The sequence below is a fragment of the Stegastes partitus genome, unplaced genomic scaffold (assembly GCF_000690725.1).
Source record: "Stegastes partitus isolate 25-593 unplaced genomic scaffold, Stegastes_partitus-1.0.2 Scaffold295, whole genome shotgun sequence".
NCBI lineage: Eukaryota > Metazoa > Chordata > Actinopteri > Pomacentridae > Stegastes > Stegastes partitus.
In genome coordinates, this window is record NW_007578026.1 from 271,832 (window position 1) to 395,656 (window position 123,825).

Genomic DNA, 123,825 nt, shown 5'->3' on the forward strand with positions numbered 1-123,825 from the left:
AACCGCAGGGCCAAATGGAAACGGATCAAGGCCGGCAACGTCAACAACCGGTCAGGAGAACCGGTGAGAAACCCCAAAATTGTGGTGCCCATCCCAGTGCACGTCAACAGGTTCGCAGTGAGGAGTCAGCATCAACAAATAGAGCAGGGGACCAGGCCATGAACTCAGAAGAACATCACAAAAAATACGAATAATAGAAACACTTACATTGACTCTATGTTCCACTGATTTGTTGAACGCATGAAGCACAAAAAGGAGGATTCAAATGATTTTGTCTGAGAGGTGAGACTGAGCAGAGGAGGATTCGCTCACAGACAGACCGATTATTTTGCTGTCATTTTTATTTATTGTTCTGTGAATATGTAAATATAAATGGGTTAAAAAAAAGAAAAGAAAAAAAAAACAAAACAACTGGTACAAATGGGCACTATGAGATGCGACTGTAAAGATTTCTTTTTTTTTTTTAAGTATTTATATGTAGGGCCAAAATGTTCTGTTGGTTATGTGCATGTCCTCATTTGGTGAAGCTATTCTGGATTTTTCGTTTTTGTGTTTCGTACAATTTGTTAAACCACATTTGCATGTAACTTAAGACGTTTTACATTTCGTTTGGCAAGTGTAGGAACCACCTTTGACAGCTATTTGTGGAAAAGAAAAATAAAAAAAGATGTGAAGGAAATAACGACCAAACAAGGGACACCTGTAAAGTATATTGACCTAATAAATCGCTTTATACGAAAGTTGGAATCCAGGTTGAATTATTATCAGTTAGAAAGTAGATCAACGATGTGCTTATGGTTGAGAAAATTATTTTTTATCAAACTGAAATGATAAAAACAAACGTGGCCTACTGTTTAAATATGACGACTGGTTTTGGGGGCAAACTGCAGCCAGGCGGCTATTTGGATATGATGCAGCACATTTGAAATAAAATGGGACGTTTTTATAAATGCTGAAGACGTTATTTTAAAATTTTATAATGTAATTTCTTGACTTGTAAAAAAATATTTAAAGGGCTTCAGCGTGGAGCGTTTAAAGTCCACTCATGGTTTAACTCTTGGCTCCTTTTACGCACGTGTTAGTTTTAATTTTTCTGAATTTACAAGTGATTTTTTTTTCCAGACATCAGAACCTAAAGGTAGATGAGTATTTCTTAAAAAAAAGAAAGAAAAAAAGAAGCAGGCAGCAGTGATTGATTCGTCTTTAGGAGGCCATGTTGTCTCAAGTGGACTGATGGATCCTCATTAGGCAACACACTGTAATGAACTTCTCCATCAGTCACCACAGCGGCCTGAACCGACAGGAACTCCTCCTGATCTCATGCCAACAAAATGCATTTTTAGTAACTCATTACAAAACAGACTCAGAAGAAGTCCAGGTGGTTTAATATAAGGCATACAGGGGGTGCATGGTGTTTTAAAACCGCCATGAAGACACATTTCTTGGACACAAGACAAATCATGGCTCTTTTTTTAAAAATATACAACTAAATTATACAGATTTTATTTAGCATTTGCTTGAAAATGTTAAGAATTATTAAAATATAAAATGTAAAAAATATTAAAGCTGTATGATATTTGAGTGAGAGGTTTTTTTCTTCAATTTAAATTTCTTTATATATAAAAAAAATGAAATAGAAGCTTTAAAAAAAACTATTACCTTAGAAATACATACAAAAACCTGTAGCCAACAAGTACTAATATTCCCCCTGTAATAACTACATATAAGTATTTACTTCACATGAACAAATAAATGCTGCAGTTTGCTCAGTCGGATCAAAAAAAAAAAAGAATTTATAGTACATGGCAGCAATATTAAAATAATCCGTAACTAAAATAATGTCTGGCCACACAGCTATCCTCTTACAGGAAGCAGAGAAGAAGAGGGGCTTGATGTTTTATGGAAACTTTCATATGCATGGCTCTGGGTTTGCACAGCTTCTCTGAACTCCTTCCAGAAAAGTCTCATGTTGGAATATTTTCACTCCACCTCAGAGGGAAGTAACTGATTGGTCTCCCTGTTTCCAAAAAAAGACTCAGGCCCGGAGCCATGTTTAAGCTTTTCAGCAGCAGCATCTGTTGAAGTATGAAGACGGGGCGAGATTCTTCAAATATTTTATTAGTGTTAATATTTAATTTAATGAGCCGGCTCTGTGCTGACTGAGTGTTTAGCTGCTATGTGGGTGAACTACCTCACATTTCATCCACCTTGAACCTCTCGACACACCGCGTGTCAGCTTGACCTCAGACGTTTGGTGACCTGGGCGCCCATGAGTAGTAAAGTTTATTCCACCGTCCACCTCATACATCAAGACTGTGACACTCGGATGGGGATTCAAGGAGTGTTGATCGTGTGACGGAGTAGTGGAAGTTTTATTGTGGTCCAAGAGCTGACTAATATAGACGGTCAATTCCACGACGTCGTGCCAGAGTGTAACGGCTATTTCGGTCCCCATGAGCTGCACGGTGACGAGCAGGAGCCATGACACAGCTCGGCCTCTGTTGGCTGTTGTTGTTATTAACAGTGAGAATCCTAAACTGAGCTTCTCTGCCATAGAATGACCCCAAAACCTGATTATTAGAAGTGAAATTATTCACCTAAAATGTGCCTGTTTTTTTCTAGAGATCAACAAGTAGACTTGATTTGACAATTACAGATTCATTACGTTGTTGGAGCAACTCCTCTCCAGCAGACTGAGGTGTCTGTCAAACGTGCTTTCATAATCTCTCTTCAATTAAAGCCGCATTCGGTGAACTCCTCAGTCTCACTTTCTGCTACTTGAATCACAAATTGAAATATCAGAAGTTCTTCCCAGCAAAGACGTGTAACTATTTCCTCATTGCTACCTGCAGACAGAGAGGAGAGGGAGGCGAAGAGGAAAGCGAGGGAGCTCATTACCGGCCGGTTGTGTGAGCGTGCAGGCTGCTCGCCGCCGACTGGAGGCCTGACTTCTTGGGAGGGACTGGACGGTCGTGGCTACAGTGATGTATGGGCAGATGCATCAAATCGCACAAGATAAACAAGCGATGAGTTTCATCAGGGCCATCATAGCTTTAATTTGGCTGCCTAATGAGTCAGATCTAGTGGCGGAGATAAGAGTTGTCAGAGGCCCGGCTCTAATGAATTTCTTGCCACTTGTAATCAAGGTTGCCTGTCTGAGGGGGGATGATTAATGGAACCCTGGAGGATTCCCTCGGCCCTCAGCCTTCATTACAGCTAATGCATTCTCAGGCAAATTAACAGCGAAATGCAGGCAAAAGCCAACGGGGAAGGGGAGAGGAAGAGAGAGGAAAGAAGAAGAGAGGGAGCATGGGAGAGAGTGATGGGAAAAGAGTGTTTATATAAGACAAAGGAACGAGAGGAGGGCGAGGAGGAAGATTGCATGGTGGGTATGAGGCAGCCAGGTTGGCAGCAGGAGAGAGAAAAAGAAGCAGGGATGGAGTGAAACCTGCAGATCAGTGCACGGATATGGAAATGAGTTGTAGACGTGAGTTTTGGGTGCAGTCGCAGAGGGCAGAGTGCAACATGGATGCACTGGTCAGACATGATGGAGCTGAAATTGATAAATGGATGTTCAAATCTGTGGGGATTCCAGAGAGGAGACACGGTCAGATCGAGGGAGCAGAGTGGATATAATTACTGGTTAAAGAGGTTAAAAGGCTGGAGAGAGGAGGGGAACATGTGGGACAACAGTAACATATCCACATCAAGACAGGCAGCGATGAGCACGGAAGATAAACCGGAAAGATGCAACGTCCACGTCAGGGCTGAGCACGCCGCTGACTGCTTTGCTAAACAGGCTGTTAAAGTGGCCTGTGGCCAAGCAGCTCCTCCATGTTATGGAAATATGGATTTAATGTTTGCAAATATGGTCTCGTCAGGTCTTTGTGTACCCATCCATCAGCCTCAGACCCACCTCTGCAATCTTGGAGGCAATTTGTCTGAGAGGAGGTGGGCGGCAGAGAGCCCTCCTCACTGTTTAGCAGGCCCTGATGAAATATCAAAACACACAGCAGTGCAAGCAAGTGCTCCAGCCTCACCACAACAAACACGAGTGGCCGGGGTCTGCCAAGACGTGAGGCACGGTCATAAATTACAGGACAGGTTTTTTTTTTTTTGGAGGGGGGTTATTTCTCAGGAGGGATGAAATAAGGAAGCTGAGGTTTGTGTGAGCAACGTCTTCAGGCTCTGGATTTAAATCTTAAACATTCTCAAATTAATATTTTATATAAACCAGGGGTGTCAAACTGCCGTCCTCGAGGGCCGCAATCCTGCATGTTTTAGATGTTTCCCTCTTCCAACACACTTGATTCAAATGATCAGCTCATCATCAAGCTCTGCAGAAGCCTGATAACGATCTTGATCATTTGAATCAGGTGTGTTGGAAGAGGGAAACATCTAAAACATGCAGGATTGCGGCCCTCGAGGACCGGATGTCGACACCCCTGATATAAACAATAGTGACGACACCAGAGAAGATGATCACCTGCTCTGAAGTTTCCCATAGCTTTGAAACTCTAAAGGAGTGTTTTCCACATTGTTTAGGTTAAATGATGTGGCTCCTCTAGAAGAAAGAAAAGCTGGTGAACATTTAGCAGCTAGTTTTCCCTCAGTAAGCTGGTGGAGGCCAAAAACTGAAATAAAAGAGGGAATATTGGAGTTAAACTCATCAGAGGGACACAAATATGACTCCAGATGACTGAGGGGTTGATCAGATCTGACTGACAGCAACTTAACTCAGATGTTGCTCATTTGCAGAGATATGAGGCGTCACCCAACAACATCCTGCTGTCGTGTCGGCAGCACAGAGAACACACCGAAAATATGGAAATCGTGACGTGAAAGGAAAGCTAACCGGCTACCACCCAATTACTGCTAGTCAGGAAGCCGAGGGAGAAAATGAGTTTTCAGAGCCTTTGAGCGTGACTCGGGGCTCCGTGTCCAGGCACCGCCGAGGGAGGAAGAGGAAAAACTAAAGAGAAACCAGGTGATAAAGCGCAAACAATGGCGGCCAACAGAGAGAGGAAGGGGATGAAGATATGCTGAGACAAGATTAGCAGGAAATAAGAAGTGGATTAGTGAGGGCTTGACTCCTCTGAACACTGAGATCTTTGGGTTTTCCCCACAGTGTTGTGCTGCCTGACACTAAGCCCGGCTCTTTATCTTAATCCTCTTTCAGCGACTGTTGGGGGTCTCACGAGCAGGAAGCGAGGAGGTTGCTGTACTTACCTCGAGGCGGGCCTGCTGGAGTCGCATCGGACACGGACGCGCAAGACGACGGTTTGAAATCAAGTGTTGGGCCTCGAGCAGGTCAGGTGGAAGCGATGGGAGCAGGATGGAGGATGAACGAAGCACACGAACACGGCACAGATGTGTTGATTTCCCTAAATCCAGGGAAGGCTACGTCGTTTTATTTGAGTGTTTATTAATAGGTCAACAGTCAGCCAAGCATCCAAGCATACAACAAGTTACTCTTTAGCTTCTGCTTTGTTTCACGTTCTGAACGTAAAAGGAATTACAATAGGAAAATGAACAAAACCAAAACAAAACCAAACAAAAAAAAAAGATATTTACATACTGCATTATAAATATGTCAAATGTACATCATTATACACAAGTACCAAAGATGGTCGGGTATGTCGAGACCAAACAGTACCTTAAAAATATGCCTAAGGAGAAATGAAAACAACATATCAAAATATGGTTTGTGGGTCAAGAGGACCTAAAAACCAGTTCAGTTTGTTTCTCTGTGAGGAGGTAAAAGCATCACGCTAATATGTACACTTCATGTTGTGTTGTTTGGGGGAGAAACAGGCAAGTTTCTAGTGTTTTTTCTTCCTTTTTTTTTAGTTGTCTACAGTTTGTAAATGAGGGTTCAGGTCATCCCCCCCCCAGGACAGTGAAACGGACTCACTGCAATAAGTTGGTCAAGTAATGATCAGAAATAAGGCCAGTATCACAGTACAGTACGAGTGAATTCAAAGAAATCAGGTGTGGGAATCATTCGACATTTTTGCATGTAAATCGACCTTCTTGTTGGGAGTTGGGTGAGAAGATATCGCCCTTAAGAAAAAGGCAGGAAGCAGCTCAACCAAGTGAGGAGGTTAAGAACATCTTCCCACCTGCACCTTCAGATCGATCCAGGTTGTTGAATCTGGGGGAAACAAAAGTGTATAAAATGCTTTATATGGAGCTACGAGGTGCAGCTTTCTGTTAAAGCAGGCTGGATGTACTCATCAAACTTTTGTTTTTGCAAGAAAGCAAATATTAATACAGTTAAAAAAATGTCAAACTATTCCTTTGATAAATTCTCCTGGATTAGCAGATATCCTTTTTCCGTTCATTTACGTCCTGAACGCTGTGAAGCAACTCATGTGGATATGGTACCAAGTGAACAACTCGCTTCTGTAAACGTTAAAATATCTTAAAACCTCACAAATGGCAGTCGAATAAAAGAGAAAATAAACCGTTTGTAGCCACCTGAAGTCCTATTTACTATAAATGAATCATCATGTCGTATCGTACATGTTTGTTAACTAATCAGAACTTCCCTCTATGAGCCTCGCTGCTCGTCCCTAAATGTCACTTCAGTCATTTTGCATTTCGTTAACAACTCCCTGCTTTTCGGCTGACAGGACTGGAGGGGGAGGGGGAGGGGACAGGGCTGCTTTTATTGACTCTACAAGTCCGAGTAAGTTCATACTGTTCTTATCAGGAATAAGGCGAAGGAACAAGAACTACTTTTTTACAGAGGTCTGTACATTAAAACACAGTTATGTTCCCAAGTCTTCACTGCAGGCGTCCGTCTTCTCTCCAGTGTCCTTCAGTGAACAGAAATGCCCAGTCGCTCTCACACGGTCACCGACGAAGACGTAAGCACACACGTAATGTACGGACACGCACACAGTACCATATATGTATTTCACAGCAACAATAGAGGAAGTGTTCTTTAACGGTACCAATTTTTTCTTCTTTTTTTTTTCTTGCAGCTTTTGGCCGCAGGAGGTGAACGGATGTCCCAGTACGCTTTGAAATCTGTGTCAAACAATTATCAACACAATCCAGTCAATCGGAAAATTACTCCAACAAAGACACGGTAATGGTACAATCTCACTGTTTCAATCAAACCTTTGAATTTGAATGAATTCTGATTGGAGAGGAGCACTTACGAAGCCATGTGGCTCGATGGTCATAAAACATTATGCCCCTTAATTCCTTTATAGTCACAGACACTTTTGCTGGAGGATCATGATAAGGGTGGCGAGGGGAAATGACTCACTTTCACCCAATGGAAATTCTGCAATCAACTCCTTTATGATGATCCGAATCCATTTCCCTGTGAATTAAGTATCTAAATCATTTGGACTCTTTAACTATAATTGCTTTGCGTTTGTATATGAATAGTATGTCAAGAGTTAGCTGTGTTGAAGACATGCATCATTACGAAAGCTCTAACAGCCATTGATATCACGAGAGATTTAGTTTCTTTCCCACATCAGTGTTCTGTCACTTGCCAAAAAGAAAAAAAACAACAGAAAACTATTCTCTACAGTTTTTATGTCACTACGCTCGGGCTTGGAAATCGGAGGAAAGTTTCTCGCTCATTATAGAACCGGTTCACATCGCAGAAGGGGGAAGAAACATCAAAGGAAATGTTCAAGCATTAAGGAAATACTTTTCGTAGGGTAAGTATGAATGCCAAAGTAAGTCATTTGTTTGGTTGACGCTTAAAAAACAAGAAGCTTAAAGCTGATCATGATCGTTTCAGACCAAGATTTGAATAAATTTAACAAACAAAAAAAAAAACTGAATACAAATCAATAATATAAAACAAACAATGTACAACGTCCGAGCCCCGAGCGGCCGTGGAACAAGTCACTCGTCCCTCCTCACGCGTCTCCATCGGTTCTGGTTCTGGGTTACACAGTGCGAAACAGAGGAGGAAGTACTGGGAAGAGACACAGGTTGGGTTTTTTTTTTTCTTCTTCTGTTTTTTGATCTGCGGGGCTGCTGTCCGGCTCCTACATGATGCTGATGCTGCGGTTGAGCTCACACTGGGCGTTGTTGTTGTTGATGTTGGGGTTGCGGCGGCTCATGTTGGGCGTGGCCACCGAGGTCAGGCTGCTGCTGTCGTTGGGACAGCCGTGTTGGACCAGGATGTCGGCGCACTCCTGGCTTCCGGCTCGCCGAGCGTAGGACAGCGGCGTCTGACCGCGAGCGTCGCGACTCTTCACGTCCACGCCGTACTGCGGAGGAGGGAAAGATGGCGGAGGGGGGAAGATGGCGGAGGGGGGAAGATGGCGGACATGAAGCAGATTGAGAACAGACGTAGAGGCGCTAGTCGATGCTAACTCTTTTAGGTATTTTGATGGAACTTTGGTGAAAATAGTTGTAATACAAATTCCTGATTGCACTGAAAGAAGCAATTTAACAATTTAGAAGTGGAACTGTGGTGAATAATCAGAAGCTCCTTTGTTTTTTCTCCTTAATATTTTGTAAATCAGTAGATAAGAGAAGTTTTAAGCGATTGTGGGAACCAGTCTAAATTAATTTGTCCCTCTTTTTTTGGACTATCTTTGCATTTAAGTGCAAAAAAGGCAAATTCTAAAATGCCTTGCACTCCTGCTTCTCCTTTTACATCTTCTTCTTCTTTAACAATATCCAATGATGTACCTGATTGATGGTGCTCAGGACTTAAATTCGGTGTTTGATGTGTTTAAAAGGGCCTTAGATCATTTATGGTGCAATTTTTCCAGGAATGTGGGCGTTTTACCAACACAATGTCACCCCTTTAGACTCGGTATGTTCAGCTTTCCAGGCCAACAATTTCAAATAAAGAGATGATTCAGTATTTGGCCCCCCAGTATTGCATTTCTGGCAAATTGGAGATGGCTCTAAGACAACTTCTAGACCCTCGTGTTGGGACAGAAGACTGCTTCACTTCAGAGGATGTGATGCTTCTTGGAATGAATTTAACATGACAGGTATTTTATGTAGAATTTAGAGGCTACTGTTGGTATCCAGATGAACCCCTTGAAAGAACTGGTACTTTTACATTAAATTACATTCATGACTTTGGTATTTCTGAAGTCCTGATCATAGCCATGCACGTCTGCAACAAGAAACAAGGTTAACAAAGAGGTCAACGGTTCCGTCTGCTTTGCCCAAACACCGAACACCAACATCTCACAGTCTCTCCACTCACCCAGATGAGCAGCTGCGTGATGACCACGTTGGCCATGGCGCAAGACAGGTGCAGGGCGGTGCGTCCGTCTCCGTCCCCGTAGGTCTCGTTAACCTCCTCCTTGGTGCCGTGGGCCAGCAGCACCACCACCAACCTCAGGTCATCCTCCACCACCGCCCGCAGCAGCTGCTGGCCCAGAGGCACGTCGGACTGGGGCAGCCCCACCAGGAACAGCTTCTGCTCGTACTTGGCTCGGATCCAGCGCTCCTTCTCCTCCCTGGAGGGAAGGAAATGACAGGGGCGCCGCGGGTCAGGCCGGGTGAAGCGCTGCGACGGGCAGTTTCGCACCTACGCTGAAGAACTTGTTCAAAACATATCTCATAATTTAGGAGGCGGCGATTTAAAAAGACGTGCGCGAAAGGGAGATTGTGGACACACATGGGAAATATTACAGTAATTGGCCTAAGAGACTCACTGGAGTACGGTGACATTTCTAAATTATTAGAGCACCGGAGAGTGAGTAGCCTTCACTATCACAGTGGGAAATAATACAGCGAGATAGGCTGGAGAGACGAGAGAATGCCAAAGGGTGTGACGCTTTGGGCAATATTCCAGTTTCTAGTGATTACGGTCGTCAGCGTGACGGTTAGAGCCTGGCCGGCTTTCTAAAGGTTACACATCTTGAACAGCATGTCTGCCGTGGACAATACGGGAAGGCGGGGGACATATTTTTATCAGCGCTGTCGGCTGTCAGTCTGAACTGGTGGATCCCCTCCACAAAAGAGGCAGTGTGTCTCGGAGCCCCGGTCTCCCTTGGGGTGGCTGGGCCCTGAGTCAGATCGATGGGGCTGAATGGCAGCCAGAAAGGGACGGAGGGATGTGGGGCTCCTTCACTCCAGCCTGCAGCAGAGAATAGAGGCTCGGGGAAGGCTCCATCCTCTATCACCAGGCAGAATTCTATCTATTGCTCTCCATCTTGACCCTCCGTTTCATTCTCTGCCCACACACAAACTGTCCAAATAAGAAAGAAGAAAAAAAAGAAAAATCAATATCAATATGTGAATGACTGAGCATGCCCAGTGTGGTACTAACCCCGTGACCCTGTCAGCCGGTGTGATAAGGGGAGCAGAAAGAGGCTGTTGTTTGGATTTGCGGGTGAGTGACAGAAAGGAGAAGGTTTGTACGGATAAGTTAAAGCGGCAACGCCGGCTGGAGTGACAAGGCCCTCGTGGGACTCTCTATCAACGGGCCGAGCCGGAGGAGCACGTACAGACGGACAATTTAGCTCCATTCAATCGTATTTCATCATAGTAACGCTGAAAACCGACTCTGCTTTATTATTAAACTCGATCGCGTAGCCAGACCTAATGATGTATTAATCATCACATATTAAAGGAGCCTAAATGGCAAACGTGTTAACTGTTGAAAGAGAGTTTTTGCTCTCTCAGGTCTTTGAGATTTGATTTGGGGATTGTGGTGCTCATAGGTTTGTGAACATTGACCAAGACAGTCCACAGAAACCACGATGGTCTGTGAATACGCTCTGACGCTTCATCATCTGCAGCTCACGGCCCAAAGCCCATTCGACTACCAACTTAAATCCATAAACACTGGTTTAAACATTTTTCTACCAGATCTACTCAAACAGGAGTGAACAGTTTGTAGGAAGGTTTCTATCTTCAGCTGTGGATCTGGTGTGTTAGTAAAGTAAAGGTGTGGCTCGCTGATGTGCTTCTAATAGTTTCTGGACAACAATGGAGCTCTGTGGCTGCACAGACGATATCTATCAGGATCATTTCATTGTTGTCTTTGTCCAGGAATTTGCTCATGCAAGTGAAATATATAAACCAGTTACCTCAGATAATCCACAGATAATGAAAAAGCAGATTGGTGCTGAGGACGGGGCATACATCTCAGAGTTACATCTGAAAATCAAGATTAAACCGAACTAAGAACAAGAAACATGTAGATATATTTGTAATTTGGGTGAACCTGCCCTTTAAGTGCGTCTCCACACAGCCGAGCTTCAATCACAGCAGCCATTTTAACGATAGCAACCGGTTCAACATTAGTCACTCCTCTTTATTACGACCTTCGCAGCCAGGTGTCAAGGCTGCCAACTTACCACAGACAGCAACCATTTTCAGACTCATATGTCAGCTGCCAGGCTCACTTCGCAGAGCAGTCTGTCTTGCAGCGAGCAGCCTGGCACCCGCCCTAACTACAGGAGTTAAGGACGTGATGGAAGAGGGGGCAAGTCTTTATCAGCACCCCAGAGCACAGATTAACTGCGAAAAAACACCGACAGGAAGCTCATAAAGCGACTTAACCCGCACCTTAAAATAAACCGTCGAGCATATGGGCTCCTTTCTTTTTCTTTCTGTTATGACCTAAAAGGAAACGCAGAGGAGAAAGTCCTTCACTGTGCTCCACCATAAGCAAATCTTTTCTTAAGGAACAGGGTATTATGTGAACAACAATACAGCCCTAATGGCAGGCAATTGCAGTGGCTCAGAGTTTTATGGTGTAAGACCTCCATCAATCCCTACTCAGTCATTATGTGGGGACAAGCCTGTTAGCAAATCAATTGGCCTTAGAACCAGTGGACTACTCAGAACAGGAAGGGGCCGTCCTGCCCCCCTACCATTATTTCCGGTGGACTCTTTGAAAACAAGAAGTTTTTTTTCCCCCCTTTACTGCCAAATTTAAGTAAACCGTATAACCTACTGTAAGCCTGAAGGGGAAACTCGACAAACTTTAACAGAAAAAAAAAAAAAACCTAAGCAGGGTTTAAAAACAATCAGCGAGAGCTTGTTGCCCAAAGTTTGTTTCAGAGAGCTGCACCATGAATGAGATGCTGAATCTGTGGAGGCCAGTGAATTGATATGAGCTAAATGAGGCAGAAAGTTAGCACCAAGACGTGAAACAAAAAGGCTGAGGAGAGCCATTAAGAAGACGTCAACATCTCAGAAAGGAGCCCCGAGGACACTTTGTTAGCCCTCGCTACCAAATCGGCCCCGGAGACCTGCAGGAAAAAGGCCTCGCTCACTGCCGACGCTGAGCTTTAAATTCGACAAATTCACAGCTCTTTCTAGACGCTTCGGTTTTTAGACAAAAAAAAAAAAAGTAGCCAGCAGTGGTTTTTTAAAAATTCCTCAGCTGCTGCCACTTGAAAGACAGAGTGTGAAAGGAAGTGAAATGGTAATCCCGCCTCTGTCTTTTGTTTGAAATAGAAAAACAATCCAAACAGAGGTAGGGTTTAGACAGTCAGGGGGGAAAGCCGAGACCCTTGAAAGGGACACTTCCTCACCACAGGAGGAAGAAAAATAAAATCAGCAGATTTAGCATGTCAAAGCGCCAGGACAGGGTGGGAGGGGAGGCGGAGAGGGGAAAGGAGAGTGAATTTTCACAGCATGGGGGGATATTTAGGAAATTGAACTGATGGTTACTCCTATGCACACACATCTGAGCGCACGGACACCAACAGACACCAATTTCCCCGCCCGGGCCCGAGCACATACTTGTTCTAAATTTCTCTGTTGCTTAGGGGATAGAGGGGAGCTTAAAAGTTCCCAATAAAAATGCCTGTGTCTCTTTCAGCTCGCAAACAAGCGGCGGTCGCTTTGCCACGACCTTCCTCCGTCATCCAAAGCTACCTCAAAGCTGATATTCATGGTTTTAACTTCCTTTTCATTGACTTTGATTTGAATGAAATGTTGGGCAAACATCAAAACGCTTACTGAGTCAGAAGTGGAAATGGGATTCCTGTCTGGAGCTGGTGTCCCCTTTCATTTGCCTATGCAGAGCCCGCATAGATAAAGGCAGCCTTAACAGTAGAGAAAGGCCTCTTTTATAATTCTATTAGAGCTCTGTCCCTCCAGCTCTCCGTTGAGCAATGGATTCTGACCCTGACTTAATTAAGTGGCAAATGGCAGAATGATTCTCCTAAACCCAGCCCACGGAGTCAAGAACACATGACTGAATTCAAATAAAGAGGGACAAACAAGGATAATTAGTCAAGCCTGAAAGACAAAGGCGAACAGGAATTTATAGGAAGGGAAGGGAAACTGAGACGGCGGGGGCGGAGCCAGCGGCGGAGGAGCCACAGAATGACCGCCTGCAATAAAGGTGCACCGGTCCGTAGGGAGAGGAGGACGTCCGTCCCACCACTCGCGCATCTTTCGAGTCCTCCTAAACTGTCAATGCTCCCGCGGCTCCTCCCACTTTTCCATGAGCGTCCAAATTCACATCAAATAGACGCACTGAAGGGGAGAAGCGGTGGGGGTGGTGGCGGTGGTGGTGGTGGTGTTGGGGGGGTTCTTTGGGCTTGACCAGCCTGAACAGACTTCACAGTGGGGGTAGGCGACTTGTATGGGACCAATTCCCATGCAGCCAGCGGCTTCACTTCCACAAACCGAGGGGAGGGAAGACCAGAGAGCGAGGAGAAGAGGGACGGCGGCAGAAAGACAGAGAGGGGGCCGAGAGGGAAAACGACAGAGATGAAAAAAAAGGCGCACACAACGGGGAAAGAAAGCTGGGCCCCAAAGCATCAAAGGTTGCTAAGGGCGAGAAATGAAGGAGAAACACAGTAAACGGCGCAGCGAGAGCGCTAAATAAGGCCTCCTACGGTCCAGCGGCTTACAGTGGAGACATCTCGAGAGCAACAGCATCCAAAAAGAGTTAAGACAAATATTTTTACAAGCGGAATAGACGCCGCTTTTCTCGTAAGACCGAGCAGATGATTCAAAAGGTTGTCGTGCCGAGCTCCACAGAAAAAAGGCCAATTGGCGAGCATCTGGGTGCTGTAGGCAGGCAGAGGGATGAGTTGAATATATTGTGACATTAATGAGGTTGTCAGACTCCTCGTGATGGAGTGGCTGTGTTTTTGTGCCAGTACGACTAACACCCTTAAATGCTCACGCTGTTAACCCCTGCTGAACCCTCACCTCGCATACAAAGCCGAGGGGACGACGAGCACATGGCCCGGCAGCCTGCTTCACGTTTTTAAAAATTCAAATGCACGACTGAGTTGGCTCCTTTTCTTTTTTTTTTGTCTTTCAGGTAATCAGACTCGAATGTTATTATGATTTGGTAGCACCAGCAATACTTAAACTAAATTGCACGGTTAAGTAGACGGCGCCGTAATGAAGCAGTCCTCCCTCCATGTCCACCTGGCCCCGAAACCCGGTGGCATGTGGGCAATTAGCGGCTGTGGTACCACATCTCCCACACAGGGCTAATTACTGACCTGTGGGTTTCATTTAGAGAGCGAGAGAACGAGAGAGAGGGAGGACATGGGAAGACCCAGTCATTCATTTGTCTTAATTAATTACTCTTCCTCCACCAGGGCTCCTGGCAAGGCCGGCTATTCTAAAAATCTCTTCAGAGAGTTGCTGCTGCAGCACTCCTAACCTGTGAGTAGCCTGGATGCTCTGCTCTTGTGTTTTGGGCACTAATTTGAAGGACAGCAGACAATCCTGAAAGAGGCCACAGCACTGATTTTTGCAAACAAACAGCTTGGGAGGAGGAGGAGGAGGAGGAGGAGGACAGATGCCACCAGCCGGAGCAGAAGGGGTTAAAACAGGCAGCGGGGCCAGGTTTGGAGAGGTTAGCGGTGTGATTCATTTTTATTACCACGCAGCCCCTGCAGGCGGCAGGAGTGGCAAATTATTTCTGAAACAAAGTGGAGGGCTCTCATCAGAGCTATTACCTGCCTGTGGCCGAGGGCGGCACGGAGCCTACAGAGGGTGACAGTGAGAGGCCCACGTCAGTGAGGGATAGCCGTCCACATCCGTCCACGCTCCGGGACATCTCCTCCAAATGAGAACTGGTGTGTGTTACAGTGTGTGCTTCTTTTGTTTTTTATGTGTGTGTGTGCCAGCAAAAGATAAGGGTGAAGTTAGCTGCCGGACCTCTCCCACAGTATCCGTCAGAATAATCTGTAGTGTTTTCTATCACAAACACGCCAAGCAATTAGAGGCGACGTGCAAAACACGACGACTCCCAGGTGCTAATTAAAAGAACAACTCCCCCCCCTGCAATATGCTGACTGCAGAGATCAGCCTCAACGCAGAGCTCCGACTAATCCATCACCCCGGATTTAACCGGAGCCCGGCCGGGTTCTGGTTTTACTGCTCTGGCACCACTTTACATTCAGATATCTCTTTACAAATGGGTTATAAATAGTAACTTGTGGCTTTATTAGGTATTAAGTCATTAATTCCTTATAAATCAGTTTGAAGTCATTAGGAGCAACATTTGAGTTGCCAGCTTGTAAAAAAAAAAAAAAAAGACGCTCTTGGTTGGTTGAACCACTTCATGATGTCCGTGATGTGAAATAAAACACTGCAAAGCTGCTATTTAATAACCCATTATTTATGACTTCACGCTGCACTCTAGAAGTCCAGACTCGGCGGCTTATTAGGGACATTTATTAGAGAATTATTAACGTCACAACTACATTATTACCAAACAAAAACAGTTTTTGAGCGTATTTGACAATTTATTCATTAACAAAAAACACTTTATTGAGGGGTAACCATGTTAATAAAGTCTAAAAACAAGTGCTAACCTGTTCAACTAGTATATTTATTAATTGACTAACAAGCTTTTTAATGACACGATCACTAAATAAGGATCCACATGAGCCAAAGGAAACTTCAAAACCCCCAAACTGCTCCCAATATTGGCTCACAGCTGATTTCAAAGTAAGTTTATTAACGTTATAAAGGCGTTATTTACAACTCAACTTGATAAACAGGTTATTAGAAAGTGGTAGCACGCGTTCTTCTAAAAGGAGTAAAAACAGGTGAGCATTCATACATCTACACATGCGTGCATACGAACAAGCTTCCCATTACGACGCCTGTAATCATTCTGACGTACACCAGTAATTCCACCGCGGCGCGGATCCGCGTACGACAAATCTATATATTGTGTTCTTTCGATGTGGAATATCATAAGCTAAACCAATCTTGTGGATGAATGCCTTTAAGTTAAATCTCAAAAATGCAAGAGGTAAAACTAGTCTTGCAGGAGACATTCAATCAGACGCTGAGCTGATATTCAGGTAGTTACTGAATCGTTTAGATTAGGTGTCACTAATGTTTAGTGGGAGTCAGCAGCCATACACTGCCTGCCTGGGTGCCATCACAAAGCTGCTACATGTCACCAATGTGACACAATTAAAATCCTCTCATATGTTCTTCGCTCAAGTTAAGAGAAGCAGGCGCAGAAAGAAGAAGAAAGAAAAAAAAAACTTCATCCCATTAAACTGCTTAGAATCCATCATTCATGATGAAGCAAAAATAATTTGATAGCAATGTTTACCCCACGACGCTACATTCTCAGCAACCAAATCCTCACAATCTCAGTAACCAGTGGCCGTGTGTGATATTTACAACTGCTGTTTTTTGTCTAAAGATTAGTTATCCTGCAAATGAGATTTATTGTTTGACAGTCAAAACTAATGGAGACGCTGCCGCGGGGATAAGATCGGATTTCTCAGACAATGAAGAACCTTCCTGCTCCAGGCGACGTGGGACTGACAGCGGTAGGGAGAGGAATCAACATCAATAATCTTTCATCAAGTCCGCAGCGGAGCACTTTAGCACAGATACCATTCAATAAACAACTGTAGGCCATCATTCAGTGCTGAACTGGCCGGAGAGCGGAGAGGTGGGTTCAGGAGGACTGTTCTTTAGTTTTAAACCGGTTCCTCACCGTGTGCCATGAGCAGGGATTTGGTGAAGAAAGTGGATTGTAAACGTACTTCTGCTGCTTGAACTTTGACAGTTATGTGGCTCGTCTGTAGCAAGCAGAACCATGAAATGTTAGAATAGAAACCATCAGTGTGGTGTTGGTAATCACAGATCCTGAAAGAGGCTGAACTGGTTCCTCAGTTATAAGTGAAAGTCACTAAAATATGAAGCAGCATCAGGGTTAATACACCAGGCTGCTTAATGCTGACGTGATGGAGGATCTACCTGGAAGAACTCTGAAATGTCTCATTCATGGAACGGATTTGGATTTTCTTAAAATTTCTATTTCACAGGCATAACTGCATATTTATGTTTTTTTTTCTCTATGAATTAAGAATTTGACAAGTATTGTCAGTGAAAAAAAACAAGATTTATTTGCCGTACAAAACCCCAAATCAATCAAGCCACAGGATCATGTGCAAACTGTAATTAGGCCTGACACTGTTTCCATTTTATAATGATGACAGTTTTCAACCAATTAACCGACACGCCAAAATAAAAGTCCCAAAGCAAGAAGTCACGTATTCCTACGACTCTATTTCTGCTCTGTTTAAAAGCCAAATATATGTCCCGATTTAACCGTATAAATCAGATAAAGCACCAGATCCTCTCATTATTTACAAGATAGAACCAGAGTTTGTTTTGCATTTCTGTTTAACAGGCTTTAGCTTTTTTGATTTCTACTTACTAGTGTGAGCATGCTGAGGTTTATCAGTAATACATGCATGATATCTTAGATCAGGGGTCCCCAATCCTGGTCCTCGAGGGTCACAGTCCTGCATGTTTTAGATGTTTCCTTCTTCCAACACACCTGATTCACATGATCAGGATGGTTATCAGGCTTCTGCAGAGCTTCATGATGATCATTTGAATCAGGTGTGTTGGAAGAGGGAAACATCTAAAACATGCAGGATAGGGGTCTCCAGGACCAGGATTGGGCACCCCTGTCTTAGATGTTATATCAAATTAACTGACATAAGATTTCAGGCTCACCTTAAATATACAAAACAAATAAGAGTTCAACCTGCAGCAAAGCAAAATCAGTACAACTTAAATCTTGAACTCATCAATTACCAAATAAGACAGTGGAAGCAGGAATCACTTCCCTCTCATGTGTCTATGGTTTGTTTTATTTCTGCCTTTTTGTGTTTTTCGTGTGTTTGCCTCTTGCAGGAGCCTTTGCACTGCCCTGTAGACAACTTCTAAAGGCATGCTTGTAACTTCTCCCCTTGTTGTTCTTAAAGACTTTAACGTTGAACTCTTACACACACAAACTGACCGAAATTCATCAAAAGCATCTCAACAGCAACAAAACACTGTCCTTATAAAGCTACAGGATTGATTTTTAAAAGATGTTTTAAGCCATAAACGCTTTACAGTCGGTTGCAGAAGCCGGCTACGTTTCCCTGTTGTTCTGTCACTTCTCTTAAAGTTCCAAAGCTGTGATGTTGAAACAGTCCAGTGCCACCAGGGAGAGCCTACAGACAGTCTCTGGCGTGACAGACAGAGCGATGACCCGGCCCCGTGTGATGGATATGTGACAGGGCGGCTCGGGCCCCGAGGGTTCGGCTCTTGGGGTGCGGTTTAGCCGTAATGGTGTGCTTAATTACCTGCACAGCCACACAGCAGGTCATTAGTCAGACTGGGACGCTAGGTCTCACCTGTCACCAAGAGATAAACAATCCTCCTACCAGATCTGGGTACCTCAGAGGAGAGGGAAGAGATACTTACGGGGGTGTGTGAGGTGAGCGAGTGGGAAAGGATCATTTACGGAAAAGATGTAAGGAAGTTATGCACGCTGAGAAAGTTAAACTAAATCCTAAAAGATCAGGGGGTGGTTCAGATAACAAAATCTTTCCCCTGATTAGGGATTTACATGACGAACCTGATGGATTTGAAGTCCGAACATTTATCAGGTGACTGGACGTCACACTCATCGTTTACAAGTCGAATCACGAGACAGCAGATAGTCTGAAATATTAGATATCATGAAAAGACATGAAAAGAAGCAGCGCCTGTGACTCTGACTGATACAACAGAGGTGTTGTGATCAGTGTGTAGAGGACGGACTGATGCTCCGACATAAAACACGGCGTTTTTGGCTCAGTGGGCTGACATTTATGGACCCCCGGTGCTTCTTATGGAGCATTTTGTATTGTGAACTGCCTGTGCTGAAATGTGGGTGGCTAATAAATGGCGGCTAATGGAGAGAAGACGGTGCTGCCTCCTCATTCTATAATCTCTGCACGCTTCATTAAGCAGCACCTTTATTTGCAGAAGGATGCTAACCTGGTGCTGTCGCTCCCCGGCTTGGTGTATCCTTCCAACGCGCCCTCCCACACGCTGTTGGCCATGGCGTTGCCGATGGCAGTCATCACCATGCTGAGCTCCACCGGCCAGTCGTCCAGGTCCAGGGAACGCACGCGGGACAGGTGGGTGCCCAGGTTCCGGTGGATGCCGGAGCACTCGATGCACATCAAGGCGCCCAGGTTCAGACTGGCCCAGTCCGGGTCTGCATGACAGAAGGTAGGTTAGAAACAGGGACGCAACAAGATAAGAAAACAGGATGTGATTCAAGATTCAAGACCTTTATTTGTCACTAACACAGGATAACGTGCAGTGAAATATACTGAGAACCTGAATAAACAATAAAAACACACACACAGACATGAGCTAAATAAATAAATCAAAGGGTCAAATAGTGTAAAAACACATATGCATATACAAGGCGAAACGTAAACAGGATAGTGACCATAATTTGCAAGTTTGATTGTCTGATAAGATGTGTGTAACGAGCTCCTTTCTAGAGGTGCACTGCATTCAAACCGTGAGACAGGAACCAGCACTATCCACCAGAACTGAGCCAAAACAGAAATGCCTAAAGATGCAGCTTTAGCACCACCGGTTTGAGAAAAAAAAACAAAAAAAAAAACAGATGGAAATGGCCGCTTACATCTGAGTATTTTCTCTGAGGCATTAATTAAATATTCCAACAGTAAGTTTTTATATCATGGCTGCAGGTCTGGCATTCCTGATGTTGCTGCTATGTCCAAAATGAGCTACCGAACAAATACCAGATCCCCTCTTTTGTTGGTGAAGATGCACAAGTTAGCAAAATGAAATGTAATTGTTGTACTACATGGGATTTAAAAAAAAAAATGAAGCAGCTTTTGTTGTAGCAGAACACACAAGAACAAAAATGAACATTAATCATGACGACCAGCTTATACATATTCTATAAGAAAGCATTAAAAGCTTAGATTGATTTCAAGGAAAAGATTAATTATGTGGGGTTCACTTCCTTTATTAAATGTGTTGGTGGGGATTTAAAATAATCTGATCTTGATAAAGCACTAATAAAACAAGATACACAAAACAACCTGTCATCCTAATATGTACTTTAAACTTGTAAAAATCACTGAACGTAGCCCCCTGCAGTTCAGTTTAACAGGCATATGTTTGCGGACGGATTTCTTTGCTGATCAGTATTTCACTTCATTAGATGCAGGATTAGTGGTTGTTCTTTGCTAATGCAACTTTAGCATAACTTAGCTGCCAAAGTCTGGATTTTCTATAAAGTTTTTGGAATATTTTGCAGCTTAATGTAAACTTGCGACAACCTCCGAGGCTAAAAACGAAAGTGAAACTAACATGAAATGCCACAAACTGCAGTTCCATGAACGGCCACTTGAGGCTGACTCCAAAACTGAACCAATGCCCACAGACTCCATGTTAAATGTCCAACTTTACAGCACATTTAAGTGTGTTTACAGCCTGGTACAAGCAATGGTTTTGGTCTCTGTAGGTACATGTATAGTTCATTAGAACTGTATGAAGTGTGGATTGGATCCAGGCTTAAAAAGTTACCCTAAATTGAGGGCCGGGCTACTTTCAGTGAGCTGGGTGGCGTCACAGGACAATCCATTTAATGTAGACATCCCAACGCTAGACCTATTTGTGGATTTTTAAAAAAGAAATTAAGCTTCGAAACTCGATGTCACAACTGCAAATCAGCCGTCGAGGAAGGATTCATTGGTGAAACTGAGCAAAGAGGTTCAGTTTTGCTGCCCTGGCAAAGTCAACAGTCGTCATATTTGATCATATGTTGGGAAAAAGTTTGAGTTTTATACTCACTGGGTGCATCGCAGTCCACACAGAAGCTGTTCCCCCTCACGTTTCGTATGGACTGGATGGCCATCGCATCACTTTGGCTGCCTAACCGAGACTGTGAGAAATGAAGGAGAAAATAAGTCAACAGGAACTAATTATTTCAGTGGGGAGTAAGAGAAGGCAAACAATTACAGCCGGACTCAAGATCATAGACAACCGGCGAGGAGGAGAAGGAGAATCTTTTTTTATTTTTTTTTTTCCCCCCAAAGTGTTAGGAAAAGACTGAGGCAGAGAAAATATGAATATGAAAATGAGGCTGTGTCTCCCCAGTATGCTGACACAAGCCGTGTTCTATCTCTGATGTCTGTCAGTTCTAATAAGAGATCCCCCACACTGCGGTGCACCTGTCTGACAACCTCCCACATGTGACAGCTTGAAGTGGGTGAGGAGGAGGGGAGGAGGAGAGGAGGAGGAGGAGGAGAGGAGGGGGAGTGCAGAATAAAGGTTGGAAAGAAGAGGAAAAAGAGGAATGTAAATGAAGCAGCAGGATTGCTCTGATTAGACGATAATCGCCCGTGCTGTCCGGCTCCTCGGATGTTCTCTACCTTGTTCTTGATGCTCTCACAGGACTGCAGGCTGGCGAAGATCTGGCTCTCGATGGCCTGGACCCACAGCTCCCTCTCCTCGTACGTAGACGCCTCGAAGTTCCACGTCTGACCCGTCAGCGACACGATGATGAACTCAAAGGAGTCTTCTTGCTCTGGAAAAACAAACAAACAAAAAAGCAATAAATGACGACTTTTATCCAGAAAGGAAACCAGTCGTGTGTCTGGATTCTGTGTGAAGCATTCATTCTTCACATGTGCAAAATGGAAAATCAGCACCTGCCACCGCACCGAGGGGTGAGCCGGAGCAACACGCATGTCGATCTGACTCTGCAAGTTAGCGGCACAGCTCGGTGATTGAGGCCCATCCATGCACAAAGCCACCGCGGAGCCGGCTTTTGGTTAAACTCAGCACATTCAAACGGCTGCTTGGCACCTTCAGCGCCGCCCTGGCACCGCCGCTTTGTTTGATTGCCTCAGATTCTCCGAGCGATAAATCCCTTCGTCGCTTTTGGGCAGAGACAAACAACTTTGAAAGAAATTTACAACGAGGTTCCAGCAAGTGTCGACCTGTAATTTTTTTCAGGTTTGTCACTTCATAAAACTCCAGTGATTTGTCGCAGGCTTTAAAAGTACATTAAACGTTTTGGGAACTTTAATGAGTGTTCAGCTGGAAGATACCCTCCCTACTTCTACAATTAGGCTTAAATCTTTTATTTTTTGATGAATCTGAACATCCTCTGGTTACGCTGCTGCAGGCGCTGACAGACTTCCCATGATGCACTGAGCTCCTCTCCTCTGCTCTCCTGTCGTTCGCACTTCATACATGTTCAGTTGAAGTTCACATCCACTGTATAAAGAGACATAAAACCTTTTTTTTTTCTCATTATCTGACATTAAATCAGACTAAACTCTTCCTGTTTCAGGTCAGTTAGGATTACCAGAATTATTTCTATTTGCTAAACGCCAGAATAACAAGAGAGAGAATATTTTATTTTTTTGTGTTTTGTTCTCTCTGCAGGTATCTGTGGTTGTAGAGCTCTAATCACCTCACCGTCATCCCCAGTGCTTATTACTCTCTTGTGCGGTTTCCCTTCACCATTTGCTCCAACCAGTTGAGGTTGACGTCCTTCCTCCCTGAGTCTGGTTCTACTGTAGCCGTCTTCCTGTTGAAGGGGAGTTTTTTACTTCCCACTGCTGCCAAAAAGCTGCTCAACGGGAATCATTTATATTTGTTGGGTGCTTTCAGATGACATAAGTTGTAATTGCTGCAAAAATGAAATGCCTTTTTCTTTTCTAAATCAAGAGTAGATAGTATAGACAGACAAGTAATGGGGTAAAAGTGTGAGCAAAGGTTTCCAGCTAGAAAATTACTGCAGGTCCTTGTTGGTTCTGACTCAGACCAAACTGTGCATCCTGTGATCTGCTGACATCCCTACAGGTGGAGGTGTTAATCCCCAGTGGGAAAACCTGTCTATCAAAAAACAAAAACCAACTGACAACAGCACAGTTTGCATCTTTCTTTTTGAGTCATGACAGCTTACTAATCACACGGTGTGGGGGGACATTCGCTTTTAGCTTTAGGTTGATTATGCATTAAAAAATCAAGCAGTTCCAACGAGCATTTCCAGTAATTTAAAATTTATTTTTAAGGGTTTTGTACTTAATCACAGTTTTCAGGTTGACATATATTTCTGGCTCAGTGTTTTTTTTTTTTGTATTTTTATTCATGCAGCAGCTTTTTAGAAGTTTTGTCTGAAGAACTAAATCTTGAAAACCGATTTGAGCTTAAATCACACTCAGTAATAATATGATTACCAACATTATTACATCAACCCAATTCTTAGAAAATAACGCCAGAAACTGAAAAGTTTTGTTGAATTAAAAATTTCTTGCAAATATTTTTGCAAGAATTCAATGAAGTGATGAGAACAGACCTCTGGAATTACTTTTTAGAGCACAGACAGTCCGTTCCTGTCTGCCTTATTGAATAATCAGGCACTAACGCTGTGTTTTTTCAAGATTAAAGTCTCAGCAGTGGGCTCCTTTTGTCATCGCTGGCTACTAAATCTCAGAAGTTTGCAGCTCATGGCTTCTGTGTGTTCAGCTCGTCGAACACTAAACGTTGCTTCATTCGAGGTAATCTCACGGCTAGAATTTGCCGTTTAGACATCGGCGGGCGACAGATCAGCTCATCTGCTGCAGCATTACTGGTTAAACCAACTTTGGTCAGCTCCGGTCACAGCCCACTTGATGCAAGCGTCCTGAAATAATCTGGATTTAAGGTGGTCGCGTTTGATAAGACCCAGAAAAGTGCTGCACTGCCTCATGTGAGTCTTGTGTTGTTACCGTATGAAGACCATCTATTAGTAGATCTGAATATTTGACGATGACTTGTAGTGAATTGACAATTTGATGTTTTACATGTTAGCGTGACAAGGTTACACATCGAACATATTTAGAAACGTTTATTTTAAATAAAGCATTATTGGTTCTGGATGAATATTAGACCTCTATCTATCCATCTAGCCATCCATCCATCTCTTGTGTGTTTATATTCTTTATTCTTCTTCTTCTAATTAATATTATTTCATATATTGTTGTTTTGGTGTGGAACAGGTGCATAAATACGTTTAACTGAGGGTTAAACTGTGTATAATTTTGTTTGTCTCAAATAAAAGTCTTGAATCTTGAAACATGAACTTCTTTCAAGTCATCTGACGGCACCTGAACGTGTTGGCTTCACGTCTGAAGTAAAGTTTTCACAGTAATCGCGATGGCTCCCTGACTTTGCTCTTAACATTTACAAAATCTCTTTCAACGCAGCGCAAATGTGAACTGCGACCGTGATGCAGATTCATCGTGGTCCTGGAGGAATAAAGAGACTCGTCCAGGTGAGTTCTGTTTTCTTTGTGGTCACATGATGCTCGTCGGGTCGTAAACTTGTGTGAACACAGTTATGATGACAGTTTCATGCATTTGCTGTTCTTTTGTGTATTAGTGGCTCTTTGAAGCTTGGTGTATTGTCCAACTTTATGTTTTCAGCTAACACGCCGTGGCTTGTTGTGGCGGTACGTCTAAATGAAGTCATTACTATTTAAGTGACCTGTCTGAGTGACAGAACGCCTTCACTTTGAGTGATTAGTGACATATCTCATATTTAAAAGAGGACTTTATATGATTAGACGTGTTAATTTAGCAAACATTTAATTAATTATCTTGGATATCTTCACTAATTTCACAACAGAAATTTTAGAATCTTGATGAATTGACAGTTTGGAGTCCAGACAATAGAAGAAAAACCTTCGTAAATGATCTGCAGCAAAGCACAAACTAAACCTCTCACTTTTTATTTCTTTTCCCAGCAGCTTTAAAAAAAAAATCTCTTATCCCTTTTTTAAAATCCTTAATACCAAAATTTATTATTATTTAAATATCTCTCTCTATATGTGTGATATTTTACTTCAAACTGTCCTTAAACATTGCAAACCAGAGCCTTCTACTCACATCCGTTCTCTGCGCTTAACTAAAGATTCATGAAAATGTCACCTGTCGTTTCCGAGGAAGAGGTCTGACACAACATATGTTCCAACACATGCTGTAATGCCTCCGCTGTTCAGAGGCAATTCATTAACTCGCTACTGTACAATGCGATTCGTGTAACGTCTCTGGTCCCTGCACATGCTTGAGCTCATAGCCAAATGATTTGTAATTACCTAATTATGTCTATGCAAATAGTCATCTCATTTGCATAAACCATGTTTGGAGGACTGGAGGCAAATAGACACAAGAGGGATGCTTTCTTCTGCGTAGCTTTGATCCCAGAAATAGTTCTGCTGATGTGCCATTTGCGTGATGCGTTTGTTGCCTAAGGTGTCGACGTAATTCATCATTAAAAGAAGTTAAAAAAGAAGTTTTTTTCTTAAACATATTTTAGACTTTTCAACTGCCATCCATCCCGACATCCGACGCACGAGGAGACGTCGGGTATTAAATCAGCTCTGTGTGAGCTACGAAATGACGGCAATCTCATGATGTTAAGACTGTCGCACCAATCATCTAATCAAAGAAATTACTACGCTTTATATTTATAATCAATTCTCCCTCCTTGCTGCGAGACACAGTCCTGTGCTGTTAAATGACAGATGTCTGATGGACGCCTCTAATGCAGCAATCCCTGTGCTGCGGCGGAAAGCCATCTCTTCAGGGGTAAAGCAATAATCCAATTAGCTCGACACCGACTTCAATTATCTGATTTAGTTTGTGGAATCGACTCCGGGTCACAGAGAATCAATAAATACTTGGAAGCCTCTTTATTTAGACTTGCAGTGGGGAAAAAAAGTCTTTTTTTGTGGGTGTGAGAGTTAAAAACACTGACGGTATAAAAACATTTGGTGGCATCAAAACGGACAACTTATAGAAACCTAAAAGTGACGAGAAAAAAAAAGCAAATTAAAAAAAGATTAATCTTAATACCCACAATAGAAATCCATTATTCTTGTCCAATATACCTGCAGGTACAATAACTAATGCATTTGATTATAATCTGTGATTTCCACACTCAAATGTTGTTCTACTTGTATTTTCATCTTTTTAAAAACCTGAACAAAGCTAATTATTCTGTTGGCTGCCCAGGCAATAAATTGGAGGCATTAAAACACTTTCATTATGGAGATTAAAAAAGCAACGGATGGCTGCTTTCTTAAACTGATGAGTATACAAGGGAAAACAAATCCAATTCTCCATGCATAGTAATGCACACGTGAAACTGTAGCCGTCTGACGAAACGCCGGATGTTTTATGTGCGACGCAGGTATCGTCCCAGCATGCAGCACGCCGGTGGTGCCTTCTAACGCCATCCACGGCGAGGACGCTCAGCCCGGCGTGGTGCTGAGGTCAAAGTGCTCGTCTCGTAGACAGTAAATCGGAGCGTGAACGACGTGTCGGAGGCATCGCTGCTCCCTCACAGGCACCTGCCATGATGAGCTTGTAAAAGGGCCATTAGCGCTTCTGTTATTACTCAATTGTTGCAGTTAGCACATGGCCGAGAGAGGAGAGATCACCTTGTCACATTAACATAAGCATTAACCTCCTGACCAGATCTATCTGCGAGCCCAAGATCAACAAGTTCTTGCCAATTAGAAATAAATTAACGCAGCTCTGCCGGTGGGCGGACAAGGAAGAACACAATCTGAAGCCAATGGAGGCGCCAACTGTGAAGAATGACCAAAATATGATTTTCCTTAATTAACATGGCATAATAAAAAGGAAATTATGGCGTAATGGCCACGGAGCTACGAAGAGGAAGCGACGGATAAAGGATGCACGTCTTGGTCCGACATTTACATGCATCATAAAACTGTTGAGGAACCTGGAAGATGTTGCTCATTCGCTACTTGATGGCTTCGTGCAGCACTTTAATTAGCAAAACGTTTCTTCAAGATGCAAAAAATAGACGCTAACCACGTCCTGATATTTACTGGCTGCAGTTGGAGAGCTAGTATACTTAAACACAGTTTTTCTAAGTACTTGCACTTGTTCATTTGGTCTAATTTGTACTTGTGCTTCACTACATTTGCAGAAGAAGAGCTCGTACTTTTTACTCATCTGTGTTCATCTAAAGGCTTCAGTTGATATTTAAATGTGGAGATTTTACATCTGAAATATAAAATAAGTTTATGAAATAATCATTTTTAGAAGTAGTGATTTCATACCTTTGTTTTTGTGAGTGTCCCTTTACAAATAAATGCAAGTTAAGGCACATTTCAGGTAAGTTTTTAGCTGATGAGTCACACTTTTAAACTTCTTGGATAATTCAATTGAAAATGTATGAATGAAGTAACCATACGAGGTAGAAACCTTGAAAAAATTGCCCACAAAAAAAAGAAAAGTTCTATAAAATTAATCTCACAGCCTTCAATAATTATCCTGAGGTCCTTTGGAGGGGCCACATGCCTCAGGTTGAGAACCACTGAACTTTATTAACTACATGCAGCATTGAAAAACAGCCAAGTACCACGCTTCTTCATGTATCTGCATTACTACTTAAGTGCAATTAGCCGATCATACTTGTGTATTTTGAGTCCAGGACTTTTACTTTGCCGCTACGTGACTAAATGATCCGAGTTCTTCTTCCACCGCTGACCCGCCGTCAGTGAAGGCATTAGCTTGACCTGAAAATCAAACTGGAACCTGAGAGAAAGCAGCGTGACCCGAGGACGGTGATTCCTCTGCCGCCGTGCACGTGCAGCAGATGCACCGCTGAGGACCTGTGGACCAGATTAGCGCCTCGGGGGGGTTGGTGCTGAGCCCAGCTGTGCCGTCTACGAGGCAGACTGCAGCACAGCGTCTCCTCTGTCTAAGCCGCTGATAGACCTCTGGAGACTGTTGTGACAAACCCCTCTGAAAGGACTCAGCAAACAGCTCCTCACCTTGAGGACTCCTTCCTCCATCTATTTGTGCGAACGCTCCGCTGAAATGATGACGAGGTGCAGAGGTGCAGGAGGTGAGCTATTGTTTTGGCGTGTGGGACGTGTTGTGTTGTGGCGTATGCATGCATCAGGCAGTCACTTAAAGAAGTGCTTGCCGTTCCTGTGAATTAACGAGCAGTTGGGAAGAACAGGCCAAGGCGGTGCCATCTGTAAATGTCACAGGCACTGCTTGCTCATTTTACACATCATTAAAGCCAATATTCCTAACCTGTATCAGAGCAATCAGGAGCAGGCCATTACTGCGACAGGGGCCCCGGGGGAACCACGACCAAACTCAGAAAGAAAAGAGCAGTGAGGAAGAGAAAGATAGAGCACACTCTTTATCTCCCTGACACACACACACACACACACTCCTGCACACGTCTACATGCACACGCACAAACAAACAAGCAGCACACCTTCTAAGAATAAACAAACACATGAAATCAGCACCAATACCAGCAGCCTAATAGCTAGTGCATTTAACAGCAGAGCACGATGAAAACAGGGCCAATTATACATGTATCTGTGGGCAGTGTGTATAGAGCCCAAATGAGAATCTTGTTATTCCTTTCCCTCCATACTGTGGCGCTCAGAAAGCTAAGCCATTACAAGAGTGGAGGCTCCAGGGACAGCTTTCGGAAATGAGAGCGAGTCGGGGAGTGACAAAACAAAGTATTGAGATAAACACCCACCATTAGTACAGGCAGTTAAACATCCATTTCCTAATCCTCAGCTGGACTCCAGAGGATATTAACCCTTAGTTTACTAAGGTGCAGGACAATAGGAGACCAGATTACGCCGGACTCTCGATGCAGAATTAGTATCGATCGGTGCGCGTTATTTTTCCTCTGATCCGAACCTGGAGAGCTAATGTGGTGAAAGACAGTCGGAGAGCGAATGGAACGAAAGGCAGGACGGGGGGGGAAAAAAAAGTGTTGTAAAAGCAATTAAAGAAGCTCTCTGCCTTAAAGCCTGTTGTCTCATCAGCTAAGTTTGCGTACACTCCACGCCGTACAATTCAAAATCACTGCAAATTGGTTTTGGTAAGAAAGTCTTTGTTTTTACTTTTCGGATTATAAAACGACTATTCTTCTTGGTCCAGGAGCTCCTATGTACTTTTGCCATCGATCCAAGTCAATGCACGTTATTTTGTGCTCCTCGTCCCCATCGAGCAGTAAATGATCTTCAACTTATTTTGTATTCAGAGCTGAAACATGCCGGAGCACTATTAAAGCCCCTCTTGATTATTTTCTGCCTTAGTCATGCTCACATCTTCAGGAGTGAAATGATTCGCTGCCGTCTGTCGGAGCAGAGTGACATTTAATATCCAACCTGGATGTGCACCTCTTATTAGAAGCATGTATAAACATCAACAGTCGGCTCCTGTTGATCAAATTGGTCCAGACTTCCACTTCATGAGGGCAGATCGCCCTCCTGCTTCACTTCTGAGAGTCCACTCTCTCCAAACATTACAGTCCTTCCCCCCATCCTCCTGTAATTGCCGACAAAATTAGGTGGAGTGCTTTCAATCACTTTAAATTCAATCAATCCAAATGCAAAATGAAACTACTTGATTATTTAAACTGATTATTCCTTTTTAATTCAAAAATCTAATTTGGGAAATAAAGTGATGCCGAACTCTGTCACAAACAAACGCTCTGCCGTCCGTATGGGCTCGTTATGGAGCGCATCTCTTAAAATGCTTCTTTTAGTCTCATTGCATTAACCAAAAAAAAAAAAAAAGGACTGGAGGCCTTATCCTTGTAATTATGACTTCATCTCTCATAACTGTGACTTACTGTCTAATGATTATTAGGTCCCACACTTGGACTTAAGAGAAAAGGTTAAGGTGGTCATCCATCGCTGAGGAGACGATGCTGCCTGATTTAAACGCCTCCTCTGGTTGAGACGGCGCTTTAATAATTCCCCAAGGACTCAGTGGGAGCTGCGACTCCACGTCCATTTTTTTCTCGTCTGTATTTGTTTACATTTTAGCAAATTAAGTCTCCAAAATATGGTATTTAAATGATTCATCTGATACAGAAGAAAAAACCTCATGATGCTCAGACAAGTTGCAAAGCGTCTCTTACTCTGATTTCTGAGCGGGTTTACGGATGTTTATTTGCAACAGACATCAGAGACAGTAACAGCACACTGAGTCTAAAAATATGTTCATTATGCACGTCTGCTCAGATGAGTTATGACTCTGATTCTGACTATAACTAACTTAATGTTGTTTGTAGGACACCTACATGCTCTTGATGTGTCTTTGCTGCACATCGCTTCCTCTGCAGCTCCCGTACTGTCTGTAAACCTCTGAAATTAAGCCCAGTTCAGCTCAGTTTTACCCTCACAGCTAAAGCAAACGTCGCCCAACATTTGGCGATGTTGCAGTGCCAACAGCCTACTGAGCAATACCTCATAATCAGGAGGTTTTCTGCTGATTGTGTGATCAGGATCTTTTAATGAGGAGATCTTTTCCCACGTTTCTTGTATGAGGCAGTGAATTTTACTCACGAGATGCAGAAATCACACCTCTCTATATTTTTTGCATCACTGTAATTTATTCTAATGTGTGCGAGAAGGTTTGAGCTGCTTGTTTTTGTCGAATGACAATCTGAGCACTTCCTGTACATTAGAAGTGTAAAAGTCAACGCTTGTTTTCTCTTTAATTTCTGTGACCTTAGCGAGAATAAATATCTTCCTCCACAAAACTGGAAGCATCAGCAAGGAGCTCCTCGTCCCAATTTCTCTCCATTCCTGCACCTCCCTCTCTGCTCACATTGGACAAGCCGAACCCCCCAAAACAATGAGCATTTGATACACTTTCTTTAAAAGAGAAATACATTAATGATGCTCCCTGACAGTCTGCATTAATCAGAGGGGGCTCCCCCTGAACACAACTCTTTATCGGCCATCGATTTTCCAGTGGGTTTATGGCGAGCGACACACCGAGAGAGCTCGTCGCCGGGCGGCTGCTGGGAAACACATTACGGGGCTGTCAGTTGTCTCGCCATGCATCCTGCATCATTCTTTAAGCACATGAGAAGTTCATTACACCACACAGCTCTGACAGTGCATAGGATATTAGGGACTGTGTCCCTTGTGCATATCCTCGGTGAAAGTGTAGCACAGCAGACATAACAGAGGATTTAGACTTTATTCCAATACGGCTTTAAATCGATTTGAGGTAAAACGATCTTATACGAGTTTGAAATTAGAGCATCTTAAACCTGATTTTAAATGGGATGAGTCTGAGCCCGTTTGCTGCCTGTCATTTAACCTTTCACAATCATAATAATGAACCTGAGCTTGTAAAGCACGTCTAGATTTTCCTCCACTTCATGGAGGAGCCTTGCTAAGTGCTGTGGTGCCACATTTGGAAATGATGTTGCAGCAACAGTTTCTCCGGGCTCCCTGCTACATCCTACACGTCCCATGTTCACCAAAATGATTTCTCACCTTAAGACGCTCACGCTGTTTTGATTTATGATGCTTCACAACTACTAAAATTCAATTTCAGCCTGTATTGCATGCCTCTGATTGCCCCGTAAATTAGATAAACTGATAGCAATTTATTCAAGGATCCCACCTCTCCTCTCCTTCCCTTTCCTCTCTCTCCTCCTGTTCTTTTAACAGGAGACACAACTCACATCCCAGACTTGGGTGAATCCAATATTTAAGCGATACGTCTGTATTCCAGGGCATTCAGCAGAACAGACAAGCTGATGCTAATAGAAAACCTCGCAGAGAACAATGAGAGGGATAGAAAACAATGTGCATGTTTGATGATGTGAGAAACATTCAGAATCTGCCTCCTTCAGTCTGATTACTCTTACACTTGCTGCTCTGGAAGTCCAGGAGTGAACCTATGTGGGATGCTTTAGGTGAGATTTGAAGATTTATAAGGCCCGCCATCACTCAGCAAAGACAGGACATTAAGAGCTAAGTAATGTCAAATAAATAAGATGCGGGTCGCTTGTGAACACACATAGCAACTTATACTACATCATCAGACGATAAATAATGTGCCTAATCCAGAATATGATCGGATGTGACGTTTTTAGGATTACGATGCCGATGTCACCGCTACTCCAGCGATAAAAAGAGCTCCACTTATCTCCACTTATCTTGGCGATGCTGATGATGTTCCCTCCACACAACAATGTGGTCAACAGACCCATTCAGACTTTAAAGAGAAGCTGTCAGAGACCGTGATAAAAAAGTATAATGATTATAAATGCTAAGCCCCATTTAGGAGGCGTCAATGCCATTGTTGTTGTTATCCAGCGTATCAATCTTGTTGATTGATCATCCCGCTCCGGTGACATCAGTTTTATGGCCTCTGAAACGCGTCTCAGTGTTTTCACAATGCCATCCAATTAGGGCACTCCATTCATCATTGGGCTGAAGAATCATTATTAATTGGGTGGAGAGCCGACCGCCACTCCCCTGCTGAGAGGGGCCACATTCACTATTCATACAACAGTAGAATAAATGGGGGGCCGTGGGGGTGATGGGTGCAGAGGGGCCACAAGACGACACACCTTTACGTACATCACGGGCACACTGAGTCAGAGTATAGACGATTACACGTTCCTCTTTTCACAGCGACTGCAGGAATCCTGTCAGTGTGTCGAGGTGTGAGCTCAGTGTGGACACTTTACGTCTCCTAAATTTAAAAAAAACAACTTCTGACAAACACGGTGTTAGATTTAGGGCCTTGAACGTAACGCTGAAGTTTGGCCTAAAGCTAATTGTGTTCTGATGCTAGGGGGCAATTTTACACGATGGAGAAGTAGTCAAGAAACATATGAAGTCAGTGTGCAAACGGTTCTTTTTTGGACTTGTGCAGGAGAGAAATCTGGGTAATCTCCAAAACAGGTAAATGTTTAGTCCTGTGCAGGATTCTTCTTTGCGTCTTGTGACCAAAACTTTGTAATAAATCAGTGCAGAGGACATACGTGTGCGCGGGAAGCAACATTTCAATGCAACTCTTTGGTACCTTCGTTGCCTGCGGATAAGCCGTCTGGCTTGGTGATGCCCGTGCTCTTTTTCCGTCTGTGCTTCTTGCGGTTGGCGTGCGGCGACGGAGGCGGCTCGAGCTTTGGACTTGTCGCACTGCCCATACTGGCGTTTGCGGGATCGCTCATCCCGTTGGCTGAAAAAACAAAAAGAACAGAAAGACAAAACAATCGTTATTTTATTTTTTTAAAGTTAAATGAAGATCTTATCCCTGTTTCAGTTTCACTAGACGTGCAGGTAAATTTAATTTTCGTTCATGCAGTGAAAACAAACACCAGAATCTCTCTTCATGACTTTGACTAGTTTTTAACTTTTTTGAATGCACCTGCACCGCTGACAGGGAATTACTAGAAAAGTACAAATTAAGATTAAATGTGCTGCGAATTAGCACATGTGCTAAAACACTCAAACAATGCATCTGGTTTGTCCAACGTAATTGTGATGTCCACATCAAATAAACAATAAATAGATAGATAATAAATAAATACATGTAGACCAAATGTTTTCTACTCAGGGCTGCCAATAAAAATGTTGTTGATTTATTAGAGAAGCAAAAAACACTCAAAATTTCTCTTGGATGTAATTTGCAGTTGGAAAAAATTCCATCTTGATTCGACTTTTTGCAGAAAGATTATAAACAATAATAAAAACCAATGTGTTTTGTTTTACGTTTTAACAATAAAAGGGGGAAATTAGGGGTTATTTATGTCATATTTAATTGTATGATGGTGCTTAATGTGTAGATGTTGAATCACAAAAAAGCAGCTTAAGAATTGAAAACGACTTCATGAAACTCCTAGAATTTGTCGCCGACTTATCGCATTAATTGCTCACAATCCAAATTCCATCCCATGTGTTAGAGGAGCAGAAATACTTTGAACTACTCCTTTAAAGAGCTGCTGCCAGCTTCACTTCAGCATATGTACCTTTGAAAGTGAGGAAAAGTGTTCGAAATGACACCGAGGACTAATAATGAATGACATTATTGAAAGCTTTATGGTGAGTAAAGGCAGACTTCCTGATGATGTGTCTGCAGCAGGAAGAGTTGAAAATGGCTCCGAGTGCTCCAGGATCGACTGTGTAAGTGCAGCTGTGGATGGTGTGAACGACAGGTATGAGGCTACCAGTGAACAAATGGTTACCTGAGCTAGCCCGCGGCCAAGCTCTCTATATGACTGTCTGAGAGTGACAGGGGGCTAAGAGCCGGCTTTGTTTCTTGTAAGTGATTTTATAAATGTGATATTAACCTGTGCTACCGTTGGGCAAAGGCATAGGAGGGATGGGACGATAGGAGGGGGTTGTCAGCTTGCCATCCTTCTGATTTCCTGACATTTGACATCACTTTCCCTTCTTTCCCCCTCCGGATGCCATTATGAATCTGGGAGTGGGGGCCAGGGGCCTGGGGGAAGCAGGGAGGGAGGGCCAGTAGATGGGCCCCATATTGCTCTCTTCTTACCACCCTGTGTGGTGCTGGCAGCCTCCTCCATTGTCTCCCATCAAAAGCTCATTGTAGTGTGGCAAACTCCATTCATTTCCCCGTGCACCGTCCCAGCCCCAGGGGTGGAGTGCAGGAGGACAAGGGGCTCGGGGATTATTGCTGTTGTCGTTGCCAGTTGCACATGCTATAATGTGCGGCACTGTGCCATTAGCCAGTGTACAACATTAGGCCTAATTCGGTCATTACCTTTAGGGAGATGGGGCTGTCTTGGAGGAGTAAGATGGGCTCAGCAGGGGACTGAAGATGCTTACATGGGGGGGAGAGTTGCAGCTCGGAGGGCCGGGGGATACGCTGTTTGAGTTTGGGCAAAATGCAGCACCTGAGACACACATTGCTCCGTCCGACTTAAAAATTAACCTTGATGAGCTCAAATGTACACAAACAAGAACGTCATTACTAAAAAAAAAAAACAAAAAAAAAACTCATTAAAACGAGCTGTTTGAAAAGGAGCATCTTTAACGGTGCTATTAATATTTCAGCATAAATAGTCGTGTGTGCAACTTGATAAATAACAGTATTGATTATGTGCCGTGGCATTAATAAACATAACATTGGCGCTCGAGCACATATATTAAGCTCTCTGGTGTTTTGAATGGCAGCACGCAGCCACACATGTAGCAGCTCCTAGTCGAGGCGTCTGTTTCAATTTCCCTGCTCTCTTACAACAGCCCCCCTGAGACGAGTCATTAGCTGGCTCAGACAGCTGGGGGCACAGGGGTCCTCCGTGTGCCCCCCTCCTCCACCCTCTGCTTCCTCCTCCCTCTCCATCCCAGCGTCTGTCCCGCCAGCACAGCTCCGTATGGCGGGTGGAAGGCTCGAGCCTCAACCTGCCTCCGACGTGACAGCCAGCATTTGTTTAATGTCGCTTGAGGTTAAAGGGGAGGGCTGCCCCTCGGGGGCCCCGACTGTGTCATAAACACCTCTAATTATCAATTTCTGCCCCTAATGTTGTGGAAAATGACCCCGGTCCCGCTACATTCTGCACCTGAAACATCTACGGGGTGATGCGCCTCCCTTTGTTTGCACCCATCAGGCTTTAAGGAAGTCTCTAATATAAAAGGTATAGCGGGAGGATAAAAGCACAACACACATCGCTGAGCAACAATATCGAAGCACCCGAGACCTAATGGTTTTACATAAAGTCCCCGAGTGGTTCTCAGCTCGAAACTATGCACGGCTAGTAAATTAAATTTCTTAAGCTGAGGATTATGAAGTTGAAACTAGACTGATTCTGAGAGCAGAGAATTCACTGTGGCATTATTAGCTAGCTGCTAGAGTGTATGAGGGCCATCAGGACCAAGCTGGGTAATGAAGCTCACTGGGGACCGGGAGTCTCTTTACCACTCAGCCAAGATCACCTGGGCAGCAGAATAGGTATCCGCCTAACCTGTGATTACAGCGTATTACACTCCCACCACGGAGATGACAGTTTAAACATGCTTCAGGAGGAAGGCTGTGGGTGAGACAAAGGGGGCGCCGCTAGCAGCTCCCCTCGCCACCGCCACACTGAGAATGAATGGGAATGAAAAAGGGTGAGGGAGCGAGCGGCAGGGGGGGAGGGTGAAGAGGACAGGGGGAGTCATTTCATTGTTATTCAAGAGGCTCTGGGTAAGGAGCACTATGATTCCGCCAGGCCCCTTGACATGGCAGCCCTGCCTGTCCTCAATCAAAGCCAACGGCTGCAATTAATGGCAAAAATTAGAAACAATCACCGCCTCCCCCTTATTATCCTCAATTAGAGCGTACTAATCAAGGCCTGATCGCGCTCTGCTGCTCTCTCCAAACTAAATGTCAAACTTCATTACGGCCTGGCGTAGAAATCAAACGCCCCACATGCTATCACCCTCGCATCGGGAGGCCAAGGTATAAAACACAGTGCCACAGGAAAAGGCTATCTGTGCATTAAGTACCTGTGTGCTTATGTGCAAAATCAGGGGAGAAAAAGCACTTACACATAAATAAATTACCCCAGCATAGAGCGCTAAGAGGCATTTCTTTAATGTAAAACTAGGGACTGATGCAAACTTTTCATTGTCATTTAAATATAATTTTATAATGTGTGACAATTAGCACAGCGCGGTCACATTATAATAGTGTTTAATATTAAAAATCACGCTGTTAAAAAGTGAAAAAGCAAAATGTATGCACTTCCAAAAGGGCTGCAAGCTATACATGTTAGCTATTAATGATTAATCTGCTGATTATTTTCTTGTTACATCAATTAACTGTCAAAAAAAAACAGTTGCTTGTATTGTCGGAACAAACAAATCTAAAGATATTCAACACATTTTTCATATATGACAGAGAAAAAGCAGAAAAACTTATAATTTGAGAAGCTTAAATGAGAAAATAATTGCTTAGAAATTTTACATTTTTGATTGATATCTAAATTATTTCTGTGATGGACACCGCTATGTCTTGTCACTTCCTGGATTAAGACACTATGGCATATATTATATTTTTTAGGGCATTAACGCTGTGAGCATAGACATCTCAAGCATGTCGGATTAATTATCGAACACCTCCCGGTGAACTCTGATCTGCAGTAATCTTCCGACTTTGGCATCGTGACCACGACTTGGGTGATTGTCATCAGCGAGCCTATCACGTTGCTCAGATGACTGTTGGAGCCTCTTGCTTTTAATTCAGGCTCAAAGATTGAGGTGCGCGACGGAGAGAGCAGGATCTAAACAAGCATCCGGTGCATTAAGAATGGGTGTCTTTATGAATGCAAGCAATAGAAAAATTGGGCCGGGATTTAATCAAAAGTCTGCGCTCAATATTCAAGAGATGTTACTACCTCTGCTTCTGCCTTTGCTCAATGGGTTTACAAATGAGGACATTCTTTAAATAATATGGAAATGGTTACCTGGCTAAGACGCATTCATTCTCCAGTGAATCATCAATCTGCTGTTTTTGCATCTCAGAATCACTTTTTATGTTAACCTGCAACCTTCACCAAGGATAATGGAGTGATTGGGCTTGGTTCAAGTCAATTCGAATGGCAAAACATGAGCACCCTTCACCGTGGAACTCCCTCTATTGATTATTGAAGACGAACGACAAGAGCGCCGCGTTTCAATCAAGTTTATGTTTTCTGATAGTCCAGTCACACTTTACGCCGCGGACGCATCCCGCCGCTTTCGTTCCGATTCGCCAAAAAAAAAATTTGCAAAAGCGAGAAGTTTTTGGAGCTGCCTCCTCGGCGAGCGTTTAACCGTCTGCACACTGATTACAGCGACACTTCTCTTCTCAGGAACCTAATCTATCATTCCAACACAACGTTTTCTACTATTATTTTCAGCTCATTTGCCTCATTCGAGCTCATTTGTGGTTACCTTAAAAGTGGCATGAAAATAATTGAAGAAAATAGAATAATGGAGCAAATTGTGGATCTGATTTAGTTGAAGACTGGATGCTGGTTAATGAGCTATGTTAATATGGAAGGGCTTTTCAGTTTACCAAACATGGAAATAGGAAATTGTAGCCTCTATATTTCCGCACAGTGCAATGTTTAGGAAGTCCTATTTGTCCTTTTTTTTTTTTTGCACACACACACATTATAATACAGACGCAAACACGCTCTGTGGAAAAAGCTCACATGCAAACAGCCACACAAAAATATTCAGCGAGCACACAAACACACACACACACACACACAGAGTCCCGCTCATTTATTTGAGGACCCCACGAATCTAAGTAATTCTGCTTTGGGCATGCTGCTGATGGGAGACGGGGGTAGGGGGTGATGGAAGTGCCTGCGTCCAGGCAGAATTGATCGTTTGGCAGCTCCAAATGAGAGACAGGCTTGTCTGCGGAACCACGAGGGCCGTGCAGTTGGACTCCAGCAGCGCTCGTAAAGTGCGCTCTTTAAACTGCCGGGGCCCCTGGGAGCCCATGGGGAGGGGGGGAGCCGCCGCCGTGCTAATGAGAACTACCAGAGTGCAAACATGCATGGAAATGACTGTTATTCTGTTGATGTGCATTTAAGTGCTTTTTTACTGCCAACCACAAAGAGAGGGAAATAACTGGTGATGAATGGTACCCCCGAAAAGCATTCATTTTCCTCTTCGGAAGAAAAGAGAGGAAAACAGAGGAGGTGGCGGTGGAAGGAGGAGGAGGAGGAGGAGGGGGGGCAGAGAGTAAGATGGAAGGTAAAGACAGGATGGTTGAGGAGGAGGTGGTGGGGGGGAGGCAGGCATAGTGAATATATTATCTTACTTCACTCAAGTACAGTGACAAGGCGCAATGTGACAAGGAGGCAGTAAGTGGAGATGCATCGATGGCGGAAAGTTAACCTTCACTGTTCCTCTCCTCTGAACACGCCGCCGCCGCCGCCGCTGCTCTTTGATGGCGGCGGCGGCGGCACAAAAAGGTCACAGCGATCACAGCTCTGATCACCTAATTATGAAAATGAGGCTTGTTTCACCTGTCTAAGAAACTCGAGAAAATGGCAGCTCCATCACACCTCCGGATCGAGTTGTGTTTTGAATTCACTTTTCTTGTTTTTTTTTTTTTTTTTTGTGCGGCGAGTGCTTACGGGCTCCGCTGCTTGTACTGGTGTTGATGGCTTCGTTCCACTGGTCGGCGCTGGACACGGAGAAGGAGCGCTGGTGCATGCCGTCTTTGCTGCCGCCGAACACCGAGCCGCCCGTCTGGAGGGACGAGCTGCTGTTGGAGTGAGGGGCGCCTGGAGAAAGAAAAGAAGAAAAATGATTTTATGTGTTCTGCATATGTGGAATGATTGTTTTCTTCAAATAAAAATACAGGTGATAAATGATGTAATTGAGTTTTTAGGTAGTTTCTGCTGCCACCTTCCTCTGTGCGCTCACCAACCCCCTTCACACAGACACACAAAACTCCTCTCCCTCCGCCTCTGCCTCTAATTAGCCCTTAATTAACAAGATACACTCTGAACGCTAATTATCTCGCCTCATCCCTCTGACTGCCACATCGATCTCCACTGGCGTCAGCAGGCGTTCTCTCCCTAACTTCCAATCAGGCGAGCCGCGGACGCCTGGCTCTCTTTACTAATTCATGGGCTAGGCTGCGCCATGTGGGGTCCTTCCCTCCTGTTTCGCGAGCAGTTTGCCACGACGCATCCTAACTACTCCGAAGAACTCGTCGATATGCTTCCAGTCACGTGAGCGGAACCGGATTAAAGCCGGAAAGCGCGGCGGTATTTTGTCATGTAGTGCAATAATTTATTACAAATTGGTGCCAAAAAAAATTTAAGAAGTGAAGGTTTTTATAATAATTGTCAAGGTTGCATCAAACTAATCAGGGAATATTTCACTTGACAGAAAAAAGGTCAGCTATAAATACAATTATTCACTAATTCAGAGCATATTTGCAATTAAAAAAAGGCTGCACAGTGTAAACATAATTCATGGAGATGTGACAACTAAAAGAGTTTTTTTTTTCTGATTTTCTCGTCTTACAGGTATCACACGTCAAGGCCTTTTATTCAATAATTACACCAGAATATCAGTTTCTGATTGAGGTGACAATAACAGAAAATATAGTGTGTGGCTCGTGTGTAAAGTAAACTAAGCGGCACGGGTGCTTGTTAGGATAATATGTCCTACTCATTATCTAGAGTAATAAGTGTATCAAATTCACATAATCATGTCTAATTAGTATCAGTAATTATCTTGTTGGGCCCAGGAATATTAATCTTCAGGTCCCAGAGGGGAGGGAGCAGAATCGCAGCGAGAATGGGAGAGAGAGCGAGGGAATCATGCTGAGGAGCACCGACTAAATTAGCATGCTGAAATCAGAGCAGAGGAGGAGGAGGAGGAGGGAGGGAGGGAGGAAGGAGGAGGAGGAGGGAGAGCAGAGGAGAAGAAAATGTGAAACTTTGTTTTTGAAAAAGTGGCGGATGAACGGCACCTAAAATAAGCTAACGACTCGGAGGGAGGAAAAAAAAAAAGGGGATGCGATCGGTTTGATTGCTGCTAAATTTAGAAAGTGTTTGTTAACGTGACGCTTTGTTTCCGGTCATGACCTGATGTCACACCGATAAACCGTCTCCAACAGAAATCCCTCAAACTAGTAAAGGTTTTAAATCAGAGAGTGAAGTTTGACTCTTTGACACCTTATAAAAGAAAAGAGAGAGAAAAAAAAGAACCCCGTTAGATAACTACAAGGCAACTTCGATTGATATTTAAAATTCAACAATCATGTCTAATTGTCAAATTGGATGCTAATGATTAATGAATTATACATGGCTGTATCCATTAGTCCCCAGAGACCACTCCTGCATAAAGGGGAGGATAATGTAATTACAGTGGAGAAATAATCAGCTTGTGGCATTAAAAAGAGCAACTGTACTCACAGCTCCAGCCAGGCCCGACCCGACCCGACTGCAGCACATTCTACAGCCGCGGACCGACAACATTAAGGCTGCACACCGAGGTCCAAAGCAGCATTAATACCGAACCGACAGTGATGCCGCGATGTCAAACACAGATACATTTGCAGAAAATATAAAAACAGGTTTTTATTTTGTCAATTACATTACGTTTGGTGAGGAACTTTAATCTGAGGCCCCATTCTGCTCAGTCTATTGAAGAGAAAATGAAAAACCCAGCAGTGCTCCAGACATTTATAAGGAAATTACATCAAATCTAGACACTGGTGGAAAGTAACTAAAATCATACCCACATTTACTTTAATCCACTACTTCTACCACCACACTTTTAACTCATCTGTATTTATCTGACAGCTGCAGTTAATTTGCAAATTAAGATAATAGCGTTTCTTTTTTTTTTTTTAAACAGACCCGACAGGATAAAGTCATAAAACATTGCTCAATCCAACATTAAAAAATCTTATTACACTTTTATGCACCGGTAATAATTACAGTCTAATTATATTGGAATTAATAACGCTGACTGCAATCATTCTGCTGCGTGAGTATTTTTTATTTTTTGGTGATAGTACTTCTATGAGAGTATTTCTACCACTTGTACTTGACTTGAAAAACAACATCAGCACCGATATGTTGTTTCGTTCCGTGTAAAATTAAGCAACTCGTAAAAAAAGTACGAAAACCCCATCGCGGGCCGTATTGTCATGTGTATAAAGAGATAACAAAAGCCATATAGTGTGTACTGCAGGCTATCCGGGGCTGGGGTGTTAAGTAGAGGCGATGGATTAGCGGGGAGCAGCTCTGCCTTTGCTTCTCATTTCTCTTTAGGCCGGGCCGTCAGTGGGCTGATGAGCCGTGACGAGGCCTGACCCCTCCGTGGAGTTGTTGCCATTATGTACAAGTAGTGAGATAATGAAGCATTCATGCTAATGTGGGCCGGGCAACACATCATCTGCGGCTGTGTAATCCACCACCATCATCACGACCAACGCCCAGATGTCCCCCCTCCACCTCTGATGCTGCTGCTGCTGGTCCCATTACAAGTCGCTCAAACACACATGTGCATTTAATAACGTCTTTTTTACAATCTGTAGGCGACAGACTAACATCAGGACTTCAACTCTCGTGTGTGGCCTTTTTTTTCTATTCGGAAATTTACAGTTTTATCTTAATTTTTTTGATTTACGACGCACACATCTTCAGAAATATTTCTACAGATGCGAGTACAGAAACGGCAGCATTAGCTCCTAACTAGTGGTATGTTTGCTGGGCGTCCTCCTGCACTGACATGAAGAAACAATGCTCACTGTAGTTTAATTATTGTTCATATTTTATGCCTTGCTGTCAAGAATTCCCTCGTAGTAGGCGTCTACACCAAATTCTAAACTACAGATCTATTGTGAATGTCTAAGTAGCCGATGTCACATTAATAAATGTAAATACAAAAATACACATGGACAGTTTCCAGGTCCCTTAAACCAACATTTCTCCTTGGTTTGACCCACACTGGTAGATCTTCCGGTGAAATTTAACCCGAAAAAGCCTCAGTGTACAAAAATGTGTAGCATCTGTACAGAAGTATTTTTCATTTTTGAGTATTTTGGGTCACTTTAGGAGAAGTCATCACATTTCAAGCTAAAAGAATGACGTTTAGGGTAATTTTTTACAGATGTCAAATGTCGAAACGGGTCGAATGTGACCCCGAAATAGCCTCAGTGTACGAACGTATTTTTAATTTTTGTGTATTTTGGGTCATTTTAGGAGAAGTCATTACATTTCAGACTAAAAGAATGATGTCTGGGGTAATATTGTACGGATGTCAAATGTCAAAACGGGTCAAATGTGACCCTGAAATAGCCTCAGTGTACAAAAGTATTTTTCATTTTTGTGTATTTTGGGTCACTTTAGGAGAAGTCATCACATTTCAGGCTAAACAAATGGCATTTAGGGTGTTTTTTACTGCTGTCAAATGTCAAAATGGGTCTAATTTGACCCTGAAACAGTCTGTAATAGTGGAAAATAACAGTGTTAAATCAGTTCAGCTAAACTACTCGGGTACTGCTGATAAAGAAGCCCTTCATCTCATCCATCGGTGTTGAGGGAGCCAGACTGAAGAGGCTGGAAATCACCGCTTTATAGTACAGACAACAGGCCCGGTTTGGCCAGTGTTGAAGGAAGGTGTGGCGCTGGCACCGGCAGAACCTGCTGGTCAGCGAGCACGAGGCTGCGAGCTGGAGGCAAATGGTGCTGCAGAGTCAGGAGGGATGGAGCTGAACGCTTCCTCCCCGTGGAGGCTGAGCAGACAGAGCATCTCTCTCCCACAGGATTGATTAAAAGTGACTGGGCCCATTAATACTTTGATGCCATGTATGTGTCGCCGGTGACACGGCAGGACGCGTGCTAACGGGGAGGATCATATTTAAAATGGTTCCGCTCAGCACCCAGCAAAGGAATTAAACCTGGCCGCTCGGCAAACGGGCGGGCGCATGCGTTCTCACATTTACTCTCTGTCTTCTCAACCTCTCCTCTTCATCTTCCCGTCTCCCCCTCCGCATCCACCCGCCCCTCCTTCCCTCCGTCGCTATCCCTCTTCTCCCAGTGATTATAAAGGTCTTTAGATCTAAGGAATGAATGAATTACCAAAGGCAAAGACAAGGCTTGTGATTTGGACGCCGTGAATGAAAAATTACCCCTTTGTTCCCTTCATCAATTGCATGTCTAATGAAATCAAAATCCCGATCGCATAATCAGAAGAGGGTCCTCCACCCGGAGAGAGACCTGATGTGATTTGTAACCTTTCTTTTCCTAAGTGGAGATTAAGGCAAATCTCCCTCGCATTGTTCCCTGATGCAGAAACGGATGGCGACCGAAAATCTTGGGAATTTGTCATTGAGGAGTCTTCTCCGCGACATCAGGAGAAAACAACATTGTTATGTGAAGAGGAGAGGAAAAGAAGAAAAAAAAAGTGAGAAAACAAAATCCGGTGGATGCTGTTTAAAAGGTTCTGTGGCCTGTTTTTCTGGGCCTTTGTCTGCCCTGATGACTCCCCTCAACCCAGCAATCAAGGTGAACAGTCTGTGGGATGAAACAACCTCCATCTAGTGTCCTGTGCTCCGTAAACTCCCACATCTTTCTGCTTTTGACTGATTAACCCGTTCACACACCTTGGCCACGTGCACCGCTAACCTGCCAGGACGGCCCTAATGGTCCCCGCTGACCCGTCTTTGGCACCGAAACCTCCCCTCAGCCGGTTAGCTTTAGCCTGACGGATGGAAACGCTGTGCCCATTTCACAGCTGATGAAGGACCCCGCCTCCCTCCGGGGATCGCTCTGCTAATTAGTATTAATTACTCTTAATCCTAACCCCTAAATCCAATCACTGGCTTCCCCTCTATGCGCCTGCCAGACTCCCGGCAGCCTCCGGTGGTGCAGCTCGCTGAGAGAGGAGCTCTATTTTTAAACGTGAAGGTGGAGAAAACCCTGGCACGGTGGTTTTAGCTGCCGTGACCCCGCTTACCGCCGAGGATGGGAAATAAGTGGGTCAGTGTCACAGTCACTTAATGGACCAGGATAAACAAACCGTCTATTTCTGTAGCGTCGCTCCATAAACACAGGCATGATGTTTAAACACAATTTTTTTTAATTCCCCGTTTAGCAATCTGGAGAATTAATAGATTTGTCATAGATGCTCATTAAGTCATCATTGTGTATAGCGTGAGGCGGCTAATTTGCATGAATGAAACATACAGAAAGTAGATAATTAACCTGTTGGGAGACATTTTTATGATTAATCACAAACAGAGGACACTATAAAATTAGTACAGTAATAAAAAGCTCATTTACTGATTTCTTTTAGGTTTTATATTTACCTACCATGTTTGAAGTTTACCAGCGTACGTGAGAATTATCATTATGTGATACGAGAAATTAGTTTAATATGATTTACTCTTGAGAATATTTTCTCGATTAACCGATTAATGGTTTGTTTTGGTAACGCCTTCTTAAAGCCTTAAGCTCTGTCTTCAGATTGCTTGTTCTTGGAAAGCAGCCGTCGAAAACTCTAAAATATTCACTTTATTGTGATATTAAAGAGGAATATCTGCAAGATTTTTAAGCTTGAAGCATCAAATGTTAAATGATTGATTGATAATCGAAACAGTGGAGGATTTTCTGTCACCTTTCTCACCCAGAAAATAACGCATCTTAAATATAAAAGTTGTAGAAGCGGCTCGGTTTCATTCATGTGGCCTTTAGACTTAAGGGATTCGAACCTGTGTTTCCGATGCCCAGCTGCAAGGTGCTGCGGTCCTTGGTCAGCCCGTTGGTTTTGGGGCTGGCCGTGGGGGCGACGGTGGCCACGGCTCGGGGCGGTCGCTTCCCGGGAACCTTCACCGTCGTCCTCAGCAGGTCGATCTCTTTGCCATGCACGTTCTGCATGTAGTCCTGCAGAAAGTTGCAAACAACAACAACACGCCAGCGGTGAGCGGTGGTCTGCGCTGGAAGGAGGGTGAATATTTCTAAATGTGTGGCTCAGTTCAGCCACTTGATTACACACAGTGGACCAACAAGAATCCAGGAATTATGGAAGAAAAACAAATTAAAAGACTATTCAATTTCCATCCCCATTAGTCACAACCCATCTTAGACCTTCCACTAAGGGTGTGTGATAGTGGAAAAATGATTGTAAAGCCATTATACATCACCTGTGCCCACGCCGTCTCTCCAAATAGCGAGATGTTAGGCTTAATGAATGCAAACTGTCTCATTCCCTTTCAATTTGGCCATTTGATTTGGTTTAAAGCGACTACCGCCCAAATGTGGGAAGCCAAGGTGAAAATCATTGGGCTCAGCAGAAAAAGACCCAGATAGAGGCGAGCTCGGCCTTTGCCGTCCCCCCACCGGCTCCTCTGCTTTATTACCGTGTCATAAAGCACTCATTTCTTTCCCAAGCCTCCTCGCTAATTACCCAGTGAGCGCTCTCATTTCATTTTATTGCTGGAATTAACAGCCAGATCGAAGCGTGCAAAGCTATTAAGATGTGTGATTAAGCCACATTCAATTAGTTTCTACAAACAATTTAATTGATGTAGCAGATAGAATTAACAGAAGGTGATTGTGTGGATGGCTTGGCTGACTGCGAAATTAAAGGTTCCCCTCTTCCACTCTCAGACTGCCTCCCTCCCTCGCTCCTTTCCTCAATCTCCCTCTTCCCCTTTTTTCCCTTTCTTACTCCTTCTCTGCTCCACTGCTCAAAATGAGCTTGAGCTGTTACCCTGCTAATGTAACTGTCTGCCTTATTTCACCTCCCCGTGTAAGTCAACAGATTCATAGATTCATAGATTGCCCCGATGACCTGTAATAGCTGTAATGATCAAGAGATAGCCTGCTCAGTCAATTACATACATCACCGTGGCCCGGCGCTGCTCGACTAATAACTGCTTGTAAATTAAACCACTAACACACTGTCAGTGCAACAAGGCCACACACAAGGTTCACGTCTAACTATCGGGCTGCTTTTCAAAGTTTGAGCTTGTCTCATTAGACGCCGCAAATGCCTTTGATTTTCACGTGGCCGAATGATCTAGACATCCCCCGAACGCGGGACCGGGAAGAATCGGAGAGTGATGGAGGGAATCGGAGGGCAGAGATGGGCATTTCTGAGCGGAGCGCCGAGGCTCCCGAGCTGTCTGCTGCCAGCCAGCCGAGTGTTTAAGAGGTATTAGCGGCCCAGCGGGATTGTGACAAAGATGGATGTGGGAGGCTGGTCAGGCTCTGCTGCCATGCGGTGAGAACCATTATAAATACAAGCCAGCGTGGAGTCTGGGCGCGGCGGGCACGCAGCAGCACAGCCATGTCTCCATTAGCCAGCACCATGGATGGGCACCACAGGGTGGGCAGAGATGACCACTGGGGTACCCTGTTTTTTAACACTAAGCTTGAAAGTCCCAGGGTTAGCTAATATGGCCATTACATACAGCAATAAGTCTGGCGGGTTGTAATCTCTGCCGCTAAATGTAATCGCATCAAGAGAATCGTGTTGGAAAAAAAAAAAAAGTCCTACGTTAAAACCTCCACCCTCGAGTACAAACAGTGGTGGAACAAACCCATAAAGCCAATTGGAACAGGAAGGGAAAAAGAGAGGGGGGGAGGTTTGAGACTTACATGTAAACTGGGGTGGTAAGTGAGGACGCCATTATCACACAGTGTGACATATTTCTTTTTCCACTCCTTGTTGAGGGATTTGCCACTTCGCTTCAGAAGGATTCCCTGTAAGAGACAAGGCATCACGGTGAGCATGTGCTCTTCTGGAAGCAGCATGGTCGATGATATGAGCCATTATGGATGTTAAATACCATAAAAAACAGTGTTATTATTGTTATTGCACATTTTTATGGTGGAATTTTCTTTGCAGTACACCATAAAGCAAACAAACATCGTGTTAAGTGAAAATTATGAAACAGTACGGAAGCAATTACACAGAACAATATGAAAACACGAGAGTAATTGCAATTTATCTCTTAATTGTTCCTCTTCTGGTGTAATTTGATGGCTGACAGGTTTAATGATTTGTTGGTTTTCTCCTATTGTAACCGTTCTGAACCTCCAAAGTTGGCCAAGTTTCTCTGGCAAAGGGGCCCATTGAGAAAGAGAGACAATCCGATTTGCCAGACCTCCTCCCCGCATTCATACACATAACACGCTGAACTCTGGAAGACCCCTCAATCCTGGGATTAGAGAGTGTGATCTCCCCTCTTCAAAGCCCGCTCGGCTTTTATTCTCTTCTACTTTATCTTCTGGGGCCTTTTAGGGCCTCGGATGCTTTCCTTATCTGCTGAGTAAATCCACCGGTAAACAATGCAGTTCCTCTGCTGGAGGTGACCAAACGCTGCTGAGTGCAAGGGCCGGGAGGCTCTCCGGGGTTAAATAGCGAGGAGGGGCCCGCTTAATTAGGGGATTAAGCCGGGGCAATGTTTGTGCTTTTACAGCCAGGCCCCATGAGTGTGTATGTGAGCTGGGGAGAGGGAGGGGGTCAGAGGGCTAGTGTTTTGCTAGCCAGGACCATCCTGCAGGCTCTAATCCTGATTAACACATCAGGAAGAGGTGACCCTCGGCGACCCGGGCACCAGGCTGTTTGCCGACAATCATCCTAATCCGAACCCCGATTCTTCTGAGGGGGGCCGAGTTCTGACTGCCGGCTGCATGCTGGGACTCAAGGCGGCTTCGTTTCTTATCGAGTCACCTGAAAGTTCGGAGCTGGACGCAAATCTACTCAACAGTTCTTAACATTATCCTAAAATGAGAAATCTAATCGCAGCGTGTCGTGTTGCTGAAGCTTCATAAATTTAAACTTGCAAGAGAAAAGTTAAACTACGACTTGTCTGGCATTGCAATAAGAAGTCATGAAACTCTGTTATATCCACGTGAAAGATGAGGAAGAAAAAAAAAAGGGACGCATGTTATTTTTCATCTCCGAAAGCCTCGGCTAACTATTTTGTAGCTATTGATACTGGCGATGATTTTTCAGGAAGAAACATGGCGTCCTGGAATCGATAAGTTGCTGACTGCCCAGACTCTTTCTCAATTTAGTCGATAAAAGAACTGTAAACACTTTTTAAATGGCTCTCTAATCATACAAAGTAAATGATCCAGTCAGTGGCCCTCCGGCAACTTTATAATGCATGTTTTACAAGCAAAATATGTTGCTCATCTCGCCGCCTTACTGGAGCATACACAAATCTATACGCGCAATCAGTGCGGAGCTTCGTATTATTTATCAGAGCTGTGAAGCAGATCAATAAAGATACTTAGACAATTATGTGAAAATCCACACGCTCGTTTTTTTTGTTTTTTTTTTCGCTTTATTTGAACAGTCGCCCATTATGACCGTGATGTATGTATCATTCACAAAGCATATCAGTTGCAGTAATTGGAAGCCTGACGTGTGATTGGAGATAATTCATCATAATGGCTCTATCGTTTGACCGGGCGCCGTTCGGTTCGGGTTCAAAAAGGCGACATGTGTGGCTTCCTCAGAAGACGAGCGACACGAGGAAAACAGGCCGATCGTCGCTCCGCACAATTGTCATATCTACACACTGGAGATAGTGTCTTTCTCTTCTTTTGTCGGGCGACCGGGAGAAAAGCTGCATCCTGCCACTGTGGCTGACTGATAGGCCGGGCCTTTGTGACACACCGGGGGAGGACGGGGTTGGTTGGCGGTGGAGGAGGGTGTGTTGGTGTGTGTGTTGGGATGGGGGCAAGAATGCTGGTGAAGAGGTGTCCTCAGCATTGTTACCCTCACTCACTATTTTTATAGATGGGAGGGAGTGCAGAGAGCGAGGACGGGGGGGGGGTGATGCAGTGTGTAATTTGGCCTGATGGGGTGAGGAGGGGTGAGGATGGATGGAGGGAGGGGGTTAGTGGTAATTAAGCTCACATTGATACTTTGATCTCCTTGATTGTGCATTTGACTGGCCTGGAGATCAGCTCCTCACACCACCTCCCCTCCAGCCCTCCCAGCACATCCAGGCTGCCCCCTCTAAGGAGCCCTTTGTAGATAAAGAATAAGGCCGGTGGTGGTGGTGGTGGTGGTGGGGGGTTGTATGTTGTCAAAAGTTGCTGTGATGCTCCCTATGATGCACTCCATCCTTAACTAATAAACTCCTGCGTTGGATTCAGAGGCATTTTTAGCAGATTTAAACTTTTTTTAAAATATCATTTTATGCAGCAGGTCGGTCATCTGACAGAAAGCATATCTGGTAAAAAAATAAAAAATACAGAGCGCTATCTTCTGATTGAGCGACGTTATTGTAGCCGGACTGAAGCAATTTTCTTGCGCGAGGGGAACCAGGAGGTCTGGGCTCAACATTTTCAAAAGAAGGACATTATCTCCGATCACTGGCAGGTAAAGAGGATAATACAAGGATGCTGACCCATTTTCAAAAGCCCTCGTATAATCATGAGTGATTACTAATCAATGTGTCAATTACTTCTCCTTGAGTTATAGCCAGAGCTGTAGAAAAGATCCTCACTCAGACGTTTAATTCACTACTTGTTTACTGCAATGGGTGCATTTATTAAAAGAAATATGATTTTACATTTTTTTAAAAAGGCATAAAAATAAGTTAAATAAGAAAAAAAAAAGAATAATAAAAATGTGGTTAAAATTCTTTGAGATGGGAAAATAATTACAGCTGTGTCAGTTAATTCTGCAGCATTTTTAACAGATTAGGAAATTACTCCCGAAACAAATTGTCAGCACGAAGAAAATGGAGTCCATTAGGACATGTGATGATATTTTTTAGTTAATTGTGGCTGTCTGAGTTGATTATACGTACATGCATGAATGAACTTTGATGCAAAAAAAAAAACTGTACCTGCACAAATCAGATGCAATAACAGCAATAACACCTCCTCCACGATGAAATGTTTCTAATTAATTAGTTTAAATGTAGGATTAATGTGATTATTGATCGCAGAATTGGAATCATTGCTCTAAAATGACCGACATGTCAAACACGTGGACTAACACCAGAACAATATAAGTCTAAAAAATGCTGTGGAAAGTTGGTTTGCATTGATAGATTTTGCAAAAACTGAATTATATTTCTGTTTATGTTCATTAAGTAAAACACACATCTTTTACCACACATGCATATTTGTGAGGTCAGAAATAACAAAGTCGTGCTTTTAACATGTTAATAACACAACATGCTGCATGTGTGTTTTTAATTTGATGTGTGATTTAGACAAATGGGGCACATCTTAGCAGCAGAGGCCAGTCACTTTGCTCTGGCGCTGAGGCATTTGTTTTGTTGCATTGTGTCGCCATCTAGTGGTCACATCACCACATGACTCCACAGTGCGATTAAATCTTCACAAGGCGGCAGATAAAAGTTAAACAGACAAGAACATCTCCAAAGACAACGATACTCACCCAGGAGGGAACTGTGGGAAATGTAGGAAAGAGATGAGTAGAGGTGCTTACCTGTTTGATAGGTATGGCCCTCCCACTGCCTATGCTGTCTGTTTTACTGTCAACGCTCTTTGCCTGTTCACTGGCTTTCCGTGACTGCAAGGAAACAAGAGAGTCAGTCAGAAACTGAGGCGTCACGCTGGAAGGGAGGTGGTGGGGTGTGAGGTGAGTCTGGGGTGTGCGTTGGGGGAGTGTGTGTGTGTGTAGGTGTGTGTAGGTGAGGGAGGGGAGAGGGCGAGAGAGAGAGAGAGAGAGAGAGAGAGAGAGAGAGAGACTGGGGGTGAGAGAGGGGCAGGTGAGGGGGTCGGTGTGTTTTTTTTGAGCATTTGCAGTATTTTGGTGGAGAAACTCGGCGTTGCAAAAATAAAAACTCTCAAAAAGAAGCTTCCAAATTAACAGACAAGCAGACCAGCGGAACAAACAGCAGTAACATCGACGTGCAAGTTCAAAATAAAGGAAATAAACCAAAAAAAGAGACCAAACCAAGACCACACTAGACACATCTCAACACAGAGGAGACCAAGGACGACCACACATTGAGTCATGACTCAGCCCTGAAACCCTTTGGGGGGGAGGGGGTGGGGATCCGTCCCTCTGTTTGAGACCCAGAGCGGGCCCTTAGTGGCCCTGCAGACCAACCGCTGCTCTAGCCAGCGTTGGACCACCTTTAGTCACAAATAGCTTTTGTGGCACGACAAGTAAGTTCATAACAGGTTAGAGGGGAGAGAAGGGCAAACGGTTATTTGAAAGACAAGTAGGTTCCTCCGACCTGCAAAACCTGTTAGGGCGTAAAACCATCTTTGCAAATGTCCCCAAAAATAAAAAATAAAAAACACGTTAAGGGTCAGAGCAGTGGAAAATAACATTAACATTTCTGGTTGTGCCTGTTGGGAGGGAAACAACTGGTCAGGCAGTGGATTTCACTTCACATGAGAACAAAGCATTGGATTAAAAACCTTCCCACCCCAACACAAATAAAGGGATGAGGTACAGGCAGGGACAGACATGAGTGTGTATGGGCTCACTCAGAACATGAGAAATGTCCAGTCACCAATGGAGAAGAGGTAGAGTCCGACTTCAAGTAAACCAACTCTGGCGTTTATATTTTTTCCAACATTTTATTTTTTTTCTTATGATGACTTGTTTAGCTTCTATACAGACACCATACAAAGCAAGTCACAAATTCACTTCAAAATATTCAACAGATTGAGCCAAACATTGCAGTTCCCACAAAATATAGGATGGACAATAAAGGCATTATTTCATATATTCCTTATATGTATGTACTTTTTATAGAGTACCATTGTAAATAAAATACAATACAAGATATACAGCAGTCTATATTTTTCGTCAATCCGTTCATGATAGAAAAGCGATTATGCGAGAGTTCATAATCTCTGTACCAAACCTAAAGTGAGAGAAATGAAAATAAATAAATGAATTTTAAAAAAACAAAACAAAACAAAAAAAAAACTGAAGGTGCAAAAAATAAATAAAATAAATAAAAGAAAAGCAATTGTTAAGTTTAACTACATTCATACAAGTCGGTGCAACCCAGTTTCATTTGTTGGCAACGTTCAGTGTAATATCCCTCTGAGACACCTCGACACCCTGCGCTAGCTGTTATGAAGGCCTTCATAAACTTCCCCCAGATTACTCTGTTCTAAAATACCTGTATGAAAATACATTTATACCACATTTTTTCAGTTCCATTCAATACTGTAATACGCCCTGGAAAGTAACTCCAAAAATAAAAACCAGACCAAATGAATCTAAAAAGGGAAGAACCAAAAAAAAAACAACTTGGCACCTCTAGTCCTTGAGTCCTCATTTATGGCAAAAGGCAGTGTGATGTCATGTTAAGGAAACGTCGTGTCCTTTGGGCGGCTGGATAACAGTTCCAAGAGTGACTTGACTGTACAGCGTGTTTTCGTATGGCATGTCTGAATGAGAGCGAGGGGGGCGTGGGAGGGACGGGGACGGGGGGTGTGGTGGGGTAGTGGGCAGGGCAAAAGGGGTTGGATGGGGGGCATTTCCAGAAGAGTCCCTACAGTCTGTCTCGCGTCGTGATATTCGACAGTCTACTTTGAGCGGACTCGACTTTAGTTCGAGTCCTGTGGTTTCCGTAAGTTCTACGCATTACCCTGAATGCCGTAAAGCACCGAGGGTAAAGCGGAAACAAGTCCTCGACCGATAATCTCCTCTCTATCAGGATTGGCAAAGCAGGGGGACTCTTTTTTTTTTCTTTTCTTTTTTTTTTTTTTAAACCATCATGCTCTTCTAATTCGGAAGGAGTTGGAAAGCCCTTTTTGTTGAAGAAAGGTTGGAAACAGAAGCACAAATCTGCAAATATTAAAAAACAGTGTCAAATGGTTATTTTTTTTATTTAATTATATTTTTTTAGCGTTGTTTCGTTTCATACGTGGAGATCCAGCGACAAGTTAAGGGACCAAAAGATGAAATGGGGAACAACGGAATGGCAGACATTAATAAATGGGTCGGATGAAGGATGGAGTTAAGTATAAAAAATGCCATAATATTCATCTAAGTTCCTAAACAGTGTGCTTTTCAACACAAAAAGGGACGGACGGCCTGAAGACGTCAGGAAACCACGGACAGACTACAAAACAGATAGTTTTAAGAGTTATTGACCATGGAAGCACTAGGAAAGAATAATGTGTACTGTGCTGACACCTAGTGGCCGACGACAGTTATGGTCAAAACTGGCTTGAAATGATGGCGTGGTTGGTGAGGGCGGCGAGAAGACGGAGTGATGAGATCGTCTGATGTAAAGCTTTGAGTTTAAAAACAAAAACGGATTCATCTCTGGCAGGGGGCTTCTTCTACGACGTACAATATCTGATGTTTTTGGAGCCAGATTAAATTTGGGCCAAAAGATCTGAACCCAAAAATAATGTGCTGCACCCTCCAAAACTCTTCACATTACAAAGGATTTAATTTCAAGAGTCCCAATGCCGGTGCCGTGAACATTTGCTGCTCGTGTATTTCTAACTGGACTGGAGCTTGTGTGTAATAACCGAAGAGATCCGTCAGAACTTGTCTACAAATGACATTAAGGCATTATTTTCTTTCATTGAGTGCTTGTCTTGAAATCTCAGAATCAGCAGAAAGTAAACTACTTACAAGAGTGCGGCTGGAAAAACCTGCCGTCTGTCAGTGTCTGGCAAGGACTTGTTAGAGGACTCGTAGCACGGAGGTCATTTTATTTTTAAAACGGACAAAGCTAGGAAAAGGGACATCCTCGACGTTGTTGTTGTTGTTGTTGTTGTTGATGAAATATTTTCTCTTTCTGTTGTTTCGTAAAATGGCACAAAAAACAAAAAAAAAACCAAGAAGAAGAGGTTTTTGCGAGTCTTCCTCTCCCGTCGCACTCTTCAAGTGTCACTGAAGAAATGTCGACATCGCCCCGTTAACTTTCCTCCTCTTTCTCCTCCTCTGCTTCCTCCTCCTCCTCCTCCTCCTCCTTTCCTCCCTGACCCTCCCTCCTCCCACCCTCGGCTCGCCGCTCCTCAGAAGGTCATGAGCTGAAACTCCCGCTCGGCTTGCCACTCGGGCACCCACACTGGGTAGGTGGCGTGCTTCGGCATCTCCATGACGCGGACGGGGAGAGGCTCATTTCTCTGGTGGACATGGTTAGTCACTACCTAGCAGGGGGGGAAGGGAGACAACAAGGGGAGCTAGCACACAGCCTGTACTGCTCGGAGGCCACAAAGCCTGCGGCTCCCACAGCAGCTGGGGTAACAGGATGAAGGCGGTAGGAAGAAATAGAGGAGGGGAAGGGGGGGAATAGATAGGAAGGTTAGAGAAGGAGTTAGTTAGAAAGAGACAGGAGAGAGGAGGAGGAGGAGGAGGTAGGAGACAGGGGTCGGAGAGGTGGGCAGGTGGAGGAGAGGGGATGTACCAGAGGAGAGGAGTCATCTCACATGGCCTGATCTCTGCCTCATGAAGCTCACCGAGCTCTGGAGTTTAAAAAAAACAACTTCAGCCGCTGAGTTGGCTGGAAATTTGACAAAAAAAAAAAAACACATGGTTGGCTTTTTGGCGACAAGCGAGAAGTAAATTTGTAGATGTTCTGATTTCTACAGACCTCGCCGAGCTTGAGGAGGCTCAAGTCTGGCTACGCGAGATTAGGAAAGGCTTAGCAGCAAAGAAGAAGGCTGGTGTAGGAGGAAAGAGAGAGAGAGAGAAAGAGAGGGAACAGGGGTACTGGGTAGAAGAAGAGGGCAGAGGCTACAAGTAAAAGACAAGCTTAGGACAGCTAAGGAAATTAGAGTGGTTAGTGCACACATATGCTATTGGTTAGAGCAGAGGGCAAATATGACAGGACACGGGGTAGAGAGCAGGCAGACAGGGGGCGGGACACTGGTGTGGTAGTCAATCGTGGTGATCGAAATCGAATGCGAGCCAGATCGAGTGAGGTGAGGATCGGGGGGCGTTATCTAGATGATTAGTGGGCACTCAGAGCATTTCTGTGTGAAGCTGGGGCGCTGGAGGTTGCTGGCATGCGTTTATAGCAGCGTGTAAACAGGCCATAGGCTGGCTGTGGGTTTTTAGTTTAGCTCGGTCGGGCAGGAGAAGTGGCATTGGCGGTTTGCTGCTGCCGTCTCTCCCCAAAGGGGAAGTCACTGCAAAGAAAGGATCTAGCAAACATAAGAGGGGTGGGGGGAGGGAGGTGAGAGATTTAGACAGCGCAGAGAGCCCAGTTCGTTATGGGTGAGATGAGAAACTCAATCCATGTGCACTCACTACATCCAATTAGAAAAGAAAAAAAAGGACAAGAAAAGAGTTGATGTTTTTTTTTTGTTGTTGTTGTTGTTTTTGTTTTTTTTTCCACAGTGCTTATCTTTGATATTTGCTTTAATTGTTGAAGCATCTCAGGGATCTAATACGATATTTGTTTAGTCTTTTTCTCCTTTGCCCATTGTGCTGTGTGAACAAGACGCTGTCTTTGCCTGCATCGGAGGCAGGAGAGGTGGCTTTGATGCATTTTGAGCTACCTGTCTCCCTCTGGTGGAAAAAAGAGTGCTTGGCAACATGCCTCCTAGTAGTGTGAGTGGGTGTTGCTTTGCATCAGCTGTCGCATACTTACTGTGAAAATGTTGGAGCGGCGCTTCGACTGCTTGCGGATGGGCGTGGGCGTGTTGGAGGCAGCGATGGTCTCAATGCGCATCTCCCGCTGACTTATGCTGGGGGTGGAGGGAACGGAGGAGGAGTAGTCGCTGAACGCACCCCCACCGTTGGCCGCCTGGGGAGCGAGAGAGATTAAGAGGAACCGACAGGATGGGAGGAAAAGGAGGGAGGAGAGAGAGGGATCGTAAAAGCACAGGGAATGAAAGCAGGTCAATTTAGGAAAGACATGAGGTGGACAAGATTTCCCACACTAAACAATGCGAGCAATCATCATGAGAGCAATTACATAAAGCCGCAGACCTGCCTTTTACATAATCGCATGATGGATCTAAGTGTGTGATAAGTAAAGTAAAACAGCGCGTGGGCTGCCAGTGTTTTGGATCTTACCTGGTTAATGTGAACGGAGGGGATGGATGCAGCGGGGACCGACGAGTGGCTGGGAGAGTTGGGGAGGGATTTGCATGGACCAATGGAGAGCTGCTGCTTTTTCCTCATGGCCACAACCTTCTGGGCAACTGGAGGCAAAGACACAGGAACAGAGCGTTATCGGATCCTGTCGACGACTCGTGGTATAAATGACTTTGGTGATTCGAGAATCATGCATGTGTAGATTGTTGTCACATTGCTGCATCCTGACGCTGATAACGAGCAGCGTGTGTGTTATCTATGTAGAAACCTAATAATTAGAATTAAGCTGGAGGTGTTTCTGTAAAATGGGCTGCATCCCATTTCGCCTCGCCTCGCAGCTAAAAGGTCCCCGGTGAGGACACCCGGGATCTTTCTGCGTGGAGTCTCCACGTTCTCCCCGTGCAGCGTGGGTTCTCTCTGGGTTCTTCCTCCCACAAGGTCCAAAACATGCTGAGGTTAATTGGTGATTGTAAATTGTCCGTAGGTGTGAATGTGAGTGTGCTTGGTTGTCTGTCTCTAAGTGTAGCCCTGTGATAGACTGGTTACCTGTCCAGGTGAACCTGCCTTCACCCTGAGTCAGCTGGAATAGACTCCAGCCCCCTTAGTGAGGATTAAGCGGTGTATAGATAATGGAGACTTCAAGGGTCAACGCAAAAAAACACATTTTCCTGACTTAACTCTTGTAAGCACAGACGGACTGTTTGCAAAAAAAACATTTTTCTAACCACTAAAAGTTGACTATTTATCAATGTGCCATTTTGTTTTTCATTGTCTCTTGAGCCAAGCAGCATAATTGATGTTTCTAAAGACAACAGCTGATCTAAATTTAGGATTTCTGTACGTGTGCGACTACATTTGCTCGTGTTCATACATCAAAAGGTGTCAATAAAGTCTTTCCTAATAAAACAAAGAACAACAACAACTACTTCTGCTTCTTACACTCCCTACAACACACATTATCTAAGGCACCTCGGGCTATTTGTTTTGCAGTCTGCTGATGAGGATGGGTATCTTCAGGGAGAGAAAAAAAAAACAAAAACTCTATTTCCAAGACAAGACAATCACACAAAATGATTCTTTTTTTCTTCCTCTCCTGTCATTCACAGAGTTCTACGGAGTGATGTCGGCCAAATGAGACGACTGTCGCCATGCGAACAGCCAGATTTGCCGTGCAGTTGGTGCAACCCGTCATTTAATCCACCCGAGCGCACGGCACACTCGGCTGGGTGGAGCGGGGAGGGGAGGCGAGGGGAGGGGAGGAGGGAGGTGATGCTCGCGGCTGCGTGACGCGAATTAGCATTGAGGGAAAAGAGAGATGATCTGAAGTTGCGTTGACAGCTGGGACCATAACGCCCAGCTGCCTGCTGCTGCGGCGGCGAATACGGCGAGGGAAGGCGATACGCAGCGACTTCTCCAGACAGCCAACACTCCTTCATCCCGCTTAATTATTTCAAATTGAGCTTCAGGAAGCAATTAAAAGGCGGGGAGGGAAGACAACGTGCCCGTGCATCAACAGTTCGACGAAATGCAAAGTGAACACTGCGTTACATATTCAGATGTTTTCTGAAGGGATGACAGCCTTTGAAAGGAGCTGCAGCCTTCGGGGGATAATGCGCCGCGAGTTGAAGCAGCCGAGTTTCCAAATAACAGTTCCATGACTCCAATTATGGATTCGGGGGGGAAAAGAAGTCAAAGTTTCCAGATACTTTTAAGCCAGTGTAAGAGGGAAGAGAATACAGAACTCAGTATGAACCTTAGAGCTGTGCATCCTAAGTCATGGTTTCAGCTCGCATAATTAATGACAGCAGCGGTGACGACTGTATTTGAAGAGAAAAAGAGAAACAACCGTGAGATCCAACTCTATTAAGCTGGCGTGAACCTTCAGGTTGACCTCATTGCATCCTCCATCCATCCACACAGCGGACTTTAACATCTGAATTTTACTAAATCACATCTATTTCAGGTAAATCTGAGCTCGCTGCTTGTCACATTTACGAGCCGGTTAGTGACAGAGGGGGCAATTAATTAATCAGCTCATTGTTTTGCGGTTAATAAATTGGGCCACATTTGACCGTTTTTTTTTTTCTCGAGATGAAAATACACCGACTCCTTCGACTGAAGTGTTTATTGGAGAAACTGTCAAGAAAGCCTGCGGTCTCTCTGACACACTTGACAGATCAGAAATCATTAATGTGATATGTGGCCAGTATTTCTTTTTTTTTTTTCTATGCTGGCCTAGAATAATTTTCCTCTCAGATAATGAATGCAGCCTTTGGTTTTGCCTGAAGTGATGCCAGGGAATAAGGGGATTAAAGTGAAGGTCATCGACAGGCATCAGAGGAGAGTCAGAAATGTCTATTAATGTTTTCTCAAAGCCCACGTCTTCACACTAGTTGCTTTTTTTTTGCCACTTTCATACTAAAAATGACCCAATGTGATTATTAAATTACAAAAAAGTTTAAAATTGATGTTCTGTCAATTGATGAGCAACTCATCAAACACATCTTGTGCTAGAAAACTAGAACACTGAGGTGTCCTTTCACATTCAAGCTCCACCTCCACCCGTCTGTAAGCGCTTCCCCTCACCGTCCTGAAAGACTCTCTCCACGTTCAGGCCGTAGGTGGAGCAGGTCTCGTAGTACGTGCAGCGCTTCAGGTCGTTCGACAGCTTTCTGGCCCGCGAGTCGTCGATCACTCTGGGGTTGGCGGCGCTGATTGCATCTGACGGGAGGGGACAAGGTGACAAAAAGCATTAGTCAGACATGACCGAAGAGGCTGCTGATGCTCCGCGCTTTTGTTGTCGTCGGCAAATTTTAAGCTCATAAAACAAAACGGCACAAACATATACGGCCATTTTAAAAAGCAGACACTGTAGTTTTTAACATGTGGTCTTAAAACAGAAGTAAATGGAGCCTTTGTTAAGGAAGCAGTGGATCAGAAGGCATCTGGTGTGCTTTATTGTTTAGTATTTAGCGGGATAGTACGTGGGATTGGTTAAGTTATCATGATGACCAAATGAAGAAACGTGTGCAGCACTGTGGCTTTGTTTTAACCCTCTGAACCCCAAAAATATAACATTTCTTTCCAATGTCATTCACTAAAATCCCCCAAATTATGCCATTTATCAGAGAGAGAAACTGTAAACGCCAACTGGTACTCTTCTATCCAAAACTATTACAAAATCTAAGCTTAAAACCATGATATTTATTTAGAAAACACATTCTTTTACACGTCTCATCTACAAAAATGTCCAAACCATTGTGGATTACTTGGTACAACCATGAAGCCATAAAGTCAGAGACTACTGGGCTGAACTGCAGGATGTGTAACACGGAGCAGACGGACATAAACGGACGCACATTAGAAATCTAAGTAGTAAAATGTTCATGGTGAGTAAAGCCACCATTTTTTTTCAGTGCCGGTAACATCTGTGGAAAATGTTGCACCTGTTGATTTTCTTTTTGTGTGATATCTGGTACTACAACTTTGTTATACGGCACTAAAAAAAACGTCTGAATTCTACCTCTAGCCGTGGTTGTGGTGTTTCCATAGAGGTGCAAGACTTTATATTGCAGTTCAGAGGGTTACTCGTTTTTGGACAACAAAGAAGGCCAAGTTTACGCAGAAATAAGCCGCTATGTGTCAGGCTTTGGCTCCACAGACGACATTTTCTAATACAACCAGGTCAATGTTGGTCTTTTTGTCTTTTCACTTGTGCCTGGTATCTTTTAGAAACACTGCAGGACACTGTTGGTACTTCTGGTGTAAAGCAGCACAACACAGAGGTTTATACATATCAGATGTCGAGCAAACACCTTGTGTTCCAACGAGGACCATGGGGACCTCAGCTGTGTTCCTGTAGCTGGATAGGCGCAAGAAGTAATTGTAGACTGTCTGGAAGCTGATCTCATCCTCCAGGCTGAAGACGAAAACCACCGCATCCACCCAGGCAGCAAACTGAGGACAGAGCAGACGTGGTGAAGAACTGTGAAGCACAGGCTGCCGTACTACGGCCGGCAGGAACTGAATATTCCAAACAAATTTAGAGAGTTTGCACCAGAAATGCTGATCCGACCGGGCAAATGTGATTTTGAGACATAACAAAAAGTCTGGAAGTGTGTCAATACGCAACTTAGAGAAGTGTGACAGCTGGAAACACTGAAAATCAACATATTAATTAAGAGATTTTAGATTTTTCTGAGAGGGAAAGTTGTTGTTTTAATTGCTTTTAATGAGGACACTTTTATTTTGTTGTTAGCTTGGTAGGAATAACTTACAAACACTGGTTCCTGATGTTGCAGGTCATCTCGTCATTGTACTTCACGTATACAGACAGAAGGGGGCAGTGCAGCAACAGTCATTGCACACTGACTGGTTTGTTTTGAGGCTAAACACCAGCACTGGATGCACCGGCCATGAATGATTAAACTACTGAATCCATACCCGGTCTCTGTATTCCCACTGCCATCGTAATCTGGGTATCTTTGTGCTGCCTGCTCCATGTATACATTCATAATCTCCGTTAAGGGTCAAACTGAGAGAGAGGTTCCCCCGGAGCAGGGGAAATCAATCGTAATCACCGCCCATTGTAGGAAAGAGACTGAGGAGAACCCAGAGTAGTAGTAATAGTGACAGTCAAGACAAACTATTCTCCTGTACTGCCCTCTTCTTCATTCAGCTTTCACATTTGCCCAGACCCCCGAAGGGACTGAATGGCAAATCAAGCCTCCGAGCCTCGACTCCGCTCAGCCTCCTGTGAGTGGGAACATAATGGAGGCCTTTAATTATGCCACTAATTATACAGGCGGCTGACAACTGAGCCGAACTCGTTTTCTATTCCCTAATCTCGCCGAGCGTAATGCAAGCGTAAACCGCGTCAGGCATCAGTGGTAAATTCACTGGGAACATCGAACGAGGCCGCGTGCGTCTCCTCTCCGGGGGCTGGGCTTCCACACGTCAGCATTTAATTGAATCTGATTATTAAATCTGTCTCGACACAAATCCCTCATCAAATCTGTTAGACGCCTTTACGCAACGAAAACTATTGATGGCTTATTTTTTCCGACTCGTGGAAAGTCTATTTCGTCTCGTCAACTGAGCAGAAACAAGCTGTAAACAGCTTGAAGATGTGATCACTGCCTGATGACACTGCAGCAACATTAGCATCAATTTGCTCACATCTGTTCTTGCTCTGTTTTGCTCTCCACCAAGCCCACAAAGAAGCCACGCCTCTCCAGCTGCTAGATGTTTGCAGGTTAGTCTCTGACGTTGTTGTTCAGGTGTTTGGTGATGGGCGGAGCCCACAATGTGGGTGTGCCGGAGCTCTTGCTCAATAGGAAGCAAAGCTGACGAGAATTTTGACCTCAACACTGCAGTGCCGAATCTTTGTCTCCCCCTTTTGGCAAGGAGGAGTAACTACACAAACACTGCTGGTCTGTATCAGCTTGTATTGCTTTAATTTTCATACTATTATCCTTCCTCTGAGTGTCAGTTTTTTATTTTATCTGCTCCATCTTCAACTCTGGGAAACCGATCGCTGCTAGTTGATGTAAAAATACGACGCTTCCGATGTCGCAGCGAAGAAATATTTCCCCATACCGGTTTCAAAACTCTATTACGAAAGGGGGAATATGGAGAGATTTACCTGCAGCTTATTGGCTTAATCAGCGCTGTGTAAACTTATTTAATGGATGTTTATTTAATAGAAACGTCTCTTACTTTAGCTTCAATTCTAAGCTGGAAAACCAAAACAAACCTTTATGGATTTGTCACTAACTTGTCATGTCGTCATTCAGGCGATTGTCAAAATTTGTTGTATTTACTTATATTTATATAGTACAATTTGAAATTTTCTATTTTCTACCTCGACTCCACTGCATCATACTTTTCGATCCATGACTGCAGTTTGTACACATGATGCTGTAAAATATATGATGAGGAGATCCAATACGACCCATTCTCAAGCAGAAATCTCAGGAGAAGATGATACTAGTACTGTGCAATCATGCAAAAGTCAATGTTAGTATAAATCAAAGACTCTTTGACTTCCTAAAGTCCAATAAAGTCCTGACTGAGCTGTAAATGGGAGGTAAGACCCAACCGTCTCTGGGTAAACGCCGGCACTGTCACCAGGAAGACTTAAAGCCGGCTATAGATGAAACAGTGGCTCCATCACTCTCCACATACTAATGGGACGATTAGGTGTTGTCCCGTTGACCACAACAAAACGATTCTGGCTCAGCTTGATCAATGATCTGTTGTTGCTTTTGGTAGAACAACCGCAGAGTGCTGTCACACTGCTCCAAGCAGCCCTGCAGAGAAGTAATGGGCTGTCTCTAAACAGTTCACGTCCGTGGACACTTTCTGACGGACACACCTTAGAGCTTCAGAGTAAAGAGACATTTTAAAGATCAGCGGGGCGCCTACCTGCAACTCCGGAGGCCCTCCTTCATCTCTGATCAGAAGCAAATAGCTCTGTCCGTCCACCACAATTTCTTTCTTGAAGCGTCCACCTGAGGAAGAGACATTTGTTCCAAGAGTTTAGTCCAAGGTCATTCTGACATGTTCGCTCAAATTAGAAATCGTGTGCTCGGGTGTAATAACGAACCACCGGGGGTTCCCGAGTAGAACAAGGCTGCAGACACATTTCACACTCATTAATCAGGAGAAAAAAAAAACAAGAATGTGCCAAATAAACCAAAATTCAATATCAAAGCACAGCTTGACACAGCTCATAAAAGTTTGGTGAGATGCATACGAGTTTAAGTGCAGCTTCTCAATTTAGCCCTCCTGAATGCGGCGTTGTCAGAATCATACGCCGACAGGAAGCCAGGTCTCTCTGGAGCCAATTATGTGGGCGAGAAATTGCCATTTAGCATATCTAATGCACAGCTGCTGAGGGAACCAGTTCAGTGCCACTGTCACAAGTCACGGAAAGGCTCAACTTTCAGTCCACAAACACTATCAAGCTGCATAGTCGCTCTCCGCCACCTCACTGGGTTTGACGATCGGTTTTCACAACAAATTGCACTTGTGAAATGTTAAGACGACAATTTCAGGGGGAAATAAAATAAGAGTCAAACGAGAGTGTCTTCGTTCTGACCTTGTGCTGTTTAGGTCACACCATGTCCACAGGATAGTGGTGGGAAGCTAACACTTAGCCATGCAGCCTTGAGTTTCTCTACCCTTTGCTTCATTTCGTTTCTAATACAAATACATTTTCCTTGCCGCTAGCAAAGCTGGCTGCAGATAAAGAAAAGACCAATGGGAGAACCACGCAGTAAATTAGATTTTGCATATCATTTGAATGGTTTGCGATCCTGTGGAGATTAAAAACATTCAAATGAGAAAGTTGCGAGGCTAGAGATGGCCCTGGGAGTGAAAACAGTGTCTTATGAATACGAAAATATGCTGAGAGCAATTTGATAAAATTGAATAATGCAAAAAAAATACAAATTCAGAAAATCTAGGAATGATCATGTATCCAAAAATATGAAGACGGCAGACGTGCACATACGATGACAGCACGTCTCTTACGTTTGTCTAGGAGTTTCAAACGCTAAAATCTTCCTGTGATTAGATAACAGAATGTCAGATCATGTTGTTGAAGCAACGACTGAGAACCACAGAGCTTGCACCACAGAGGAGCTGTAAGGGCTGTACGGTAGCCGTGCCCTGTAATTTTTAATAGGCAGACAGTATTCCTGTGTCAGCAAGCAATACATATCCACTTGAACCACACTTCCACCCCTGTTAAGTCCACTTTAGCCCGCTTGGCAAATAGGGGATTCTCCCAGCCTTTTGCATAGACTCTCAAACCCTGCTTGATGCTGGTTGTGTAACAGAGAGAGAGAGAGTCTCAGGAACCACCAGCCAGCTTTTTTTTTTATTTTTTATTTCTTACTGAAGTCACAGAGCTTTGGAGATTCAGACAAAGGACTGCGAAGCTATGCGTCTGTATGTTTGAATCCCGTTTGAAAAGCGAGAAAAAGATGGGGAGGATCTCATTACGCAGTGTGAAAGAGCAGATCACAACAATACAGACCGAACCCAAAGATTTAACAGACTACATAGTTTGCATGGGAACCGGCGGCACGCACACGCACGCACGCATAGCAGATGACGGAAAAAGACTCTTGAAAACCGGCGTCTGTAATGAAAGCATATGGCTCGGTCGGAATCTGAAGCAAACATTTCAGTTACATAATCATCCTGTTGTCTTTATTTAGAGCCGAGCCAATACAATGCATCCCAGTGCTGTGAATAAATAAGGCAGACTACCACTCTCCCTCTCTCTCTCTCTCTCTTTTTATTTATTTATTTTTTCTGGCATGATGAAAAGCGATTATTTGAATTTGAGTTCAGCCTCACATTAAAACAGGCGACTAATAACCCTCCGCACAGCCCACTGAGAGACGGTGAGCTGGTAGGCATGGTTAACACGCAGCAAGCATACTCTGCTTACACGGAGGCTTAGACCTTGACACAGAGCCACAATCCAACGGAGCTCCATCCGGTGTTGCCATAGCAACACACCCCAGTACCTTTTTTCAGATATCATAGCAAAAAGCCCAGGAACAAAACAGTGAAGAAAACAGCCACTGCTCAACCTTCCACTGCTGGGCGATGCTGCTGCTGCTGCTGCTGCAATGTAAATACTCGATCTGGAGTGGAGCCAGCGTTAAGGAGACAAAGGAGAGCCAGCTGGTGCTCATGAGGCAGGTACGTTGTATCACAGCGATCCGTAAAGGGGCACATCCGAGCCGACACGTTTCCCCCACCCCACGATCACGGCGACAGAACCCGCTTTCTGTTTTTCCAGCATTTCCGCCATTGATTTCTCAAGGACTAATTAAGCTATGAGGATTTTTCTCCCTTGGTACAGCGAAATGCCAGAAACTAATTATGCGCTTCATGTCTCACCCTCACTATAATTACACTAAAATGAAACACTGCAAACCCCCTCAAAGATCATCAGTTAACTCTGGGTTTGCCAAAATATTTGTGGCATTCTGAGAGGAGGACGCACCTTTCAGGCCAGAAGGGGGCATTCTTGTGATGGGCTTTTCTAATGAACAGGACCTCCTAAACATGCCTTTAGTTTGTTATTGCAACAAAAAGTTGAATTTACAGCCTCTGAAAAACGATTAGTTTTACCCTACAGCCCCAATTTACAAGAAATGTCGTCCTCTGGCTTTATCTCGCAACTTTTAGTCGAGGGGGGGAAAAACAAAAACACAATTATAAAGGAAACTGTGGCAATTACCAACCCTGGCATCTGGAAGCTTGATAAAATCCGACACAAAACATTCTAATACAAACTAATTAGAAAAGTACTCTGACAAGCAGCAAACAAACCGTGTTTCATGTAAATATCCGGCTGCACTCCTGCTAATATGGTTATCCTTCTGTGCAGCGCGACAATACGTGCCAACATGCTTGACTTTCTGCTCACGACAAACAAAAGGGAACTAATTTGCCACCCAGCAGCTCGTCGTATAATTTGACTTTGACGCTTCTGAAACACACGGCTAATAACGAGGGTTCTCTTAATTCGCGAGAGGCCGACATTAGAAGGTTTTCACACCTCAGCGGCGACGTAATGTAGATGACAAGTACATCAGCGGCGGGACATTGAGGCCTCAGCAAACCCGCCGCATTAATCTTTGTGTTTCTGCGCCTTTGTGTTATCTGTCATGTTTGTAATCACCTCCTGACCCACAACACCCCCGGCAGACGCTTACCTTCAGGAGACTCCTCCTGCACATATGTGCCTGTCAGGTACCGATGCACCAAGGCGGACTTCCCACTGGACAGGTTTCCCACAATGCCCTGCAAGACCAAGAGCAAAACACTGTGGTTACTAATGACAAGACACAAAATAAACACTTCTGAAGCTCCGAAAGAAAAGACGTCAGGAATCTTGTGGGGCTTTTTTTTTTTCTGAGCTATTGTTTTAAAAAAGTCAAAAATGAGCCTTCGAGCTGCGTCGTAACGGCTTCGCAGGTTTCAGCTCATTATCTGCGACTTGTGTGCGGCCGACAACAACAACAACGCTGCATCCAGACCGAAAATGAAACCTCAGACAGACGTTTGGGAGATAATTCAATTCAAAAAGGTTTCTGTTCGGCTGGCGAGCATCAAATCGGAGTCGTACGAGTTTCCCTGAATGCATCATCCACCGCAGGTTTGAAAATAATTCTTGCTGACAGCAGCATTACCATTAGAGCGCGACAGATAAACCAAAGGCTGGCATTTGGGGTTATATATAGTTATACTTATAGTGGCGTATATGTAGGGAGTCCAGGCATGGAGACGTCCCAGAAAGAGAAATGTTTGGAAAGATTCTCTCAAGTTTAAGTTCTCCTGGTCTGTCGATCCACAAACTTTATTAATCAAACATTTTAAAATCCAAAAATCAAAGTGGTCTGTTGTGCTTAATGTCTACGATAGATTTTATCAGTCAGGTTGTAATTATCACACAAAGTCAGTGAACTCCTGGTGAGTCAGGTTTCACTGGGATTGATTGCTTCACTGGAAATATTCCAGTGAAAAGCTCAACATCTGGGCTTCTCAGGAGATGGTAAAAGAAACTACTTTAAGGTGGCGGCTAACAAGCTAAAGCACAACCAGCACGGTTCGGTTCTTTACGTTGGGTTGAAACATTATGTGCAAAGTCCTGCTTCCTGTGCTTCCTGTCCCCGGTGTCTAGACCAGACCTGAGCGCGGTGCCTTGGGGGTGATGCATGACGGAGGGTGGGCTGATGATGCCAGCATGTCTGGGAAGAACAAAGGCTGCAACATGCCTCATCTCCTCCCTCTCCTCCTCCTCCTCCTCCTCCTCTACCCACCATCGCCCTCCTCTTCTTCAGATCGTTAGTGGGTGTTAAAGTCAGGTATGGTTCTAATTATAGGGACGTTTGAGGCACAAGAGAAAAGATCCGTTTAAGGCCTTTCCCGGCCGCCCCCCCCTCCGAATAGCTCGAGTATGGATGCATCATGAGGTACCCCGGCAGAACAAAGTATGAATAAGCTGTAAGTTAGCAAAAGCTGTAGGCCGTGAGCGGTGAAAGCTGTGAGTCAACAGAAATCGACTCTGAGTGCGCCACAGAACCGGCGTCCCTGCTGTTTAACCGCTTTCTTTGTGACCCGCTGCTATACGGGCCTCGTGAAATCAAAACGCCGGATCAGCACTGCTCCACGTTCTACAGGACTTTCACTCCTCTTTGTGGATGTTTAGTTTGGATCTGGAAACACTAAACAGCTGATGATGGAGAAAAAAAAAAAAAGGCAGTAAAATGAGGTTTGGCTGCAGTTAAGTCGCCATCATGAAGCGACAACGCCGGCAGCAGACGAGGTTTCCTCCAGCGATTGTGATCATTTCAATTAATCCGCAGGAATTGTTCTGACCCCGGCTCCTTTCATTATTACTGCAGCATGAAAAGGAAAAGTCTGATTTTTTATTTTTTTTTGCTATCACATTAACAAGCTCCCGAGACTTAGGACCAAATTTGGCTTCACCGTGACCTTTAGAAAACTCTTTGAAAGTTTTTGAAAGGAATGATCGCTATTTTGCTTATTTCAGTCTTTCCGGGTCCGTTTAACGCAGCCCCGCCAATTAACACCTTTAGAAACATAAAAAGAAAACCAACGCGCTGCAAGTGTTTGAAGCCAATAAAGCAGGTTTGTTCTTTGAGCTCTTTGTGAATCCTCCCTTTTCATTTCATTGAAGTTTTCCCTTATGCGAGGTGCGACAACAGTGGATTCACCTAACACGGAAATATTACATCCACTGGCAGAGCGGCGGACTTTTCAAGGCTGCTCGTCTTTATGGGTGGATGGCATCGAATCATGTGAGCATGTTAGTTGTGCATTTGGCAGCGGCTGTGTGTGTGCTTCACTGGCGGATGGGATCAGACCCAGGATGTGTCACCGGTCTAGCCCAGAACTGTCACTCATCTCGTGTCCTGGTGCAAGCCACCCTGCATCTCCATGCCAACACATCTCATTAAAAATCACCCACTACGTGCCAGGGAGAAGTCCGGCCAATTTTCTCAAATGTTCCCTCTCATGTGAAATGCAAAAACCAGTATTACATGGACAGAACATGCTTTGCCACTGACATTTAAATCCATCAGTAAGATGAAACCTCGGAGGGCGAATAATCAGCGGGACTGTTAGAAATGAAAAAAGAAAAGTTACTCACCACTTTCAGCTCTGGCACTGACCGACTCAACGTCCATTCCTGGCTGTTGACGAAGGAGTCTGGAGAGAGAGAGAAAGACAAAATAGACGGATAAATAAATAATGAATGTCAAGCAGCACTGAAAGGTAATCTGTTTTATGCTCCGTTTGGCGCCAGCTACCGATAAAATGGCATTATCAGTACTTTTCCACTGGATGAGGGCGAGCTGACATTACGGCTGCAGTTTACAGACTGTCTGTGGAGTTTTACGACAAATGCTCCGTTTTGTCGTATAGATATGACGGATCTTATCTGCAGGCAGGGGAGGGACATCTCCACTCACTCAGCGATAGACTCACAAGATACCTTCTTTACAGAGAGCTCACATTTAGTTTTGTTTCCCCGTCGTCCTTTATTTCCTGCACACACGACAACCAGCGCCGTCGTTTTATGAACGTTTAGTGCAGAAGCAGTACAGAGGTAAAGGGAACATATAGCCTATGACCGGTATCTGTGCACTTTAACCCTGTTCAGGACTTTTGGTTGAGGTGAAATGTATTGTTTTTTATTTTTGAAGATTTTCCATCCATCCATCCATCCATCATCTCTACACCTTAATTCTCACCAGGGTCATGGGGGGCTGGAGTCTATCCCAGCTGACTCAGGGTGAAGGCAGGTTCACCTGGACAGGTAACCAGTCTATCACAGGGCTACACTTAGAGACAGACAACCAAGCACACTCACATTCACACCTACGGACAATTTACAATCACCAATTAACCTCAGCATGTTTCTGGACTGTGGGAGGAAGCCGGAGAACACGAAGAGGACCCACGCTGCACGGGGAGAACATGGAGACTCCACGCAGGAAGATCCCGGGTGTCCTCACCGGGACGGGAACCAGTGACCTTCTAGCTGCGAGGCGACGCTGCTAACCACCGTGCAGCCTTTTTTTCAAGATTTCTTATTTAAATATAAAAAGAGGGACATTTGTCGTGCATTTGGAACCAAAAATATGTCAATTTATTAGAAAATTTATTTAACATAGTACAAAATCTATAATGAAATATTTTGCACATATTCTTTCTTGACCAAAGACCTTCTACGTGTGGAGACATGAACGTCCTGAACAGAGTTAATCAGTGCGAACAAACACCTAAAACTAATCGAAATATAACCAGCAACCATTTTTATTAATCTACTAATAATTTAAATCCCTTTTGGTGGGCCGATAAAACATACACATACAGCTGGATTTCATAAATTCATTAAATATATTTTGATTCTGGACCGTTTCGTTTGACGTTTGAATAAAACCAACTCTGGGAAACGGTGACAGACATTTTTATCAATCCGGCAGTTCATCAAGAGAACAAGCTGCCAGTTAATTATTGGTGGAATAAGTTTCAGCCCTAAAAAAATTAATTGCTTTTCATTGTAGTTTTGTTTACTTAATAAACACACGACTGCCGAGGAGCTGCGGTCGAAAACAATCTATTTCAATGTAAGGTTTCAAAATAGCGCAATCTCGGTGAGGGATTTAGCTAATCTATTTTTAAAAGTCAGCTATTATCAGGCTGGATTCAGCTTGTTTGGTTTTCCTGTGACATTTGCAGACTTTGACTAGATAATAGTGATTTAAAAAAAAAAAAAAAAAAGGGGGCAGTGGGGAGGAGGACTATAAAGAACAATGCAACCCCTGAGAACTGAAAACACAAATGACAAGTCGGCAAGCTGCGCTCAGTTCCCACAGAGATGGAGTACACAACCATGTGTCATAACAACTATTAGAACAAAGACCGGCTTCCTGATTCGGATCACGGTTTTCTCAGCGTCCGAACCCCCCAGGAAGATGTTATCTCTGACATGGGAGTGAACATCTCCTGGCAGCAAGGTGTGTAATACCAGGTGACCCCCCTCCACATGTCTACGCCTCGACAATTACGGCATTCATGCACCATCATTACCGTAAGCCCGTCTGTTGCATCAATAGTGGTTTTCCTTTGTGCCCCGGGCGATGCTAATATGGAGAGAATGGCAGCGTAAACATGAAGGTAACCACTGCTGCTATAAGACACGCTTCTATTTTCTCTCCAAATAATGCTAAAAGCGTGAATGACTCACAGCCGAACAGATCGGAGCCAAAAATTCCTTTACCTACTACAATTAGAGTAAAATAAAAAAAATCCTCAGCTAAAATGTTTACTTATTCCTGACCTCCATTTACAGAGAGCTCTGGATGTCTCACTTGTTGTGGGAGAGGAGAGTGCATCCCGAACACAAGGGCCTTTCACCAGCATTGTGTGGAGCGGAGTAGTCTTTAAACAGCACGCCTCCCGTTAAGCCCTCTTAGTGTGGGTTTGACATGTCGGAACATGAGCGAAGACATCCACCAGCCTCGCTTTTAAAGTGGAGGAAGCACAATGCAGGCACAGATGATATTAGATAAGGCTGTTGCCTCATTTTCTTCACATATACAGTGATTGCAAATGTATTCGACCAACACCCGCCGTAAGGTTTACACCACAGCTGTCAGAAATTAACAGCATTGGTGATTACCTAAATCATCTTTTATGTTTCTGTAACAGTTAATACACCAGTATGTAGAAGCTCTTTAACCGAAATGATGTTTTTAATGCCAAAATATAATTATTGTTGTTATCCATGAATGTAAAACTGAAATAATACTAAAGCACATTATTATTTCTTGATTAAAATGTCAAATTATAGTTATTTACTTGCATTCCTGAACAGGAAAATTAGTTTTAGTGGCTGAATGTGATTAATTTTCTCAGAGAAGCCCAGTGAGCCGGCTCACATCTGGGTAGAAAAAGGTGAATTCAGTTTGAAATCCCTTGTTTAAAATGGTAAAACGTGGAGAGCTGAGTGGCGTTAAAGCACTTCATAATGCTGGATGGTCTATATATATAAGTTTACATCCACTCTATAAAAAGACACCTTTTTTTCTCACTGTCTGACATTAAATCAAACTAAACTCTTCCTGTTTCAGGTCAGTCAGGATCACCAACATTATTTCTATTTGCTAAACGCCAGAATAATGAGAGAGAGAATTTTTAATTTCTCTTTAGAACAAGCTGACAAATTAGACAGGTGGTCGGATAAATTTGTTAAGCGCCGTACATATAAAGAAAACGAGGCTTTATGTGTGTGTTAGTCGGAGGATTGAGCAAAGCTAACAGTCACAAACACCAACGAGACAGACACATTGCGAGGTGCCAGTCTTTAGCACTCGCTATGGAAACCAAACACCGGCACCAAATCGGTGAATCGAGAAATAAACAGAAAAACACCTCAATGTTTTTTTCCCACATATGCCCGGTCCACGAAATCAGATTCTCAAAGAGGGAACACATTCAAACAAAAGGCCAATTCGCAGATGAAAAGGCAGGGAAACGAAGGGTTACCCAAAGAGGCCGACACAGAAATGGAGTCGTTGGCCGCTGACGAGCGCTGCATTTCTGGAACGGCACATTTCCTTATTGTTGGCTGTAACACCACTTGTGTTTTCAAAGACATAAAAAACACAAGTGAAAGAAGAAAGCGAGAGAAAACGAGGAGCTTTTTTAAACAGAAAGAAAAAAAAAAAAAAGGAAGAAGAAAAACACCCATGCATTTCTCACGACATTAAAACATCTTTTTAGGAAGTCCTCCAGCACACCAAACAAATAGTAAGACGGAGCAAACGTCTGACTTCTGCCATGCTGGGGGAGCCGCGGTGCAACCAGTTTGCTCAAAGAAATTGCCCTAATTGAATCCATGTGCTCGGCGTTACGTCATTCTTTAAATATGACCATCCCCACATTACCGCGTCCCAGAATGCCTATGGAAACAGAGAGCCCCAGCATTTGTGATGCTAACAGAGGACACCAGTGTCTTTGTCTCTGTGAGGACGGCTGGTGGTGGTGCTGCTGGTGGTGCTGGTGGGGGGGGAGCTGTGCTGCCAGCTTGTTTGTCAGGTTTTACACTTCACTGCTCATGTCTACTCGCATAAAAATGACCATTCAGTCTGAGTGTAGTGAGGCACAATAGACTTATTCCATTTTATGAGAAAAGAAAATGCAGTGTGAGCAGGTCAGTGCGTATGCTTGAGTGTGTGTGTGTGTGTGTGTGTGTGTGTGTGTGTGTGTGCGTATGCATACATTGCAGTGAATCTGCAGCGGTTTGGGGAATGAGAGGACAACCTTGAGGTCGAAACTTCCACTCCGGCTCTGACTGACTTTCCAAACCATGTTTTTTCCACCGTCATAAATTACAGAGTGAGAATTTAGCTAGCAATTAGTATTTCTACTTCGATGATTCGCCAACCTCATGACCGACCGACATTCCCCCGTCTGGCTGCTTTTATCATGCACGTCTTGACAAAACAGTCCTGTAGGATCTCTTTCTATTTTGTGTGGCTCCCAGAAAAAAAACATCAACACAGAACCTGGTGAGACTCTGTTGTGTGTTCTCTCTGTCAGAGAGCGACAAAGACAATCAGCAGAGAACAAGGTAAAGATCTTTAAGTCCTGCCAGTGAATGACCTTCCCTCCTTAAAGCTCCTAAAGCCTTGTGCTGTCTGCACAGAGCCATTGATCACTTCCCTGGAAATAAATTGGACATCTGGGCTCAAACAGGATTTTAACACGATATTTACAAAGTAGGGTTTTTCTAGAAGTCTCGCGGTGGACCGTCCCCCGGGCCGACCGGCTCGGTTTGTCGAGTTAAGACACAAAACGCGTCTTTGTGCGAGAAAACAAACCGACGGAAACAATCGGCCACGAATCAAACACAGGCATTATAGAACGGTTTCTAGATTTGTTGGTGAAACGGCTTCCTGAAGGACAAAATGTACGCGAGCCGAGGTTTGCGGTGGCAGATGCTCAAATATAAGTAATACTTGGTTATTAACAGATTTCCCAGCGCTCCAGCCTAGACTGTGCATGACTCAGATTTTTCAATATCTTGCAGCCTCCCCATGTGTCCTACAGCAGGTGAGAGGGCATTATCACAGTGTTACTGTTTGTACAACTTTCCTGGAAAGTGTCTATTTATCTTGAGCATAACTACCTGCTGGGAGCTGGGCTCACCCCCGCCCCTGCTGGTGTAAACGACATAAACAAATGCATCTCCTAAATTATTCTTCAATATGCAGGATTGGGAGCAGGCAGACGTATTCCGAATGCAGAGAAGTACTGTTGGCAAGAATTTAGCAGGGAGCGACGTTGAACGAGCGAGAAAGAAGCGAAGGGAATTCCGTCCTCATGAATAACGTTTATGTCGGATTCGAGATAAACGAGTCCGCATCGCGCGCACGCCGGGTACTTTCTTCAGATTATAAATAGCAAGTCAAGGTGAGTCTGAATAAATATGCATCACTTGAGTGTTTTTCTGTCTGCTCGGCACATTGACCCGCAATAAATCTATCTGCAATCCCCTTTCCTGGTATTTCAACCTTCAGCAGATCCGCGCGCCTCGGACCGGCTACGCCTCATGACCGGCCGCTGCTTATCCAACCCAAAGACCCCCAGAGAGCCCCCATGTCAGCACACGCTCCGCTGATCACTCCTGGATCCACAGGCACTACAGAGTGGCTTTGTTCATCCACAGGTGGGGGGTGGGGACACCTCAAACTCTGGTTAAAACTCCCTCCCCCAAAACCTCACCCACAACACTTGAGCTCAACTAGAGTGTGTACATGTGTGTGTGTGTGTGTTCGGTTTTTAGGAGTGCTGGGCTTCAGCTTTCTGGATTTAATTTAAGAACAAACACTTAGGCAGGTAGCAACAGGCGCAGAGTCCCGCCCAGGGCATTGAACACCTAACCTTACGCTGGCTGATCGGCACACCTACATTCCTGATGCCTGACTGACTCTGCCGTGGAATAAATGGAAAAATATCACTTGACAGTCCACCACAATAGAATACGTATCCTTGGCAACGTGTCATGTGAGAATACAAACAGACGGCAGATCAACAAGGATGACCTCGGGTCCTTTTACGAGCTGTATGTTACAATAAAACGCCTCCTTTTGCTGGTTCAAAGTTGGGCTTAATGTGAAAGAACAGAGGCTATGCGTGACCCGACACTGGCAGGGGTCATTAAGTTGTCACAGACGACTAATTAGGTCTCAGCGCCAAGGTGTGAAATTGGAGTTTGACGTTCAAAACGCAGCAAATCGCAGCCATTATTTCAGATAGTTGCAAATATTTGCCTCTCTCTGGCTGCTCTTCCAGGCAACTGGACAAACACACTCCACTGTCAGAGTTAACCTTTAAACACAGTGCTTAAGTCGTTTTCTCCTCTCCCCATCATTATAGCATGTAAGCCCTCTTAATTTAGCCCTGCGAGACTGCCAAACGCATCCCCATTACAGCCACTAACTGCTTTAATGCTGCTTCTTTAAGCTGCCTGTGTGTGAGGCCAACAGACAGCATTATCAAGACGCTCATGTCCTGAGTCCGGGTAACACACAGACAGCTCTGGGACTGCTAGGCCACAGCTGCCCCGCTTTTAAAACAAGCCGCCGTAATGTTCTTATCAGTCACTGGTGACTTCAGTTTACTGTACTTACCTACTCATCTACTGAACTTCAGAAAACATTGTACAAGGCAAAGTAATTGCTGCATAAGTGCACACAAACAGGAGGTTCACACATGAAAAGCACTGGCGAAATAAAGAACCTAAAATAGAAATTCCAAAAGGACTCTGGAACCAGACGCTTTTGAACGCCATCCAAACTCACAATTCCCCACATGTTTTTCATTTGCTTGTGAAAAAAAAAAAAAAGTACACTTCCGTGTTTCTCTTGGGCTGAAAGTCTGTGCAGTGAACGGGGGGCTATAAATGGAGAACTAAGCTGAGAAATAAATTCAGCAATCTTGCAGGTCTTACCTTGACCTTTGTGGGAGTCAGAGTCTGCCAGAGTCTCTATGGTGACCGGCTGTGACTTATGATTCTCAGCCTGGGGATGTTGGCCGGGGTCTGAGCTCTGGGAATGTTCACATTTGCCACTGTACGGCTGCTCTTTCCTCCTGAAACGGTTGGCTATGAGCTGCCATATGCTTGGTTCTTCCTGAACCGGTTTGGAAGACAGTTTAGTTGGACAGAGGGGAACCTCCATCACCTTGACCTTTCCCCTGCTGTGGTACTGAATGTACTGCATGCCCCCGTCTTCTGTCTGCTCACTGGCAGGTGGAAGTGTTCTTCCTGTGAGGTACGAGAAGGGCCGTGGAGCCATTGTTGGGTCCTCAGCGGTGCTTTTAGTCCGACAGTTCTCTTTTGATTCCCCCTCAGACCCTAAATTAATTTTGTCCCGAGGCCGAGTCCTCCTGATTCGCAGACTGAGGCTCCGCCTTAAAGTGCTCAGCGTACTCTTTGAAGCATCAGATTTGCTGGATTTGGGAGAAGATGCAACATCCTTGACGTCCTCCTTCTCTTTGCTCTTATCTTTGCCAAACAGCCTCCAACGAAAGCCTCCTTTAAGAAATCCACCTCCATCGCTTCCGGTGTGGTTGCAGCTCCTCTGGCTGTCGAGCTCATCGTCAGAGCCCCGCTTTCTTAGCTCCAGTACCGTCATGCTGACGGGCCTGGGCTTCCAGCTCCTCTGACGACCCCTGAGGGTCACCTGTGAAGCGGCTGATGGCCGTTGAGCCACGACAGGATTGAGGCCATCCACTGCCCTCAACTCAGCCTTCCTGTTCCTGTACTGCTGGTTGGTTTCTGAAATCCCTGCTCTTTTACAGAGTTGCTGGGTCGGAGGCTCTGACAGGACTTGGCCTGGGCCTGCCAGCATGCAAACACTCCTGGGCCTCCGCAGGCGTCTTTCTTGTTCAGGCTGCCAATCTGTTTGTTGCTTGACTGGGTCGCCATACATGCTCATCGTCCTCCGGCCGAGCAGGGCTTCATCCTGACGTGGCCTTCGCAGCACGGCCCGTGGCAGAGAACTATGTCCCGTAACAGAACCATGATCCCCGAGAACTAGTCCTTTAGAACGGAGGCCGACGGAGCATATCGTGGAGCTCTTTACGTGCTGCCTCTGCCTGTCTGCCTGAGCTGCTCGCTCTGCCACGTCTCTGGCGTGTTGTGAGGAGCTTCCTGTGTTCAAAAACCTGTCAGTCTTCATTTTTCCCTCCACCTCCTCCAACTCCTCCTCATTCTCCTCCAAAACCACCTCCTCTCTGTGCCTCCCACCTCTACCTGTAAGGCTCAGGGAGGGCCACCTGTCGAGCTCCTGTCGTGCCCTGCCCAGCCTGGGGCTCTTCTCCATTGGCACTACACTAATTATCTCTTCTTCTGGCTGGCAGTTCTCCACCAGGGTGTGGGTGACTCGGCCCAATCCCAGCTCTGACGCTGCTGCTGCATCTTCTTGTGTTTCCTTCAGGGTTACAGAGATGTGGTAGACAGTCATCCCCTGCTGCTGCTGCTGTTGCCCATTACTTGTACTCCTTGGGGTCGCATCCACGGTCCCACTGCTGAGGAAAAGCATCTCACTTTACTCAGACGGATACGTCCTCACTCACACACAAAACTAGTGTGTAGCACAGGCCACGGTTCACATTCTGCCCAGGAGTTGAGATTCAGCGCTTGAAGTCCTTCGCTTGAAGACTAAATTCCTATGCCAGGCATAATCCTTCACCTTTGACATGGGAAAAAACTTCAAACAAGCTGGAGCAAAGCCTCGCTGCCACCTGCATCCTCCGGCTCCTTGATTCAGCAGACTCACACAGGATGGAAGCTGCTTTTGCCCCACGCTGCTCTACCTGCCCCGTACGAGCACAAGCACAAAAGAAAAACAGGTTCTCCATTGCTTATTTTGCCACAAAGCCATTTCTGTAGCAGATACAAAAGTTACACCTAAAAAAAATGAATCATCCTTCCTCTTTGGCAAGTTACGAACTGTGAGCAATCCTTGTTGTTGGCGGCGCAGACAAACCCCTTAATCTCTGAGCTCTTGCCATGCAGAGCATGAGGGAGTGTGTCTCTGTTTGAACTTTCAGCTGCCTTCCAACCCCCGGGACACATGGAAAACAAGGAGTGGATCCCAGGGGCATTTAAACACGCCCTCCTGATTTCTCCAGAGCCGCTCGAAGCCCCCAAAGACACAAACAGACAAAGTGAGCAAGAGATAAAGAGAAGACTGAGCTGATTAGACACCGCTATAATCAACACAGACCACAATCCACAACAAACAGCCATGAATGGACACTTTGTCTGCTTATGACCAACAGCAGAACACAAAAAGGGGGAAACACTGGAGGACGAGGAAACAGAGCGTTAAAAAAAAACTGGCACGTTTTTAGATTTTCCAACATTTAACCTCCCAAACATGTCAGTTTTAATGATCCAGCTCCACTTTAATGGTCTAAACAGATCACTTGTCTCTCATAACTTTGATAGGGGAAGATTTCAGCATTAAAAAAATAAAAAAAAAACACGAATGCCTCTCATTCCAGGACCCACGAGAACAGCAATGCAGCGCAACCTGTGTCAGTAACATGAAGCATCCACACAACCACACACACACACCACGCTTCCAGTGGCTCCCACTACAGCCTACACTCAGTGGGAGAGCTTAAGCCTAATTCCAAGATTGGCTGACAGCTATTTATGGGGAGGAAATTGTATTCTTTTTAAAGCGCCGGTGGTTACTGCGGCAGAAAACCGGTACATCGGTCATTATGTAGCGATGCACATCTCCACATAATTACACATTCGCTGCGAAGGCTGTTCGCCACCTAACTTCAGTGAGGAAACGAGCACGTTAACCTACTGAGAATAACACCATCTGATTGAACGTTAGGACCCCGGGAGCCGTTACATTTTGAGTTCAATTTCCTCTTTTTCCAGAGGTGTGGTGCTGAATTAGTGAACAGCTCGTGCACGGGGCTACGTAGCACAGTCATGCCAGATTTTACCTGCTCATCTCTGCAGCACTCTTGCAGCAGGGTGGTTCGGGCTGGAACACTGCCCCTTTGTGGTCGATAGCAGGAAAATTCGGGCAGTAGAGAAATGGTGACGATACAATGGTGTCAATTAGGAAGCTACTAACACGCGTATAATTAGCCAAGGTGATGATGTGTCGTCACAAGATGAGAACAAACCTCTCTGCAGTTGGATTTTAAACTGAAATCTGTCCCACAGTGCATATAAACCCACAGGTGCATGACTGCTTATGTGGGATTTTGGCTAGAAAAAAAAATACCCGGAACAAAATGGCATCAGCGACTGGCCTTTCTGCGAGTGCATCACTGTGGGAAATCCAATATAATCATGACTGTATCACCATGGGAAATCCAGCACAACCAGGAGCCGGAAAGTGCAGCAGCTTTGGGCCAAAAGCTGAATCTCACTCACTGGCAGCTGATTTTGAAAACTATTTTTTTTTTTCCCCCCACAACAACAACACCCCGAAGACTCGCAATAGCTGAAACAATGCTCATTTCCCGGGTTTGACGGAAAAACATGCTCCAAAGCAACAATACTTCACTTCGTCTTGTTCCTTCTTCAAGTAGGTGTGAGTAAATCCCGGATACCAGAGGCGAGTGCGTTCTTTCCTTTTGTCTTCTAATCAGCAGACTCGGTGTTAAAATGAAAACAATCAAGGACATTTTAGGTGTCGTGCCAAGAAACTTGTAAGCACGCACTGTAGCCGCACGCACCATTAGGCAAATCTCTTATGTAACAGAGCATTACTCATACAGCAAACCCAGATCACATGTGAGCCTATCAGAGCTCACCGTGTCGGCCCGTCCTTTACCTGAGTCTAAGAAGCAGGGGTTTGGGATGACCTGGTTCTCGTCCTGGAGCAAAGCGTCCTCGTCGCCCCACTGGGTCCGGTGGTGTCGGGTTCGCCTGCGACCCCCGAAGCACAGCAGCATGGTCTACCTGGTGGCTTCACCGCCGCTCAGCACGCAACCATTAGAATCAGAAAACGTCCTGGTGCTTGAATCTGCGTGTCGGTCATCTTGTCACTCCTCTCCTCCAGGACTTCTTTTGTTTCTTTTCATTTATTGCTGCCAAAAACCTCCCTGCAGCTCAATTCTCAGCTCCAGCATGTTAGTCCTTTGTTGCTTTTGTCCAGCACGGCTACCCAAAAAAAAAAAAGAAAGAAAGAAATCTCTTTTGTCATTTGCATCACGCTGTGGTTGTGATGCTCCTTCCATGCGGACCTGATAATGCGGTTACCAGGAGTAAGCCTGAGCGGCTGCTGGACGGCCTGAGGAATTGGCCCGCAGAGGCCATGTGTTGTGGTTCACTTAAGAGTCGCTTCCTCCTGGTGATTCGTAATGCAGGTGTTGGTTAGCAGGGTCCTACATAAGAAACCCTGATAGGATTAAAGTTAATCCACTATCCTGTTGTCTTTGTTGTGGTCTGGTCCAGAGGAAACCTGCGCTGTGTTCAATCCTGGGATTTCAAAGCGCTGACCAGGTAACAGAGCGTCTCTTGTGCGCCCCACAGCTATACGTCTCTTGTAACCGTATCTTGATGGCGGTTGGGAGGGAAAAAAAAAACTGGATTAGCATGTTTTCAGGTTCCTCTCCGCCTCCGTGTTTTACGTGCGCACACATCTGCCCGATTGTGAGCCGACGTCCTGCTGTGCGTTTATCTCAATCTGTGTGCGTCACTGCCACAAACACGTGTGTGCTGTTGTCGTCTCGCCAGCGTGCCTCTGACCTGAAGGCTTCCTGCACTTTGTCTGAAGTTTTTCTTTCTTGCACAAACTGTATCATCATATTTGTTGGATAAGGAATCTCTGAGTGAATCAAAAAGAAAAAAAAATGCTCCTTTTGACGGTGTTCTCATGCACCACACACACAGTTTATCTACAATCTGTTTAATTCAGAGCAGATATCAGGTATCACAGTATAGCTTTATTGGACAAACTCATTATAACCCCTAATTAGATTGTATTTTCACTTCTCAATTAAATTTATCCAGAGCTTACGCCAGTCAACACTGCTTGCATTCTCAGAAGATAATGATGAGGCACAATATACTGCACTTCCTGAGGGGGGCAGTCACGCCACTGAGGAACTGATTACAGGACTGCACTAATGCCACATTTTCTGATGCAAAAAGTTTGGGATAACTTTTGAAATCCAGCGGTGCGTCTGTGCTGCAGTCAGCCCGGGGTTAGCGAGAGGCGACACCGGGGCTGGTTTCCACAGCAACATCAATTACCTGCAGGGCTTTAAACAATTTCAGGGGTTGTGACAATTTCTGAATACCTATTAGGGAGGAACCACAGGACAAGTACATCTGAACAGCAAAAAAAAAAAAAAAAGACAGACCGACAGCACGGGCGTGTTTATATAAGGACCCCGACATTATGTGCGACAAACGCTGGTGTTGTCTAGCAGATTGCATGATGCATCCAAACCACACGAGTAAAGCTCAGTGACTCCCCGTCAGCATTACAACATGAGTCAGTGCGAGGAAGACAGCCGCGCACATATGTACGCTCTTTCATGAAGATGGCTGGCTTCCTCTGGCAAACCGGGTGGCAGGAGCAGTGAATGGAGGTGGCTCCCCGGCTCGGGATGATCAGCAGGAGCGTAGTCCAACGCTGCCTCCTTTTGTTGTCGATAAGGTGCCGCTGATCTCATTCACAACAGCTCGCAAACGAACCCGAGCGTTCTCCAGGACAAACGCGAAACCTCTGCTGCTTCCTGAGAGCACAAACACACATTTCTCATCTTGCATTTTTTTTCAGAGGCGCTAGGTGAGAGCTCTGGATGACAAATCGGTGTCAAAGCTCGCCGCGGTGACTCACGAAGGTTTAATGAGGACAAAAACGCTCTCGACTTGTTCATAGGTATTGATGTCACGCTTCAAATATAGCCCGGTGTGAACACGTGACTGCAAAACACAGAGAGGAAACTAGATAAAAAAAAAATGTTCACAGCCATCAGAAACATTGATTGAAGAGACGTCTGACTTCATCGGAGTCAGCAACTGTCATCACAGACCCGGCGGACGAGATATGAATTGCTAATTGAGCCTATATGAGATTCTGCCTGAGGCTTTAATCATCACAGATTAGTCCCGATGCCATCTTTTGGATTTTAGCTGGTTGCTGGCACAAAACTCTTGCAGGTTTAGCAGTAGTTCTTTGACAAAGAAAGGAAAAAGGTTAAATTAAGTTCAGGAAAATACAGGGAAGAATAAATAAAAATGCTCAAAGCGTTCCTAAAAATACAGACATTGATCTCAACCTACATCAATAACATGCATACAAGCTTTAAAATACTGAGTTCTTTACCACAACTGGACCTCCCTGTGTTTCTGCACTTAAATATGCTGAATTGAAGCATTAGTATATCAGCTGCAAGTCGCTTAGTTCTGAATAAAGAGACAGAGAACGTGATGAGAGCGGGTTGATGCAGTTTCCAAGGAAACCGCTCATTAAAGCATCTGAAGAAAGTTTTAACCAAATGCAACAAGATGAGCAAAATTAGACTGGTTTATGATGCATGGGAGTGCAATTCAGGATCGTCTTCATTGTTGATTAATCTGTTGACTATTTGCTTGAGTAATCAATTACTTGTTCGGTATAGATAAAATGTGGAGGGAAAAAAAGGATGAAAAATCTGCTGATCAGTGGTTCTTAAAGCCCAAAATGGCAGTTTACCATGACAGAGGAATAAAGAATAAAGAAATTAGAAATATCAGAGGGTTTTTAAAGGTTTTTCCTTAAAAAAAAAACAGTAAAATTGAATAAATGATGACCAAATACTGGGCATTTAATTCAATAGTTGCTGTAATGACGCCACGAATGTCTTTATTAGTAAATTTTTTTGCAGCACTAATATCATCAGAATGATTTTAATGCATTTTAAAGTCTTTATTTCCTTCTTATTCATGAGTTCCAGAGACACAGTAATTGCCATCAGCTCGTAAAGTCCTATAATCTCTTATCAGCGCAGTAACGTATATGCAGAGCAGACGAATCATTTGAATTGTCGCATCTTTAAAACAGCAGCAAAGGAGGTTATCCGAACTGCCTGAGAAATCAGTTCTAATTATAGTGCAACTGTTATTGTCAAGGTTTCTTCGGTTGCACATTTATTTAATTTATCACATTAAGAGGTTTCATAACACCCAGGTATTTCCTGACTGATTATGCCACTGTGGCAACCGAACGACAGCGAAAAAAAAAAAGACGAAAAGTCTGTCACTTTTTTTTTCTCTCTCTCTCTTTAAAGGAAGGAAAGTGTGAATAAACTATCGCTGTGAACTCGAAGTGTCTGCAGTCATGGGGGAGTTTTTTCTGGAACGCTGCTGTTTTCCTGGGTGTGACTATTCAGCTCTCTGTGGCACAATTACTGTGGTTTCCCCTCAAAAAACTACCGATACAGATCCCCCAAAATACATCTGAATAACATTTTAAGAAAGCACATGAGAGCGCTTGTTTAGGGCGCAAAACTGAACAAATAAGGCGTCTCTACCCAAAATGAATGAGCGACTGTATTTATTCCCAAATGCCACCGAAGGAATCGGTCATGGACAAAATGTAAACAAACACTTTGGATGTGATGGAAGCCAATCTGTGCATCTGTGCATGCAGCAGCACACACAGCGAAAATATGCAAACACGTGCTTTTGATTCCCCCACGCTCAGGTGATTACGCAGCCCCGGTGATCACACGGTGACCAGCCATCTCTCAAAGAGACACACATTTACCAGAGCCCTCGTCGCCCTCCCCGCTCTGCACAGAATCGACGTCTGCAAATGAACAAGTCAGAAGAATCATACACAGACACGGAGAGGCTACAGACAGCAAGGAAAGTTTATGATAATCATGCTTGCAGTAGTGGTATTGAGCGTGGGCGTAGAGCTTTTTAAAATTCAGCTGCACTAGCGACGAGCATACGTCACCATTGCTCCACTGCAGAGAAAATGATAGGTTCGAGGACGTCTGTGGGAGGCTGTGAAAAAATTCCAGACGCTTCTGTCTCTAAAATTCAGGTTTCGAGAGAGAGAGGGAGAGAGAGAGAGAGCCTGCACATTTGTGTAGCATGTGTGAGAGAATGTAAGAAATTGAATGGGAGAGAGAGAGACGGTGACAGAGCGTGTATTAGTTGCATAACCTAAGCCGTATAAGCAGCATGAAGGGCCCTTATTAAAATGTTTGACATCCAAGCTGCTCACTGCTAATTTTCCTGTTTCCTTTGACAGAAAATAATACCAAACACACAGCAGCAAGGATTAGTGTTTGCTTGCTGCGTGTGTTTGTACCTGCACATCGCACGGGGCGGATGAATAGGCGGGAGACTTGACTTTTTTGACTTCTGCTCCGTGCACGAGCGTCACAGCCGCCCTGCCAGCCGGTACATTACTATGATGTGTCACGCGAAGAAGCTCAAGGTGCAGGAGGCGGCGGGCGAGCTTTGCAGACTTGGCTGGAGAGAATGGAATAGCTGAACACGGAAAAGGTCAGGCTGAAATTTTCAGTAACTGGGAATGGGCAGGGAAACACAAGAGGCAGCGTACTGGTTTGCAGAAGATGACAAAATGACCACTGAGAGAACGTAGGAGGAAGCTGCAGAGAGATGCACAGTTTTTACAGGCAGGTTTGTGTGGGCTGGTGGCTCCCAGTCCTCCTCCTCCTCTACACATTAGTTTGCAAACCCCCGCTTACTTCTGGTGTCATCTTCTAAAACTTCAAATTCACTTTTATGCAATAGCTTTGATGCGCTATCGGATCCTGTAGTATTTATCGTAATGTGCGAGTAGTAGGCATGAGCTCAGGCGCTGTTACATAAAGACAATCCTCTGCTTCAGGGAGCTGGAAGGAGATGTGCGTGGCTTCAGCGAATCCATCCACTGAAAATAATGACCAGTGATTGCTATCATGTGCTATAATTTGCTGACATCTCTGTGAAGCAGCGGACAACTGTTAATTAAAGCAGGTCAGAGGCAGAGCGCAGTGTGTGAGATGTGATTTAAAATGAAAGAAATCCCTTTAATCAGACTTTTTTTAAATGAAATTTCTTAGGAGTTTTCTAACTTTGAGCACAACTACACATACTTCACTAACTCCACCAACATTTGTAGCCTTCCAGCAATCATACTAACCGGATCATCCTCCAATTTCCTTCTTCCAACAGCAACATGTAATTTGTCATGCACCATCTGGCTCTCAGCTGCATTGTTGCATCTCGCCACCATCCGGCGGTTGTTAAAATAAATGAAACTGTCGATCACAGCATCAGCCGGCCGCACACGGATGTCGTCTATCTACAGTCAGGTTACCTAAACTATTACGCTAACTTTACTTTAGCTCTGATACCTAAATAAACCCTTAATGCTCCTGAGATGAGCCACTGAGTGCTTTTTTTCTATAGATGAAGTTAAATCTGCAGCATATTGTCTAATTTCTCCTTTTCGCTCCTTTCAAGGTTTTTCTTTCCGTGCTGTTCCAAAAAGAGGGCCAAGAATAGCGACACATTTGGGCGCAAGCTCCCATGTAATTTCCCACGCCTTTTGTCTCCGTTCCTGTGCCGCCCATGCATGCTGAGACAATAAGCTGGGAGCTTCGCTGTGAAGCTGACAACACCGGTTTTTACAAAGAAGTCAGGAGGAATACCATCATTCCTACAACTGCCCCCCCATCGACGCTAATAACACGCGACCATAAGGAGCAGCTGTCGACACATCTAACACGAGTGTTTGCTTGTTTCCATCAAAGCTGATGGAGTTCAGGAATAGCAGGTTTTGCAAAAAAAAAAACTCTGTGTGAAAAGATCCACTGCTCCTGCGGTGCCGTTGGCCTGCTAAAAATAGTTACGCAATCAGTTTTCAACAGATAATGGCTCCAGGACAGCGATGCACCATCGATTCTGTATTCAATGCGGGGTTAATTGTTCTTATGCTCGTTTAACTGGCGTATCTGTGACTGATGCAAAGCTCAGATGTTCAGCCCGTGGAAAATCTCTGGGAGATTTGGTGCCACAGGTAAGTGACAATTAACCCACGCTGCAGCGGTTCAAGGCAAACGGTGCTCGGTAGGATGTTAGTAGAAGTACCACATGGTTACTAACACACATCAGGGACGAGCTAAACATACTATACATCTGCCCAAATACCTATAATATCTCACTGAAATCTCTAAACTGACAGATAAAGATTCCCCGCCCGGCAGCGTACACGGGCCCGAAATCTCTCCAAAAGTGGGGCCTCAGCGTGAAATTGAATAACCTGAAAATCATTTATAGTAAATGTTGTGAATCTCTATCAGAAATGACAGGCCATCAGTATTCTGGATGAGAACATGTCCTCAGCCAGACAGCCAGACACAGAGGCTTAGTTCCAGCTCAGTCGCCATCCACAGCGGCTGCATGACAGAGTTGTCGAGGCTGGAGAGGCCAGCGCCAACATCTGTATCCTAATTGGTAAAGTTTCATGACAGCTCTATTTGTCAAAGTCAGTGTGGGAGCTGCTGCATTACAGCCTCCTCGTGGCGTTTTTAAGGAACCCTTAACATAATGATATATCATCCTGTCCCTGCCAGGAACATCGGAGGAGGAGACATTTGGTAAATGTTCTTTGCTCCAGTCTGGTTGGACGTTGAGCGCCGGGTCAAGATGAACCAGAAAACCAGACCGGGGACATCGAGTAATGGGACCTAACTAGTATTAGCAGCAACAGGGCTTCGGAGAAACGAGGCTCGCTGGAGGGCTTTTGTAATACACCACGTCTGAATGGACTATCTGGGACTCTAGAAAAACAGCTCGGTGTGCTCCTAGCACAATGGTGGCATGCATCATTTTTTGGTTTTTAATCAACAATAAATGACTGATGTATAGAATTTAGTGGAGTTTATCACGAGGTTGTTCACTGAAACCAGGAAAACCTACGACGGCTGTCAGCTCAGGGGTAAAAACATGGCCGGCCTTCTATACTGCCAGCGTTCTTTGTCCATCCAGAGCTACTGTCTCTATATAGATAATACAATAATGAAAGCATGATCCCGAACACTATATCTGCTACTAGAGCCCCCTAAATCCTACACACTGGTCCTTTAACGTTAAATGTGAGGGGATCAAAAGTGCTGATCAGAAGATCTAAGTCTCTGCAGGGCACCACAGCGTGCTGAGCACACAGTTTCTGTGCCTAGATCTGATATTTTACTGCAGAGTCTTTGTCAGGTTTTGACACTGCCTGGATGGAACAAAAATGTGTAAAATGTTAGAAAAAGAAAAAAAAAAAAACTACTGGCTTCCTCTAAAAAAAACACATTCTAATCAGCAAAACAAACTGCACACAGGAATGAATGGAGCTGCGTTGTTGTTGATAAGACATGAGCTTGTGAGATATCATGTGAGAAGACAAGTGTTCTGCTTTCAACCTGGAGGGAATATCTAAAACGTATTTGGAATTTATATTAGCTGATGTCCGTCCAAACGCGCTCTCTCTTTTTCCACAGATTCACCGCAAAAGATCAAGTCAGCTTCTTCAGACTTACATCCAAACCACAGATTGAATTCTTTCGCATGCTGACAAGCCGTCTTTATTAGACAAGGGGGGAAGTCTCCCTCCTGGAAGTGTCAGAATCCAGTCGGTTTAATGGAGGCACATATCTGCTGTACCAAAGAGATTCCATTTAATAACTTGTGCAGCTCTGCAGTGGAGGTCGTCCAAGCAGGCAGCTCCATTGCAAGTACAGTTAAGACCTTGGAGCAATCGTCCATGGGCATGATGCAGACATCAGCTCTCCACTCCTTGTGATGAGACGTCAGATTCCTATGCATCACACAGCGGAACGCGGCCGCTGCTCGGTTTAGTCTGCATTAATTTCTATAACGGAGCAATTTGCTGAACATTTCAGCATCTTTCCGACCGAAGCAAATTATTGGAAACAAAGAAAATTGCACCTAAATTGCAATAAATGGGCATTTAGTGAGTGAAATATGCCGTACTTGAGATGCTTATGTGTCCTAATTCATAAATTTCATTTACCAGAGGCATCTTGAACGCCTTTAATGGAAAGCAACTTGTATGCAGAGCATGCACAGTGTACATTATTATTCAACATTAGAGCTTCATTGAAACTTAAAGTGTCATAACCTCTTACACCTGCGATTCATGCTAACTTTTCAGCAATTGGTTCTTCCCCTGCCACTAAGGTTTAATGTGTTAGAATATAATACGTGCACGCTCCACATGCACTCCATACCGTCCCTCGTGTGCTCCAAATGGAAATAAGCAACCTAATGAGCTGAGACTTTAGGTTTGGGCTACTGGAAAACAATCCTCAGCAGCAGAAATGACACAAAAATGTGATCTCCTTCTGGTTCTCCTCCTCCTCCTCCTCCTCCTCCTCCTCTCTCCTTCTGCGTCTCTTCATCCTTAACTCAATTCTATCCACCCACAATCCTCCACCCTCCCCGTGCTTGCTGAGCACTGCATCAGCAGCATCCCCGGGAGAAGGGAGACCTGTTCTTTAACTAGACCATTACGAATACCTGCCACTTCAAAAAACCACCAAGATACATCAGCTCCATCTGCACCCACACCTTCTGGGGAGATTCAGCTCTTTAATCTGATTCTGCGTTACGTAATCCTGCGTGATAAATAACTGCAGACGCTCCAAGATTAATGAAATTCAGGGGAAGCCCCCCCACACTGCCTGATCTATGGCACTAGGAGGAGATGACGGCTCGGCTATTTTTACTCCGGCATCTCCATAGGTACTACAGCTTCTGAGGTCACATGGCTGCCCACCCCTAAGAGAAGCGCACTGCTGCAGTGCACTATTTCTGGGCTCCTGGCAGGAGGAGACAGGTGTGAGGGCTTGTGGAAACCTGCTGAAAGGTGCTACAGCACTCCACAGTTTCAGGGCTGACGATGGAAAGATACCGCACGGTGCAGAAAATAACCGGGATCCCAAACCTCCCTCCCCGTTTCACCTCCGCTGTGACTGTGGCTGTTCAAACGGGCCACAGTCAAGGTCAGTATTTGGGGATCAAAAGGTAAACGTTGCGCGTCGCTTGCTGTTATTTTTGACTGACGGGCCCTTTGTCTGCGTCGAGTCTGAACCGAGTGCCTGGCCGCTGCTGCTGCATGCCAATGAGATCAGCACAGCCGCAGTGTCAGTTTTGCGCCTCATCACAGTGACAGCTGCAGGACGGCCGGTATTATGTCGACATCAGTCTGTCCTTCCTGAAAGCCGGGCCTCGTCTATCTGCTGAAACACAGCGCTGCAGCCATTCACGGAGCTGATAATGAAATTTATGAATAACAATACAAAGGGCTGGATAGAAGTCAGCGTCTGAGTGGACTTTCACGGTAATGGATATCAAAAATGGCACGCTGTAGTGGATTTTGGTACCCGCTATTTCAGTCATGCAATATCTGAATGCCAACTAGCACTGAAGTGTGTATCCTGAATCACAAAACTAAACCTCTGATTAATGTTTTTAGGGCGGCGGTTACGAATCTTCTTGGCTTGTGGCACCTCATGACCAGTTGTTGTCTCGCAGTTGTGACACATTATTCACATGTTTGGCCAAAGAATCTATTTGGGATCCTTGAGAGTTTTGAATTCTCCACCTTGGAGGTTTGCCTGTTCAGAAATTTACCTGATGCATTCTTTAGTCATATCCCAAAACACTTCTGGACCACAACACCGGGAGCCCGAGACGTGATTAACGAGGTGAGAAATAAAAACAACAAACACTTGTTGAAGCGTAAAGAACAAAGATTGTTTCTTTGAGGCAAATCGCTGTCCGAACTAAAAAGCGTGCCGTCCTGGAATTCGGGGCGTTTTGGGAGATGATGCAACAGGAAAGAAAACATAATCAAAATTGAATAAGCTCTGCTGAAATTATTATTATAAGCAGCAGCAGCAGCAGCAGCCCAACAGGAACAAAAAAAGAAAAAGGTTTTCCCAAGGAGTGTGTAACAAACAAGTCCACATCCTTTGAAGTGGTTCCTTTGTGTTGGTATGCAGTGAGAGGCTCTGCAGACTACCTAATGGACTGGGTGCCATTAAACAGGATCAAACAGATGATTCAAGTCCTTGAAAGCTAATAAAACTGCTGATGTTTAAATTGAAAACAAGCTGAAATTGGCATTTTCATATGAATTCCTGCAAGTAGCTACAGGAGAAGACTGTACCATATTATTTAAACAATACAGATTTCATTCACCATCGGGACGATCCACCCCGACTGCAGCGCGCTTCATTATCGGCCGACCACCAGCTGAGCATCTGCACGCAAGTCTGCAGGTGACATCTCGGCTTTAATCTTGTCCTGACGTCAGGCGATAATCTCCCACCTAATGTGTGCAGGAAGACAAAGCCTGCCGAGGTTACTGTCAGAATGAGCGATTATTTTAATGATCGTCATTTTCATCTGCGGCGGAGAGCTGATCAGGGAGAATCAAACTTGACTTTATTGTTGTGCATAAATGAAACAAGTGATTACGTTGTGGGTGCATGAATCAGACCTGCAGCGCACAAACAAAAAAGTTGCTCCACTCGACGACTTTACGAGCATCGAACTTGGACAGGCGTCAAAACTGCACTGCGATGAAGCCCGACGAGTGCGTCGAGATGAGCAAATATTTACGAGAAACAAGAGATCGTATATGGTGTCAATCTCTATGGTAATTTTCCTGCTACTCGAATGGCAAATTATCATCCAGCGTAAACGGTCTAAGGAGGTAAATACATGTTTGCTTGCGAAATACTTGACAGATAAGCAGCTGCTCTCGGGATTCAGTCTGATTTGTGCTGGCTTTCACTTTTCTCGGCGCTAAGTAGACTTTGCTTTGAAAGCACACACTGAAAAAGTCATGACACATGCATATTCGGTACGAAACAAACACCGCGGAGAATGCATAACTTACACTGAGGCCACGCTCGCACGGATCCTGCAGGGCGCTGACCGTGAATAAACTCTCTCTCGACTATTCTGAAGTCTATTCTAATAATAAAAATATGTGGGAGAAGGACTGCTAATTATCCTCTTCACAAGCAAATAGCTGCTCAGTCCGCTGTAATCCTTTTGGTGTCTCCATATCTCCTAATGGTCCAGCAATGACTCACGCTGCAATAGATCCCAGGCCTAAAGAGACCATCCATCTACCAAGGCATTCATAAGGCAACGCTTACTCACTCACAAGTAATATCGCCGGGCGCCTTTGTGCACGCTGCCATCAGAGAGTCAGGAATTCCATCTCATTTTAGGCTTTCATTGTTACGGGAAACCTTCTCGTCTTTCAAAGCCCATTCGACCATCAGTGGCGCAACACGAACGTTGTGATGATTCGGCTCCGTGCAGCATCGTTTTAATTGATTTCGTCACTCCGCAGGTGCTAGCGCTGCTCTCCCCGTTCCTCAACGAGCATCTGTGTCATCAAACACACCAGTAGCTCGAGGCAAAGTCATTTAAAACTGAGAATGTGACTGAACTGAAGCCGCCGCGGAGCCGGATTCAGGATTTCACAGGAGGTAAAGGACGATTTCAGTCAAACATTCAGGTCAGGGTCATCGTGCGTACAACTAAAGACGCGGGCGTTTCTCCAACTCGGCTGCATTCTCAATTACAGTTTTTTGTTTGTGACTTATTTTTGCTGCTTCACCGTCACCAACCAATCATATATCAGATGGGGTCGTCACCCTGGCAACACGGAAAAGGAGAAGATGCTTCAGATTTGTAGGAAAACGGCTGCATTTTAATCCAAACTTTGCTTTTGCGCTCGAACCTAACAAGTAGTCCGGCTGCCTAAACCTAACCAAGACTTTCAGGGGTAGATATTACTGTGAAAAGGTCGATTTTAGACCCAAAGCATGATGTTTTTTTTAAACTACCAAACCAAACAGCGAGCAAAAACAAAACTTAAGTCTAAAAATAATGTTCCAAATAGGATGCGAACCCTTTCCTCCTGGATACAAGTACGCCGCTGCATCAACCTTTACCTTTCAGGAAGAAAATGTGATAGAAATGGGAATGCATTTTAGTTGTACAGGACCGTGAAGCCAGTGAATGGGGGGTAAATACAGACGAAGACAGAACTGCCCTTTTCCCCCCCGACGCTCCAGGTAAACGAGTAGATCCGGAGATAACAAACCAAAACATGGCAGCGTCTGTGCAGTGCCCCCGGAGAAGGGACAGCTGCACAGAGTAAACAAATGGCTAATCTGACTTCAGCCAACAACTGAGCTCTGCCATGACACAATAAACGGAAGAGATTCATCTAAATCCCGACATAAGCTCTGCCCACATACAGCGCCGAGACGGCCACGGCGCGGCAGACACTCGCCGGTAATGTAGTGACTCTGTGGTCGTCCCTCTTCAGGCTCGTACCTACTTTGTCCCTTTGTCGGCTGAAACGCATCAACAGAGTTCCACATGAAAGGTCAAAAAACTGCCTCTGCTGGTGTGCGTGCAGTGGCGGGGCGTCGCCACAGGGGGTCACTGTTGCTGTATTAAAAAGACTAAACGCATGCATTAAAGTATTTGTAGGTAAAGGCGTCTTTTACTACCTGCGCTCAAACAGAAAAAAAAAAAAAGGTGGAAAATGTCAACGATGAACAGATAAAGAAGTGTTTGTATGAATGTTTTCAGAGAAACCAAACAAAGAGGCTCTCCTCTCACATCACCTCCATCCTGTTAGAAGATGAGAAAGATATACAGGATGTGCTCCAAATCATGTGCAGATATGTCAGCAACCAAAGGCGTGGATCGAATGTGTCAGCCGTGTCCACACAAGAGGAAAAAGCTGCCAGGTTGTGCTCGCTGTGGACAATCCACCGCCAGCGAAGCACTGAGAGGTTGGAAGACGGATATTACATAAGAAGCTCATCAGTGGGGTAGTGGCCCACGCACTCCGCATCCTCAGTGGAATCTCTCGCTGTTGATCGGCCTCTCACTCAAAGTAAGAACAAAATGGCTGAGGTGGCTGCCTGAGGTTGGAAAAATGCAGCAGAGAAAGACTAGAAATTTATGTGAATAATTAGAAGAGAGGCTCCTCGATGCAAACGAACGGGGCGAGAGGAGAGATGGCAGCCGACGTCCCGACGAGCTCGACGTGTTCGCGCGCAGGATCGAAAACGCTGCGAGGAGGGAATGCTAATTAGGCTCTCGCTGCAAAACAAACATTATTCATGCGCCGCAATAATTAATGTACCTATGGAAAGGGCCGCGAGAAGCCAGCGCCTGCCTCGTGGCTACGAGTGTCACTTTGCTTCAACACCTGTGAACAGAGCGCACGGCGGAGTCCTCGCCGTGGTTAAAATAAAAAAAGATCGCTGACCTTTAATAGAAGGCTGCGTATTTCCTATACAGCACTTTTCACAGGATTCAGAGCTCTTAACACTCGTGTCAGAGAAGACAAAGTGTTACCTGAAACACTGGGAAGACTATTTTGTTTGCAAGCAAATACCACAGCGTGCCGGGGGCGTTAACATCATAAGCAAGGTGACATTTCTGCGAAAAAAAAAAGCCACAAATTCAACAGTTGACGCTTCTCCAGAAGATTTGCATGTTTTGTCGTCTTACATTATAGCAAACTACGACAATGAGTTCATTCAGCGGTTCGTCAATCAACGGAGAATTAATCAGAAGCTACTTTATCCGCTAATTGTTAGGAACTAATTCTCTGTGTTGTAAAAATGTTTTTAAAGCTGTTGACAGCCTCTCAGATGTGATGATTCGATACTTTTCTTCATCACATTTGACTATTTGGGAGGTTGTTTGATGGCAACTTGCGATTTTAACACTTTTGCAGAAGATTTTTCAAATTTTTCTGTCATTTTATTGACAAATTATTGCAGCTATTAATGGCTCGAAGCTCTACAGGAAACAAAACATCTTTGGCTCATTGATCGTTTTATTAGCTGTGTTTTTCAGCACAACTCGGCTCACGACAGACCGTTAAACGCGCGTTACCCTCCAAACGCTGCATCCACAAAACACAGCGGCCGAGGAGGCTGTTGTCGGTTTTCCAGCTGTGGCGTGGCACGAAGGCGGCGTGGACGCCCAGCGTGTCACGTTGCCGAGAACCTCCTCATTTCCCAGCAGATGGACGAGGGTCAACACCGCTGTCAGATGATCAGCGCTGAGCCCCCATGCGGCATGTGCTGCGTGCCAATCGCCTGCCTCCGCTCTCACCGGCCCACAAACCCCTGTTGACTCCACGCCCACTTGCCCATCCATCGCACAGGCAACCAGTTGCCTAGGCAACCTCGAAGCCCTCGCGCCTGTTTGAGTGTCAAGACGAATTCTGTTTTACATTTCACTTGCACAATGGTTGATTTTTTCATTCATCCATTCATTCATGTTTTTATTTTCACATCTGCCTGTCTCTTTGTGTGAGCAGACCTGGTGCTCAGATTTTAACCCCACGGATCCCAGATTAAAGCCTCGTCTGGCATTAAAACAGCGGGAAAGAGACGCTGCTTTGTATCAGCCCGAGGACGGCATCAACTAAAGAAAGTGCCAGTCTTCAGTCTTTTGAAAGTAGGCCACGAGCAGTGAAAAAATTGATAGAGATCATCTTCAAATAGCTCCGATGGATGAACGTAATTTGAATTCCAATTACTTCTGTGCCGCTTCCATCAAAGCGACTTATGTGTGGAACGACGAAGCTGAAAGTCACGATCGAAATCAGTTATCAGACAAAAACAACGAAGTAAGCAGATTTAGGAAATCAGCACAATGGCAGTTACATAACAGGAGCAGGATTGTCTTTTTTTTAAGAGGCTGTCTTATTGCACAACTTACTAGTTAACTAAAATCCAATAAATGACATTCAGTCAGTATTTTCACACGCGTGAGGCCACGCTGCGGTGATTTCTGCACCGTCACCCCACCGGCCACAGCCTCGACTCCACACCCAGCTTGACTGCTGCTCGGCTATCTGACTAACCAGGACCGCTTCTCTCTCCATCTAGAAAATAACACAGGTTAGGAAACTGAAAAAAAAATGTCTGTCTGCTGTTTGGTTTGGTGTCAGACAGAAAAAAAAACTGAGCGAGACAGAATCACAAGTAAGACTCAGTTCAGCCCAGCTGCAGTTGCATTCATCAATGCCATCGCACTGTCAAGGGGGGCGTGACACACACAGGCAAACTCACTATGAAGCACATGCACACACCAACACACACACACGCAGACACACACACAGCTGGAGGCTGATGCTGTGCTCATCAGTGTCACTGCTGCCGAGCCCCACGCTGCACAAATCACAGCAGGAGTGCAGACGATGGAAGAAAAAGGATGCTTACATAAAGGCGAGCGCGGAAACAAAGGCTTTATGGGATGCAAACATCCCCTGGCATGAGCACAGACAAAACATACAGCGTGATGGAGGGAAATCATCAAAACTTCCAAAGTGGAGATTAGCACACAAAAACAGCATCAACCAAAAGACTTCCCATCAGCACCTTCGCTCAAAGTCTCGCACACAAACTGCACAAAATGGTGGCGCAACTCAACAGCTGCACATCCGCAGCCTCCCAAAAAAAAAAAAAAGACAAAACAAGCGCCATTATCGGGCCTGTTTCAGTGCTTCCATGGGTGTTGTATTTCTTTATTCCTCATTTCTAGTCTACATTCAACAGAGCACTGCTGTCATGCTCTGTACAGCCGCCCACGTTCACCCTTGCAGAGCGCGAGAGAAAGGAAAGAGAGGGAGAGAGGGAGAGTGGGAGGGAGGTAGAGGAGAAAACCTTGCTTTCACAGTGAGAGACCAACGATACATTATGGGAGGACAAACCATATTGCTCCATGCTGTTTTTCTTACAAACGACTACACGACCAAACAATGCGCGCACATATTGTAGGACTGGAAGGCGGCGTGCCAGGCCCTGATGACTGCAGCCCCGCTCGAGTAGCAGGAAACGCATGAACTCTGAAACGTGTGCATCAATAGGTTGTGTTTATGTTCTTTATGTAATGGGAAAATGTTTACCCTCCTCAGCAATTTTCTGCCTAATTAAATTAAATGGAGGGGGGGAGAAAAAAAAAAAAAAGAATCCTGTTGTTTGAAAGCCAATCGAGAAGACTCAGGTAGTGTTTATCCCTCAGGTCAGAACAACATTGATTTTCATGGGGGAAAGAGCAACAACTCCGGCATCCATGTTTTTCTAACATAAATACTCCCTTTTATAAGAAAAACACAGATTTTTTTTTTCCTGTCTAGACAAGATTCAAATTCAAACCCCGAACGCGGCGGCGTAATTATGACAACGGTTTCTGAAACACAGCTTTCATAATTAAGGAGCCGAAAAAAGGAAAAAAAACAGTCACGTTATGTAAGACCGATGATTTTGCATCTGAAAATCTGTAAGATGCTGGAGGTGGAGACAAACACGAAGCCGCTGCTGCTGCTGAGGACACTAAAGGTCACGTCCTCCGGAGTTCTGACGCTGGCGGCCTGAGAGGAGCCTCCGTAATTACAAACTTGTATGTGTTGTGCATGCAGAGTGTTTTACACGCTGATTACTGTCTTTTAAGAAAACATATTTAGATTTCATTTTGCTGCAGAGCAAGTGGCTTCTGGTGTTGTGGAGCGGGCCACGGGGGTGATTCCATGAAAACCCAACCAGATCTAAAACCAAAAAAAAAGATGCTCAGCTGATTTTGTTCACTAACTGTAGTATATTTACTTAAGCGGTGTAAAATTTGACCTTCATACGAGGAATACTTTTCTGATTTAGAGCCACTTGACTTACGTAGAGGTCGGACAGAATTTAAGCTTCGTGTTTCCAGCATTTTTTTAGATCAAATTTTCAGTTTTGTAACAGAAGGAATCACGGCAGGATTTAGATAAAAACAAAACCCTTCATCTGCTACATGATGCTTTCACCTCTTCCACATGGTGGTCTGACCCAAAACACACAAAACAGAAACACATCCAGAGAACCGATGCTTGTTTCTGGTACTTGCCATTAAAACTATGATATATCCCATAATACTGATGCTCAAAATTGGCTATAGAAAATAAATTGTGCAGAACAAAAAAAACCTATTTTGGCTTTAGACTGTGACACTGAGTGGATGTAAAACTGATCTGGTTGCAGTAGGAGGGTACGAGGATTAAGCGATGGATGGATGGATGGATGGATGGATGGATGGATGGATGGATGGATGGATGGATGGATGGATGGAACAATTCTGCATGGCTTCATCACACATTGAAGTTAATGCACATTAAAAACCCACTGATTCTGAAGGGGTTAGGTGAAGTTTACAGGAGGAGAAATTCACAAAAAATACCTAAATCGTTAATAAAGAAAAACTAATCTAGATATTTAAGCATGTAGGGTTGTCTTGGTGTCTGGTGAGAGGACAGCAGCAGCTTCCTGTGTGGCCCTCAAGACTTCAGCACCTCTCCACCGCTGGCTGCAGCCCAAACTGTACCGACCACTTACGGCTAAATCGCAGCAGTCTGAGCGAGCCGTGAATCATGTCGGACTTGACTGATCCGTGTTACCGTCTGAAGATCCCTCATGACGGTGACCCACATTACTGCGGGGGGGCGGGGAGGGAATCCATCAGGGGCAGTTCATCAGCGAGGATGAGCTCCTCTCGTGGCTCATATTCAAGAGCGCTCATTTGTGAACACACACACAAACATTGGCACTCACCCCCACAAACAACCTATTATAACTTCCTGTCGGCGTCTCGTCTCCCAGCAGACCACTGGGCTGACAGGATATGAAAGGTGAAAGCGAACCGGCGGCCACCGGGTTATTACAGCTAGTTCGGCTGGTAGTTATGAAGGAAGGGAGGCACAGAAACGGAGGAGATAATCAGACATTTTGGCACCAGCAGTCCACTGAATGAACTGAAATTATTTCTCCATGCAGTCTGAATTCCATCTGGCTTACTAACCACACTGACAGAGACAAAATGTTCCTTATTGTAGCTTGCTGTAAGCATAAAATCTGGGTAACCATGGAGAGTGTGTTCGCTCACTCTCCGTCCCTGTTCACATCACCAATTAGCCAACCTGCATTGAATCAAATGACAAGAGGGTCAAAGTAGACGCTATCTGATGCACTATCCATTATCCGCAGCCAGAATTGTGTTATTTGTAGAAAGTACCACACGCAGTATAAACACATGCACACATGCTCGGTGCATCATTGGATTCATTATTTTTGCAGCCAAGTATTAGGGAGCGAGCGCTCTCATTATTCTGAGTTCAGTGCTCTCCAGGGGAACGGAGCTCAGAGAGAAACCAGGCACCTCTAACACAAATCTGACCTTAACTGCTTTGAGTTTACTGCAAAAGGAGGGTGGGGAGAGAATAAAGGAGGCAAAGATTACAGATCGCTGCATTGATCCGGGGTGCAGCTCGCTCACAACGAACCGATGCTTCTCTGCAGCGAGCGACTAATCCACGATCAGGGGGCTCGGTTTTTATGGGCATGCTTTGGATGCCAGATGAGCGAGATGTTGTCTTGTTGAGAGGCAGGGCGGCCTACGTCAGCACTGCAGGCTGCCGTCCAACACCACAGAGCAAGGACGCAGGACAGACAAGCGTGAACTGCAAAAAGGCTCTTTCCCTCCAGGATTTTCTTCTCGAGCCTGGCAGCGCTCCGAGCCCGTGAGTCTAATTCTGCCACCAGGCCAGTCCCTGGCATCCTCTCCAGATGGTGGTGAACAAGGGGGTGAACAGGGAGATTAGGAGGAGAGTGATGACTGGTTCCTGACAACACATCCGGCGGCCGAGTCCCATTCTCCTCCTCCTCCCGTCATATGCCAGCCGTGGCCACGAAGACCGGATGCTCCCCTCTCCGTGTGGTGTTAAGCTGTTTATTAGTAACATGACATGATGCTGTGGCAGCGCTGCAAAGTCGGTGCAACACCAGAGAGGCCACATTAAGCCAACGCTGCAAAAAAAACAGTAAGAATAATATATTGCAAACATTGAAGTTGAACAACAGACGGAAAACTCGTAAAACTGTAATTAAAGCAAGATTAACCAGCAGATTAACTGCTAATAGCATCCAAATCATTTCTTTACGAAAGCATTTTGCAAGATAAAAGCCTCGCAAAAACTAAAATAATTTAGGGCCTGAGCGGCAGTAAATCTCGGGTGCGTGCGAGACAGACCGGGAAGCCGTGATGTACATTATGTGGCAGGATGAATGAGAGGCGACAGAGAGAGCGAAAGACCACGAGGGAGAGAGCGAGCGAGCATGTCGCAGCAGATTTCACACTCCGAGACTGGCAAAGAGAATTGTGTGGCCAGAAAAACGCTAAATTCAACTAGCGTGGAAAGAGTTGCGTCAGCTTCTATTTTCTCAAAGTTCTGGAAGACTTTCAAGAGACGCTTGCGCCAAAATCCTGCGGTGTGATTCTAAAAGAATGCCTGAAAACAGTCGGAAATAAAGAACCTGAGACATCCCCTCCTTTGTTTAGAACTCCTGCGAGAAAAAAAAAAAAAGCATTTCTATAAATTATAAAAGCAGCAGTGAGGTGACAACGGAAAAGAAATGTTTGGCCTAACTTGCCACCATTAACAATATGCATGTTCTGTGTAGTCTTTGAACAAAACAGGAATTGTTCATCAAAACTGGTAGCGCTCTAAAAAAAAAACAAAACCTCTCTCTATCTGCTCCAGATTGTATATAGAGAAAAAAAAAATAAGAAAAAGAGAAGTGCCGAGCAAAGAGGAAGAGGAGCACTCAGAATAACTCAGACAAAAGTTGCTGTGTTGTTGTGACTGTGCCGGCTGATTTATGACTCTCCTGTTTAAGTGTGAGGCTGCACATCTTACATAACCCCATTCAACCGGAGAAGCCATGAACCGCACCACGGGGTGGCGATGGATGATTCCTGCGCCGCCTGTGCCCGCGCTCCTTTGTCACATGCCTCGATTTTATAGTTATCACAGAAACAGGGTTGACGGGGGGAGAAAAAAAAAAAAAAAAGAGGCAAAGCGAGCTAAGAAAGAGCAGAGCACAAAAGCTTCCCATCACCAGATGCAGTTGTTGAGCCTCAGGTCTTCAAACCAATTACAACACAAACAGTATCTGATGTTACAAAAAGCATCCGAAATCACCTAAAAGCATACTTAAAGTCATTTTCTCCTTTGATTTGACATAACAGGAGTCTGATGTGTAGTTAAGTAAACGAGGTAATTTTCACAAACACTGTTTGAAGGGGCTTAAACAGAATTATAAAAAGGCCTGTGATTACGGGATGTGTGCTGTGGACTTGTGAGCGTAAATGAGTTTCTTCCCAAAGCAAAGACGCGCTTTGTCACCTGGAGGAACCGAATTAGTTGCGAGACTTGCGGACACGCTAATGATGATCTGATGGAGAAATCGTTGAATCTGAGGCGAGGAGAAACTCAGATTATCATGAGTTTTAACAGTTTAAAATCAGCAGGTAGGACTGAAAAATAACACAAAATATTTCCAAATTTACAAGTAATTGAACGAGTAAAGCATAAAGATCAAAGGAGCTGCAATTTTTTAGAGCAAAATGTGTCACAACATGCCACGAATGAGGCATCGAGTTGCCACAGACCATAAATCAAACTCTCCAGTAACGGGTACGTGTTTGTTTGGTCCACAGGCAAAGTCACGTCATCACAATATGATCCCGTATTTTGTTTAGTGCATGAAGGTGAGTAATTCTGGAGGTGTGGCCCCTTCAGTCGAGTCATTACAGGTTTCACACACTAAGTTGGTGAAATAAATAAATGAATTAGAATCTAAAATCACCACATGAGCTTCTCAGGGTGAAGTCAGGGACGGTGATGTCGGTCTGACAGCCCAGACTGAAAAATCAATAAATATCGACACAGAAGCTGATGTGAAACCGATGATTAATTGAAATTCCTTTTGCAGACTGGCTAATGTTAGCATAACGTACAACCTAACGCTGAATCCTGCTTCATACATCCTGACTGTCTTTGCATGTCGATGTCACCTTTAAGCCTCACAGAGCCGCTAACCCGACTGCCGAACAAACCTTTCAAATTATTTTCTAACCGTGTTTCGGCTCCTACTGCAAGACGCTGCCAAGTCCAGGTGCCGTCTCCAATTAAAATAAATCTGATAAATTAACTGATTGTGTGACACTTTCTCAGCACCAAAGGTAACACGAGATATTAGTGACGAGCGGCGCACCTGGCAGAGGAGCACAGGTATCGTTCACTGCAGTTACTGAAGTTCATAAAAGGAAAATGAAATATAAATGAATATGAATGCTGTACTGACTGTGGCTGCTTATTTTTGTGCGTTTTATTTTCTCTCCAGTGAGAAATCAATGAAACAAATAATAATTATTAGAGCACGCTGCAAAACCATTGGTTGATTAATAATAATAATAATAATAATAATAATAATAATAATAACAATAATAATAATAATACAGAAAGCTCTTGTTTGGGGGTTTCCACATTCCTAGAAAACGCCTAAAAATGTCCCCTAAAATCAACTTCAAACATAATATTAATAAACCCTGAACCATGAGCAGATCATAGCAAATAAAGAGTTCTTTGCTGTTTAGTCAAGACAAAAAAAGTGTTTCTCTGATGACTGAGAAAGGCTTTTTTTGTTTTGTCCTTCATAAATTCAAACACTGAATAGTCAAATTTAGTTGCTGAGTGACTTTTAAGTGGTAGAATTTGCTCTTACATTGTGCTTTTTAAGGAAGTAAACGATCCGCAGCACTTTTTTGCAGATAAATACTGTTTTAATATTTGATAATCTGTCAGAAATACGCCGCTTACACATCGGTGTTAGTGAGTCATGCATCGTGTCGTGTTAACAAGTCTTTAAAAGTTGATTTTTCGGACACGTCGCTTGTGCGGCCATCGTCGGTCTAATGTCAACATGTTCACAGCAAGTAATCAAGAGAAGTAAATAGAAAGTCAGAATCACGCTGCAGGTGCCAACTGGTGCTTTCCCAACCACAGACTGAAGCCTGAAAGGTCACGTGTTGGACGTCGGCCGGCCCGCTGGCGAGGTAAACAACTAACACCTCGTGATGATAAACGGCGCACAGTGGTCGGATCTTACAGCGTTTATTTAAACTGGAGCATTTGTAGAATTTGAGAAATGTGCTCACTAAACTTTTACAAACTTCATACCCTTATTTAACCCTCCTGTTACCTACTGACATCTTTAATCCTTGGGTTCAGTTTGACCAAACCTCCAGAAAATATCATGATTAAAATTGTTGCCCAAGTTTATGTGTAAACAGCCCTTTAAATAAAACCGAAAAAGAAAGTGACTTATTTAGAGACGTTAAACACTGAATGACCCCAAAGATAACAGGACGGTTAAACTATCCAATAAATGAGTCAAGACAGAGTAACTGCACTAAATTAATTAACTAATAAATAATTATTAGTTTGCTAACTGAGTGTCAGTCAGTTCCCACCATCTCAAAACGAAACTGTTTCACTAGATTAAAGGTTTCTGCTGCAGGTTACACCACAAAAACCCAGTTCTCTTCCAAGTAGGAAGTGACTACTACGACTGGGTTCACAGGATCACATGCACTTCAGCCTCCTCGTTCGTCACCAGAGCTGACCTCAAGTGCTGAAGGTCTCTCCCGCCGCCCACGCAGTCGGTGAATTAATACCGATTGGCTGAACATGTGTTACCATGCAGGTGACTAAACGGGAAAATGGCATGTTGAAGCCTCACGATGCTCAGCTTCCTGTGGTAAATAGGCTCCGTGGTGTGGAGGTTCTTACCACTCCTACGTTCTGACTTGTTTTTCTCTCTCTCTCTCTCTCTCTAAAAGATAACAGCGTCACTGTAAGCAACACGTTCTGTGGTGTCATCCCCGTCAGTCACGCCATGCCACGCTCTAACCACGACTGCTCTCAGCATGAGGTCCAAACCGTATGGAAACCCCGCGTACAGTAAGACAAGCGTCTTCCGCTGCAGCGAGGCCAAAACGTACACAATAATTACATGGCTGGCTCGGCGAGAGGAGTGTGTGTGCAGGCGGATTGGACAAATTGCCATGTGTGATGAGTGGCAGGGAAGTAGGCCAGCTGAAAAGGATGGCATCCCCATCTGGGACCGTCTCGGGAGGTTATCACTGCGAGCAGTCCCCGTGCTCCAGAGGAATCTGCGAGATCCAGGAGCCCTCGTGTTCCTGAGACCTCTTAATGCCGTGCGTCATCAGCGCTGCCCTGCTTATAACCTGCCCCAGGCTATACGCTCCTTTCCTTTCACGGAGCATATGTCAGAAATAAAAAAAAAAAAAACACTGAAAATCCATGTCGATGCGCCCCCCTTACGCTCCATCCTTCATCCGATTAGAACGCCGAATCAGCCGAGTCAACATATTAGGAGGCTTACGGGTGGATGAACTGCCGGCACCTTCCCAGAAAAAAAAGCTCTTTGGGCACTTGGGCATGAAAAGCAAATATTTTGGTACTTCTTGTTAGTTCCTTACTGAGTCCTCAGACCAGCAGGGTACCGCCGCTGTCACCCACAACGCCCAGATGGCCACAAAGCACAGCCTAAGTACTGGGAGAGCCAATTTAACAGCTGGCTTCTGAAACTACAGAAGGAAAGTCGGGACTGAATCTGTTTGAAGATCCGCAGACGGTGAAACTGGGGACCCTCCACTCGGAAAAAAAACAGCAGCCCAACAAGTGTGTTTGTGGGGCTTACCTGCTCAGTCGAACAAGGTGGGAAGTCCAACGAGGTGGGCCGAACGCAGCGAGGACATGAGGGAGAGGAAGCAAAGAAAATCAGTGAGAGGTTCAGTAGATGGTAAGCTGACAACAGAACAGAACACGTCTCAGTTGGTTATGCAAGAAGGCAGCATCATGCAAAAAACATTCACTTTGAAACACTTAACATGAAGCTCAAAACCTGGAGCTGATATTTTCATAAAGCAGAAAGTCAGACCAACGCTGTCGTCAAATATCAGTTTTCTCGTCATTGTTTGTTCTCATTCATTCGTTTTTATTCCCACCGACACCATCCAAAGTTTGACAGCTTTCGCATTAAGCCCTCAACCTAGCAGACCTGACGAGTTCGGTTTCATGAAAGTAATAATCAACGTGTTGACAACGCCGACGGTTTGCTTTGTTGACAGTTTGTTGACGCTTGCTTGTGACACTCGGTCTGTCAAAGGTAACCCAATAATGGAGCGGAATAATGTATCCCAAAAATATTACATGAATAATTCATGAAATCATCACAAACAGACACCGTTTGTCTGGATTTATCCACAACGAGTCCCCATATGGTTGACATTTCTGAGATGTCAGAAATAAGCCCCCAAAAAAAAAGTGTCGCATAAAAAGCTGGTTTGAACCTTTTCTTTGCAGACGGTTTAGGTTAAAGTGTCAGATCTGAACAGCAGCGTTAAGTGAAGTTTCTACGCTGATATGAAAGCTTAACCTCAAAATCTGATTCCCGCGCAGCACAATCTCAGACATCTTACTGAGTTTAGATAATCTCCGGTTGTGTAATCTCTGGTGTTTAACCGAGCTGGTAAGTCACGCGCCTCCTCCTCTCATCTGAAAACCAAGCGGACAAAAAAAAAACACCAAAATGCGACTGAACCGTCTTTTTTTAATGCCTTTTTTCTGTCACTTCCCTCCATTTACATCCATTTTCTACCCATCCAGATCCATTCAGGTCTGGCAGAAGCAAATAATAAACCCTGTACTAGTTCAAGGCAACCTTTAGACAATTTCACCAGTTTTAGATGCAGGAACAAACTGTGCCTCCCCAGAATGTGATCGTCTCCGAGTTAAAAACCAAAAAGTTTTATAACATTCTCAACACAGAACATTTCAATTTCTCGAGATTTAAACTACAAAAGGTCCTCATAAACAAAAGGATCCAACAACAAAAAAAAATGTCGGTTAGAGTGGGTGTTATTTTCTCCAGATGGACACCAGAGGACAGATCATCCAGGATGTTCAAGAAAGGCTCCATAGGAACAACCAAACAAACTAAACTGCTCCCATCTCAGGGAAAAATTAATGTGCAAAGGCTCGTCTTGGTTCCACTGCACGTCCAATAACTCACAGTCATCTCAGAGCGCTCCATGTTTGGTTTTGCGGCAGCCATCCCCGTCCTTGAGTCAGTGCAGCTCGAGGTGTTGCATTGCTCAGCACGGGTCATATGCAGCAAGAAGAATTTGCAATGAGTCATCAGCATGCCAGTTAATTCACACACGGCTTCATATAATAGCCCGTTCAGTTCCCCCCGCAGCCCAGTAGACGTGTTGTGAGACACTGTGACCAACAAAACACATGTACCGGAAAAATTAAAGCAGCGGGCCATGAGAGAAAAGTAAAACAAACACACATGAGGAGTCAGCAGAGCGTTTTATTCATAATGTTCCCAAAGTGGAGTCAATAGTCTCCTGATATCCAAAGATCAGCCCAAAACCAGGAGATGAAAGATGAGTTAATTATCAACATGGTTTGAGATTTATCTTCTATCACTTGGCTCATCAACTATTTGAATCTTTTCAGTCTAAAATCGTGTCGACCAAATTGACGATAAATTGCTTGTGGCCAGTGTGAATGAGCAAAACAGAGAGATTTACCCAGTGCATGCTGGGATGCATTCCATCCCCCCCGTGACCTTAAACTGAACTAAATGGAAATAGAAGGTGAATGAATGAATGCTTAAGGCTGACTGAAAGGTTAACATTTCTGTCATGTGCCATTACACAAAGTGCATTGTTGCAAACAATCCTGTGCGGATGTTGTGAAGGAGAAACCCTGAGCCGAATTATCCCATCTATCAAGCCTCAGCACAACGGCAGCACAGGCTAAGACAACCTCAGGTTGGCCTGCCCTCGGGGCACTCTTATCTGATGAGATGTGGTTCCTTCTTTGTCAGAAATGAGGATGTCTAGTCTGGGAGCAGCTGCAAACAAAGGGGTCTGAGGCAGCAGCCGCTGTGATACGGGGGCAATTATCTGCACACTGTCTAAAGATATATTGAGAGCATGGAGTAAATAAAAAGAAGAGGTGGTTATAATCCTAGAAAATGGTACAGATTGACTGTTGCAGACAAGTACTGTTGAGAGGCAACCCCAATTCCTGACCTTGCTCGACAATGTGACACCGCTGCAACACCTCGTCGCCGCTCCTCAAACTCCAATCGCATCCATCTCCTCGGGGCAACAGCGCTCAGCAGACACCCGTCCAGGTCGGGAGCAAAGGCCCGTGTGCGGGGAAATTCACACATGCACAAAACACCACATGCACGCTACAAACACACACTCTGACACACACAGAGCTACTCCAGCCACCTACTTGTGTTACATAACACATGCCACTGCCTACCCATCCACCAGCAGCTCTGCTCTACACTCAGCCACCGACGGAGATTCATCATCACGCTGCAAAGCTATTACAGCTATGACTCTCTCTCTCCCGAGAAGACGTTGAAGACCTCGGCCTGTCCTGACGGGGTAAACTGAGATTTCACTCACACGGACTTTTCCCCAAACGTGACATCTGACAACCCACGAGGGTGAGTTTGGCCAAAGGATTTGTTTTCAGAGTGGACCAGTAATCAGCTCCCACTCGCCAGCACACCAAAGGTAGAGCCCTGTTTACTAAGAGTCCTATTGGCATGGAGAGACCACAGGAAGATTTGTTTCATTGCGTAAACAGACAAATTGTAGCTTTGAATTAGTCCAGGCTGCCACTGGCTGCCAATTTTCTTTTTTTTTTAGGCCAAACCCAGATTTCATGCCAAATCCTGACACAACAAAAGATACCTTTTTATTGAGCTGGAGAAGATCTCCTGAAGCCAAATATGTGAAAAGCCACGATTCAGTGGTGTGAATGCCTTCACAGAGGCCCCACATAAACAATAGTAATGTGGGATAACATACTTTCTGTGCGTGTTGGTAAAGCAGGACGAATACGGCCGAGTCCTGCAAGTCACAAACCAATTTGCTTAAGAAATAAATGTCTTGCAAAACGGAAGCAAATTGCTCACAATGCTTTAATACAGCAGCAGGGTGCATCTCTAGACACCAGTTGGTCCAATTTCACAACAGAACGGGCCCAAGAGCACAGCGGGCCCAGAGATATACTGTGTGGCAACACAAGTGTCATAATTCCTCTTCTTTTTTTTCTTTCTTTTTTTTTTAACCGTACAGTATTTCATTCGAGGCCAGCAGTTCGTTCCAGTACGCAAAACTGGAAATCGAGGCAGAGCTCATCTTCTCAGAACAGTGTCAGGCTGCTGAACAGTGCACTTTTCACGCCAGACTCCTCAATGAGGAAAATCTCATCATCCAGACCGAAGCTGTTGAGAAGCCGCACTGACACAGCCCTGAGCAGGACTCTGAACTGCTTATTTCAAACGGGCATCGCAGAGAGCCTCGATGCAGACGCTCGGTTTACAGAACCGACTCGCACCAGAAACGCTGGAATTTTTTAAATATAAAAAAAAAAAAAAAAGGACCAAATGGTGCTCGGCACACACAGTAGCATTCTGGTAACCTTTTTCTTCCAGATCTCCATAGTAACATCGCTCCTAACTGGCAGCCGACTGACAATGTGACTCTTATGAATTAGTTCTTCAGGTTTAATTCACTGACGTCTGACGTTAGCCTCTCGTGTCGTTGGCTGAACCCTGAGGTAAACGTGCTTTCTTTCTTCCTTCCAGTGGATCTACTTCCTTAAAATAGAGCTGATTTCCCAACACTGTTCTTCATGATTTATGCATAAATACAAAATAGTGCAGCCATGAAGTGAATCAGCTCCCAACACACACTCATGTGCTCCATTAAACTTGGATTTTAATTCTAGTTAAAGCGCAGAAATTAGACTTGCTCCTCCTTTAGCGCTGACGTCATGATGTTTCAGCAAATTTTTCTGCTGTGACTCGACTGCTGCTTTAGGATCAAAGAGTCTAACGACAAAATCATGCTTTACAGTTGATGTTTGGGTAAAGTTAATGCTTAAGTTGGAAAATGTTAAAGACTTTTCCTAAAATTAAGTGCCAGCAACGCAAACTGTTTATTTGAGAGGAAGTAAATGATTTAAGTACGTCTTATTCTTTGGTTATTGTTTATTTTTGTACCTTTTAGAAACACACAAAGAGAACACGACTAACAGATGAAAGCATTGTGAAGTCTGGGTGGCCTTATTTAAAGCCTAAATGATGATAAAAGGTCATCAGAAGTATAAACAGAACCAAATTAACATACAGGGCGAAGAAAAACTTCACGAGAAGGAAACAGAAAATGAAAAATAAAATGTGAACAAATGATGATGCCTGGTGATGAAATAGCAATTAAATGATCTTTTAAATATTTTTGTTGACGTAGTGAAAGAAAAGCTGTTGCATAACTTACAGTCGTCCTCAAATGTATTCCTACGCTCCCATTAAAGGAGGAAAAAAGCAGCTGACATAAGTTGAAATTGACAAAAGTAAGAATAAATAAAAATTTGTGAAATTACAATTTAGTGAAATAAGACGTTGCTTTTGAATTGTGGTTCAACAGAAATATTTTAAAAAACAATCAAACAAGCATGATGGGTCCTGTAAACTAACATTTAGTTGAACAACCCTCTGAGCCAATCACTGCCATCATCAGGTGTTTCTTGTAACTCTCAGTCAGACTTCTGCACCTGTTGACAGGTGTTCTGATTTCACTGCTCATCAGCAAAGGGCTCTCATTTGTCCGGGACAGTTTTGTTTTTTTAATTATTCATTTCAACCACAAATCAAAAGCAATGTCTGATTTCACCAAAATATAATTTAACAAATTTTTATTTATTATTACTTTTTTCAGTTTCTAGTTATTTGAGTGACTTTTGTGGATTTTCTATTTTCTTTAATGGATAAATGAATAAATGTGAGGATGACTGCAGCGCCCCTAAACCTGAATAGAAACGACCTCTACCTATTAACCTATTTACCGTATTAGCACTACTTATCAGCCTGATCTGGTTAAACGAAACTGTGTGTCACTAATTGAAGCACTACATTTAAGTTGGTTGTGTTTGTGTCGTGTTTCCGTTCACCGCCGACAGCAGAACCCGGTCAAACCCAAAGCGACGGTTTGGAAATCACACAAGAGACGACACGAAGCCAGCGAGTTCCACGGGATGTGAACCTTTGCAGCTTGGAGCCGATGTCTCACGTTAACCGAGGCCACTCTGAAAACCTCCTAAGAAGTCGGGCCCAAAATGGGAACGCTGATTGTGCTCCTCGAGGGGCTGCAGTACACGCAGTTCACATACTGCACCACATGACACGAGTCCTGGGTCACGGCCAGAGGGATTCAGCAATGGAACAAGTTTAGCTTCTTCCAGTTGGGGAAGGCAGGAAACAGGGGTATAAACAGCAAATGGAGGGGGTCGCGTTACACTTCCTCTCCAGTTATTCCCACAGAATCAAACATCTCCTCACAACAAACCCCTCCTCAGCCATGATTCACAAAACAAGTGGCCAAAACATCGCCGCTGATCCAGACTTAAGCTGAGCAGCAGATGCTTGAACACAGAGTCGAACTTTTTTAATTCTTTATCAAAACCAACTGTCTGCCGCAGCGGGTTTTTTTTTTTTTTTGGTCTATCTGTGGGAAAACACACAGTCACAGTTGAGACAATCAGCAGAAAAAATAAAGTGGAAAACAAGCACCTGGCACGTTGCCCGACGGAGCTCTTTGAAGACGGCGAACACAAGGCCAGAGGACATGTCGAAACGCCGTCAAAACGGTGACATCCACTAAAGGAATGTAGGACCTGGGCGATAACGCTCAGCTGGCACATGTTAAACAAGCTGCACTGACAAGAGGGCCGACCTCACAGGAGCCGCGCTGACGACGCTGTTCTTTACTAGTCTCAGTTTAATGAAGAAAAAAGGCTGGTAGGAAGTGTTACGATACTTTGAGGATATTCTATTTGCAGCCTGGTGTGAGAGCAAATGTCACACATCCTGCCGTAACTACTCCAAACACACCGTGGTGCCTTTAGGGGTGCTGGGGTCCGTTTTTGGAGCCGTTCAGGCCGAAGTGATGCAACAACGCCGGGATTCCTTTTAAACAACATTAACGTGCATGAACGACCGCCGCCGACCTCACGTGGAAACAAACAAACCGTCCTTGAAGAAAAAAAAACTGTGACATGTCCCTCAGCTATTAAGGGAATTACAATGAATTTCCACAGCCCTGCAACCTTTAAATAGGCTCTCAATTATATCCGAGAGAGGGAGCAACTCCTCGCACCAGAGCTATAACTTGCAGGGTTTATGTTCCTGAGCTGCAGCGTCGTGGCCTCGCAGACTGCAGGCCACGCTTCCTTCATCCGGCATATTTCTTCAATGAAGAAAACGTGCTCCCCGCGGGCCACAGAAGTCCCCGTATGAGATCTCTCTACAAAGAGAAACGGCGAGTTTCCTGATAACCAGAACAAGATCACTGCTTATTGCTTTTTTTTGTTTAAAAAAAAAAAAAAAAAAAAGCTCCTGCAGTCCAGGTTGATTCATCTCCATTCATCCCCAATTAAGTGAGATCTGAATCCTCCCACAGTTGAATTTCCAGAGACAAAACGCTCTCAGATAACCATTTCTATTCTAAGGACACTTCATTCTTCATCATGATCCTCTATCCATCCCCAACCTGGACGAGGCCAGAATCTTCCCACAGTTAGTCACGGGACTGCTGGCAGGCTGAGGGGACTTGGAGGCATATGCGCCTTTCCATCTGTTGCTCACTCACCGCTTTCCAAACCCCTTCCTCTGTCAGCAGCCATCTGCTTCCAGCCCTACCCCACTGGCAGGAAACATGAGCACTTCCACCGTAGGATATGGCCGACGCACAAATTGAAAAAAGAAAGAGCCTATGGCAAATTTAAGTGACCGCCGTCCCGGCCTTAAAACCAAAGAAGGAATAACAGATATCACAAAAACATTTTTTTAATAATCTGCCACTTTATTTTTATGGATTATTAGTTTCATCGTGATAAAAGCTCAAGCGGACTTCAACAAAATGCCTGTTTTGTCTTAAATATCCAGAAAAGCGCCACTAAATCAAAGCAAAGCCGCATAATTTCACACTTAAGATGATGGAAAGTGGAAGTGAGCGGAGTTTTTTTTCTTTTTGCTTCAAAATGACTGGAACAATTAACTCATTATCAAAATAGTTGCTGGTTATTTTTCAGTGAATCAACTAATCGCTTCCGCTCTCTCGGAATAAAACGAATTTAATGGTGTGTACTGTACCTTCGTTACACAATATCCCTGCAGCGGGGGGGAAACATCAACCATATTACATCATCATACACCCTAAGAAAGCCAGATTTCTCCCCTCTTTCTTTCATCTCAATCTAATAAAGCTGCTTAATGTTGGATTCATGCGTGACTGGGACAAACACTTATCTCTCATTTCAAAATGAACCCGGCTCCCAAATTCAAAGGCCCTTCCCTTCAATAAAACATTATATCAGAAGCAACAATGCCAGAACGCCACAGAGGAAAACAGCCCTGCTCGTAAGAGATTAGGACGAGTATACTCTAAATTCTCCTTTTAAAAGAAAAAAAACAGGCCGACCGGTTCACCCCCCGCCCCTCCGCATTCACAACACAAGAAAAAAATTAGCTGTCCGTCAATGGGAGAGAGGACGCCTTTGTTCAGCGGCACAATGGAGGACATTCTGCTGCCGAGGATAGCGTCACATTCAATAAGCCAATGCTATGGTGTGGCAGCACAGACAGGACAGCCGGGTCGCTGCAGAAGCGCCACTCTGACCTCCCGGGCCGCCGGACCGAGCCTCTGTTTACGGCTCACTAGCTCGGCTCGTCTCCGCCGACCCGCGGTCAAGAGTTTGGGCGCAGTGCTGGGAATGAATTTCTATGGGGTTTGGAATGAGCTCCTATGAAGCTGCACACGAGACAAACTGTACCAGCTAATCACACGACAGAGACTCCATTGAGAGCGAGGCATGTGTGATCCCTGATATCTGGCGAGCATCTGTCAGGAGGGGAAAGTCTGTTACTACGACGCTCCTGAGAATAAACCCGTGACGTCAGCTCGACGCGTTTCAGCAGCGCGCCTCTTTCAAGGATCAAACGTGGCTGAAACCTGACGCTCGGCGGCGTGGGGTGATCTGCCAATGAGTCTTCAAACGAACCCAACAGAAGCCAAAACACTTTATCAGCTGGATGAATGACATGGAGGCTTCACGCACATTTCAGGTGCTCAGGTTAATCCTCGTCGCGGCGCATCCTGGTGTTGTAGACTTCAGAGACATGAAACGCAGCACAGGAGGCCTTCCCACCTACAGTGACCGGATCGCTCTTTCATCCAACACAGATGCACTTGAAGCGCGTTTCTTCTAGTTGACGTGCGTTTCTACTGATTATATTTGAATCTTATCACCGAAATTAAGAATCTCTGATCGCAGCTAAGAAGTACATGAAGGGAACCTGCTCCCACCGCGGACTTAAAAGTAAAAATCTTTCAATCAAGTTTCAGACACTCGTTTGATGGGTTGTGTTGATGTGATAACGTCTGTAATTGCTTCAACTTAATAATATTACGCAGCTTAAACACAAATTTCTGTTAGTTGACTGAAAACTAAATTCAAGTTGAGGTAGCTTCATAAAATTGGCTCGATAACCTATTTTCTTGGGTTCAGTATTTTAAGTCCCTTCCACTATCTTAACACACCTGGACAGTTTCAGACAGTTAAAAACATTAATTATAAATACCTTCAATCGTAGAATAAAGGCTAATTCCCCCGACTCAGTGTAGCAGACTGTCTCAACTCAATAAAACTGATTTTTTTTTCCCCTCATGAGTTCAACCTGAAGCGGGTTTCTTCCAGCTGACATGTGTTTCTACTGATTATTGTTGAATCTTTTATCACCGGAATTAAGAATTTCTGGCTGCAACTAAGAAGTATATTAAGGAAACCTGTTCCCACCGCTGACTTAAAAGCAAGATTTCAAAAAAAAATCTTTCAATCAAGTTAAAAACACTTATTTGATGGGTTCTGTAATTGCTTCAGCTTAATAATATTATGCAGCTTAAACACAAATTTCTGTGTTAGTTGACTGAAAGTTAAATTTAAGTTGAGGCAACTTAATAAAATTGGCTCAATAACCTATTTTCTTGGGTTCAGGATTTTACGTCCCTTCCACCATCTGAACACACCTGGACAGTTTCAGACAGTTAAAAATATTAATTATAAATACCTTCAATTGTAGAATAAAGGCTAATTCCCCCGACTCAGTGTAGCAGACTGTCTTAACTCAATAAAACTGATTTTTTTCCCCCCCTCATGAGTTCAACCTGAAGCGGGTTTCTTCCAGCTGACGTGTGTTTCTACTGATTATTGTTGAATCTTTTATCACCGAAATTAAGAATTTCTGACCGCAACTAAGAAGTATATGAAGGGAACCTGTTCCCACCGCTGACTTAAAAGCAAGATTTTAAAAAAAATCTTTCAATATAGTTACAAACACTTATTTGATGGGTTCTGTAATTGCTTCAACTTAATAATATTACGCAGCTTAAACACAAATTTCTGTGTTAGTTGACTGAAAGTTAAATTCAAGTTAATAAAATTGGCTCGATAGCCTATTTTTCCCCTCATCTTGGGTTCAGTATTTTAAGTCCCTTCCACTATCTTTACACGCCTGGACAGTTTCAGACAGTTAAAAATATTAATTATAAATACCTTCAATCGTAGAATAAAGGCTAATTCCCGTGACTCAGTGCAGCCGACTGTCTTAACTCAATAAAACACTTTTTTCTCCTCATGAGTTCAAATATCAAGTAAAACATTATTTTTTTTTAGAGTGCAAGACTTAAATACGCATTGCAATTTACATAAGGTTTACATTAAGATTAACAGTGTGTGGGAATGTGTCATAAAATTGCAAATGTCACAAGTCATTACTGTCAAATGTCATCCAGCAAAATGAGCCAGTTATAACACGCTTGCTCGAACGTCGGCCTCCGACTTGCTGTGAGTTGCTCTCGGGGCTATTTTGCAACCGATTCAAAGCGAGCACCATCTTCTGTGTGCAAAAAAATAATAATGTGTGTGCAAATATGTAGGGCTGCACCTTTAAATTTCAGAAATGAACACTTGTTGGTTTATCCTGATAAAGAACCGATATCTGATCGCTGGACAACAGGAAGCCACATCGTGCATCGACGTCCTGACAACCACGAGGACAAGTGAAGTTCATGACCACAAAATGTTATTTTTAACTTTCTGTTTCTGTGCAACATAAACAGATGGTATAAGGCATGTTGTGAAGATGTATAAACTTTGGAGAGGCTGGTTATCTGATTCCCGCTGCAGTAAACTGGGCTGATCGCCCCTCGGCTCCAGCTTCACGCTCAGCAGACTGACATGAGAGCGCTATCCATCTTCTCATCTAACTCTCCCTGAGAAAGCAAATAAAGAGTGTTTCCCCAGATGTCCAACTATTCCTTCAGAAATAATAACACCACTTTAATAGTGGAATGAGTAGCCAGTGGACTAATTTGCTATTCTCACTATAAAAAATAAAAAGAAGAAAAGAAAGAAAATGGCTGAGCGCTTTGGTGCTATGCTGACAGACTGTAATGAATATTCCCATTGCACTCTGTGAAAATTGAAAAGTTTATTGGCTTAAAGTCACTGTAAATGTGTGACATATTTGTGAACGAACAAATTTATTGCTAAGTCTTGATTAGCATATTTGCAAAATGTGAACATGTTACTCCTTCACACGCCGGAAACGGCACAGATTTGTCATTTAAACTTGATTCGATTTGAAAAATAAAGTTTTTTCTTAATGTTCAATTTGGGCTTTCAGTGTGACTCAAGGAAGAAAAGCAAAAGAAGAGGCCACGTTTGGGTGCCTTCCATGTTTCACAGATGTATTTATGCGAGGCTTTATTTAGGCACAAGATCTACAACTGGTAAATACTTACTGAGCTGCTCTATAAACACCAGCATTCCACATTAACAGCAATTTACATTGACATGCCGTGTACGAGACACAGCTGGTGGTATTGACTGACATTTCTAACTCTATAACAGTTTCTAATCCATATTCGCGGATACAGTTCTGGAATATAATGAGCACATTGTGAAGATTTCGCTCGCCAGAAGTAGCAGCAGCATTCTCCTGACACAGATGGCCCACGGCCCAGTTCATCAAATTAAATTCAAACTCCGCAGCCACACAAACACCTCAGACTTTAAACTGTTACAGCTCATTGGAAAACCTGTGCAGCTACAACTCGCTGTTTTTTTTTTCTGTCTAATTCATGATTATTAATTAGGCCTGCGTGACATGTCATGATTCCTGAATTAAACGACTAAAACTGTATTATGCACAGCTTACCATGACAGCTTGCAATCAATGGAAACAGCGTTAAGATATTTTAGCGTTTTGCATCTCAGCGCTCATGAGGAAATTAATCCTGCTTCAGCAGCAATGGAAAGATGCATTATCATCATTGTCTGCCTGTGATTAGCAGATGAGCACTCTGCTCATGCTCTCCTTGGCAATTGACTACAAGAGTGATGCAGTGTGTACCAGGGAGCTGCTTAGGTGCCACACAATGCCAGCAGAGAGCTCTGAGGCTTCAGTCTGTGGTGCTTTTTGTATCTCTCTGTGTCATCCCTATTGCTATTTGAGCACACAATGTCCCATTGTGCAGGCTTATTAGTCCTTTCTTGAAATCCCGAGCACCCCTCTTGAGCAGCGGAGGATTTGGGTGACTGCCCTTGCTCTGACATTGGATTTTCACTTGGAGAATATGAATGTAAGTGTGAACCGTTTCAGCTTCATGAAATAAAGTTATTACTCCAGATACACGATGGCACTACAACAATGTCACGCCGCAACACTTGACTGGAGGAAATCCAAGGAAAATGCACACAAGGTCAGGTACCTGAAATCGTAACCTGCTGCTAAGAAAGTGCAAAGTCGCCTCCAGGCTAAAGAAGCAGAGAGGCGTTTACGTCGCCTTGTCCCGTCCATCGCTGGCCAGTTCTTGCCCTTTGCAGTGCATGCTGCTCGGTCTACAGGAGATACTTGTAATGCTGCTATATATCTTTCTTTTATGATTTAAAAGCATATTTTTGGGCTTTTTTTTGCCTTTATTATAGAGTAGTAGAGATAGACAGGAAAGGGGGAAGAAGAATGGGGAGAGACCTCCAGCAAAGGGTCGTGAGCGGGAGTCGAACCCACGACCGCTGCATCAGGGAACTACAGCCCTGTTCATGGGTCACCTGCTCAGCTAGGTGGTCTATAGGGGCGCCCAGCATCTACAAATCTTTTCACCTGCAGACACAACATCCCTAGAAAACCAAACAACAACATACAAGTGTATATATTAGAATAACAACCAGAACTCCTATTGCAAAAAGAAACTATTCCCATGAGCGTCTCGGTGATGGAACTGTCCTCCACATTTAAAATCACATGACAGATTCCATCCCTACAGCTGTCTCCATGTTTCAGTGACCTGGATTATATTCTTCTTAGGAAGCCTAATGTTTGGATTTCCAATCAAACCCATGACCAAACCTAATCTCCATCTCCAGCTCCAGGTTCAAGGTATAACCCGCAGCAGCCACTGATCCACTAAAACCACCATTTCAAAACATTGTAATCCGAATCGATGGACGTGAATCTGCTATGTCGAGTGATTAATTTTGCAGTAAGGACATGATTTCCAGTGTTAAATTATGCAATGGCATGGCTACCTAATCTAACTCTGCTGTATTAACTTTAAAATGCACTTTCTGAGAGCTCTGTCCGCACGCACAGGGTCGACCAGGACAGTACACGTTGTGCAACGATCATTACTCATTTCATTTCTCTATGGTAATGCGTGATTCAGCAGCGTCCTGGATGGTGTTTAGCCTGCTATCAGTCTATCTCTGCTGTCGTGCAACGGACAGCTCACCGTCTGCAGCAAACTTGTCGAGACGTGGCGTTGTTCCGCGGCGGAGTAAAACATCTAATTGTGATTTTTATGACAGCAGTTATGATTGTGGTTTGATTTGCGATATTTTACACAGCCTCCGTTTAAATATTAGCTGTGTAGTAGATTGACCACATGAAAGATAAACCAAAAGCACGTCTGTTGCACAAGGAGGGCGGCAGGAATTCATAAAACCACCAAACCCTGGGGCAGACGTGCTGCACAACTCACGAGCTCCACTGCAGCCTTTGCTAATTGCATTGCTTGAAATCCCCAATTTGAAATTGACTAACTGTGAAACACTACGTTACAGTGAAGTTTTAATCCTCTGGCAGGACGAGTGACCGGTGCAGCGGCAGTGACGGTTAACTCTGGAATAGCAGGGAAACGATCTGGCTGCCAAAACAACATGTTTCCATGTCGACTCGATAAAATGTTGTTTTCAATCAAATTGCATATAATTTTTCAAATGCAATAAGTCACGTACGTGCACATTATGTATAATTACAATGAATTAAATATTCCACTTGTGGCCAGTTCTGCCCTGAAGTGCACCGTAGACACGACGTGCACATCTCCACTCTGCTGTTAGTGTGAGTCAATCTGCTGGTCGCCGTGTCCAGATAATCACCGTACATGTTCCATCACAGGACAAAGAACACCGGCTGACTTATCCTGGACACGAGGAAAAGCACAACCGACGCAGCCACTGAAAGCATCTGTATGCATCAGGCCACATCATCTTCCATTAAATTGATAAAGTTCTGGTTTTTCCGAGCTTCAATCCCACCAGTTAATCCTGGGAACTTTCAAATCATTTGCTCATTCTGATCTGGGTCACAGACATTTGGTAGCTTAGCCACAGGGGCTCCAGGAGTCCCAGGTCTACTGTGTGTCAGCTGCTGTTTGGTAATTTGATAACTGCAAATTTGTTAGTGAATTTGCACCACTTAAGTACACCTGGGTGCTGCATTAGTACATTATCCTGTGACCCTGTCTTGTAGAGGGACCTTCTGTCAAAATCTGGGTCAAACACTTTAATTATTTCAGCTTATGCGACCACAAACTACGAGCCCTCCTCGGTTTCCTCTGCAAAATGCAATGAAGCCGCCTTTTACAGCGTTTCGTCTACGAGGGCCTCCAAACTGCTTACCTGTCCGTGTGTAAAACCTCGTGGATTTGCAGACTAACAGCTTCAATACCTTAGCAGTGAAGCCCTTTGCCAGCTAATTAGTACTACTACATTTTGGCGCTGCCATTTTGCTTGCACATTTTGTTGGCCTGGTTACTCTCACAGCTAATCATAATTTTCATGCTTGTCTGATTTAGATTAAATTTGGTTGTCCTGTTTTCACAAACACAGTTTTGAAAAACCCAGATGAGGAAAAACAAACCAGGACTTGTTGCTACATGTGCTTTTTGTAGCTGCTGTACGAAATAATTCACAGAAACCAGGCAGCGAATATTAATCACAGCAGAAGTAAAAACACGAGGAGAAAAAAATAAAAAATAACAGCATGATGCGTCATCATCATATAAAAGGTCTTATTAATCAACAAAACAACAGGGAGACCTTAGTATCGATGGGAATTCATTTTGTAAGGGGTGTAATTTCTGTTCACTCTTTCTTCGGCTAAATGCACGAGCCTCCGGTTCCTTAGCAACAGACTCTGCACTGATGCAAGATTGAAGAGGAACAGATCTGCAGTTCCACAGTGCAGGTGAAGACAAGTCAGCCGCCGTCTCCCGCTGTAGCTCTCGAAAGCCTGTCGTGAAGATACAGCCATTAAGGTAACCGCATCCCGTTTAAACGTAATGAAAAAGCGCCAAAATCTACATCCCGGCTGACGTCGTGCTCCATCACACGGACGCCGAAATCTGTTGTGCAGACAGAGCACGCTTAGAGAATTCAATTCAGCACCATTCTTCATGTGCACAAGGCACAGTCGACCCAGTTAAAGGAGCCATGCCTTGCATTCCCCAGCCTGTTTTGTTGTTGATTTTAACGAAGTATAACATTTTCCAGTTTAGTGTTTGCCATGAGTGTGATACTGAGAGATTTCTAGTCACCAATAAGCATCACACTTAACACGCAGCACATCACAATCAGAGGGCAAAGCCACACTTCTGCTCATGTTTAGAGATCACAAACTGGACGATGCCACAGAGGGACCAGCTTCTCCACCAACAGAAGCTGCAGCAGACATTAATGCGGTCCATATGGCCGGTTTGGAGACCAGTAAAACGATATAAAGCCCCTCAGACATGACCTAATGTTGGCTGGTTGGCCGTCTACCTGATATTTAAACGCTAACATGCTATGTTCAATTCAGAGCAACAAATTTACACTTCCTTTTTTCTCAGGATTATTTAGGTGCATTGTGGGAAAAGATGAGCTTGTCTGGGGGAAAACGCACCAGCTTGAGGGGAAACAAATTCACAATAAAAGTAAAGTTAGGCATTACAAAATCAGCCCTTGAATAGTTTCCAAGTTCCCGACAGGGGAAAAGCAAAGAGACTGCTTCAGTTTTCCTTTGGGTCAAATGTTTGCTCGTCTTCTAGGAAGAAGAAACAAAATATGTGCATCAAATGTTGCTGGTGAATAAAGTCGGAAATAACCTTTTTGTTTTTAAAGAGCCACATCTGAGAGATAACTCATAAAAGGCTCCAGTGTTGTCCTGCCGAGATGCAGAATAAAGACGGGCCTTCATTGAGAAAATTATGCAACCATCCTAAAGCTGCAGGAAGAGAGCATCGTCTCCTCACTGAGAAGGTGAAGTGACACAACGGCACCACCAGTTGAGCTTCTGGTTTCACGTGGAGCTGAGTTATTCTGATAAACCGATAATGCTGCACAACGTTATAACCAGCATTAGTTTTCTATGGTGGTGGCCGACGCTGTGTGGTGTGACCCAGGTAGATATCAACACTCAAATGTGTATTTAAACAATAAAGATGAAGCAGACAGTACAGAAGCTGCCCCTGCTTGTCACTGACAGACAAAATGCAAGATCTAAGTGTGGAAATACTGTCAATTCTGAGCAAATATGATCATTTAATATCATTCTTCTTGCATCAGTTGAGCAATAAACAACACATCCCTCCTACACTGGTCCTCAGTAGGCTGTCAAAGCTTCATGGGAACTGTAGTAGTTCAATGTTGAGCTACATCTTGAGGTTAAATGACAGATTCTACCATTCAGATACTAACCTATACCACTGGCTATCTTCCATTTTTACTACTCTAGTCAAGAACAAGCTGGTTTCACTGAGACACCGTGTTATCTCACAGCTTCTAGCAACATAATACAAACAAATGTTGGTGTTTTTTATTGTTTCCAACTTGATTCCATTGGACCAGTAGGAGGAACATGACCAGAGTTGCTGTAATACTCTTGACGGCTCAGGTTTGATGGACAAAACACTGACACGCGCAGCCATTAGGTGGATAAAAGGTTTGGTAAGAACGGGAAAGAGACACACAGGAAAACCTGAGTCCTAATTTAGGATCGATTCTGACAAGATGCTGCTGCTCGGCTCATACTGGGGAGCTCTGCTGCTTAACAGCCACTTAGTTGGTTTCCAGCGTGACAAAGAACACATCCACCAGAGAGCGGCTTTTATAACAAACCCAGTGATGTCCATTATACCATCTATCTGTGGTGGTGCTTCAGAACATCCTCTCTCTCTCCTGCTTCCTGTCTGTGCATTGTTAAGGGGCAATCACTGCTTTCATGCAACACATGATTTCACATTTGGCTGCCTGTGATTCACGTGGGTGCAATATTATAAATAAAAAAATACGAATAAATAAACCACAGGCAGCCAGTGAGGCTCAGCACTGAGATGGAGAACAGGGTTCTCTTTGGCAAATCCCATTAAGCAGCAGAACTAATTTTGGGGGACTAATTACAAGGAGCTTCCTGTTGTGGGTGCAGCTGAAGGTCTGCTGCTGGTGGACTCTGCAGTGCCTGGCTGCAGGTCAGATCCGCCTCCCGGCTACAAAGTGTGATTGTTGACACAGTTACCGAGTGTGCATGAAAAGGAAGGAAACGAGGAGCCAGCAGCCCCTTCTGCCCCCAGAACCCCTCAATGAATGAACAGCACCAGCCCACACCCCCCTCCTCCCCACTCACCTTCAATGGAGATTACATGCTCTCTGATCTGGTTCTGCAGGGCCAGGTCGTCGATGCGCTCGATCAGGTCGTAGATTGCGTAAATGTTCGGGTGGACAGACTCGAACCGGTGGATCTCCGCCCGGATGGCGGCTGAGTTGGACAAAACAAACTGCGAGCCCGCCGGGCCCGGCTGTGCAGCCTGCCCCGAAACAGTCCCCGAACCGAACTGTCCGGCCCCCGAGCTCGCAGACGATCCGGATCCGAACTGGGACGGGATGGACTGGGGCACTGGAACGGGGACGGGCGCCGGGACCGTGCCTGGAGTGGGCATGGCTGGCTGGGACTGCTGCGAGATTCCGGACACTGGGACGCTCGACTGGAAATTCATCTCTTTCTTTTCTCTCTCTCGCTCTTTTTTTTTTTTTTTTTTTTGTGCTTTCTTTTTTTTCTCTTTTGGAGCGACTAACTCTTTCTCACAGCACAGATATGCAGACGAGATTTTTGGGGATTCGAGCGACGCGAACAAAAGAAGTCCGCGCGGGTGGATGGTCTGGAAACGATCGGCGCACGAGCATCAATAGTTGGTCGCCAAATGCAACGAAACGCGGCTCATATTATTAAAACTTGACTGTGATTCATTTTCCGTTATTGGCCAGATCTGTCCAGGGCCCTTCTTCTTCTTCTTCTTCTTCTTCTTTTTTCTCCTCTCTCTCTCTCTCTCTCTCTACAAACCCGCAATGCCTACCACTTGGACACTCCTTCACGGGGAACACCGCTGCTGTCGGTCGGAGCCGTTTTCCTTCAGCTGGAGGAGACAATGGGCTCGGCTTCAGCGAGGCGCCCCGGTCCGCTGCCGTCAATGCCGTGTTTCTGCGCTAGGAATGAAATAGTGTTTTAGTCCTCCTTGGTCCAAGTGGTCCCAGCCCAGAGCCCTCCTCCGCATGCTGAAACGTCACCCATCACGTAATTGTACTTGAGATGGGGGAGGGTGTGATTGGATTCGGTGGAGGGAGAAAAGTCGCAACGTGCACATCATCATAATAACATACCTGACGGTTACGCAACACATCGCCGCCGCCGCCGCCGCTGCCGCTGCTGCTGCAAGGATGTAAAAGTGGACGCTGCGATTAGATTAGGGAAGCCATTTGTTGGTGGCTGTTACTGACTCCACACCCCTCGGGCTACACATGCCCACGCGCCCGCGCACATGCACGAGCAGGTTGCCTGTGCGTACTGAAAGGAGACTTCTTTGCTCCATTTGGTCAACACGCTTCTCCTCAGTTGCACACCTTTATATGATTAGTGACCACCGGTGGCACAAAAGGCCTGAATAGCAGCAGTAGGTTCTGTGGTGCCTTTTTTTTTTTTTAAGCTCACACATGCATTTATTAGGCAGTAAAGAAATCATGAATACAGAACATTTGTGTTTCCCTGCGACGCCTTATCAATCCAGCTACACGCCTGACAGGTCTTGCATTAAAGAATCCCAGAAGAGCTGCTGTGTGATGTGGCTCAAACATCAGATTTCTTTTTTTCTAGCACAGAAAATGAAGAGACAGAGTCACCTGCTGGTTTGAATGCACACTACAACAACAGCTGCTCAAGGCCACGCCACTGTCACCATCAGTCAAGATCCAACTGTTGTTGCAGCAGCAGTGTGGCGCTGCTGATAAGGCCTGATTAAACACTGCTGCAAACACAAACCAGAAATGTTTGGCATCAGGCTTTCGGGTCAAGGGTCACCGGCTCTTTCAATGCTGGAAAGAGGAGCGGCCCAAACGGGAAACTTTATGCCCAAGAAAATGTGAAGTCATTCGAGTATATTGCAAAAGAAATGAAAGCATTTTAGTGCCGGAGCTTTACGGCAGCCTGTGGCTCATAAACCTCTTTTCTCACACATTAATAATACAGAGTGCAATAATCATTTCTTTTATTATTCGTCTTGGTGTTACAGTCGGAAACGTGGCTTCAGACTGTCGGTGAATATTGCTTTTTACTGCTGAGGTATTTTCAAGGGACATGAATGCAGATAATTCAGGAAATGCTTATCTTCACATACTGGGCTTTTTTTTTTTTAAAACACCAATTAAAATGCTGATCATTTTCCACGGTGCTATTTACTAATTGCGCCGCTTTTGAATTGTGATTTTCTTTTTGCATGTTTACCTAATTATGCTCATCTGCCTCGTTATGTAACCCAACCTGTTCTGACTGCAGAGACGATAATGAACATCAGTGAGCTGCTGCAGTACGACACACAACTTTTTTGTTCTTTGGTGCAGCTGCGTCTCATCTGAGCGGTTAAGAATTCAGTAGCGAGAAGAACCTGCTGTTTTGAAGATTGTGATCATTACTTATTATTTTCAAGACGAGTGATGTGGTAAACAACCTGCTTCGTGACTGGGCCTTGCTGAGGAGAGAGACCTCTTTGAAGAATCACCTTTTTAATAGAGATGATCTTCTGGAAACGTAATAGTATATAATACATCATCAACATGCAGAGACAGTGTGGCTGTTTTCACTGTGTGTGTGTGTGTGTGTGTGTGTGTGTGTGTGTGTGTGTGTGTGTTATCTTCAGCCTTCTGCCACCATCTGCTGACCGAGTGTGGAACTCCCCTCATTCAAAACACATGACCCATCCTGTTGCACTCCATTTTGGTGTAAACAACGTCTATAGCAACAGTGATTGTTGAGTCTGCTGTGTGGGTTTTGTCACAGCGATGTTGTGTTCTGGCATAATGATGACAATTACCTGCCACCTCTGATAAACGTACGGCCGCAGGGAGCTGCTGCATCTCAAACCAAATGGATAGTCAGATGTATTATTACCTTTCAATCCTATTTCCTAACCGTCCGTTTGCATGAATTAGTGGCTTCGTATGCACCGACACATGACTTTGTTGGCGCTGCGATTAGCTCTGCATTTTTTCGTCCAAACAGTTTGTGTCACAAGGGACGTGACACAAGAGCGAGTCGCCTGCAGGGCTTTCCATTTTTGGCGAATGGCTGACCTAACGTGCCGTTGTTACTGTGGCCACGGTGTAGGACATGTTACATCCATTCAGTGTCATGTCATC

At 44.4% G+C, this 123,825-nt stretch overlaps 2 protein-coding genes across 7 annotated transcripts in view; one reads left to right on the plus strand and one right to left on the minus strand.

Annotated features, from left to right (window-relative positions):
* The window catches only part of gbx1 (gastrulation brain homeobox 1), a 2,504-nt gene extending 1,757 nt beyond the window's left edge, over nucleotides 1–747 (plus strand). The window contains exon 2 of the mRNA XM_008283023.1: nucleotides 1–747. This exon is cut by the window's left edge and continues 353 nt beyond it. Within this exon, the coding sequence (XP_008281245.1) occupies nucleotides 1–162 (162 nt within the window). The 3' untranslated portion in view covers nucleotides 163–747.
* Nucleotides 748–5,371: 4,624 nt separating this feature from the next.
* Nucleotides 5,372–121,660, minus strand: agap3 (ArfGAP with GTPase domain, ankyrin repeat and PH domain 3). Of its 6 annotated transcripts, none has more exons than XM_008283025.1 (18): nucleotides 120,767–121,660; nucleotides 68,769–68,827; nucleotides 66,307–66,394; nucleotides 62,990–63,075; nucleotides 60,379–60,520; nucleotides 59,150–59,284; nucleotides 56,543–56,670; nucleotides 56,115–56,270; nucleotides 51,017–51,100; nucleotides 47,191–47,295; nucleotides 45,300–45,471; nucleotides 39,196–39,345; nucleotides 33,138–33,293; nucleotides 21,660–21,814; nucleotides 21,079–21,169; nucleotides 19,234–19,456; nucleotides 9,206–9,461; nucleotides 5,372–8,246 (listed from the first exon to the last, which is right to left on the minus strand). In XM_008283025.1, the coding sequence occupies exons 1-18, from the start codon at nucleotides 121,134–121,136 to the stop codon at nucleotides 8,022–8,024; spliced, it is 2,781 nt and encodes a 926-aa protein (XP_008281247.1). In that variant the 5' UTR covers nucleotides 121,137–121,660; the 3' UTR covers nucleotides 5,372–8,021. The 6 variants fall into 6 exon arrangements, with proteins under 6 accessions (XP_008281247.1, XP_008281246.1, XP_008281249.1 ...); XM_008283024.1 differs by lacking the exon at nucleotides 120,767–121,660 and adding an exon at nucleotides 75,642–77,576; XM_008283027.1 differs by lacking the exons at nucleotides 5,372–8,246; nucleotides 9,206–9,461; nucleotides 19,234–19,456; ... (3 more) ...; nucleotides 39,196–39,345; nucleotides 120,767–121,660 and adding an exon at nucleotides 75,642–77,573 and having other exon boundaries at nucleotides 44,910–45,471.
* Nucleotides 121,661–123,825: the final 2,165 nt, after the last annotated feature.

What these genes read in the sequence shown, in the direction of transcription:
- agap3 (XM_008283024.1), bottom strand. Translation starts at nt 77,235, where the DNA reads ATGCTTTTCCTCAGCAGTGGGACCGTGGATGCGACCCCAAGGAGTACA. An exon ending in GCAGGAGGAGTCTCCTGAAG is followed by an intron (nt 63,076 to 66,306) that starts GTAAGCGTCTGC and finishes TCTCTTCCTCAG; the next exon opens with GTGGACGCTTCAAGAAAGAA. An exon ending in GTGAGAGCATCAAGAACAAG is followed by an intron (nt 21,170 to 21,659) that starts GTAGAGAACATC and finishes CATTTCTCACAG; the next exon opens with TCTCGGTTAGGCAGCCAAAG.